Source organism: Peromyscus maniculatus, chromosome 12 (genome assembly GCF_049852395.1).
Source record: "Peromyscus maniculatus bairdii isolate BWxNUB_F1_BW_parent chromosome 12, HU_Pman_BW_mat_3.1, whole genome shotgun sequence".
Classification (NCBI taxonomy): domain Eukaryota; kingdom Metazoa; phylum Chordata; class Mammalia; order Rodentia; family Cricetidae; genus Peromyscus; species Peromyscus maniculatus.
The window spans coordinates 66,529,320-66,673,498 of record NC_134863.1 but is presented as its reverse complement, the minus strand read 5'-3'; the positions used below and the strand labels follow the sequence as shown (position 1 = coordinate 66,673,498).

The following is a 144,179-nucleotide window of genomic DNA, read 5'->3' as shown; positions in this document are numbered from 1 at the left end:
CTTTCAGCAACCAGGAAGCAAAGACTTAGAGGAAGAGGCCAGGCATCACCTTCCAGGGCATGCTGCCAATGACATACATGTTAACAGTTTGCCACACTTCCAAAAGCTTTCATCCCTTCACCAAAACATCCTCAGCGAGAAACCAATCCTTAAACAGATGAGTTTTGAGGGGACCTTTAAGATCCATGCCAGGAGTGGAAGAAACACAGGAATATCCTATTACATGACTTCGGTGTTGAGCAAGATAAAACTTGGACAAGACTTCAAAATCCCAGCATGGATGAAGAGGAGGGGTCACAAAATTTCCTCCTAAGGTGAAGAGCTATTGGCAAGATGGATGCTGAGAGAGGGGGAGGCTGTTTTCTTCGGAGATATGTCTCCTACGAGGCCAAATAAGCCCTATTAGGTCTCCTACAGCCATGAAAGACAGTGAATTCAGTGGGCTTAAGAAAAGAATATTTGGAACTGGGAGGGATTGGTGAGAGGAGGATGAATTGGACAGGAGGGACTAAGGGATGTATGAATTAATCAAAATAGCTATATGCATGTATGGAATTCTCAAACAATAACTTTTTATAAAAATTAAAATAAAAACTGAAAATAGAAAAAGAGCAACCACTGACAGCTTGTTTAGTATTTAATCTTCCTCATCTGCACATTTATTAATTTTTGTAATTGTATATTAATAAATTCAAAGCTATGACTTCAGTTGCAAGGGATTGCACATGGGACTGCTTATGGAAATTTTGCAATATGTATATAAAACAATTTTATGAAGCAATATAATTGTCTGACTATTCAAGTTTCATTGGGGGTTTTACTAAGTATATTGTGTTTTAGTGGTATTTTTCTAGAAAAGAATTCTCTTGAGAAAACTATACCACTATTTAAATTGCTACCCACCTACAGGAGAATTTTCAGTCTGCAACTCAGCAGACAAGGTTATGGGAAGTGATTCGTAATCACTTGAGGAAACTTTTCCTTTGGTGATTTCCAATTTCTATTTTGTCTGAGCTTTAGTTTCAGGACAATGTGAATTGCCTTTCAGGATTTGCAGAGCCATGTGTAGATGAGTGAACTCTGTTTACTAGGTCCACCAGTATTTTATTAAAGTGGGAATATTCTTCTGAAAGCTGGAGAAAGAAATGTAAGTGAAATGTTCCTACTGTGTCATGAAGAAACCACTTGAATCAACAATTTAGACATCAGAAAGTAGGTGACTAACCCTCAATAACACATTCCCCCTCCTCATGGGCACCGACACTTAATCCCTAAGATTGTTTTCGTTGTCTGTCCCACATAGGAATTGCATAAAACATCCACCAACACATCCTATTCTTCTCCTGCTCATCAAAACCTGTTGCTGGGAAGCAACGCTGATCCTCTAAGTTCACTGAACACCAGCCTTGCCTACCTTTAAATGCCTGGGTTGGGAAGGGCTGTGTGGAGAGTCACAGGGCTAGGAGAGGGCAGCAGCAGGTGAGGAAGGCATCAGGTCTCTGCTATCTCAGCCGTCTGACCCCTTCTCTTCAGTCTCCTGAGTGGAGAAAGCACAGATGAGCGTGGCTCTTGTTTACTCGCCTTCACGAAAAGGAAACCAGGCAGCAGGTTAGTTTGGCAGTAAAGTTCTGTGGAAGGAGATTAGCTGAGAAAAATAAGGACCTGGATGGAACCTGTTTTCCACACTAGAGGCTATGTGATCCCAAACAAGTCTGAACTGCACTATCATTTCCCTATCAAAAGTTTAATAATGACTACAAGGAAGCAAGTATACCAATTTGGTTTTAAACATGCTCCCAAAATTATAGTAAAGTAAATACAAGGGCTGAATAACTTAATGCATTATTATAATTACCCAATAATAGATAAGGACCAAAATAGGTTTTAGTTTCAGCCAAGTTTCCTTTAATCCAAGAAGTTTGGCCTGAGAAAGAAAATACCAGTCAGCCAATAAAAGAGCTACTTTAAGGATCTTAGTTCCTGGATATCAAATGACCTTTAAGAGCAAAATCGTGATACCACAGGAGTAATAAGAAGCCAGATGTGTGGATTCCCTTAGTGGTTTACACAGATATGAGAATTGTCAGGAAACACTCAGAGAACTGCATCATACTCTGTTTCTGAAAATTGTATTTAACTCTTGTAGTGAGGTGTTAAAACTCAGAGAAGACTTTTTTAAAGACTCCATTAAAGAAAATGTCTCAGTTAAGTTTAAGTCTGAAGTACCTATTAGCTAGTATTAGATAATTCCCCTACTCATTTTCAAACCCAAGGCTATATATGTAATGGTTGTTCAACACATTTTCAAATGAAAATACATAATCTTGACTGTATCCTATCATAAGGTGAGCAGAGATGCTTATCCATTTAAACCCACATTACCTTTTGATTAAATCAATATTCCTTCCACCATAATTCGTATGTGCAGACATGTATCTGAGTTTTAGCTACTGATATGAATAGAAATAATTCACACCCAAATTGCAGGGCCCCCAAACCTCCACATCCACTCTTCACCCTTCTGGTGTTATGCCAAGAGACAAACAAAACCTAGAGGTCCTGGAGACAGCTACAGAAGCTGGGAAGGACCTTCCTCCCTGAATATAAGAGTAGGAATGCTCCAACAGAACATTCACAAAGGCTGGAATGAATCAAGAAATAAACTTCTGTCTAGCAAGTACTAGCATGGTTCTGTTCATTAGCAGGGATTGGTATATCCTAACTAAGACACAGAATTACATAATTTGATATATTAAATGATGGTTTCTACTCTGAAAAGCTAATGGCTGCATGGGATATACTTCTGCAACCCTTGTTCTCTAATGCGCTATAGCTCTCACTATGGAGAAGGCTGCCTTCTGTTCCCCCAAGGACTCCTGTTACATATTTATATCATATTATCATCAGATCCTTTCCCTGTCCTTGGATTCAGAAATGTCTGTTATTATTAAACAAACAACAAGTTCTAGGTTCCTCATGAAATACTCCTTTTCAAAAGTCAATGGTGAAGAGACTAAAACACTATTGATGGAATATTTTGGAAATAAATTAATAGTGGCCAGATGATGAGCTGTGGGAGGAAGTGGCAAAGAATCTAAAGAAAAGCAAAGATGGAGGAATTTCATTTAGAAATTCTGTGACCCATGATGTTTGCAGATCACTGGCCAAATGGAACACAGGTCCAAGAACTACTTTACCCATCAGGGGTCTGTGACCAGCTTCATTCCCACCCACAGTACAGACTTCACTCACTGAAAGTAATTATTTCTTTGGGATACCAAAAAATTTAGTAAATCCACAAATGTTAATTGAACGCCTACTACACACTAGGTGTAATGAAAGTCAAAAAATATCTTTGTTTTTCCCCAAAGTTAAATACTTTATGGAGACTTGCCTCCTTCAAGCAGAATCCACAGTAAGATGGTCAAGGCAGACAGTCACATTACAAGTTTCCATCACTCTCCACAGATGTTCTCATGAAGTGATTGCTGATGTGTGCAAAGATGCATGAGTCTCCTTACAACGCTGCTGGAAAGCCATTGGTCCTCTGAGCCTTTCAAGTCAGATCTTGACTTAAAATACCCTCTGGGGACCATATTCACAAGCTTTCATAATGCAGAACTCTGAGGAAAATGCTGACTGCCTGGAGCTTTTCCAGGGCATGTCTCCTTCCTTAAACTGGAGCAAATTAACACATAGACAAACCGTAGACTCAGCACATGATTGAAGAAAGTTTCCTGATTAGACATGCAGAGTCCATTTCAACACTGATCCCAGGTTGTATATGGGAACTGAAAGTTTTCTAAGATAACTCTTTACTGGTCATAATTTTATCTTGACTTTAAATATTCATACTTCTCCATGTCTCACTGAGCTAGGAAAGCTGAAAGAATGAGAAATGAAAGCCAGGGAATCCTTATATAATAAGGATTGCAATTGGAGAACTGAAACCCTGAGAATTTTATGTTTCCAGAGAATTTCTTTTTTTGTAAAATAACTTGATTTGTATGGATGAGAATATCTTGAGGTTACAACAGTGGTGTTAAATAAAATCTCAGTGCTCACAATTCTGGCAAAATCACAAAGTTCTGTCTTCAATGGAATTTCTGGTAACACAAAACTTTGCATTTCTCACACTTGATACTGTAATAAAAAAAAAAGTCAACTTGGCAACATGGATAAAGAGAAACTAAATCAGCCAGTGGCGCTTGCTTAGCCCATACCCAAGGTGCACACAGGAATACATGTTGGAGTTGGTTCTACCTAAAAATTCTGGAGAAAAGCTCAGAGCCACTTCTAACACTCCAATCAGTTACTCCCCGACAAGTAGGGCCTTCATGTCCTTTCATCTATGAGAGGCAGAGGTGTGAGGGGACCCTGTGACCAAGGCGAGGAAATGCTTTAGGGACACATGATGGGAATAAGTGCCAATGTGCAGTTTCACCCACCACAGCCGCTCACATCCACCTCTGTCTATATCACCTCCGTGGTTTGCATTTTGTATCTTCCTCCTGCTTTCCTTCCTTCCTTTTCTTCAATTGCCTTATGTTACTTCCTTTTCTCTACTACCACTTAGTTCAAGTTTTATTTCCCTCCACACCACTATTATTATTATTATTATTATTATTATTATTATTATTATTATTATTATTTAATGTTCAGGGTTACCATGTGTGTAATTTATGGCTTTTCCTCATGTATGTGCCATGGCACTTTGTTCTTATTCACCCTTTCCCCCATTTCATGTCCCCACACCCCTCTTTCTGTTCTCTTCCTCGTACTTCAGAGCCCCCATCTGATTTCATGTCACATGTCATGTATATTCCGTTTCCCCACCCCCACTCATATTAAGATGTCTTTGTGCTCTTGAGGTCCCATTTTTAGTTTCTTAAACTATACACACATGGATATACACATATAAATTTAGATTCTGAATACTAGAGAAAAAACACGAAGCGTGTCTGAGCTTGTCTTTCTATTGGCACAATCATCTCCACTTCTGTGGATTTTCCTATAAATGCCATTGTTGCTTCCTAATCTACCAAAGCATCATTCTTAGGTTAGAGAAATGGAGACGAGGCACTTTCCCTTTCTTCCACTATATTCAGTAGCTACTCGAGACACATACATGTGCAAAATACAGTAAGAAATATCATAGGGGTAGGGAGAGATTGGAAAGGACAGTGAACCCAAGAAGCCAAGCAATGACATTGTAGTAAGATTATTGTTCATGTTTTTCCTTAGACACTCTAGACTCAAATTGGGAAATGCTTACTAAAGTAACTACAGTAATGCTTCAGCTAATCCTGCTTTCCTTGTCCAAGGGATCTGGAGAAGAGTATCCAAATCCACAGTAGCTCAATTCCCTACTCCCTTCCAGGACGAGAGTCAACAGGAATTCTCACCTGGCCCAAAGGTAGAGACAGTCTTCCATAACTGACTGCTGCTGCACTAAGTCAAGGACTGTCAATGGTAATTGGAAGGTCCATCTCCACCAAGCACTACTGAATACCAGACCAATCTGCTGTATCCATGTAGACTGTAGCCTGACTTTTTACCCCAATTCTGCTGTAATGAAATCATTAAATAAGACATGGAAGTGGAAATGGAGAGGGAACCAAGAATGAGAGAAAATGATAAAAATGAATATGAATAAGCTTCATAATATACATGCATGGCAATGTCACAGGGGAGTTCATCATTTTTTACAGTGACTACCTGGTGATAATAAGAACTAATAGAAGGAGGTAGGAGAGGCAAGGTGAAAAGGAGGAGAAAAGGGAAGAAGGGATGGGGAAGGAAAAAGGAAGGAAGACAGGAAAGAAATCCCATTGCCTCTCCATGCTTCACCTAGAGAAGACCTACTAGAGGGTTGGAGATTTCACCACTGCCTGTCTGTTTTCTGGTGTCAGTGTTCATGCTGGCTATGAAGAAGTAACAGGAAGGCCTTCAAGCCATAGAGGTATTAGAAAGGATGGAGCAGGATAATCTAAATTCTTACCTCCACCCTTCAGTAATGAGATGTCCTCTTCCCAAAATCTCCCTTCTTCTACCTGGTGGAGAACCCAGATCTCACCTCACAAAAATGAAGAGGTGCTTCCAGGCTCCTCTCCAGCTTCAGAGGTAACCAGATATATCTAAGTATCCAATATGCACTCTTGTAATAAAGTGTATAGAAATGCCCAAGATATAATCACAAACCACTCACATTACCAAGAACTAGGAAAATCTCAACCTGAAAGAGAAAAGATAACCAATAGATGTCAATATCAACATAGTACAAATGTTGGATTACAGATATGGAGCTTAATAAATCTTATTTGAAGATTTATTATTTATACATTATTATTTAATGTAAATGTTGGTTCCTCCGTGTAACAAGATTGCTCAATTAAAGGAGATCTAAGAAATTAAAGTTAATATTCGATAAAACATGTTTATAAAATAGTCATGACACCAGTAACCACAAAAAAAATGTTAATGGAAGCAATTAAGGACAGCTTTTTAGAAAAGAAAAGGAAACAAAAATAAGAGGCAATAAAATATCCCTTTCACTTCATCCGCATACATTATTTTCAACTAAATTATGGAATATTCATTACTCACAAATATATATTTTTCTTTACCACCCCTTTAGCTTGTGTACATGCATCCCATAAACATTATCAGTGAAATTATTATAAGTACATAGCCAAATGTTCACAAATTAGTGTTATTCAAATGCTGTCAAGCACAGTTGTGGCTGTTACTTATGGAGCCTCCTGGGGAGGAAGGGTAGTCAATCAAAGTGGAGACTCGGGCAGCTTCTTGTCTCCCTGAACTACTTTCTTTATCCAAAGACTCTTAGGCACCTTTATGATCTAGTTCCTTTAAAAACAAACCCAAATTACTTGACTGAGTTTGAAAGTCCTAACATATCTCTTCACTGTAAACACTGTTTCTTCTCTCTCTTTTTAAGTCATTTTTTATTAAGTCTTTTTATATGAGACAAGGCTGTGACTCAGGGAGTTTCCTTCCCCAATAGGAGACTATAAAGGTCCTATAAACCTTTCCAGTCTTAAGAGCTAGAAATAACTGAACCCAATGGGCTTTGAGCCCTTGGACATCCTCTGATGCATGATCATTGTCCTCTCCTGATGTGGTTCATCTGTTGCTGTTTTCTAAAGAGGAAAAAAAAGAGAAAAAAAATCTGGATGATTAATTTTTAAATTTAAACGGATGCAAATAATATAAAGTTATCAACATCTCCTTCTGTAGATTTTGTTTGGAGGTGTGTGGATCTCAGGGGTAGGTCTAATTAGGAAGGGAGGTTTCAATTTTATTACTAATATAAACAAACAAAGGAAGTTGCTTTCTTTTAATATCAGTCTGGCATGCTACCACATTCATGAAGAGAGAAAATGAGAAAACAAATAAAACCCTCTACCATGCAAATAAGAAAGATTACCCAAAGCACAGAAAATCAAACTTTATTTTACTAGAGTACATAGAATTGAGATAAAGCATGCAAATTATAATTATTTCAAAATCAGTAAATCACAAAAATATAGGGAGCAAAAAATTACTCATAAGCAACATGAAGCTAAAATGTATTTTAGTTAACAGATATGGTATTTCAGAATAAATATCTATGACATTCAGATAATAACTGTAACAGATACTTTAAAAAATAATCACTGCTGTGTCTACTGGTTAACTGTAGTGTTATATTCATGTATACATTTAGCTGTGAAGTTTAGAGGGAAAATAGGGGTTGCTGATGCCTTAGCTTTCTCAATACTACCTTTCCCCTTCTGCTTAATAAAAATGTGTTCTGCACAATTGTAATAACATATAGGAAACTGCTAAACCATTTCAAGTAAAATATAAGATAGGGCTGAAACTTATGTTGATAGCTAAGCTCCAGAAATTGTAACATAGCAATACATTACTTATATAATATATTCACTTTATTTTTATGGTTTGTTAGATTTTTTTTGAGTAATACAATGGAGGAAAAACCAAGCATTGCTTCCAGTTAATTCTTCCCTAATTGTTTGTGCAGCCACCACAAAACACACCAGTGACAGCAAGAATTCAGAATATTATGGGGGCACTATCCAGAGCCCAGGATTTCTGCAACAATGCCTAAGAGGTACCAGCTGTGTGAAGTTCTCCTAATATCAAGATTGACTTGAGAAGCAGTGCTTTTCTCTCTAGCTAACATCTAGACTCTGTTATTTTATGAAAACCTCTATAATCCCAGAGAGTTACCAAATACATTTGTCTGGTCTATACTTATTGGCCTTGCTCAGTCACTTCAAGAGCTTTTATGAATTTTCTTTCCAAAGAGAAGGAGAAATTTTATGGGAATTAAACAACATTAGAAAAGTAGAGCAAAACAGAATTCCTTCTAGAATAACTTTCATATGCGACTTTATAGTGTATTATACACGCAACCATAACTGGTGGCCTCTTTTTTCTTATGCAATCATACCGTGTGAGGACAATTCCACGTCTTAGATGATTCAGCAACACACGAAAGTCATCTTGGCCCTTACTAGGCAAGTGCAATCTGAACTCAATTTTTAAGAAACCACAGTTTTTTCCTTCAGGGAAGGAACTGTTTGTGGCTAGGTGGTTTACTTTGTAAGAAAATTATTCTCCAACAGAGCATTTTCACAGGCCAAACATAAAAATCATGACCCCTTCCCTGCTTTCTAAATGTACCTAAATATTTCAAATACACCTTACAAAAACGAACCATTAACTAGTCCTCTTTACGTAGTTTAAAGAACTATGAAGCCAGATGCAAAACTGGTTACCCAGCAACTGGTATCATTTGATTGATGAATTAGTAGAGTCTAAGTCTTGCTAAATCCCTTTCTTTCACAAGGGAAAATAATCCCACTTGGCTTTTGCCAATTGTAAATTGACTACATAGCAGATCCAACTCCACCCTCCACTGCCCTGCTTTTGACACTGGAGATGAACCTTGCAAATATTTCTCCTTTGACAGTGGTAAATTATTAAGTGCTGTGAGCAGGTCACTCTAGGGGATAATGCAGGGGGAAGAGGATTGCTTCCCGTGTATTCTGCTCGACTTGCTGTGCCATACACAGCATCTTACGCTGCTGGAGGATGCTCAGTGAGGACCCAGCGGCTGAATTCTGCTACCCTACAGGGCTTCTCATAGGCAACATCACTGACCCTTTAGAAGCCAGCTTCTCAGTACTTCATCCCCTCAGGCACCTTCCTAGAGAACTGTACAAAGTAACATCTCCTCCTAACAGTTCCCAAGCACCATAGAAAGTGGCTTCCTAGCAATTTCTGCAAGCAATGTGTCTTGAAGAATTTCTCTACCTCCCAATAGACCATGGCCATAATAAGCCATGACTATGGTGCTCCAACCCAGAGTAAGGGGTGGAGAGGGTATCAGATTATTCTACTCTGAGCTGCTCTGCCTCGGGCCTAGAGATAATAGCTATTCACTACATGGAAGATTCAGTATCACTCAGAGTTCTTTTCTCCATTGTTGTACAATGTGTGTAGATTATACTTAACAGTTTATACCTAACTTTCTCTGTCAAAATTACAACAGTTCCTTTCTACTGATTGGTCCTTGAATAACACACTTCAATCTTCTACAAATTCAGTAAATACAAATCTTATCATCTTATAAACTATAACTGCAGAAACTATAAAACACTACTTTCACACACTGTGGCCTCTTCTCATGGAAGTTGAGTTTAGAGTCATGGTAACCAAGCTGGGGAAAATGGGGAGGAAGGAGGGATGGAGAAAGGCTGATAAGTAGACAGTACTTTAGAGTCATAGAGGAACAAGAAGTTCCAGTGTGATACACAGCAGCTAAGAACAGCTGTGCTGAGCAGTGCACTCTGGAAAATGGGAAAGAGGAAAAAGTTCTTGCCACAGAGATTGGAGATGGTACACATTTATGCCTACTTAAAAACTAAACCATACCATGGCTGTATGTGTCACAGTTTTAGATGTAGATATATATATATATGTGTGTGTGTGTGTGTGTGTGTGTGTGTGTGTGTGTGTAAATGTATATAAAACACATTTTTAAAAATTTAGTATGTGATAAAAATACATTCAAACAAAAGTATCATCATTAAAATACAACTTTTTTTTGTTGTTGTTGTTGTTTTGAGACAGGGTTTCTCTGTGTAGCTTTGTGCCTTTCCTGGAACTCACTCGGTAGTCCAGGCTGGCCTCAAACTCACAATGATATGCCTGCCTCTGCCTCCCGAGTGCTGGGATTAAAGGCATGCGCCACCACCTCCCGGCTAAAATACAACTTTTAAGTAGACATTATTTTAAGTATCTGCTTAATCAATAATACAACATGCCATCTAAAGTTTATCTCATTTCAAAAACAATTTCTCCTAGTGCAAAAGTGTTGCTGAAATACTCACACAAATATAGATCAATAAAAATGCCAAGTTAAATGAAATCGGCTTTTTTTAGTTCTGGAGATCAGACCCAGGGTCTTGCACATGGCTGTTGGTGCTCTATCACTACATCTCTAACCTGTCCACTAACTGTGTATCTTTAAGAAGTAAGTTTCTCTTCATATTACAGTATGTAATTCAAAGCACCTTTGAAGTTACTGGAGTGGAAAAACATTCAATATCATTCCAACCTTAGAAATAAAAAAAATCATGGTAATATTTAAAGTTATTAAGGACCGGTCTCCCATATTTAAAATTAACATTTTCTTTCCTATCATCTCCATATAAATGTATATTCTTTTCCAGGTACAGAATTCATCTAAGATTTCAGAGTTTACTTTCATACCTTATCTTAGACTTATGATTACTTAATTGCAAGCAAGAGACACATGGGTTGCCCAAGCTAGGCACCAATGGAAATGTATCAGAGCTTATGAGGTTGGCAGGAGCCCTGGAGAGCCAGGCTCAGAACAGCCCCAAGGAGAGCTTCTCTGTACTTCCAGGAAGCAAGCTCTGCTGCATAGCTCTGCTAAGGAACTGCAGAAGTGATGGGCTGCTGGGAGCATTTCCCCATCTTACTCCCTCCACTCAAAACCCATACTCCGGGCGGTGGTGGCGCACGCCTTTAATCCCAGCACTCGGGAGGCAGAGCCAGGCGGATCTCTGTGAGTTCGGGGCCAGCCTGGGCTACCAAGTGAGTTCCAGGAAAGGCGCAAAGCTACACAGAGAAACCCTGTCTCGAAAAAATGAAAAAAAAAAAAAAAAGTGTTTAGCCGGGCGGTGGCGCACGCCTTTAATCCCAGCACTCGGGAGGCAGAGCCAGGCGGATCTTTGTGAGTTCGGGGCCAGCCTGGACTACCAAGTGAGTTCCAGGAAAGGCGCAAAGCTACACAGAGAAACCCTGTCTCAAAAAAACAAAACAAAACAAAAAAAAAAAAAAAAAACATACTCCTTGGAGGATTATCCCAGTTCATTTTTCTCAGTTCATATGGTTAATCCTTCCTTAGAAGAGAGCACAGAACTGTGGATTCCCTGTCTCGCTGAAAAACACACAAGGAAGACATAATTTGTATATTTGGTGTATGTTTAAAAGAAACCTGCAACCTTTCCCAAAAGACTCAAAAGGCAGACTTTGAGTAATACTCGTCTGAGTTTCTCATGGTAGACTACTATTGATGCTATCAAAAATATTAACATACCAAAAGTATCAGGTATGGTGGACGTGCAAGGCAATGTGCCATTCTACTGAAATGCAGCACCACCACCCCTTACCAGGGTAAGAGGAGACTAGGTCCCACCAGCTGCTTTTTCTTTCCCTTTACTCACTTTATACACTCAAAAACATGTTCAGATCACCTTAAACGTTCACTATCTGAGTTATTGGGTTCCAGGGTTTGTGCCAATAAGCATAAACTTGGAGGCTTCAAACAAAACAAGTTCAATTTCTCTCATGGTTCCAAAGGGCAAAAGTTTATCTTCAGCTTCATTGAACTGACATCAAATGATAGACAGGAGGTATGACACTTCCATAGCTTCAGGGGAAGGACTGTTCTTCATCACATGAGCTTTGAGTGGTTGCTAGCACTCTTTTGCTGTGGCCACCTCACTCCAATCTTCGTGTTCATGCTCACATGGCATTTCTCTTTTCTGCTTTCTTTCCATCTATTTCAAATGTTCTCCCAAATTGTCCTGTAAGAACACTATTGATTTCAGCCCTAATTCACACTTAGGAAATGTAGGATAATACCTAATGGTATTATTATAATGATCATTTTCCTTATGAAGTACTGTTTATGTATGTTAGAAACTAGAGTCGGGTATGTTTGAGTGATGATCTATAGCCTAGTACAATGACCATCACCCAGAAAGCTTGGGTCATTTTGGAACTATAAAAACTACATAAATATTTGTCTCATCTCTGCTGATTTGAGAAAAAATATGTTCTAGTCCTACTAACTATAGATTTATCCATGTGATTAGTGTTTGTCTGGTGAAAAGTTGGAGTGATGAATGATGAAAATCCATGGTTTTATTTTTGCAGATCTAGTTGTTGATGGAATATCAGATTTTCTGTGGTGTTTGCACTACTGTGCAGAATTTCTCCCATGTGTTACTATTGGGTTTTGTCTTCAGTATCTCTTGAGTACACAAGTATCATCAAGCGTTCCTTGCCCAAAATGGAACAGATAATCCAGCAATGATTGTCTGCATTCTGGAGATAGAGAGAGCCTGGTCACTGCTGAGTCCAATACAATAGTTCGGGATGTTCCCTAGCAAGTCACTGGAATTAGAAGGCCAAAGAACTGGTGTCTAAAATCAGGGAGGGATTGCAGCAATTCCAATAGACATAGTCACTCAGAAAACACACAATCGATATTGAGGGCTTGTTTTCCTATCTCAATTAACCCTGTCTAGAAGCTCCCTTAAAGAAATGTCCATAGGCTGTGTCTTCTCAGTATTCTAGATTGCTAAGAAAGACCAATAATTACAGGAAGGATTTTCTTCTTACAGTTTTAGAGGGTACAATCCATGACCACTTGGCTCCGTTCTTGGGCAGGAGATTATGGCATGTAGATGTGTGGTTCATTTCACATGGGATTGGAAGTAGAAAAGTTGGTAATAAATGCTCAGCTAGCCTTTACACTTTCCCTCTTTAATTCTCATTCAGGTTGGATTTTCCCCTCTTAGTTAAATTCCTTGGGAAATACCTGTATAGACAAACTCAGGGATTTTCCTTGGCAGTCTCCACTGTGAGTTTAAATTCAGTGAAGGTAACAGGAAAGTTCAGTCATCACACCAAACTTATTTAGTTTGTTAACTGGTTCTCCATTGTACCTTTTCCTAGCGACTTTTCCTTGTGGCTTAATTTAGTCACAAATTCTCTTCTCCTGATTTTCTGACCTTTAGTTTGCATAAAGAGATACATAGGAGTCAGGAGCATGTGTCCTTGTCCACAGAGAGTTTTCAGTTTGGTAGGCTTCTCAGCTAGGGGCACTTAAATCATTAGGCATTGACAGGATTAGGCTTTGACTTAGTGGCTAGTATATTTCTGTTAACTCTTACTCATAAAGCTGTAATTGTCCGAGTTCCAGGGAAGTGGGTTTTGCAGTGGTTCTCTTCATGAATGGCTACTGAGCTTCATTTTGTTTTCCCCCAGTTCTCAGCTCTCTGATTCACCCTAAAGCTGTGTGTGAACTTGCTCCTTGGGCATTTGTAGATTGAGGGAAGCAAAAGCAGCCCTGGTGCTGAGATAATACTTCTGAGCCTCCATTTCATCCTGCCTTCCAGCAGAACAAGTGGCTTAGAAAACAGACATTGATTGCTCAGTTGTGAAGGCTAACAGGACTAGAACATGGTATCACTGGAGCTGGTGATTTCTGAGGTCTCTCTTCTTGGCCTGTAGATAACGGCTTCTCCTGGTGTCACCACATGGTCTTCCTTCTCTACACCCCTGAATACAAACTTCCTCCCCCTGCAAAGTTGCTATTCAATGTTAATGAGAGCCTATCCTATTAACATAATTTTCTCTTTAAAGACTCTAATTGCATATACTGAGGTACTTGAGGTTAAGTCTTCAGAATAAAAGTCAGAGGTGGCACAATTCAACCAACTAACCAGGAACAATGGACTTCAGCTCTGTAGTGGAATAAATACAGAAACAATAGACAAGCTAACATGGGTAGGGAAAGCCCAGGAGCTTCCAACCCTACAAAACACTATCAGCAACTCATAAATGCTGAGAGCAAGAGAAATAGTCTTCCCCATTGAAGGGCACATCGATTGGTTATCACATACCAAATGGTCCTCCCTGTAAATGTATATGAAGTAACATTATACAGACTGAAAAATTTGTTTTTATGTATTTACAAACATATGTGTGTGCTGTGTATGCATGTATGCATGTATGTGTGTATATGTGTACATATGTGTATGTATCTATGTATGTATGCATGTAGCAACAATTAAGGAAAGAAAAGAGGACATGAATTTGAAAAAGAGGGAGTAGTGATATGTGGGATTTTAGGGAGAAGGATGGAGAAATGATACAATTTTATTATAATCCCCCAAAATAAAAGAAATATTTTTTTAAAAAGATACTCTTATTTTCATACACCTGTAGCCCATTAGAATTTGGAATGAAATGCAGAGCATCTTGAGGAAAAGGCTCTTCAAGTTACTATACACAGTGATGCAGGAAAGAGACAACATTCCTAGGAAATGTCGCACTTAACTGCCACACTCTCAGGCTGCCACATTTTCTTTGTCTTTCTCAAAAACTGTGGTGTTGAACATCTCCTCATATTTGGTAAGATGTCTCGGCATTTTTAACTAATAACTTTTATTTAGTGCTACCTCCACTCAAATTTTTAGTTATCAGAGAAAAAAATACAAAATGAAAAAGGCTTTACCTCCTCTGGTGAGCTTTAATCGAGGAAGGAAATATACTTCGCCACAAGAACTTAGAGCATCCCACTAAATATCAAGGCATAGGGAGAGAGCATGAACTTTCTGATTCTGGACTCTGACTTCTCACAAGCACTAAAATACCCAAACAATAGACCTTCTGATGTGGTCACTTCGTATCTGTAGTACCAAAAGAATTTAATTGTTTAATCTAAACAGTGTCACATTTACTCAACATTTACTATATACTTTTACCAAATTGAAAACAAGCATATTGCTGGCCACAAAAATCCACATTAACGCACAGATCTTACCATTGAAGGAACTATACATAAGACAGTCCTGGAAATGCTAAAACACTGAAATGTTTGGCAGAGTGTTGGGAGCCATCCTTGTACAAAGACTGTGAGAATACTATGTGAGTGCAAGTACTGAATTGCCAAAGGAAATCAAACAGACTTCCGTAATAATAGTAGGTTTTGAATTTTACATCTACATTCAACTGAACTAGAAATAGTGGAACTGCGGCATGGTCAGTTATTTTTAGCACAGACAGTTGAAAAGCAAAGCCCCAAATGGAAAACATTCCGAGAGCGAAATAGAGGTTACAATAGTAAGAATGGCAGCTTCAGCCTTGATGCTTTATTTCCAGGACAGGAACAATGACTTTTTAACAATGTCTAAGATACATGGGCACAAACAGATCATGAAAAGTGGTCTGTTCACTCTTTTGCCCATCTTCTTCTATGACCGCTGTAGTTTCGTCTAACTCTTGAGAATGAAGGAACAAAACGCTGCCACTTAATACATGCCTTTTGGCAAGAAACATAAATTAAATACACATACATGGAATTAATATGTTCATATGCTTCATAACGTAAAAGCAAAACTATTTTTGAGACTAAAAGCACATTCATTTGAGCAAATATGTAAATTCTCTCGTCCAATTTGATTTTAAGTTTTCAGTTCTCAAAAGCAGTGTTCTAACACCACCTACTGGGAATTTAGAAGACAACAGTCAATGTATTTCAGAATAACTATCCTTTCCTCAAGCTAGAAGCATGTTAACAGTTGTTGTAGAGAAATTTGAGGAATGATCAACATACATACAGACAATGGTATAGAGAAATTTGGCAAAACTATTAATTTTCATTTTAGTCAAGCCTCTAGTTTAACCATTTATTTTCCTATTTTGGTTACTCTCTAGTAGGATTGATCATAGCTATATGAATTTGAGAAGTTTAAATGAATGAAACTGATAATTGGTTTGTTTATTAACTTAGGTGTTCATTTGCTGATTTATACAATGCGAGAAAATTGCTTCTATGGTGATTTTGGTTCTGTGTCAATACACAAGAGGAAATAAATTATAGGACCCTGCTAAGGTGAACATCTTATGTAGCCCAGGCTATTCTTGAAAAAGAAGCAAGCTCGATAAGCGCCTATAGGAGAAGAGGGGAAGGCTAGAATTGAGTATGGAGAAATGGACAACTATGATGGTCAAAGCAGTGTGAGCCCAGTAGAGAATTCTGCAACATTTTGGTCCTGTATTGAGCCAAATTGTCCTGATCTTTCTTCCACATACCCCTTGGGACTCAGGATATGGGTGACCATAAGAGGTTTGTATGCTATGCTGGAGTGACCCTCTGGCCAATCCAAACCTTGAAGCAGTTCAGTGATGAGTGCTCTGGTCACTGGGTCTGGAAGATGCTTCTCCAAATCAAATTCAAATGGGATTAGGAGAGGACCTGGAGTTTAGGCTGTATTTCTATAAGAACCGTTAGTCCAGTAAACAGATTCTACTATGTTATTCTTTCTATGGATTTCCCTCCACCGTGGTATCTGAATCACAGTTGACGGCTACATCTTATGCATTAACATCTGCATGGATTCTTTATGCCAGTATTCAGACATGTTTATATTTGTCTATTGGTTATGGCTTTTTTTTTTAAATCAACTAAAATACCACATCTCTCAGTGATAAACCTTCCCCATTTTTTTAATTACCAATCTTCCTTGATGCAGGTTTTTTGTCCCACAAAGTATCTAAACTCTTCCATGTCCAGGTTTCTACCATCTCTACCAACCTGTAGCCACATAATCTTTTAAAAGAAGGTCTCAGCCGGGCGTTGGTGGCACACGCCTTTAATCCCAGCACTCGGGAGGCAGAGCCAGGCGGATCTCTGTGAGTTCGAGGCCAGCCTGGGCTACCAAGTGAGCTCCAGGAAAGGCGCAAAGCTACACAGAGAAACCCTGTCTTGAAAAACCAAAAAAATAAATAAATAAATAAATAAATAAATAAAAATAAAAAATAAATAAATAAATAAATAAATAAATAAAAAATAAAAGAAGGTCTCACCTGAGATTGTTAAACCATGTCTGGAACACCAATTCTAGCCTTAAGTCTACACAACCAGTTATTCAGTTGATGGTTGTAAATCATTCCTTCCAACCTGGGACAAACCAGGAACAAGGAAAGTGTCACATTTACTACTTTTCCTTGCAAAGAGTTTCTCCCTTTTGTCTTTGTGCGGGCTTTTGGCTTTACATTTTTGTTTTATGTGTCCTAATACCTAGTTTATAGAAGGGAACGCTGTTACATGAAAATAGCAAAAATATGGGTTGATATTTACTTGAGAAAAGTTTTAAAATTACAAAAAGATGGATTTCAATAGATATCATCACCAAACATAACCCTCACACTTTTTGTTTTGTTTTGTTTTTAGTTTTTGTTTTGTTTTTTGAAACAGGGTTTCTCTATGTAGCTTTGCACCTTTCCTGGATCTGGCTCTGTAGACCAGGCTGGCCTCAAACTCACAAAGATCCACCTGCCTCTGCCTCCCAAGTGCTGCGATTAAAGGCATGCGCCACCACCGCCCGGCTAACCCTCACACTTCTTGCTGTCCCCTTCTTATTTTGATTTTCTAATCTGCTTTTTATGGGGAGAACATGTTTAGTCTTCCTTTTAGCACTGCCCATTACAACACATTCTGACATCAAATGAAGATTGCCTTCTTCCAGTGTGGGAATGCATGAGTCCTGTCTTAACATTTTATCTACTGTGTGAAGCATCATGCTCTCTCACTGTGTGGTCAGCAAGCCTGCTCTAACTAACTCTCTCTCAACCCCCGCACTGTTGAAGTCACTGCATCAGGCCTCCATGGGCACCATCCAGTTCCTCTCATCTCACTCGGTGCTCTCCCTCAAGCGTGACCATCTCCTACTTTGGGGAAAACATGTCTCTTAAAGTGAGGCATCAGATTTTTACCTACTTCATTTGCCATTCTGTATTCTGGGAGTTTCCTTCCAACACAGGCGTTTTATTTTTCCTTCTATTTTTAAGATTAGTACAATCACATAATTTTTCCATTCTCTTTCCCACAATTAAACTGTCTTATCCTTGGTCTCTTTCAAATTTATGACCTCTTTTTTTATTAGTTGATATTACATGAATATATATACACATTCCTAAATATAACCTGCTCTGTCTGGTAATGTTACTAGTATACATATACATATACATATACATATATATATATATATACATATATATATGTTTTGGGGGGCTGACAATTTGGTATTGAATAACTGATTGATGTGTTCTTTCCTGGGGAAGACCATTTCTCCCACTCTGAGCATTCCTTGGTGGCCTGCAGTTCTTTGTGTAGGTTTGAGACCTCTTATGCCCCTCAAAACTTAGTTCTGGCTCTCCTCATGTTACATTACAGCAAATATCTTTGGTGCTTCTTAGAGCTAATGCTTCTCATCTGTTCTCCAAATCTGCAGTGTCAATTGGAAGCACGTACACCAAACTTTTGAAATGAAATCACATTCCGGAAGCAACTCCAAAGTACTCTAGATATCCTTTTCAAATCATACATCACCCTTAAACGGAACCATTTTCCGAAATATCTGGTCATCTTTTCCCACCTTCTATTTTAAATTTAGTTGAAACTTCTGTGAGTGACTTCTTATAATTTGGCTTTAACTCGTGTTTTGGAACATTTAACAAATAAAACTATAATGGATACAATTTTGTCTGGCTTCATTCATTCATGATTTACTCCCATTGATATATGTGGCTCCAGTTAGCATGCTTTTCCTGATGTGTAATAGTCCACTGCATTCATATGGTGTAATATTGTCAGTGTACTGCTGATAGATTTAAGTTATGTCTGGATCTGAATACTGCCTCTAAGAATGTTTTGTATGTATAAACTGAAGCATGTGTGTGTGCCCCCAAACGCATTCAATATGTTCAGAAGAATATGAAAGAACTACAAAATCATGTACTATCAACTTTAGATATTTCACTAACAATGCTAGAAATGCCTGTGAAGTGGTTGCACTAATTTAGGCATTTACCTACACAAGGGAAGCTTTCCTAGCACTACATCCTTCACTAGCATTTGGCCGGGATAAGCCTGACATTGGCAGTCTTAGTGTGTTTATTGTGTCTCTCTATGGTTTAACTGAATTTTCTTGGTTGCTAATCAAGTTGGCTATCTTCTTAGGAATATCACCACTGGGGTATTTTTGTTTTTTGTGAAACAATGCCTGTTTGAGTCTACATTATTATCATCATTATTATTAATTATTATTATTATTATTATTAACTTTTACATCCTGACCACAGTTTCCCTACCCTCCACTCTTCCCAGTCCCTTCCCCCACCTCCCTTCTGTCCTTCCCCCAATACACTCCTCCATTTCTCTCCAGAAGAGGGCAGGCCTCCCCTGGATATCAACCAAACATGGCATATCAAGTTGCAGTAAGACTAGGCACCTCCCCTTGTATTAAGGCTGGAGGAAGCAACCCAGTATGAGAAACGCGGTATATATTCATGAATAAGTGGATTTTAGCTGTAAAGGATTACCATGCTACAATCTGCAAACCCAGAGAAGCTAAGAGCAAGGAGGGCTGGGGGGCGGGGCAGGAGGAGACATGCATGAATCTCCCTGGGAGGGGTAAATAATAGAATAGACATCAAGGGTAGACAGGTGAGGTGGGGATGGAGGATGGGAACAAGAGGGATCAGGTGGGGAAGGATGGAGGTTGAAAGTCCTGGGAGAGTCAACTGGATTTGGCGGGGACAAGCAAGAAACCTAGTGCAATGGAAACTCCCAGGAATCTGCAAGGATGACCCCAGCTAAGGCTCGTAGCAATAGAGAATATGGAGCCACCTCCTGTAACCAGGACTTCCAGTGGAGGGATTGGGACAGCAACCCAGGCACAAAACCTTCAACCTACCATTGTCTTACCTACTAGATGTGCTGGGTTAAAGCTGGCACAGAAATCATGGGAGAGACCCCAATCAAACATTAGGAAGAGCTGGGGAAACCCTGTGGAAAAGGGGAGGACGGATGGTAGAACCCAGAGGTGTCGAGGACAGTCTAAGAACACAACTCACAGAATCAACTAACATGGGCTCTTAGGGGTCCATAGAGACTAAGCAGTCTACAAGGGAGCATTCATGGGACTTCCCTAGGCCCTCTGCATATGTGGCTGTTGTGTAGTTTGGTAGTTATGTGGGTCTCCCAATAGTGGGAGCAGGCCCTGTCTCTGGCTCTTTTAACTGCTTTTGAGACCCCTTGCCTCATACTTTTTAAAAAAATTATTAGGCATTTTTTTTTTTTCAGATTTAAAGGTGTTGCAAATCATACGTGTATTTTTTTTTTTTTCTGCTTTGCAGTTTATTTTCTTTGCTACATCTTTGGTCTTTCAAGACTTACAAAGTCTCTCAAAAATAACATAGCTGCTTGCAGTTTGGCACCATACACTTGTATTTTATGGTTTATGAGAAAGCATTCCCAATTTACTGAGAGCTGTGATCTATAACTCGTTTATCGGCTCTACTCTCTAGGCAACAATCTGGGAACATTTCAAAGAATATGGCTTAATGATCTTACCAACTTGACATTTCATGGCTTTGTTAAGTGGACACGATCCTCTTGTATCTAGCAGATATCTTTGGTCAGTACATACTTTTCTACATTCATGATCTGTAGGGAGTCTTTTTGTTGTGGTTTTACAGTGCTGGGAGTCACGTTCAGTGCTTCATTCACAGAAGCAAACATTTCTACTGAGCCACATCCCCAGCTCAGGGGACTTTCTCTATTTCTTGCTGCTGGAGACATTCCTTAGCAGTTTAACAGTGCATACTGCTCTTGCAGAAGTCCCATAGACCATATTCAGTTCCCCCTTGCCTGTAACTCCAGCTCCAGGGGATCTGACACCCTCTTCTGGAATATGCATGTACCTACAAACAAACAAATCAAAAACTATCTTTTAAAAATTCCTTTCTTGCTCAATTTTGTATGTGGAGAAATTAATTGTACTGGGAGATCTTACCTCTATGCTAGCATCTAAAAGATTTCTAATATTTAGCCATCCCATAACAGATTTCTAAGAAGCCTTCCTGCCACAAATATAAATGTAAATTTAGATGCAAATACACAACTCTCTTCTCATTTACACTGAGTAAAATTTACCTGATCAATCAAAAGAATTTAAAGGTTCCAACGTGTTACCCTGAGGACATTTCATAAGAAATTATCTAAAATTTCAGGAAATTATATGAAACCATGAAAAACAATTTCCATAAATTTTTAAAATAAGCACTATCTTAGTCCTTGCTTGTTCAGTTTTTCAGTTAATTTTATGTGTTGTGCTGGAAAGGTAGACACAATAACTTTCAGAATTACTATAAAGACAGAGACAGTTATAAATTAGTACTGTGTTTTTGTAAATTCTCAGCCTTAGATATAAGTGCACCAGCTTTTAAAAGAATAGGCAGGCAAATAGCTACTGCTCACTTAAAATAGATATCTGTGCTAACATAAAAGCTGACATGTTTTTACATTAATATTTTTTACCAAGTAATATTTTCATTTTCATTTCTATGATGATAAATATCAACAGACCTAAACTGTACCTCTCCCAAACAAAATTTTATTTGAAGTTAATAACTCTTAAGTATGAAAAAGATTCGGAGGCCAAAAAGGTAGATACTTTTCTCTGCCAGGAACACTTTCTTTCTTTCTATTTTTTTCTCTTGAGAAGCCACAAAGGCATTACAAGGCTTGCAGGGAGACTTAGCTAAAGAATAGTGAAGGGAGGCACCTTGAGAATTATGCCATGGATCACAAGACACTAACATAAAACAAAACGAAGTCAAAGTTTTTGGCTTAGGAGCAGTCCTTAGAGGAACACCTGAGCATCTCTGTGTGTCCCATGTTCTGTTGCCACAGATTACAGCTTCCATCACAGGGCTGACAGGGCTTTTAGTTACAGGAAAATTAAACCATGTCAAAGTTACCTACAAAATAAGACAGAAAACTTCAAAGGAAAATGGCTATTAAGGGAGAATTCTTGGGAGTGATGTCTGAACAATTAGACATGAAAATGTGTAATAATATTTTCAACTAATGACAAAATATAGAAGAATAGTAATGAAATGATACCTGCACAAATAAAAAGACAATTAGAACTGATGCATTTATAAATATTAAATATAAAAATTACTTTATGAATTGTACTATGACAATTAACTTTGGAAGGAGATGCTTAATGGAATTTAATTGTCAAATGTGTTAAAGACACACACAAAATGAAATCATAAAATATCAGGAGATACACTTGTACTTTTATAGTTCTGGCCCAGGGAAAAGTCATTCTCAGTATTATACCAAAGACAAGAAACATAAAATAGCTCAATAGCTTTGATTACATAAAAAAAAAATGAAAGCAGATATAAAGGGACAATAACAAAGCTCGCAGTGACTGGAAGACTACTTGCAATGTATAATATGGAATTAATCATTCCTCAAGTATACTTCTGCAAATAAACATGAAAACTAAAGGAAAAATACGTGACTACTGAGCTATTCACATATTCAAATACTGTCATTAAGCAGGAAAATTTTTGTGCAACATTGGAACATATTAAATACCAACACTATTCTGTGTTACTTAATGTTGGAAAGAAACAGTCCCCGTGGAGCTGTGGGTATCGGTGTAAGATGGACCAAGAGCACTGGTGCAGTGTATACTTTGTGATCTAGACACAGGTCACACATTTAGAAAAAAGACAAATGCATAAAAATCAGACACACATAGCAACCTGCATTATACTTACATAATTATATGACAACACATTCATATTCTGTATAACTAGACACAGTACAGCAGTAAGAAACATATATTATATATGAAATATATCTGCATCCATTACACTATTTTCATGGTATCATGTGGTGATATTTTATTTGTGCTTCAACAAATAAAGCTTGCCTGGGGATCAGAGGACAAAGCCAGCCACTATAGTAAACATAGAGGTCAGGCAGTGGTAGCACAAGCCTTTTATCCTAGCATTCAGGAGGCAGACATTCTCCATATCTCTGTGAGTTCAAGGCCACACTGGGAAAAGAGCAAGGCATGGTGGCACACGCCTTTAATCCTAGCACTAGTTGATTATAGAGGTCTGGAGGTCTATACAGACAGACAGGAAATGATAGAGCTGGGCAGAAAGAGGAAGTGATGTAGTTGGGTGGAGAGAGGAAGTAAGATGGCAGAGCACAGAGAGGTATATAAGGTGTGAGTTTGCAGGAAGTAGCTCTCTTAGGCGCAGGATTTCCTAGCAGTCAGAACTTGTGGCTGGCTTGTTCTACTCCTCTGATCTTTCAGCTTTCACCCCAATATCTGGCTCCAGATTTTTTATGAATAAGACTGATTAGCAATTCCTATTACAGTATCATGCTGGAGTAGGAAAGCAGTTTGGAAATTGGTGGAGACAGATTCTCAGAGACAGCTGGGGCTTTGGACTTTTTTAAATCTTGCTCAAGCTGCTAAAAGCCAGCAGTGTATAGCTGACACAAAGCTGAAGGGTAAACAATAACAATAACAAATGTCCCTGAATAGTTTTCCCTGTGTAAAGCAACCTTCCTGAGTTTGGGGTTATAGAACAGCCTTGACTGATGACAATGTTAAAACTAATAAAAATAAAGTGAGGTTAAAGTCTCCCCCACTCCTCCTTGGTTTCAGAAGACAGGCAGCCGCCTCAGGCAGAGGCCGTTCTGGGCAGAAGGCAGTTCTCCAACTCTAGTCTACCAGAGCCACAGCCAGCTGAACTCTAGGCAGCTGCTTCCACGCTCTTGTCCTGCCCCACCCATCCCTCTGTTCTTGCAAGGTCTATTTTATTTCCTTCCTTTTATTGATAGCTTTCCCATTAAGCTCTACTCTGCTTCCCACTTCATTCCTAGTCTGGAAAGGTGCTCTATACGTCCCTAACCCTAAGCCAGCTCACCCAAGCATGAAGCTTGGTAAGAATTCTTTGAAAACATTTCCTAAGAACTGTTTAAACAGAATTCTAAGAATTCTTTAGGAAGAATTCTTTGAAACAGCTGTGTACAACACACATGTTTACACGTACATAGGAAGATGTCAAATTTGGATAGACAGGTAAAACTGGTTGATTACCTTTGCCTCAGATATTGGTTTTATTTTATACTCACCAAAAGACTTCATGGAACATGTTGGCATTGGACGTATGGATGAGCAGATGGATGTGCAAATAGGCTTACATTCCTGAGCATGTGTATAGTGCTCCACTGTGGATCCAGACAAAAACCATATACCTAAAAATGCAGTGCAATGTACACACACACACACACACACACATCACATCACATCACATAGACCTATAAGTTTCATTTTACAGAAAGTTTTCAATCACAACCAGTACACTTTAAGACCCACGGGTAATACACAAGTCCCTGAATACATAAAGTTTAGGAGTCACTATATAAAAAGGGAACTAGTGTATAGCTCTTTACCATGCCTTAGCTGCAACTGCACCTTGCTGCTCTCTGCTCTGGATGCTGGGGCTGGGCCTCTAAGCCACATGTCCTCAATAATCTTCAATGCTATCTTCATGTTAGGCTTTGCCAATGTGCTAGAGGAAAATTGGAAGGTAGGGAAAACATAGCTATTTCCTTCTCTCGGTTTCTGATTCTATCAGTGTTCAACCAACACCACAGTTGATTGTAGTTTTGAATAACTTTCAGGACCTCAAGAACTATCCTACAGTGTTATCATAATCGGTCCAGTTGTGAGTTTCCTAGCAGGGCTGAACATCAATGTCAAGATGCCTTGTTGAAGCTCTGTCGTACTGAAAACATTGATGCTTCTCCTTTCACTTTCCTTCTCTTAGGACTATGAGCTACATCATGCATTTGTATCTCTGGTGATCTTCTCAAGTCACTATAATTACAGTTACTCCATATCTACTCCAACATTCCTTAATCACACTTGCGACTAAATGTGTTATCTGAACAGACAGTAAACTTGTTTATGGCAGAATCAGGATGGAAATGATACTGAAATCTAAAGTGTTCCCACGGCACTAAATATGCTTGACAAAGGGATAGCATTCCCCCACACACACAAAAAGAGATACCCATATCAGTAAGAGCTGGGGCAGCATCATTCAGATGAGGATACTATAAAAATGATATAGTAGCCAAGAATCATGTAGGACTACTGAAATATGTTGAGCATGACTCAAACACAGCACAGATTTGATGGCTAGAGGGCTGAAGATGTAAAAGTGAACCGGCCTCTGTTAGGTTGTGGGTGCTTGCGTCATAAAACAGTATCATCTTTCCCTAGAGGAGTTCGGTCCTGTGCTAGAAAGCAGACACACCAAACAAGCCCCACAGGAAGACCACTGTGCCCGCAGTGTGGCAGCTGGATGACAGGGGGAAAGACAATGGCAGGAAGTTACTCTTCAGCAAATCCAATGGTCCAGATGCAGAGCTAAGAGGCCCAGTGGGCTATCGTGATGGGGAGATAGGCAAAAGCTGCCTTGTCAACATTGGGCATTGGTGGAAGTTGAATTTTTTTTAAAACTTCTGCATTTCTAAATTTATATCATTCACCAAGACATATAAGGGAATCAAATCCATTGAATAATGTAGAGTTTAGTTTGGATGTGCAATGGTTAAAGAACCTTTGAAATATTCCGAAATGTCTACAGCTTTACCACCATGAACATGCCTGATCTTGACTGAAATATCCAGATTTGATGAGATGGCCAAACAATAGAAATGCATACCACTAAGAAAACTAACCGGTTTTCAGTCAGAAAACATCGACTTGTGAACTATAAAGAATATAGGCAGGACAAGAATAAACGGAAGAGATCTGTTTTAGGAAGTTACAGACCTTAAAAATCAGGACAACAGTAATCAACACCACCAAACTGAAAAAAATCTGATGGGGCAATAAATTAATGATTGAGAAACCTCTAGATGCAGCTTCCACTTCAGGTGGAACACATGGAAAAATGGGCATGCTTCCCATCTAGGGAAAATAAACCATTCTCAAGACCCGTTGTCCCACTGAACAGCAGTCATAGCAAAACCTAACTCATTCACACTCCTTAATTAACTAGTCTCTCAGGGGTAGGACTACAATCACTTAAATAACAAAAAAATTAGAGAAGCAACTATCCCCCGTATTGTCAGGTCTCACCTAAAAAACATTTTAAGAATACAAAGATAGGGAGCTGAGGCAGGAGGACCCATGAGTTCAAGGACATCCTGGACTATATAGAGTAATAGGCCTGTTAAATAGGAAAGTTTGTCAGAAAATACTGTAACAGGACTAAACAGTGACAATGTGTCCCATGTGTGCTTGATGCACAAGTTAACACTATTAGAGAAACTGTAGATAATTAAAGAAAAAAATACAATACTTTGTTAAAGAAAAATCTAAAGGCTGGAGACTTCTATGGGGTTAAAAAAAAAGGTAGGCCTTTTGGATTGCTTCTGCAGAAGAGCAAGTGTATCCTTGAAATGGGCGTATCTTAAAAGAAGTTTAGTTCAGCTATGTATTTGGTTCTGGTTTGATTTATTTCACCTTCAGAATACTGAATTATCCAAGATGTCCTCTGTGGTGGTATTCTATTTGTACTGAAATGTGATTTTGATTGTATGTTAATAAATAAAGTTGCCCGGGGGTCAGAGCTATTAGAGCCATAGCAAGAGCGTGGCGGTGGTGGCGCACGCCTTTAATCCCAGCACTTAGTAGACAGAGCTAGGTGGATCTCTGTGTGTTCAAGGATACAGTCAGCATTGGAGACACACGCCTTTAAGACCTGGAGGGCTGTACTTACAGGCAGTCATGTGTTTGGGTTTGCAACCAATGAGAAGGCAGAACAGAAAGACTATATTAAAGACATACACACAGGAAGTTGGTCTCTTTCAAAGAAGTAGGAGCACCACAGGAGGAAGGGTAAGGTTTTAGCTCTGAGCTCTGACCTCTTGGCTTTCTCTTTTACATTGGTTCTGTGTTTCTTATTTAATAAGACAGTTGGTTATATCTACAGTCCTCCCCATATCCTGGTAATCCAACCTTACATTTACTCATAGAGAGGTATGAAGTTGAAGGGAGACCAACATTTCTCCAATTCTGTTGGCAAGGGAAAAGAATCGTCAGAGGAACTGATTAAGACACCTGATAGTGAAGATCTGAAGTCTTCACTGGGAGGAGCCCAACTAGGATATTGACAATATTGGTGCCTGTGTGTGTGTGTGTGTGTGTGTGTGTGTGTGTGTGTGTGTGTGTTCCACTGCACATCCTGCCTCAATAGTGATTCATTAATTTGCTTATTTTTGAGACTTTTCCCCTATATATAGCACAAGGTGACATCAGACATCTCTATCTCTGCCTCCTGAGTATGTGTAGGGGGGTGGGGGACACCCCTCCCAGCCAAGACTCATTTCTATTACTTTATCATCACTGTTTTTAACTTAGTGTTTTTATTCTCTGTCCCAGTGTGGCCTTTTCCTTGTTCATCCATGTCTCCAGGTTCTCCACTTTAAGGACAACTCTCATGTTGGGTGCTAACACAACCTTCATGCAACTTTATTCACTTTATTCAAGGCTTGATTTCCAAATACACACACACTGAAGGCTGGAGCTTTGATGTGGAGTTTAGTAGGCCACATTTCATGTCATACAGTATGAAGTAGCTGGGGTTTCTTCCTTTCTTGAAGTAAGGGTAAGGTACTAAGGAGACAGTATCCCACAAAACCAACTTGTTACCTCTTTAATCTTAAATTTCTAGAGCAAATATACTTCCACAGTGCTTTATTTCACAGCCCCAGAAAACCAATATACACACTCTGGAGGAAGCTGGATCATGGCCATTGCAAAAGACATTTAATTTACCTAACAATATAATGGAAAATGAAAAAAATTCAAGAAGAATGACTCATCCCTGAGACAACTTTTTTTGCTTTTTAATTTGGGGGGCTAAGAGTAGAACCTGGAAGCAAATCAACAAATTTGAATAAAAAAAACAAAGACACTAAACTCCTGGAGAATCAAATAGAGAGAAAATTCATATTATTCCTAGTAATATCTAAAATAAAACAACAACAATAAACCCATCACTTCTCTGAAACTACTAGTAACAAATATAGGAGGATTGCAATTAAGAATCCAAAGAGGGTGGAAATCAACTAGTATTAAGATACACAAAATGCTACTTTGTGACATGGGATGGCTCTCCAACTTCAATACATGTAAAAATTCTATGGAGGCAACAAGCAGAGAGTTTTGAATTTAGTTATGAGGTGGGGCTCAAGGATTTTCAGTTTTCCCATGATCCCAGACATGCTGAATGCTGTTTTTGGAGCCAACATCTTGAGAACTAGTACCATTAAATACAGTGTCTTATAACTTGGAATTTAATATTCCCAGAATATTAGGTTCACTCATGACTACTGGTCTCCATAGACCATGTGTGTATAAGTTGTCTTTGGTTAACTGACTTCTACCACAAATATTTGAAAATGTAAGAGAATACTACAGTAACCAAAATGACAAGGATTGAATGATGACCTTTCCATGGACAACTGTTCTACCAGGCTCCAACTCTTATATCACAAACTACAAGTTATACTTAATTCAAGTTATACTTAATTTTTTAATAAAGAAATTTCAATGACCTAAACCATGAGAATAGATTAAATGCCCCTAGGAAAACAAGTTGATTGTCCAGGTATGAATAAAGTTCATTTATATTGCTAAGTAATTTCAGACTCAATCCTAGGAATGAAAAAAGTCATTTTTAAAATTATATTTTATTTAATTTTTTTTTTTTTTAGTGCAAGCATGTCTGTATGTTTTCAGAGTACAACTTGTGGGAGTAAATGCTCCCTCTTCCCCTGTGGGTGCTAGGGACTGAACTCAGATCGTCAGGCTTGGCACATTCCTCACCCACTGAGCTCATTAGCCCATGAGCTCTTTTCCAAGTACAAACTAAATCTACTACTACACACCACAGGCATAGGAACTACACGATCCCCTGGATATGCTCCTGACAGAAACATTTCTACATGGTATGTGACTACTGTGTGCCTTGGCAGGCCATTATGTACATCAATATAAAGAAGTTCACCCGTTTGTTGGGATATCAGAAAATGTGAGATAACTAGCAAAACTGCAACAACACATGTGAAGTTTCTAGACTTTTAAGAAGACATAAGACCAGTGCAGAAGTCTATTCAGTAAAGAACTCTAAAGCCAAACACACTTTGATACCCACAATATGCAACATCTAATTTTACACAGGTAGGGTCCCGATGCCTCCTCATTGCTACCTCGCCATACAACATTCCCTTTGCAAAATCATCACATAAGTGATTGTTTCATCTTCTTCTGCTTCAGTGGTTCTCAACCTGCAGGTCTCAGCCCCTTTAGGATTATATATCAGATACCCTACATATCAGATATTTACATTATGATTCATAACAGTAGCAAAATTATAGTTGTGAAGTAGCAACAAAATAATTTTATGGTGGGGGGGGTCACCACAATACGAGGAACCATATTAAAGGGTTGCAGCATTAGGAAGGTTGAGAACCACTGCTCTATTGAATCTTTTGTGAGAGGCACTTGTAGAAAGTATTGGTTTTGTGACGACGCTACAACAAACATATATACACATAGCATATTTATATATTTTACTATGCTAACAAAGTATCAATTATAAAGAATTTTTATAAATTCAAAAATAGATGGGTGGTAACATGATTACCTTTAAAGCATTAATCTAGATTTTCATTCACAATATCACTTCATTGATCTTAAAACAGTAGTTCCATCTATAAAATATTCTACATCTTTCACCTTTTTTGAAAAAAACGGAGGCAAATTAAAAGTTAAGATTCTCATATTTCCTAGTTAAACAGTATCAATTTCATTCACAGCATTGATTAGTAGAGGACATTTTTCAATTAAAGTAGTATATAATTTACAAAAATAGAATAATTATATAATGAAAAACATTGCCCTCCATTATGAAGAATACATGTATGTGCATGTATGTGTGTATATGTGCACATTTTTCTTTTTAAATTTCACAATAGCCCTTATTCAAGTACTGTTATCAGGTTTCTCTTGAAATAATCATCTTATATTATTTACACATACATAAAGGAACAAACATTCAATCTAAGAAAAGGTTAAAAGTTTCAGTGCAGCTTGACTTAAAACCCAGTCACTCATTTCAGTGAAAATTTGACTGAATACAACATATGTAGGTCCAAGAACTCAGTTGATATAGACACACTGAGGTGCTAAATACTTAGTACAATTCCAATATGGTACCATTATAGTAAACAAAAGGGCTATTATTCTATGCATCACCCAATGTCAACTCCATGACTAAATTCATTTATATGTCTAAAATACACACCATTATGCAATATACCTGCTTACAAACACATAGGTAGCCATAAATAAAACTTTATTCTTTGATTTCATTTACAAGCTACCAAATAGTAGATATCATACACAGTGCTGAACACTTAATGGCTTAGTCTTGGAAATTCCAGACTAATGGAAAGCTGTTGATAAGGAAAACTGAGAGGCAATACTGCAACAGAAAGTGGCAAAAGCATTGTTCTGCCACAGGAAATCAATCGATTTGTAATTAGACATTGGTTCCAGATAAAACAAAGTCTGAGTGCCATGCGATTCGCGGCTTTATTGTTTGCAGTCTCGTTAAGGTCGGCATAGTCGTTTTGTCTTTTGCAGTTATTAAAATAAAAAGTTAAAAACTCTAGCAGCAGCAAGCAGATCCCGTGACAGGAAGATGTGGTAAGAAAAGAGCTTCTGTAGCGTGTGGGACCTGTGGGCAGTTCATCTTCCATCAGCAGGAGTACGACTGAGGGACAACATGATTCGGGCGAATCGCTCACAGAGTTCGTGGGCAGAATAGGGAGGTAACTTTGGTGGCTCGTGGAAACCTTTCATCTCGGTAGAACAGTCAAGCAGCCTGGGCAGAAAATCCGTCAGCTTTTCTTGGAGGGTGGCTGCAAATACAAATAATTAGATCCATCTCAACACACAGGAAAATTAAAGAGCTGCCTACAGTAGGTCTGTTACAGGAGAGGATTCATTTTGACATACACGGAATGACTGCCATTTGGGGGACATGAGATGTTTTTTAAAAGGGCATGGCAACAGAATTGGGCACATCTTAGCCTGTAAAGGAGGCAAATGGCTCCAGTGTGAACAGGAAAGTGCTACAGAAGATCAAACAGGATCTTCTGTTGCATTATCCCACCCCGGGTGCCTAACAGCACTGGTTCAACTTACATTCCATTTCCTGCCCTAAGTAGGAACACCATCGATTCCTCATGTCTTCCACAGCAAGGATATCCTTCTCTTCCATTTCATCCATCAGCAACAAGGGCAAGAAAGGAACGATAAACTCATTCATAATAATCAAGCCATTGTTCACTTCTCGGCCCTCTCCAGACTCAAACATCTCTGCCGCTTGCTCATTTAATTTCTTAATGGAATGAGAGAAGAAAACACATTTTACTTCATCTTACAATTAAGAAAGGAGTACCTGCACTACAGATGACATGATAAATATGTTCAAACAGTATTAGGACAAATAGCAGTCAGGCATAATGATACCATACACAAAAACAAATCTTTTAGGAAAACCTCTGTACATAACAAAGGCAACAGAAAAAAGAAAAGAAAATCACAACCTTCCATAATCTCATTAAAAAATGCAAAGACAGCACTTCACATTAAAATTAATGTAAAATGAATAGTTCTAAAAGAAAATATTTCATCAAAAATCCACTTAAAAATTCTTTGCTTACACTTAATGCATATAACAAATCTAGAAAGGTTTTCCTCATTATTTTTAAACAGGAGAAACAATTAGTATTTAGTGGTTTACAATGTGGAAGGGAGTGATGCCAAAATTAGTAGTGAGTTCAATGCCATCAAATAAATTTGGGGGGAATTTGTGATGTCACACGGGAAGGCTAGCTAATAAATACCATGTGCATCAGTCAAGAGCTCTACCTATGTAAAGTTCTGTAAAGTAGAGAAAAACATTTTCAAAGTAACATTTAAAAATCGGCAATAATAATGATATTTTAAAGAGACTTTGAAATATTTGAGGAAAAAACTACCAGTCTCCAGCTGCAAATAAAGGGTATCATGTTCAATGAAATTTTGATATTATGCAAACTAAATCCAGCATGATTTATAAGTCTCAGGAAACTAGTTATTTGCTATATAGAATATCATTCTTCATGATCCAGCAAAAAAAGGAAGTGGCAATACTGATAAGATCTGGAAATATGATGAAAGCAATTATCTTTCATTTAAAAAACATTTTATGCAGATATACCACAGTTTTTATCCTGACAGTGTTTATAGTCAATTACTTATGTGAGAATGTGGAAAGCGTGCCCAGCCTGTGGCCAATGCAAATACATTCTATGTACACTCACCAGTAAACACTCCCTTCTGTAATGCGATATCAACTCTGCATCATGCCCTCTGTAAGGACCCTTGGACAAGAGCTCTTTATTATTCTGATAAGCACAGATAAGGAACAGCAAGGAGTCTATATAACTTAAAATAAACACATGATATTAGTATTTCATTATTATAAAACAATCTACAATCATAAAATGCTAGGAGGCCCTGCTGGTTGGAGGTTGGAGTCGACCATGGCTTAGCAGCTCTCTCTGAACTCTACAACATGGACAACAACCCCCCACCCCCCATCCCTACCCCCCATCCCCACCCCAGTTCTCTACCTGATTTTATTTGGAGATTGTCTCTAGGCCTGGATGCCTGATTTATATCTCTAGTAGACCCTAGACAACAGTTTCCTACAGAAGCCTTCCTCCTGCTGCCCATATGGTAACTAGACATTGTGCTAGGAATGTTACAATAGAACCCTGCTTCCAAAGATAGTCTAAGACTTGTAGTGGGAGCTTTATGATAGGAGTACTGTTTAATGCAAATTAGGTGATCCCCCAGCTACCATTCTGTACTCTGGAATAAAGTTGAACAGATTCACTGAAGTTGTCTTCCAGAGAGATATCTGTCATGCTCACAGGCTCACAGGCTCACAGGCCCACAAAGCTCTCTGTTGTTGCTTCTGCCCCTTGTCCTTATAGACTGGTGGCCAATAGGGCCACAAGGAAAAAGGGGACACCCATAATAAAATAATCTAAGAATATACTTAAATGTCTATTCTATATGACACTTAAAAAAATCCAGTGCATGAAATGCACAAACACACTTTTAACAAGAGCAAAACCTGGCGGCAGGAGACACATCTTAAAAGAAAAACAAAAGAACTGAAGAAAATGAGAGAAAGCCTCTGCTGAAGGCTTCAGTAGTTAATTCTACTGTCTCCACTATATTGGGTTTTGATGTTGTCCACTCTTGGCCCAAATTTAAGACTGATGTGAAAGCCAATAATCAATGTGTTTAGCACAGTCCTTTTCCTATGAAAAGACTGGGGTTTTGTTTACTTTACACTTATAAGTATCATTTAGCTCATGCAATGTTTTTTTATGTATACACAAATTTCTGGCCACTGGGGAAAACCATAAAAGAGAAAATGCCCACAGGAAATGGTGGGTGGGTTGAAAGTAGGAAACATACTTCCAATTTGGAAACTTGCTGGGACAAATTAGGAAGGGTTAAACTGGGATGGGAGAATGGGGGTAACACAGAGGGGCAAGTATGGAAAGAGATGAATAACACCAAAGACCTTTAGAAAAAGACATAAAGAGGCATACTACACAGCTTCCATATACACATGGATATATACATACATACAAATAAACATGTGTACACACACACACACACACACAATTCTTAAAACAGAGTTACCTTACAGCAGGGCAACAATGCCTCTACTAAACACCAGAAGAGAATAAATAAACTGAATTCCTGGTATTGGTTGTTTCTTTTAGAATTGTTGACCATTGAGGTTTCTGGAGAGCCCCAAACACTACAGGCTGTACCCTTTGGCCACACTCCCAAACTTGATGGCAAGACCTTATGGCACAATTACAACAACTGGCCTGGCAAGACAGGCCTCCCAATGCAACAGTGGCGCAACCACTACGGGAGTAACCAACCACGTTCTGATAGGACTTCAGTGGCTTCTGCGAGAAGAAACTCCTAACTGGCACCACTATTAGGCTAGAAATCTATGGCTAGATAAGCTGTAGGTACTTGGCAAGCACTCTACTATCTAGAGTGGGCACTGGTCACAAGTGGGTTGAAGATGGTGGCCAGTGTTCCTAAGAAATCGAATATATAATTATGGAAATTTAAACTGCCAGTCATGGTTGGTAACACTGTATTAAACAGTTCCATTCTAGAAATAAATGCCCGCTTGTCATTAAAAGCACACCATAAACTTCCTACAGTTATTCACATAGACAGACAGGTCAGTCATCATTTTGCTTGGCTGCAATAAGACACCGCATTGAAAATAAAGCAGTCTCTTAAAAAAATCACTAGTTAAGTAAGTTGATACTAAGAAATTAAATAATATATGGAGAAATGAATAAGCTATCACAGAAGAAAAATGACAAGTACATAAAAGTTTTTTCTTAATAATAGTTAAAATACTGATACATTTTTATTTTATTACTATTATTATTATTTTTAGACACCTATTTCTATTCTAATAAAAGAAGGAAAGTAAGAGTGTGGATTCGGGTGAGTGAGAAAGTGTGGAAGATGTGGGGGAGAGTAATTCATAAACACAATATATTGTATTTAAAAACTATCTTCAATAAAAAAGAAAAAGTTAAAATAACAATTTCATAGTTATATAAATTGAAATTATTACAAATTATCTTCAATTTTAAATATGTGTATTATTTAGAAATTTCTACAGACAAACTTGATCCTTTGTGAGTGTGTAATGGGCTTAAACTTTAGGCCTGTGCACACTAGAGGAGCACATCATCACTGAACACCGCTCTATCATAGGTGCTCTTTATATGGTACCTGGGGCTTCAGATAAAGGCACAAGAATTACCTCTGATTTATGTTCATTAGATGAAGAAGTGTAACAGTCACTAACATTCCAGATAGATTTCAGGGAAACTAACTACATGTTAAGCTAGCAGCTCATTGACTCTCCAAATTTTAGGAATGGATTTCACACAAAATTATGGTCCACTAGGTTCCAGTGGACAAATCCAAACCAATGGTCACAACAAATCATGGTCAAACTCAACCCTGGTCAGTTCAATGGGCCACAAAACAAAATGAATAGACATGAATGCTTGAGACAAATTGGTGGGAAGTAGCTGGAGAGGACAGGGAGAAAAATGGGAGGGTGTGGTAGTGGGAGTGTTCAATATGCAATGTGTTCATGTGTGAAACTATCGAGGAAAAATTTTTAATTAAGTGATTAAAAAAGACATAAATGTCTTTGATAAGTTTTATAAAAAAGTATAGTATAAAAAAGAAAATGTATTTTATATGAAGGATCTGTGATCTAACTGTATTAAATTTGCAATATTCTGTAATCCAAAATTGTTACAAACTAAAATGTTTATTAAAATGTATACTGTATAATTTGCATTGCATGACAATCACTAAATAGGATTAATGACAAGAACAAACTTTTTTTTCCATATTTGTTCAATCTGTCTTACCTTTCTCTCTGGAAATTTTCTAGTCCAATTATGAGATACATAGTTGTTTCTCTAAATTTCTTATAATCTTTATGCCACTCCTGTATATAACACATTAAAAGTGAAAAGAGTAAAACTATGGTAAGAATATTTATAAAACAATGCACTGTTCTGAGTTATGCAAATGAGGAGAAATGAATTCAAAATTAAAATAACTTCAGCAATATATATTACCTCAGTATAATAATAAATAAAAACATTTCAGTAATTTAGTCGTGGATGATAAATAAAAGATAAAGAATATAAAATATAAAATAATAAAATGGCAGGATAATCAAATTGCTTTTTTTTTCTCCATAAAACATTCTTCAGTATAAATTTTACTAATAAATTGTTGTAATAGTACAGACTGGAATGGGGGGAATTTTGTCTTTAAAATGTTTAATAAAAATAGTTCAAAAAACAAAAAATTCAATATAGGGTTCATCTAAAAGGAAGTTTTGACCAAAAAAAAAAATGGAGAGAGAAATGCTCTCTACATTGCCCTTCACTGTAAACAAAATTTCAATTTGATACTCTTAGCTGATCTTCACAAACATACATAATTGGCCAAGTATCATGTGACCTACTCAGGAGCTGCCTTAGAACTCAAGCAGCGAACTCCCTGCAAAGGGAGGAGGCTTTGCTGCTGAGGTAGCCCCGACAGCAGAAACACCCTGGACTGCAGGGTGTGAGCAGTCACAGGCTCTTCCAGGAAAAGAGCACTTGCCAGCATGGATGCTGAGCTAGACTGGCATGTGGGTCGAGGTTTGCTGATTTATTCTGAATTGAGAGCAAACAAAAGGATGAGATTTGTGTAGAAGCTAAAAGATGTGCCGTTTAAATACCTATACAATTAAGACTCTTCAGTAGGAAAGAACGTGAAATTTCAGAATACAAATAGAGTGATCTTATCTTTGGAAGTAACCTGAGAAAGGACTGCAGATTCAAAACAATTAAAAAGCAAGCCTCATGAGTATGAATCAGAAGAGATCAACCAATTAAAAAGGCACAAATCAACAGTTAACATGACAAACTTGGGTCATGAGAAAGCATACTCTGAAATATCACTGCTCCAGATTGTATGTTCTGGTCATAACTCTCTACTCAATACATTTTGCTTATAGGTAAATAATTTTCTTTGGCTTTCTGTTCATTTTGACTTGTAGACAGCCTTATACAGAAAGCTTTCTCAACTGGATTTTTTTTTTTAAGACTTCTTTATTTATTATGTATACAGCATGTATGACTGCAGGCCAGAAGAGGGCACCAGATCTCATTACAGATGGTTGTGAGCCACCATGTGGTAGCTGGGAATTGAACTCAGTACCTCTGGAAGAGCAGTCAATGCTCTTAACCTCTGAGCCATCTCTCCAGCCCCCCTGAAGTGGATTTTATACATGAAGTAAAGATGATATCCAGTTTCATTCCTCAGAATTACTTAATAAAGGCACTTCAATTAATCAAAAACTTGCTTGCTATTTCTGGGATACATGTTCATACAGGATATTATTACAAAGGTTTTATGAAGACAGCGTCTTGATAATATTTTAGTCACTTTTAGGGTGTCTAGGGTACATTGCATTTCCCAACCAGATTATTAAGCTCCATTAAAGAAAGTGCTAGATTTTTTTATAGAAATTATATTTGATCTATGCACTATGTTAGAGAAAAACCAGTACATTTTCAATAGCAAGTATCTGAAATATCTCATGGGTATGTTTCAGTCTCTATTGTCTCCAAGTAAGTTTTATAATTTTCTTCCAAGATTTTATGTACTTATCTTTCTAAATTTAATTTTACGTACTTCATAGATTTATGCTACTAAAAATAATGCTATTAAAAATAAGTTCATTTTTAATTATTTGTTTTGAAATAAAAGTCAGTATGTAACAAGATTTCTATGTTTCAAAGCTAAAGCTTTTGGTATCTGTATTGTTATTTCAGTATCTACATAAAACTGTGCAAATAAAGATAACTTTCTTTTTCAGTCTTGCTTAATTTGCCATATTACTGACTTTTTTTTCTGCTCACAGAAGTAAATGTTTCATTATTCACTACCTTACATATTTGCAATATTTTCTGTGCTTTTTATTTTTGACACCCTTTAGTAGATGGGAGGATGTTCTTGAAAGATGAGTACTTTTATCTTCTCTGTTACTGTAATGAGTTATTACCTATTAAATCTAAGGTAAGTAAGTTCATAGAGCAGTAAGTAACGAGAAAGGTGCAAGAATAAAGGAACCCCCACATCCTGCTGCTGGACATGTAAAATAGAGAGCTGATAAGGAAATCAGTTTTGAGCTTCCTCAGAAAATGTATAAAGCTACCGTGATATTCAGCTTTGCCACTCTGAGTGAGGCACATGCCCAAGGGAATATCAATTAGCACACCACAGCGACATTTAACCCTCCACGTTTACTGCAGTATTACTCACAATACTAAAATATGGACTATGCCTAGGCACCCATTAACGGATGGCTAAAGAATGGGTAGCGTATACACACTGGCTTTTGTTCAGTCCTAAAGAATGAAATTATGACATTTGTGGGAACTAGATGGAACTGGAAATCAGCATTTTAAACAAATGAAACAGAAAAGACAAAATAGCATCTTTCTCTCATATTCAAAATTTACATTTAAATAGGAAAGTATATATATTAAATATATGGAAATATAGTCAGGTACCTATACACAAGACAGAGCATAAGCGTATATGGGTATTTAGGAAGGGAAATGCAAGGTGGTGTTAGAGAGATGGCTCTGTGGTTAAGAGCACTGGCTGCTCTTCCAGAGGTCCTGAGTTCAATTCCCAGCAAATGCAAGGCAGCTCACAACTGTCTACAACTATAGTCCCTTGCAATATGATGTCCTTTTCTGGGGTGCAGACATACATACAGAAAAATACCCATATAGAGAGATAAATCTTTTAAATAAAAAAGTCAGAGTTGGGGAGAAGATCAATATGTGAGCTTGGTGGACATAGTGAGTTCCAGGCCAGCCAGGGCTACAGAAGTAAAACCTTGATGAAAAAACCAAACATGTAATACCAGCAGATGGATAGACGAGAAAGAGTATGTAGAGACCAAATGTGATCCTAGCAAAGACCTATTCACACAGTGAAACTGTATAATGAAACCACTGTCTTGTCTTCTAATTAAAAAATGTAATCAAAATAAAGTTTGTAAATAAGAGCAAAGATTAACAAAAAAATACATAAAAGTAATTTTAATATACATTCAAAAATAGTGTTAATTTAAAAAGCATAAATAAATATTAGAAGCTTGAATTTGGTCAATTAAAATATATACTCAAACCAATGTTAATAAAAGATTTTGTGCACACACAAAAATCTGATAAGCCATGGTGTGTGTGTGTGTGTGTGTGTGTGTGTGTGTGTGTGTGTGTGTGTGTGTGCATACTCTCAGACATCACCTGTCTCTGTACCTCAAGTGCTCATGCACTGACCAGTAATAGGACTACCTGGGATAAGAGCATGCACCCCCATTTCTGGCTCTTCTGAATTCTCTAAACAAATGTGTTTGTGTTTGTGTCTGTGTGTGTGCTGGTGGGGAGAACAGAGAGACATGGCTGCCGTGGTATATGTGTAGAGGTCAGAGGAACACTCTGGGCAGTTGTCCCATGGTCTCATAAGCTGTTATCTGGATTAAGTCAGTCAATACACTTGCAGTGCTTAGAAGAATGCTTAGTAGGCGTTTCATAAATCTTTGCCCTTTCAGCACTAATGCAATTTATTATACTTTTTAAAGCAGAAAAATTCTCTATAAAAGTAATTGAAAACTAGCTGATGTAGGAACATAAAAGCCAAAGATGTTTTTTAAAACATTTTGGTCTATAAGCAACTGTATCAAAGTCACCTTAAAATTATTTATCAAAGAATTAACTTGGTATTAACTTAAAAATGTAACTTTTATTTATCATCTATACAAATCCAGCCTGTGCTATGTTGAAATCAATGAAGAATATGGAATATATCAACTAGAGGTCAGTATTTCCCCCAAGCACACTACCTCATATTCCTCCAAGTTTACTTCTTCAGGTTTGATCATTTCCAGTTTGGCTTGGGCAACTTTCATTATGTTTTGACACCTTCAAATATAAGAAATACATTTCTAAATCAAAAACAAAATCCATAAAAACTGTCAAAGTATGTTGCATAAAACTAAACTATGGAACACACATAAAAACAAAGTCTCCACAAGTGCCAGTGCAGTGGCCCAACAGTTCAAGGACCTGAGTAGGGTCAATCGGCTGATCTCACAACTTCCCAGAGTGGTCCTCTGCCCATCACACATGCACGGTAGCAGGCATGTCTCTCTTCTCTCCCCACCAACATAAATACAAACACAAATAATTTTTTTAGAGAATTAAAAAAGGGCCAGATGTGGTGGTGCATTGCCTTTAATTCCAGCCCTTGGGAGTCAGTCAGGAAGATCTCTGTAAGTCTGAGGCCAGCCTGGTCTACACAGTGAATTCCAAAAGGCAACCAGCATTATATAGTATCTCAAAAATAAGATAAGTAAAGAAAAATAACTTTTATTAACTTGAACCTTTATATCTGGGGTCTACTTTTTTGATGAAATTCAGATTAACTAGAAAACAAATTAACATTAGGGTTTCATTAGATATTCTGACAACAATTAATTGTAGGTAAACAAAATTCACTATTTTATATCTTCCTTTATAGCAAAGAATTTTCGATGGCTAGACATTTTTCTCCACTGATGTCACCTTCCGACTTCTGGAAGCTACTGGGAGTATATGGAAGAGGGCTATGTTTGTCTAAGCTGAGGGCCCTCTTGGCTTCCTACAGTGTAGGTCAGAGCCTGGCTACATCAGATAAATCATGAAAGCCTGACAACAAAATTATCTGACCTAAAATCCGCCCAGAACAGATGTTGAAAAATAATATTTTTCTTCCATAGAAGAGTTATTTCTTTATTGATAATTTGACATTACCCAAATTACTTTCAGTCCAAACTTTAAAAAGTCATAGCTAGAAATTTGAGAGAAATGGCAAAGCAAATAATGAAATTAATGGAAGATAAGTGTTGTGCTATATTTATTGTGTTTTTGTACACAGACACACCTACACTTGTGACCAGCAAACCAAAACTAAAACGAGCACAATAGAAAAAGTATGAGCATGTGAATTAGATGCTTTATATTTTTATATTACCTTTCATCAAAACTCAAATTTCTATCTCCAAATTGTTCGAGTAACGTTTTCTCAATGATCTTCTTGGGAGCCTGGTTCTGGATAAAGTAGACCAGGACATGATGTAAACGGTAATCTGTTTCTGGGGGGGTATCTTCTTGAGCCAACTTCACTAGCCTTGAATATTCCAATTTAATTGCCTAGAAAATAAAACAAGAGCAAAGGTTTTGATCAATTATAATTTAAAGTTCTTTACTATTATAACTGTAATTATTTAAATGTTTATTTTTACCTTTTAGTGGGTAAGTAGGCTGGTGCATTGAAGAGTCCCTATAAACCACACTTTAAAAGAATTTTCTAGATAATTAACTACATAGGGCCTTCCTTATCCCATCATCTATGTTCCCACACACAGAAGTGATAAACCAGGGCATCTCGCTCACAGTGGGATCCATTTCGTGGGGTCAGAGACTAGTCAAAGTCTGTCTTGAGGCGTCACTAGAGATGCTGTGATGTTCTCCACTGTGCTGCGATTGTTGCACTAGATACATACCCAAGGGCAATTAGAGTCCAGAGGTCCCCGGGCTCTTGGAGGCGGTTCCACTACCACAAGTACCCTGTCAGCACTCACAGTGCGGCCATGGGCCTCCACTACCTCAAAATGGTTGTTTTGTTACAACAGTATTTGAATGTTGTTACTATAGTAATAATGATCATATATACTATAGCATCACATGTTCCTTTATAACTATAAAATACTTCAAAACTGAGAACAAATAACACAAAATATTAATACATCTTTCAGCATACAGGCACAGTCTAGATGGTCTAGAACTATAAATATGTGTAGACTAACATATCAAATACAGCTGTATTCATCACATGAAGCCCACATAACTAAACATAACACTTTCAAAATATTCATTCATTTTTATATCTAAATTCTAAGTCTGATAATCATAAAGTATTTTAGGCTGCATGCAAGACACATTACAAAAAATATATTCAATTAATAAAAGGTTTATTAGTTTCTTCTCTTCACTTTCTTTTTATGCATAACTTCCTCAAGTAATCCTATAATCTATGATGCTATATTTTAGAGGAAAAATAACTAAAAAGTTTATTGAAATATTTTATTTATGCCACATAACACTTAAAAGGTTAATCAGTCCTTTCTACATAACAAGCATTAAAAATAAAAGAAGATATTCAGATATTCATTTTTTATAGTGAAACAAATTATTTCAAAATACTTTTCCTAAGGGGAAAAACGACCTTTCTCCTCAGATATACATGTCAAGTCTTATTGCTGTGCTTAAATATCACCCTAAAAATCAAATATATTTTGACATATAAGCTTATCAGTGTCACTGTGTGTTTAAATAGCACATATGCTCTTTGCACAGAGATGTCCTTTAAAAGCCCTATTTTCCCAATTTTGGGTGAGAAGAGGCACGTGAAATTTTAACAACCAATATATACTAAACTTAAGAAAACTGTATACATTATCCACCCTGGTATTTTATATGCTTCTCTCTTAGGTTTGCTCAGTGTGAGTCTTCTAATTTTCCAAGGTGAACCCAGTCAAGATGCTCTCCATCCATACTTTCTTGACTAGTGACAGAAATGGACAGGTTTCATCCAGCAGAGTCCATCCATACTTTCTCGACTACTGAATGAAATGGACAGACTTCACCCAGCAGAGTCCATCCATACTTTCTCAACTACTGATGGAAATGTACAGATTTCATCCAGCAGAGTCCATCCATACTTCCTCAACTACTGATAGATATGGACAGATTTCACCCAGCAGAGTCCATCCATACTTTCTCAACTACTGATGGAAATGTACAGATTTCATCCAGCAGAGTCTACACAAGTGCCATTGGAGTCAAGGGAACATGATAGATTGCTTCAAACCACTTCTGTGTTATGTTCCTAATCAAATCTTTCATTATTTTTACTGTAGCTACTGCAAAAACATTACATTCTTGCAATATGAAGTACGGTAGGGGCCATTAAATAAAAAGACCTGGTATTTGTTTTAGTTTTTTCATTAGACTTTAATAAGATCCAATATAGTACCACCCCATCTCTACATTCTACTACCAATCATCATTACTTGAAACCTTTGACTGTGAACTTGGTAAGATGCTACTCAACAAGTGAATCTCTTACCATTATTCTAACACTGAGAATATACTATGGTCTATAGTCAACATGATAAAACCAGATATGAAATAAACAGCTATAATGAAAGTGATGAGGTATTTATTGGGGGAACAGTTTAATGACATAATGAAGAGATTATATTGAACATTTATTTAAAAGCTAGGATTTTGATAAGATAAATATATAAATATATTATCCATGTTCATCATAAGTTGCAAATATCATTTTGTAACAAAATGTTTATGCATCTAAGAACAATGTAAAAAGTAAGATAAATATCAAGCAAATGAAACCTTATTAAAAGTCATGGCAAAGGATGACAGATTGAAAAGTAATATCTGGTTCCTTTTTTTTTTTTTTTTTTTTTTTTCGAGACAGGGTTTCTCTGTGTAGCTTTGCGCCTTTCCTGGGACTCACTTGGTAGCCCAGGCTGGCCTCGAACTCACAGAGATCCGCCTGCCTCTGCCTCCCGAGTGCTGGGATTAAAGGCGTGCGCCACCACCGCCCGACTTGGTTCCTTTTTAAAATAATCCAAGTATCAAAACGAAGGAGAATTAATGATTTGTATAATTTCAGAAGCAGTCATGCAAATTTCTTAGATCTATGAAAAAAGTCACTTATTAAAAGTCATATCCAAAATAAGTATAAAATACAAATTATAAATAGCAAAATACAGCTGGCAAACTATTGATGAATAAATTATTTTATCTCACTTAACATGAACAAATAAAAATTCCCACAATATTAAAAAATGAACAAAGTCACCAGGCGTGCTATCACAGGCAGAGGCAGGTGGATCTCTATGAGTTCAAGGCCAGCCTGGGCTACAGAGGGAGTTATAGGACAGCTACTAGGGCTGTTATACAGAGAAACCCTGTCTCAAAAAACAAAAACAAAAACAACAAAGACATTTATCATAAATACCAGCAGGCAAACACTTCTGAAAAGATACTGATGCTCAGCAAAAAATCAAACACATTTTAATCAAGGATTAAACTTTGTAATGCTCTATCATCAGACAATTGTCAATAAAGCTAAAAATCAATATACCTGAAGGAATATGACAGTTGTTTAACAGCACTTAAAATCTGCAAACATTTTGACTTCCCAATTTTACTCTCCTACATTTGTATCACAGCTAGAAGTAACCCAAATATCCAGAAACAAAACTCTCAGAGTCTTATAACCAACATTTTCAACTAAGCTTTTTGTGACAGATATTATCTAATAAGTTATTTCTCAATAAGTTCTCTATGCCCTTTAATTTTGAAGAGGCCTCAATGAAACAATGGCTCAGATAATTTAATATATTGTCCAGGATTGCAGAACTAAATGAGAAAACTTGTATTTAAACTAGGCACCTGCTGACAGAGCCCTCCTGAGTACCAACTTCTTAACCTGTAACAGGAGTGAATTCTAGGAAAATGCTGAGATCCTAGTCCCATGGGCTCCTCAGTGTGTCACAGATGGACATGTATTCTCTAAGAAAACGTTTAAATCCATTTTGTTAAGTCCAATAGAAAACAAAGAGAAAAATAATATAAGTGTATGACGTGTGGCCCACCATACTATGGGAAAATAAAGGAAGAAACCAAATGAAGAGACAAAGCACACCCCTACTTTAAGTTAGAAATGTGTTGAGTATGTTTATGAACAGAAGAACTTGTACAAATATGAGTAGGTTTAAGTGAATATGCCTATCTAACCAGAAAGAGACAGAGCAAACAGCTGGCCAAGAGTTGATGTGCTTTGTCAAACAGCAAGTGAGAAAATCCATTCATAGCCCGTGTTTTGATGTGTGCATTAGTTGTTTAAATGTCACTTTCTTTAAGAAGCTTTCTGGATACCAGCTCTGGTTTTTTGGTTTATGTAATCCTTATTCACTTTTATATTCATCAGGCTAATTTCAACTTAACCAAAGTTTGCTTACGCACTAGAAAATAAGATTTATTCAGGAAGAAATTCAATCCATAGCTACATTAACTATATCCACTGGACTTAGGTCCATGCCTTATGAATTGTTATAACAATCAATAGTCGAGTGGAAACAAAGATAATGGTACAGTCATGACGGAATGCCATTGTGTCTACATGTATGACACCCTGCAAACTACAATGACCTAGAATTCTAACCATGTTGTGAATGCAGACACACTGAAAAGAACCAGGATTAGAGGGTTTCTAGAACATAAGGTTCAACACAAACACTAACAACAGAGGGTGATGGATGTATTTGGTAGGGGACTACAGGAAGGAGCAGAGATGACCCGGAGCCCCTCAGGAGTTCCACTTCAGGGCCTGATGGCTGGTTATATGGGCAGCTCTTCCTTCTGTGGCTATCTGTTGCGCTGTAACGTACTACCACTGTACTTTAAAGCATTGTAATAAGCTAAAAGAATACATTTTACATATACAGAGTAACAAAGGTGCAGCACTGGCAATGGGCATGTAGATGTCAAAGGGAGTGACTACATCATATCAGTTTCGGATGATTAATGTGAAGCAGTAATACCCCTATCAAGGACAATGCTCCATAATACAGAGGTTCACTTACCTCATAAAATCCTAAGGATACTACTGTAATAGATGCAGACAACAATTTCAAAAAAATCTATCTTCCAAAGAAAATAAAAGCTATCCCCAGATTAATAATTGCAATATGACCCCTTTGCTCCATCATGTACATATATTTTCAGCAACTAGACTTTTACAACTGTCAATTACTTTTTATCCTTCTGATTTTAGTTTTTCTCATTGGAGCAATTTTAAACTTTCTTGAGAATCTTTTCTTTAAACAATTTCATTTAACGATTTTTTCCATTTAAAATGGGAACCAATCCTACCAAAAAAAAAAAAGTCAACTTGAGAAGGAACCTGGCAGAATACCTTATCCCCATCTGCCTGTCTATTAACTCGAAATTTCACACTACATACACAAAGTCGATTCCCTTATTGAAGGGTCCCTGTGCAAGTCTTTCTAAATCAGAGTTGAATCTTGCTAGTTTACTTACTCAAACCTAACTTGCATTCTTCATTTCTATTTATTGTAAGATGCAATTTCCATAGGATATTTCCCATGATAATTCATAAGGTAATCACTGTCAAGCAAGTATATCATTTACCAACAGGTTTGACTGTATGGTAAGCTGTCTTACAGGTAAAGGCACTCGTGCTAAAGCCTGGCAATCTGAGTTCCACCCACAAAACTCATATGAAGATAGAAGAAGAGAACAGATCCATAAAGTTGTATTCTGAACTCTACATGTGTGCAATAATGTGTGTGTGCCCATACATACACACACTAACAGTAAATAACATAAAATTGGTCTGATCATTTTGAATAACTAAGCCATAGTTTGGAGTACTTACTCGGGCCTAGAGTTAAAGTTTTCTCTCACAATCAAAAAGTTCTATAAATTCAACTTAAGAAAGGTTTTCCTGGTAATGTTCAAGACACAGAGAAAAACATCTTTCCCATACAGTTATAAATTAGGTACTGAAAAGAATACAACATCCTCTATATAATTCAAGGAATAGAGGAAGGTGGGAGCAGCCATCGCATGCCAATACTCAGCTTCCATATATAATTCAAGGAATAGAGGAAGGCAGGAGCAGCCATCGCATGCCAATACTCAGTACTCAGGGCCATGCTGGTAGGCTCCAGCTATCCTTCTGTAGGAGGTCTGGACACAGAGCTGTGAGCAGTATCAGAGTAGGGTGGAGAGCAGGACGTAGGGAAGGAGACACCAGCAGAAGGATGTCTAAATGCTAATAAAGCCCCCAAGTCTCACATGTTAACAGCCACAAATGAGCCTTCAAACTGCTGATTTTCTGAGGAGTATCTTGAAAATTTGTATAAGTATAGCATTTATATGGGTATTTCTGTTTATTATACACTAGGAGGTACAACATATCTACTGTCTAACCAATCCCTGTCTCACAAACTCACTTCTCATTTGCTTTATAGCCTGTTTTTTTTTTTTTTTTTCATTGTCCATCAAACTCCAATACTTCAGAGGTGGGGGAAATAAATACATAAAATACAAAAATGAATAATATGAATACCCAAGGTAATAATAATAGATTTCAAAGCAATGAGCTATGCATGAGTAAAGAAAATTCAATCTAGGTTGAAGATTTAAGCTGTAAGAATATTTTTTTCCTAAGAAAACAAAATCAGTAACATCATGGTTGTAGATGGCTCAGTGGTTAAGAGCACTGGCTGTTCTTCTAGAGGACCTGAGTTCAATTCCCAGCACCTACATGATGGGTCACAACCATCTGAAACTCCAGTTCCAGGAGAATCTCACACCTCTTATGGCCTCTGTGGGCACTGAATAAAAGTGATGCAAAGAAGAAATGTAAGCGAAAAAACCCAGACACACAATGTAATAATAAAAAGACATACTTAAAATTAATAAACAGTAAGAAAAGACTCAAGCAACTGTTAGAGAGAGAACCAATGACAAACACAGAAAACTACATCCCCAAAAGTTAAATGTATGTGTGGGGGCAATTAAAGGGATATGAAGGACAAAGGGGAGGTGTGGTGGTTTGAAAGAAAATGGCCCCCAAAGGGAGTGAACCTATTAGGGGGTGTGGCCTTGTTGGAGGAAGTGTGTCACTGTTGGGGCGGGCTTTGAGGTCTCTTTTGCTGAAGCCTCCCTCAGTGTGACAGTCAGTCGACTTCCTGCAAAATGTAACACTCTTAGCTGCTTCTCCAGCACCATGTCTGCCTGCATGCTGCCATGTCCTGCCATGATGCTAATGGACTGAACCTCTGAAACTGTAAGTGAGCCCCCTTAATTAGATGTTTTCTGTATACGAGTTGCTCGTGGTGTCTCTTCCCAGCACTGGAAACCCTCACTAAGGCAGGAGGGAATGGAAAGGGTACCATCTGTGGCCTGAGCCCAGTAAGGAGCCCAGACAGTATCACTGATGCAAAGGTCTTTGAATGCCCTCCTCCTTTCCTCGTGGACTTTATGTCTTGTTAAGGGAGGGATTTTTTAACCTCTTGCATTAGATCTTAAGAGACTAATCAATTTGTCCTGGGAGCAGTCTGCCAGAATGTTTACAATTTAACACTTCAAGTTGGATATTTAAAAATTTGTAAGAAATATCAGTAAAATAGAATAATCCCAACAAATTCAGAAGTACTTATTGAGAAGACAAGTATGTACACGGCTTTTGTTCTCTATACTGGGCCGAAGAAACACTAGCAGGGGGTGTGGCTTCTGAAAAACAGAGCGGGTGAGGATGAAGTATAGAAGATAAAGGGACAGTTTTAGACACTGACGGTTTTCTTTTCCTTTTTTGGTTTTTCTTGAGACAGGGTTTCTCTGTGTAGCAGCCCTGGCTGTCCTAAAACACACTTTGCAGATGAAGATGGTCTTAAACTTACAGAGATCCACCTGCCTTTGCCTTCCAAGTGCAGGGATTAAAGGACTATGTCACCACCACCTGGCTAAAAGTGACATTCTTAATACTGACCCTTTTTAAATAAACAGCCCTAAGGGGAAACATACACACACACAAAACAAACAACAACAAAAAACCCAAACCAAATCAAAACAAACCATGAAGACATTTGGTAAATCTAAAAAAATAACACACCACAGTGTTCTTTCTCATCTTTCAAATAAAAAAAAAAAATAACAAAACCTTGGAGAGCTCACATACTTAGGAGGGAAGGTGTGAGACGGTGAAAGAGAATCAACTCAATGGCTTCCTGTTCCTTGAGCTGACCAGAACAGTAAAAATTCAGAACAAAGAAAAAACAGGGAAGAACAAAAAGCAAAAGGTAATACATGAATAAATAATTTTCAGAAAACACCAAAGAATTGGTTTAGTATTAAATAGAAAAATTAAAGCAAACAGAAAAATTAAAGGAAACACTTTTTAATAGTGGTCAACCCATTGTCTGAACTCTAAGGAAGAAATAAACCATTACCAGAAGCAACTGCACAGTCCCTGTTTCTGCTTTTCAAAATCCTTAATTTCTTGATTAAATTACTAACAGCAGATAAGACATACTATTGTAGTAAGTCAGATCAATTGTTCTGATTTTCTTTAATTATCTGCACTAAAAAGGGAAAAGGATTTTAAAATCTTACACACAAGCAGCCCCCAGAACACCAGGTTGTCATGATTCAGATAAGAAAACAAATCTGTTTAAAGAAACAAGATGCTGTAAAACATTACATTTTTTAAAGAGATGAAAATGTTAATAGTACCTTAAAGAACCCTGCTTCGGGACCACACCTGTCATACACACTCCTCGATTTACCTATCGCCATGATAATACCTTGCATACTGGGTGTCATCATGATCTGCCACAGAAATTGAAAGTAAGAGTAGTTTCTGAAAGGTTAACAGCAAAAAACAAAAACCCACAACAGAGTGAAAGGAATTATTTACATGCAACTTTAAAACCCCTATTCTCTACTGTTTACAAATCAAAGGATGCGTTTATAAAAGAGCGACTGTGTTCTGACGTACAAGCAGAAGCATCACTCAGTCATCTGTGCAGTGGTACAGCTGGCGGACAGGATGCCTTTGTACAAACTGCAAAAAGGCATCCTCTCTGAAGTTGAGAATTGTAGAACGGCTCCCCCTTCTGGACGAATTAGAAAAGTGAATGCTTTTCCAGGAGTGTTTAGGGAAAAGCACCAACTCTTAGTAAATGAATGAATGAACAGTACATCAAAACTGGAGAGCCTGTGAAGAACTCCATTTGAATGCCTAACCACTCCTGGGATAGGAACCTCTGTACAACTTTACAACCTGCCTATCTGTAAGCAACAGTGTTCCATCCGTACAGCTTATCTTAAAAAGTCTAAGGCACATGCACTGTTAAGCAAGGATGCCAACTACATCACAACACACAATTCTGTCAGTAACAGAAGCTTTCCCACGAAAGATAGTGTTGAGTAATCACAATTCTTTCACAAATGCCGAAATTAGCTCACACTGAAAACAAGCAATTAGGTGCTCCGTAATAAACTAGTACTGTTATTAAAATGATTGAGTTTGGATAATTTTCAAGAGCAAACACGGAACAATGTAACACGGTACTATTAATACTATTTATAATGTTAAAGAACTATTGTTCTCAAACTGGCTTATTCTTGGCTGTTTGTATTTAAAATATTCTGAAGTTAAGTATTATGAAGCTGTCTCACTGTAATTTCGACCCTATGGTCATTACCTCCAATTCATCAAAACTTACTCTCACTTTGACTCTGGATTATACATGGAGGGTTGCAGTGTGCCCACCACTCACTGGCTGCTTATACCAACCCTCAAATCCCCCTGCCAGTTCCCAGCTTTTAAATCTAGTCCTTCAGGAGACATACTTTCTCATATTGGCACAGTGATACCAATGCTTTATCACACTTGAAGTTTGATGATTATTCCTTACAAAATTGCAATTAAAACTTTGGAGGAATAAATGATATTTGGAAAAAAATATTTAACACACATTCAGTTCTTATCCACTGATACAAACACTAAAACATTGTGGTATCCAACAGATCTCTCTGCTCCTAAATCACTCCCACCTCCCTATCTCTGTCACTATTCAAAAACTGCTTATCTGGCCCTCTCTCCAACACAGAAAAGAACCATTTAAAGAGTTTCAAGAGAAAATACAGAAAAGGGATGGCAACACTCTAATGAACTAAAATATCTCAGTTTCAGTTGGATGAAAGAGAGCTTCACATGAGAAACAAAAGCGCCTGAAGGTCGTTGGCACAGCTAAGAAGATGAGACAATCAGAAGAGAAGTGGGAAGACCCGGCGTGGGGTGGGGTGGAAAAGAAAGCCCTGCTAGGCACTCAGGGATGCCCACCAGCCATGAGTCTAGAGAAGCAAAAACATCAATTGTCCATCTTGTAACCACGCTGTGGGGCTTTCTGTTCTGGTGGCAGGCAATGGTGGGCAAAGAAATTATACAAGGGAAACAGGTTAGGGAAAAAAATCAATTACTTTTAAATGCAAAATGTTTATTATGCAGTCGAGTGAATCTTACTGCAGTCTGTCAGCCTGAGAGTAAACTGAAGTTATTCCTGGATAATGAAGTTCCAGAAACAAAATGATTCTTTCATCTAGTCTCTAAGCGCACCTCTTCATGTTACATTTAATTTCCGAGCTCTGTTAGTAACTGGTAAGTTTCACAGCACAGGAGGCGAAGCTGAATGTTACGCAGCTTGCAGGCATGCCTACGGTGATGCTATGGTGATGCCTACAGCGATGCCTACGGGGTGAGTGCAGACGGTGCGCAGCACTGCAATCAAGGTACCTCGTCATCATACCCTCCCGCCTTTGACTCGGTCATGAACCGCCCTACATGAGGGAGCTCCACCTCTACAGCTTCCTGATTAGAAGGTGGTGGTGGGCTGGTGGCATTTTCTGGTTTCTGCGGAAGAAAATCATTGGTATGCACATTAGGAAAGACAACAACGGACGCATTCTCTTTACATGCACAGACTCATAATCTCTTTTAAAATACCCATATTTACTAGATATAAAATGAAACCACTTACAGGTAAACATCAAAGGCAAATGTATTAATCAAATTATAATATAAACTGTAGCCTTTCTCTTTGCACTCCAAATGAAATGTTTAAAGTAGCTTTTTCAAAAAATAAAAAAGACCAGCACCGCCTTTAACAGTAGTATTTACAGCAGAGAAAAAACAACCCTCGTTACTCCCCAAAAAACGTTCCTGCTATTTCTGTGAAAAGGAGATTAGGAGCTACTCTAAACCCAGCAGTTTGCAAGGGGAAAGCTTTCACAGAGTCCTATTTAACCGACAGGTTTATAACTTGCACGTCCTCTATACCTCAGTCAGCTGATGTCAAAAGCGCTAAAAGAACTGAGGCAGCTGGCTTCAGTCACTGCCATCTGTACCAGAACATTCTTTAGCAAAGATAAACATTAGTTCTAATTGAAATATGAATAACAATAACAAATTGTTATTTCTATTTGAAGTATAAGTAAATAATTATGTTTTAAATATTTTCCATCATTATTCAAATAGACCTTAACAATGAAAACACAAGAATGGCTAAGAACAGTATTTCTTTTTTTAAAGAAATGTTTCTTTTAAAGGTGTTATTTTTATAATATATTTAGGGTGCTCTACTTATCTGAATTCTCATCCTCTCAAAAGGAAATACCCACCCTGCATGGTTGCCTAGTATTTAACAGCTGTTATAAATGCCAGATATTGCCAAATTCATTGTGTTATTCTATCAAATTACTTTGAATAATTTATATTGCAATGGTTTTAAACCAGTCTTACTATCACACATATTTTATAGAGATGTGTTTGTTGTAATTAAGAATTATTAATACTTGTAGTATGAGAGATTATGCGAGGCTTCCATTCAGTGAAAGTAAGCCAGTAAGTTAGAATCCATGTTGGGACTTTCGTGATGAATTTCTTGCAAGCTAATCAATCTAAATGGCATCGTTTTAAAGAATGGGGGCTGAAGAGATGGCTTAGCAGAAAAGAACACATACGGCCCCTGCAGAGAAACTGAGTTCAAGTCCCAGCACCCATGTGTGGCATCTCCCATTCACCTCTAACTCAAACTCAAAGGGTCCAATGTGCTTTTCTGGATTCTGTGGACATTTGCACTCTCATGTGCACAAACCCATATGTAGAGACTCATATACATGTAATTAAAAATGAAATGAACCTTAAAAAATCATCAGAAAATACAAAGTTCAAGAAAATACCTACGGGTCCCTGTAAAACAACTAGCCGAGGGCAGGAACTTGAGGTAACAAAGACAAGCCCTCCTTGCTCCTGTGAGGTGTCAAAGCACAATGTTGATACTGCTAAGTGCTGGAAAAAGAGGTTTAACTGCTCGAATCAACCCAGACGGACTCAGAATAGTTTTCATAAAAAAGGAGTGAGGATGCACGAAAGTAAAATAAATGCTTATTTTTCATTTTCTATTATTTCAAGCCTCCTAGTGAGGCTTAACAATTAACAAAACCAAAACAATGGCTATAAAATTAGGAGGGTCCTCAGTTACCACCATAGAATTAATTAAAATAGTCCGAAACTCTGCCTGAATGATCTTGTAAAAATGTTCTCATAGAAGGGAGTGATAAAGTCTCAGAGCTTTAGATTTTACTTCTGACTAGAAATATAATCCAGAGTAAACTGTGTCTTTAGGTTTCAGTTTTCTTTCTTTCAGTAAAACTGAAGAGACTGTGGAGTAAATGAGTAGGCTTTGTTTTTGTTTTGAGAACAGGTATCACTTTTGAACATTTACATTACACCCTCTTTAATATAACAATTAAATACAGGGAATCTAGTCTAAGAAAACATGTAAAATGTGTAGAAACTTTTTTTATTATAATGGCCTGTTTATAATAATGTAAAAGTAGAAACAAATATACAATGGAATTGGGTAAGTATACAAAATTTCAGTTATTGAGTGGGAAAATATTCAGCAATTTTTTACTGAGTTTGTAACATGAGGAACTATTCTTTTTTTATCTTAAGAAATTTTTTTATTCATTTTACATACCAATCACAGATCCCCGCCTCTTCCCTCCTCTGCCCTTCCCGAGACTTCCCTCCCAACCCACCCCCCAGTCCCTTCTAAAAGGTAATGGGGAGTCAGCAGAGCCTGGTACATTCAGTTGAGGCAGGTCCAAGCCCCTCCTCCTGCATCAAGGCTGTGCCAGGTGTCCCACCATAGGTAGTGGGCTCCAAAAAGCCAGCTCATGCACCAGGGATGGATCCTGATCCTATTGCCAGGGGGTCCATTAAGCAGATCAAGCTACACAACTGTCTGGCTTATGTAGAGGGCCTAGTCCAGTCCCATGGCCTTGTAAGTTTAGGTGAATAAAAGAAGAGAGGTAAGACATACAATATCATGCTTCAACCATGCTAGCAATCTCGAAAATCTATTTAAAACAAAAGAAAAGGAGAAAAGCCCAAGTTGACAGTGACTGACCACTGGCGAATGACTAAAACCAGGCATAGTGATTCTTTCTTGCCATCGGCTTTCCACAGTCTTACATATCCTAAAGTGTTCACTTAGAAATCAAAGCAATTCTGCAAAGCAAGCTGCCTGGACATTTGGAGAATATTGATAGCTTAGCTTCTGCAATTCTTCGTTTTACAGGGAGTCATGCCTACTTAAGGTACTGAGTATTTGTGAAACACCTAGAGCTGAGGTGAAGGGACCAGCACCCCGATACCTGTTATCAAAACCAGACAAAACAAACAAATCCCACGATAACTACAGTCACTTCAAATTTACAGAAAGAAGGAAAACTGAAACTCAAATAAAAAGTTTACTCAAGATTGTATGTCTACTAAGAAGTGAAATTCATACACAAAAGTCAAAGAAATGCCTATCTAAAGCCTGAACTTTCTCATTGTAGTTTCTAATATATGTTAAGTAGAAATGAGAAAATATAACAAGAAATGGTTGCTAGGTTCCTAAGCAATGATGCTGAGTCCAAGGACCACAAGCTGTTGAGATAGCCAATGCTTACAAGTTCTTCAACAAGTTCAGATTTCTGAGACAATGGAGGCAATGGAGGCGCTACTTAACAAGACAATCAATGTGGAATACAATTAGCTTTCTCATCACATTCTCTTGTCTCTCTTCCTTTTTCAAGTAGATAAGAGGCAGTACATTGCTAATTTATAAGATGATGCCCACACCAAGACATCTAAGTCATGCAAACTTGTATGATGACATGTGTGAGCTAAAACATTTATGATTAGCTGAACTAAAATGAAACATAATTCCACATTACACTAAAGTATGTTTTTGGTTTTCTAAGCCAAGCTAAAAGCAAGACATACCTTAGCCTTTAATAACTCAAGGGGCCAATTTACAAAGACCTAATTTAAAATTTTATAACTATGAAGGTGTTTCCCCATATCCACTGTCTGTCCTTGTTCCCAGGTTATCGTGATCCCCTTTTCAGACTCATGAAGCAAAATACTTTCCAAGAAAAGCTTTAGAGTTACCAGTCTTAAATTCATTTACAGATTCTAAGACATTTGTAGAACTTATAGTCATAAAACAAAATAGATTTAAATTAATTTTCATATTAGAAAGGTTGTAATATATTTTCAAGCTGGAAGTGAAAGTAAAAGAATTTCTGGTTATTATTTAGTTCATTACAACACAGCTAGTAGAATGTCTTAATTATTGGGAATTTTGGTTAATCGGGGTCTTAATTTAGCAGGCTATTGTTGAGACTGACATGACCTCTGAAGTACCTGACTTGCTTTAGTTCTCTACAAAGACGATCTTCACATCCTAAAGGAACTCCCATAAAGCCTGCATTGGGGCTGGTTATATTCACTTCTAAAATTGGGGTGGGGTGACCACAGGACATTGTGGTTTTGCAGTACAAAATTGCCACGTGTTTTCCAAACTCATACTCACTGATGGCGTAACCCCATATTTCTGGGCTCAATTTGCTCCCATAAAACAAACTGTAAACTACACGACTCTGAGATGACAGTGACAATTTGTGCCCAGGACACTCACAAACTGCACATCATATTCATTTTATAATAATACTCTCACTTCTTGTTAAACCCTTTCCACAGAACAATGACAACTCTCTTAAATCCTAATTATTCCAGGGTTTGCAGATCACAGACCGGGAAAGAGGGGAACATGAAAACTGCCATTTAGCTTTATACTTCTCTTTAAATTCCAACTCAAATGGCCAATTGGGTCTGTGACCACTGAGTCTTCTTATTTTTCTGACAGGAAAATAGAAGCTCAGGAGAGAATTGTATTGAAAATGTAAGCTGAGGAAGTGGCAGCCCATGCTCCCAGATCATGTCACAGCAGAGCCAGAGCACCCCCTGACTCCCAGTCAGGGTGCTTTTCCACTACACTGTGGGAATGCTGTGTTCCAGGAGCCACCCTAAATGTTCTTACCGACTGCAAAACTGTCTCAGGACCTTTATCTTCATGCTCATGTGATGCTTTGGCAATCACTCGGATGGTGTCTTCTTTCCAGTGCTTTGAGAAGTCACTTCTTGATGGCTGATCTAAATAGTCTGATCCTCCTGCTTGTGCTTCAAGAGAAAGGAATAATTATACATCTACCATAGACCACAAGACTCTATATGAAGACCAAGAGCTTATTTCTAATTCAGAAGTTAGACAATAACCAAGTTAAGTCTGTGCTGTCAAATGTGAGCTTCAATGTATTGCGAGAACTTACCAACAAAAAGTAACCAAAAAGAAAAAAGAAAAGAAAAAAAACAAAGCCACCCAATTAAATGTTTTCCCTTATAGAAGTTGCTGTGGTCATGGTGTCTCTTCACATCAATAGAATCCCTAAGACACTAATGATTTTTTATTTAAATATCTTTATTGAAATGTCAGTAAGTGGATCCTTCATTGATTACTGAGAAAAGCTTGCAAGGAGGAAAGAGAAAATCCCATTGCTAGAGTATTTGAACAGAGTTTCCTTCATTATCAATACTATTCATTCATAATCCTAGGGCACACCCAAGAGACTGACATGCCAGGTCTCTTTAAGATTCTAAAATACTATAGCAGATTAAACAAATTACTTACGTTGAAAACTATGAAGACAAACAAGAAGGTGGCACAAGCACTAAATTTTCTCTATTAATAATGAGATAAACAACTGTCCTGAAATATTAGCCTTACTCAATTATGACACGTAAACTCCTCTGAAACAGAGCATACGTTTTGTGGTGTTAATCTACATTCTGCCACATGGCATTACTTCTCTTTCTTCTTGCACCTCCTGTTTCCTTTCCATGTCTTCACACAGTGTAAAGGAATATTCTGCATGTATTTAAATTAAAATATCGTTACCGTGGACTTGGGCTCACACCTGTAACTCTAGCACTGAGAAGAAGAGGAAAGAGAACTCCTTATAGTCCTGGGCAAAAGTTCTTCACAACTGAAAATAATTTAGGAAGGCTCTAGAGTATGCTCTTTACAAATCTCCTGATAATTCTGAGGCATACATCTTACTCCTTATAGCTATAGACTTTTATCTAACCCAGGATCCGAAAGCAGGGAAGAGTATTTCCTGAATTACTATTGCATTGATTTTATTATTAGTCCACAAAAGTATCTGATTCCTCACAATGTGGGTAGCATAGTCAGATTCAAAGTGAAGCACAGCAAGAAACTAATTTATAGGTAGAAAATGTTGTCAAAGTGCTTAGCAAATATATCACAAGGTTTGATAAATTTATGTAAATGTAACAGGAAAAAAACCCTCTCTGGCTGGACTTTTCTATAAAATCAGACTTACAGGTTCAAAATAAGGGAAGAAGAATAAGATCTGGTAGAAAGTAAATGTCCCTGGTAATGTCCTGTTCTCATACAGCAGGGACTAGGTGCTATCCTTTTTTATATCTACATCATTAGTTTAATGAACACTATGTAGTATATGTCCTTTGAATGCTTTCCAAATTTAATTTTTCTTTGTGGAAATTTCAATACTGGCTTTGCTAGTTTTCATTCTTAGTAAAAGACAATGGCAATTTTTTAAAAATTACTCTGATAATTTAAGACATGAATATAATGTGTTTAAATCTTTTCCAACCGTATTTAAATCTTTTCCAACCCATCCCTTTTCTTAACCCACTATGTCCAATTAATGCTGTCCAAAGCACATGGGCCTTGAGCTCCATCCACTAGAGAATGGACAGCATCCCACAGACTGACAAATCTTAAAATACAACAAAGTAATGCCCCTTGCGGTTATGGAGTAACTTGAAGTGTAACTCAACGTCCTACAGCTGAGTTTAGAGACCTGGAAATACAAAGACTCAAGAGTTCCCCAATTGTTTGCTCACAGCCAGCGTAACATTGCTCTCTCAAGGCTGTGTCTAGGGAGTGCTTGACTACATTCTTAGAATGGAGAAGATGATCTCTCTCTCTAGGAATTCTCTTTATCTCTGTCAGCGTGCATGTGGTGAGTATGGCTCCTAGGAAGTCAAGGTAATAAATCTCTTTTTTTCCCTTGTGTATCACTGGTTCTTTGATTACTTTTCTAGGACTGGTTCGCTAGTCCCTTTTTGCCCCTTCACCCTGTTCTTCATAGCTCTCACATGTAGGGAACTTTCCTACAATAGTGACATTGCTGTCAGTATTTATGACTTTGGCCATTTTTTAAGATCTTTTGACTATCCCAAAGACTTTATGAATCCTTTCAAGATCACTCCAATCTATTTTCACTGCCAAGTTTTTATAACCCATCTTAGGTTGTACTAAATTTTTAATTTGCTTATTAATGTGATTTATATCAAGATTTTTTTATGAGTCTTTTATTGATCCTTAAAAATGTTTTCCATAAACCATTTCTTCTGCCTGGACACATTTCATTCCCAAAATAATCCTGGGTACAAGTTTCAAGACACAAATCAGCTGGCTTATCTTGAAAAACGTCTTTATTGATAGGCAGAACTCTCCCAAGTGTGTATATTGAGTCCACAGTCCATTTATAGAAGGTTATAGGCATTACATTTAATATGTTGTAATATAATAGACTATAGGTTTATCTTGATTTCCTGAGAAATTAAAATACCTGAAATATATAAATATTTATGTCAGTTGTTTTAGTCTAACCAGAGAAAGTGGTTCTGGATGACACTCAGTCAAAATTATTTAATGTTATCCATAAAGTTTTTTAAATCAGATTTCTACATACAAGGAAACCTTGGCCCCATGAACTATAACAGATTTGACTGTGTTCATCAAAAAGTTATTCTTACTCTGAGGTGCTTAATATTCAGAAGCTCTTGGCCTGATAGTTAGACCAGGGTCTGGCCAGATTCTTTGCTTTGCCATTAGTGTGCTAAGCTCACTATTGTGCACTATTAGTGTGCTAAGCTCACTATTCTGTCGGCCATTCTTCTTGCTGTATGGTGAAAAGAAACTGGAAAACCCAGGAGAACACTTTCTTGGCAAATTTCTGTTAAGTCCTAAGTATAAAGCCTAAGATACCTGTAAGAAATCTTACAGAAAGAGATGCACTGTCTAGTTGTAAGTGGCCTAGGACTGTCTCTACCCTGTCCTTTATAGGAGCATGGGACATATAGTCCCAATCAGGAAATAGTTAGGTACAGAGGGAATTAACGTCTTTTAATTCTCTCCTTCCTTGCTACTAATGCTTTAAGCAGTCTCAATTCTAGTTTTTCTTATAGTGAGAATCACCTCTGTCATCACAGGAAGTTCTTACTGGAATTATTTTATCTTTTGTAGAAACTGGGTATTGATCTTATTGCCCTGCTACTGAGCTATGTTCCCAACCCTATTTTGTAATCTCAATTTAAAAAAAGAAAAGAACCCGAATTAACGTTGCTATCCCAGTATTATAAAGTAAATGTGGGTATCTGGAGCGCTCTTTCTCAATAGCCCCAGTAAGTCCATTTACATCTTTCCTCATCACAGCTATCCTGCTTCCCGCCAAGAGGACAGCCACTGGCTCAAAGCAGGCAGAGGAATCTGAGCGATCATCTTGAAAAGGGTAATGATGTGCAGTGCTGTCGGCCAAGGAGCAAGGAAGCTCTGACCGGTGGGTACAGCGAGTGCCAGACCTTCACTAAATTCTATTGCTCCTTTATATGCGATCATAGTTACAGTTCATGCTTTGATTTCTTATACATGTGCCAGTTTTCATGGACTATATACCATTTTTAGCTTGGAAAATCGTTTTAAATACTTAGTTTTGACTAACATTTTTGTCTTTTTTGTTTGTTTGTTTTTCGAGATAGGGTTTCTTTGTGTAGCTTTGCGCCTTTCCTGGATCTCGCTCTGTAGACCAGGCTGGCCTCGAACTCACAAAGATCCGCCTGCCTCTGCCTCCCGAGTGCTGGGATTAAAGGCGTGCACCACCACCGCCTGGCAACATTTTTGTCTTTAAAAAAAAAAAATTGGGTAATGAGCACATGGCCCAACAACTGAGCATATCCGTGAGCATATCTTATAATAAAACACAATAGTAATCAATGTTATAATTTGATAATAAAATACAATACAAATGGACAAACCTGTAGCAGCAGAACACTCCGCCTCCCTCAGCTTTTGAGCAGCTAGAAGCTTCTCTTGCAATGCTCTCTGGGCGAGCTGGGTATCCCATTCTTGTAGTTCTTTCTCAAATCGCTGGTTGTCTTCCTCAACGAAATCTCTCAAATCTGGTGGTAACGTTTCTATTCCAACAAGGGCCTGCCCAGTCTCTTTATTAAACTCCTCTGCAAATCATATTTCAAAAACTACTATAAAATTAAGGATTAAAGGGGAAATGCAAAGCTCAAAATAGAATGCATTTCAAATGGACTATAAACTGCAGACTATTAGTTATTACATGTAGTTATAGCAAACAATATTGACTATTAGTTATTACATGTAGTTATAGCAAACAATATTACCCGCATTTTCTTTAAAAGTCAAAAAGTGCTCAAACAATGGCATGATTATTTGAAAATGACCTAAGGGATCTGACAATAACACAAACTTCTAGAGTCTCAAGAGTGACGATGAGACACAATATAGGATTAAGATCTTTTGTGACTCTAACACTGACGTAATATCATTTTTGCTGATATAAGAAATCATCTCCAATCTCCAATTAGGCAGAAAGCAGCCTTTTCATAGAAGTAAGAAGCAATCCATGACTTTGTTAGGCTCTATCTACAGAGAACAGAAACTGTTTTTCATGTTAAAGAGTTAACTCTAACACAAAAGCACGTAAACTTACGAAGCTTACCAATGCAGGAAGATGTTCTGAAACAACGTGTAACTACTACTTAAATAGTCAACTCACACTATACATAAAATATAAACTCTATCTAGTTAGAAACGGACAGCCTGGGCAGGGGACAGCAGGAAGTTGACCACATCTCTTCAGAGCCTTTACTGGGTGCTCTCTTTATGCAAAGCCCACATTAGAGTAACAGATATGAGAAGACTCCCAGGGACTTGGGCTCTGAGCCAAGCCGATTACAGTGTGCAAGGCTAGCCACACACACAAAACTGTCCAATGGAAGAAATCTGCTTGAGACCACGTGAACAAACGGTTTGGGAAAGTTACAAAAAACTTTGCAAGAGGAGATGATGTGAAGTTCAAATGTCAGTAAAGTAGCTAAATAGTTCAAAATGGGCAGTGATGAGTGAAACTGGAGGAAATGTCCAAGCCAGAAAACACAAGCCTTCTGTGCTAGGCTGGGCGGTCAAATGTCAGCTAATGTGTTGATGCAGTAACCAAAGAGCTCTCACCTATGGAGGAAAACAGATTTCCATTTACTATTTAGCTCTGAGTACAATATGACTGCATGGGTCCCATTGCCGAAGTCTAACTAACTTAAGGTTGTATTACTTCCTCAATCCAGCTTCTCACATCTGTCACCAAGGAATACTTCTTATCATATTCTCCACCCTCTGCATGAATTCATCACACAGCCAAACAGTCACAGCAAGTTCTTTATTCAAATATCCGTCACTCTGGGGCTGAGCAGTTAAAAGCACTTGCTGTTCCTGAGGACCTGGGTACAGTCCCCAGCACCCACATGGTGGCTCACAGCAACCGTCTATAACTCCAGTTCTAGGGGATCCACTCTGTCTTCTGGTGGGCACACAGACACCAGGCTCTGACACAGTGCCCTTTCATACATGCAGGTAAAACACTCCTACGTAGAAATAAACACGTAATCTCTAAGTAATAGTAACAGTGATGATACAGCATCTTACCTTGTATTAAGAATTGTGCCTTGTCATTTATGTACATTAAACAGTATGCACTGGCATTTCTATAACCACCAAAGGAGTCCCTTACTAGTTCTTCCCATGATGACTTGGTCACGGCAATATCATTGTATTTCATCCATCTGCTTTCACGATGGTCAAAAATGTATGCCCAGTAGTGCCCGGCATTAGCCTGGCCTTCGTGAACTAGGACAGCATGGAGCCGATAAGGGACCTAACATGGAAAGAAAAACAAAGTTGAACTTCAAGTGTACAGTCTTTTATATTCTATTCCAAGGAAATCTGAAAACTGCCTATTTGAGGAAAACTGGGTGGGTGGGGCACATTTTCTAAATAGTATTCAAGTTTTTGAGGAAAACAACAGAACAAACAATCATGCAAATTATCTGGGAGCAGGATCTACAGAAGTTAAATGAAGTAAAATATATCTAAAACGTGTAAGTAACCGAAAATATGCCTGTGTGTGCTAGTGGGGGGCCTACTTTCCATGTAGCCCTCCTTGACCTGAAACCCACAGAGAGCCATGTGCCTCAACATCCTGGGTGCTGGCTTTAAAGGTGTGTGCTACAACTCCTAGCTAGAAGTTCAAGTTTAACTGAGCTTCAGAGTTCTCCTAAAATTATGTATCTTTAAATGGTCATGCTTTCTCCCAATGGAGGTAATTTTTTTAATTAAGATGTTTGGAAAATGGTTTGTAAATTTTTTTTTTTTTTTTTTTGTAAAGTAAGCTAGGTACAGCATGAAGGAAATGTGTTAAAAATGTTATCAGAAATTCTCTCCTGTTAGTTTATGCTATAATACCAAATATACCGCATATTATAATAAGATATCTCCCAGTTGTATGACAAAACATGTAATGGGAACTAGTATAAGATAAACAAGATGAAGGTGAGAGGATGGAAGGATAGCCCAACAGTCAAAAGCACTGGTTGCTCCTCCAGAGGACCTGACTTTTTTTCTCAGCACACATGTGCAGCAGTTCACAACTGTCTGTGACTCCAGCTCTAAAGTTATTCAACACCTTTGGCCTCCAAAGGCACCAAAATATACACAAACAAACACATAATTAAAAACAAATCTTTAAAAACAATATAAAGATGGGTTAATGTATGTCAGCAGTTCTAACAATGACGGTAGTTCAGCATTCACTTACTTGGATCATGGATTTGTCAGAGTACATAAGTTCAATGGTTCGATGGATTCTGGATATGCTTTCCTGTAGATCTATAAACAGAAGATGTGGCTTAATGGATGACAAATGTCACGTGGGTTTCTACTGAGAGTAAGAAGAGAAGGACCTAGGTTCTCTCGTAATTACACTAGAGAAGAAGAAAGGTTTCCTAAACTATTCTTTAAAATGTTACCATTGGAGTCTGTGTGAAGTCAGATGCTATTCAGCACAGAGATACAGTTAAAAATACAAAAATAGGACTCATCTAGGAAGTATGAAGAGACCAGGCAATCAAACCACACTCAAACCTCCAGAAAGCTTTCAAGGAACGTTACCACTCACCACCCCATACATAGCACTGGAGACTTTTTAGAAAAAAATCCACCATGTGTTTGTGAACACATAAGTGACTGCAACAGTAAAATAACCAAAGGAAATAGAGCGTAGTTAAGAACTGCAGAAAAGAATCCCATAAAACTCTTTAAAGACTGGGTGTCCTCAGCTACATTTCTCCTAATTTCAAAATCGGGATAACAGAAGTAACTATATCAATACATTAAAATATCATATAATCACAATATAGTACTAATTGGTTGATGAGCACCAAAAAGGAGTCAGAAAAGACTACTAGAAGATATTAGTAACTTCACACTCTGGGAAGACCTACTCTAGCCTGATAGAAAATCAAGAAACCATAAAGGAAAAACATAAAATCAACCCCCTCCAAACACCTAAAACTTTAATCAATGTTACAAAAAAAAAAAAAAAAGAGGGCTGCAGAGATGACTCGTTGGTTAAGAGCACTGATTGCTCTTTCAGAAGACCTGGGTTCAATTCCCAGCACCCCCATGACAAATCCTAGGGGGATCTGATGCCCACTTTTGGTCTCCAGAGGCACTGCCCACAAGTGATGCATCAAAATACATGGAAGCAAAACACCCACACACAAGAAATGAAAAATGAGAGAAAAATAACCAGTAATGCCAAACAAAAACCAGCATAAAGATCAAATGACAAACTGGGAAAATACTACCTATAGCATGCACTGTGGGCAAAAAGATTAATGTCTCAAATAGAGTACACCATCTTTTTTTTTGGGGGGGGGGGTTTCGAGACAGGGTTTCTCTGTGTAGCTTTGCGCCTTTCCTGGAGCTCACTTGGTAGCCCAGGCTGGCCTCGAACTCACAGAGATCCGCCTGGCTCTGCCTCCCGAGTGCTGGGATTAAAGGCGTGCGCCACCAACGCCCGGCCAAGTATACCATCTTTTAAGAAATAAGAATTGGAAAAAATGCGTAATACAAAATATAGGTAAATGAACTACTTCACAAGTTGTTACAGGGAATAAACAATGTATATAATACTTTTCAGCATTTCAGTTTTGGTATATAATAAACTGTCCAAAATGTTTCCAAAATGAAAAAAAATGAGATAAGACATTTTAAAAAAAATATAAACACTCAATGCAATCATAATTAAGGTAAAGTAATCAAGAAACTGAAATGACATTTATGACCTACCAGACTACTCCAGAGTAAAATACCCCCAGGGTTTGGGAATATCCTGAGTACGCTCTCAAACAGAACTATTTTAAAACAGAGTCATAATTTTAAAACCTACACTGTACCTTAGCTGAAAAATGTTATCTTAAAAAATACTCTATTTATTGAAGACTATTATGTGTATATGTATGTTTATATATATACACATATACTTATACATATGCATATGTATATATAGTAGGCCAACACTGTATGTAGTTAACACATGGATATTAAATACATTGTTCCTGTACGTTGGGATACTACACAGCAATTTAAAAATCAAAGTTAGTATGTTGTAGCAATAGAAATTAAAGACAGAAAACATGTGGAGTAAATGAGTCCTTCCTGACCCACAGCATGGTATCCACAAGATCTTATGACATGAATGTCCTCAAGCTCATCTATCTAAAATGACAAAGAATGAATCCTTTCTCATCATCCTTTCTTCCTCTTCCAGGTAGGGAACACCAATTTGTCTTTTCAAATGTTTATTTAGTTATTTATGCTACTGTGAACTAAAGGGACCAATGATTTCTCTCTCGTGCCTGTGGTCATTAATCTCCATGTGTACTGTCACTGAATAATATTTCAGAAACTTTCATTTCTTTTGTCCCTTGATGCAGTACCTTTCTGTCAAAAGTTTATTAGTGTCCACCATTTGCCATGTCCAGAAGGAAATTATACAACACTTACTACAGTATTCAATAAACACGATGCTTAATTAATTTTAGCAAATTCTAATATTAAAATTATTTTATATGATATTACAATATTAAGACAAACCCTCTAGTTACTAATGCTAACAGTACAATTATTTGCTCTATAAACTGTGACAATTTACTTATCCATAAGAGTCAGTTTGACTATAAGACAATTATGGCTGTTTAATGTAATTTTATCCTTTTAATATAAAATAATACTTTAGAGTTAGTAGGGTATATTTCGACAAGGAAAAAAAACTATACTATAGTCCACCATGAAATATTATTTTGTTAAAATAAAGAGTATAATTTAACCAAAAAATAAAGAGATGAGTTCAAAGTTTCTTTTAAGAAAGACAGGTAACTCAGCAGTACAGTAAGTATGTGTTCATGCACAAACACTCCCACACATAAAACCCTTATTTTTCTTATTTGGCTGCATATGGCCTGAAAATCATACTTATTGGCACTGAGATCATGGATCATTTCTGCAAATCTGTTAGACCAGATTTAAAAATTAAAATTCTAAGGCTCAGCATCTCTAGCATGAATAAACCTCCAGGTTCAATCTCAAGTACGATTTAGAAAAAAGCAAACAAAAATGAAAATTCGCTTTTTAAATTCTTACACCTAAAGACAGTTATCCCCTTTCCATTATGCGAAAATCATAAAGTAGAAAACTTCAGTACAAATTCTGAGGCTCTGTGACATTTCACCAATGGAGTAGCTGTGAATGCCAGTTTGATATAAATTTAGAACACTAGACTGCAAATCAGGCCATCTGTTATATCATTAATCAGCTAAGTAATCTGAGGAAACCCTTTGGTCCCTGTGAATCTGACACTCACAGCATAAACTGGAGAGCCAGATCAGTTTCTCTCACATAAAATCTTCTCAGGAAAGATTGAAACAAAAAATACTAGTGTTTAAGTATGAAATCCAGAAGTGCTTTTCCTATCAGTGTCCGACGTCATCTGAAGTGAGAGGAGCCCACTATGGGAAGCTCTTACCTCGTGTGTCATTTTCTATTTCTGTCCTCCAGCGATGTAAACAGCTCTCCAGCACAGACAGTTCCTCTTCTGTTATGTGTCTTGGTGCCGGATGCATGGGCAAATCTGGAGGTATCCGAGACTGAGTGAAGGGTTTGTGTATCACTGTCCTCAAGGACAGGGCAGCACCTGATGCAGGTGAGGAGCTGGGCAGTTCTGAAGCAGGGGCTCCCTGCTGCTCTGTTGTGCTGTATTTTCAAAGAATACACTACTGATTAAACTTCCAAACTGAAACTCTGGAGCAGACTAGGCCAAATACATAGATAGCATCAGAGCCTCTCATAATTTCTAGAGGAAACGATCTTAAGACACAGATCTAATATCCTGATGAAACACTTAGTACCTGAGGACTAAAGCCTCATAAAGATGAAATTGTGACTGTAAAGTAAGATTTATCTTTCTGTCTTTAAATGGGAAATCTAATGCATGCTCTAATTAAAGATCTCTTGCTAATACCAACTTACATTAACAGAAACAAATTCTACTCTAATAGAACTGTTTCACATATCATAAAAGGTTCAAAAACTACAGACCAAAACATTGCAAAGTATAATTTTCAACAGAAAAAAGTTTATGAAAATTCCAATCGATAACCATTGAACTACTGAAATAATAAAGAATAATCTTCTACGTGAATCTACCCTTTTAGAAGGTTAGTTGAAGTTAATCACAATAAGTACATTTTATAAAGCCCTGCTTGAATGCATTGCAGGATGCAGGTCACAGTAGCATGTTGTATTAGAAAACATTACCTTGGTAAAGACTGTGATGGTATGGAGCCACTAGTTGAGGAACTAGCATCAATATCATCAACAGGAGAGGTGCAAACAGGTTTACTAGAGGCAAATTCCAATGCATACTGTAGAACATCTACCAAGGGGAATCTTTTGGGACCGGAACCATAGCTTAAATATCTGTTAATAAAATATATCAGTGTTTTATCTATGTTGTCAGCACATTTGGTTTTTGAAGTAGGACTTATAAAATGAAACAAGACAATAAATCAGAAATGAAACTTGCATGCTTTCTAAGGAAGAAGATGAAACTGAATATACATTAAAGAAATGCACTGAACATTCTTAAAGGAAGGACAGCAAAGCTGATCAAGACGGAAAGCCATGAGTATGGATGTACCTAAGACGCTGTTCTAAACTGTGGATCAGTGGGAAGATGCTGTTCTAAACCGTGGATCAGTTGGAAGACACTGTTCTAAACTGTGGATCTGTGGGAAGACAAACTGATGGACCATCTGCGAATGTTCTCTTCCCTGAATCCTACACTGGCCTCAGCATCAAGGTAGTTACTTTTACCATTGTTTACCTTGTGAGGACTTTTCACATTTACTAGAACCTTTAAGAATAAAACCCACTGGAAATAGGATATATTCACACTCAACATTTTATGTTATTAATGTGAAGATTAAAAGCAAATGAGAGGAACTCAGAAAAAGCAGTAGGTCACCAAGTGGACTTACTCCAAGCGCATTTGAGCCAGTAGACTCATCTGGGTTCACAACACCCACATTCTACATTTTATGGGGTTTCCTAAGAAGCAATGCAGTCCTGTGGATGTGAGAACATCTGCACACACAGCCCCTCCCTTAGGGTACTTGGTAGCACTGGCTCCGGTTCCACTCCTATGAGCTGCCTGACCTCCCCTCATGGCGATCTTATTCCTGAGTGAGTTTGCTCTATGAAGCTTGGGAGGCCAATGAGGCTAGAGCTTGAATCTTCTCATTCAGCTGCCATTCCATACAACACAAATCTCGTGCTCTGTGCTAGACTCCCTCGGTTCCCCTTACAGCACCAAAGGAAAAGCTGAGTATCACATATTTAATTTCAAGTTCCAAAAGAATCATCTAAAGCCTATTAGAGATGCAATCTAGTTTCTAAAACATTTAATCCAAATTTAAATCCAGAATGTTTATCTATGACCACCACTATAAGTTTTCCAAAGCATATTTAAAATAAAATCTAGATAGTCACCAAACACATGCTTTCCTACCATAATTTCATGAAAGTAACAATACCTCTCTAATCTTTGTTGTAATACTGTGAGGTAATCTTTAAGCCTTTTGATCTCTTCACGTTTAATTCTTGTTATTTCTCTGTTTCTGTGCATATACCTATCAAGGAAAGAAATTAGTGATCATTAGTATTTCCAAATATTTCAGAAACAGAGTATTAAATCTAATTATCACTACAAAAGATCAACTGAAAATTTATAAGAAATCATATGTAAAACACAAACCTATTTTAAAATCCTAATATGCATGTGTAACCATATATTCATAAGAGAAAATGAACATAGTCCCTTGACAAATAGTAAGTTACCATGAATCAGTAGAGCTTTGATTGAAAGGGATAACATTTTCTCTACACAGCTCCCCTCCCTCACGCACTGAACAGTTGCAAAACTGTAACATGTTCTATAAACCATACCTGTCCAGATATAAAACCTGGGGAAATTCTAATTTGTTGTGAATTTTTTCCGGTCTCCCCAATGCCTGGTTAAATTCAAATCTTGACAGTTCAAACGTTAAGACAGGCGGCAGCTCTGTAAACCAATGCTGAAAGAAAACAACACCGAGAGTCACTGTCTGTCTTCTGCACTGCACTTGAAGGATGCTGATACAACACATGCTGACATCACCATCCGACACCAGGGACAGGGGAGGACAAGGCTTGCCTTACAGCAAACCCTCCTTTTCAAAGTTTCCCCAGCCGCTGGACATCCCCACAGTGGGTCTCACACATAAGAGGACAGAGGGAACCCTTCTCTACACACTGCTCTTCTTCCACAACTGTTGACACTAGAAATCCCAGCCATAAGAAAAGGGCACTTGTTTCCATGAAGACTCAAGAGCTCTGCCTTCTTCAGTCGTATGCTGAGTGATACTTACCGACAGCAATGAACTTGTCAAATCCCATAACTTGACTCAAAGGGAAAAAATACTCATCTGGAATAAATGCCCACTGTTCTCATCATGAAACTGGGAAAATATTACCTGCCTATTTTTTTCAGATTTTTCTTTTTTCTTCCTATTTTTACCTTGAATTTTACAACTATACATTATACTAATTTATGAAAAAGATTTGTTATTAGCAAATTATACTAGTCAAATACAAACTAGTGTTTAGTTTAATGTGTTAAGTTTCTTGTTGCTCTGAACTCACCCACACATACATGCATGAGATTCAACAAAACTTCAAAAAATCTGTTTTCATGTAAACTTCAAGATTTATAAAAGCCTACTATTTGTTTAAGTTGATGAATATTTATACTCACAAACCAATACAGAGATGTAAAATGATAGAACAAATATTTTTAAGTAGCAACACCAAGACTCAGTTCATTTTGCTAAGCCTGAAATGTTTATTCCTGTGGTAGGGTTCAGATTTAAGTTCATGCACACTTACTGAGGGGTGTGTGGTGCCATTTTTTATGGCACTGGAGGCTCTGACACACTGTAAAGTAGGTGCTGGCATTTCCTTTAATAGTAGCTTGTTGCAGGGCTTATAAACCCAGTTCTTATTAATATAAATGGACATTATCATACAATGCTTCTTTTGGGGTTTGAGTATGGGAAGGAGAAGTAGGCAAAGGGTCTCACAAGCTAGGCTGTCTTAAAATCCTATAAAGAGCCCAGGCTACCCTTGAACTCATGATCTTCCTGCCTCAGCCTTTCTAGTGCTGGGATTAAAAGCATGCACCAACAGTCCAGCATCATTTTGCACTTCTTACACAGGTGTTTGTTAACTACAAATTGTTTTGTTAAAAGTCTGAGGCATTTTATATGAATTATGTTATTAGATTCACGGTCGCTATTCTATCCACTAAGAATGCAACAGGAAATAATACAGATGAAGCTCACTATATCTTCATACATGGAATTTATGTCCAGACATCAATCAACAATTGCTTCACAGTGACTGATTAGGAAGACAATGATTTGTACTGTTTTCTACAATAGATTGTACACCTTCTCCAACAGATGGACATAGATGGGTGGATACATGGATAGTACTAGAGAGAGAAATTGGTGGATTTAGAAATTAAAACAGCAATGTAGATAAACATGTCTTTGGGTGTTTTTCAATTAGCTCTTTCATGAAAAAGGCAGAATCTTCCATTTTACCTTATGCAATCAAATAGCAATCTCATAAGAACAGGAATGTCTGCTCTGTAGGAATGTGGTTTGCTCTACAGAACCTGACGAATTATAGCAATATGTGTTCATGAATTAATATGTGCCTATGTAAAAACTGACCATAGCTTCATGTTGCTGATGACCACTACCTTCATGGAAAAGCATGAAAACTCTAAATGGTGACAACAAAGAAAAAGACAGAGGGAGAGAGAGAGAAAAATTTTAGATGAGAATCTGACATAGATTACATATCATACATTCTGTAAAAGTTTCACAAATACATCTAAATTATTACAATTAAATGCAGACATACTTTTGAGTATTTTCTCCATCATTAGCAGCTGTGTAACTAGAACCTTAAATTTGCACTGGACCATTTAAAAGAGAATGGGGAGGCAGAGGACAATGCAAAGGTTGAACTCACCTCTTGGCCTGATTTTCCTGAATTGTCTGAATGTAAGGACTCAATTTCTCCTTCAATCATCGCAGCTTCCAGGCACTCATGCAGGTCTTTGAACCCGTTGACCTGAAGTGGATACTGACCAAACATTTCAGTGTTTTCAAATTTTTTTCCTATAGGATGGTTGGAGAAGTTAATTAATGTTCTTTAATTTGGCCTTTCAGCTATTAAAAGTAAGTGTACATATGGATTCTTTCCTGAACTTAAAAGAGCATCAATGACTGTGCTCCAGGGACTATGGTTGAGTAGAGCTTTCCTATACACACACACACACACACACACACACACACACACACACACACACACACACACTCATATATATTTTATATATAACTATATACATGCATGCATGCACGTGTGACAATGGGTTAGTAGAGCTTTTCCACTGGTTCAGACACGTACACAAGTCACAGGTTGTAATTTTAACTCACATGTATATGAGCTCTTAAGATAGGACATTGTGCTAACACTGGATGTGTGTGTATACACATGTATGCATGTGTGACAGTAATTTAGATTTATTGGAAGACATTACAGACAGCCATTTCTTGTCATAAGCCAACCAATGATTTAGTTGCTATAACAACCAATGATTGCTATAAACAAACATTGACTAAAACTATAATAAGAGAGCATAAAAGAGCTAAGCTAGTGTTAGGGATAGATAGCAGGGCAATGAATATTCCCACAGCAAAGCAATGTACTTGAACTTAAACACTGAGTACAAGTTGACTGGGCCAGATCCTTGGGCGGTAGAATATTCTTGACCAAGGAACAGCATAATTGTGAAACTAAAACTCCAAAACATGGCATGTTTAAGCAACCAAAGGAAGATAAGAACATCTTTGAGAAACAGATATAATGTAGTTAGTTGGGGGTAAAGATTTATAATGTCTTCCAGTCCTGCTTAGGATTTTCTTTCACTGTGTTAGTAAAACAGAAACACAGATCAGTCAAATCCGTGAACTAGAAATCAGAAGACCCATGACTTGCTTCAGTGGAAACACACATACACTTACACTAATATGCAAGATGGAGTGTGAATAGGGCTCAGCTGGCTGGCATTTAGACAGAACACAGACAGCACAACAGGAAGACTAGGCTTAGAGATTCCCATAGCCCTCACATGGATGGTTTCTAGGAACTGAACACAAAGTGCAGGACAGCTTTCTCTCTCTGTTCTGGAGCAGTAGAAATCACTAGTTCAGAGTGGCCAGGAGATTTCTATTTCACGAGCTAGATATGCAAATTTCTGAACCCTTTGCTGACTAGATAGTGGAATATCACAGTGGTGAAAACTATAGCCTTGATGGCTTCGGGAACTGTAGAAAAGGAAGGGAGCCTATACAAAGTCCTGAGGAACCTACCTTCATATACAAAAGAAACACACACACACACACACACACACACACCATTTTCTAAGTACCCACAGAGGCAGAAAAAATAACAAGTGAAAGTAGTGTCCCAGAGGCTAGAGAAGTTTGTTTTTAAGGAAAAGTCAAGATTAAGAGAAGAGGAGGAAGAGTTAATGCCTGATGCCTTAATAGATTACAAGTGTTCAGAATAAGAACTGAACTGGATTCGGTGGATTTGCTCACAGACAGAAATCAATAGCCTCACAAGATCTACCTTTTTCAGAGTTGTGGCACCAGCAACTAACGCAGGGTATGTTGGAATAAGGAAGAGCAGGCAAGTGAACGCGCCCCCTCACTAGAAGGAACTTAACTATGAGGAGGAACGGATGCCTAGGGATTCCAAAAAGAACACCAGACATGTTTTCTTTCTAATCTTTGTGATGTGAAGGAGTAGAACACAGGGAAATACTCTGGTGAACTACAAGGCAGAGAGAGAAATTAAAGACTCAGAAAGGGGAGTGAATGGAGTAAGTAGAAATAAGAGCAAGAGACCCAGAATCTATGAGCATAGAAGAATGGCCCTTCCATGTTCTTATAATGAAAAGAATACGGTAGATGTGTAAGTGGATAGAGCTAATGAAGTCCGAAGTTCATACACAGAGGGAAAGATTTTCTTCTAAAAAAATTAAGATGTTGGAATTAAATTCAGAGTGTTGGGTAGATTTCACAGGCTTCAAAATAATTCTATGAAAATTGGAAAGCTGTTTCTCAGATAATGAGGAGACCAAAAAAAATTTTCTAGGCTTGAAATGAGTAGGGAAATGAAAACACCCCCTAAGGAAAATGGAGGCAGGCCAGTGTAGTTTTCCAGGAGAGGTTACAGTGCGGGTGCATGAAGTTCACTTCTGGGGTCCTCCCTTTACCCCAGCTATCACTGAAAATTCACGATCCATTACAACTCTCCTGCTGTGGAAGTTTTACCCAGCGACACTCAGGTACTCTGTGCATGGAGAGGAGGTGAAGAGATGAACAAAGAGTCAGGAGAGTCAGGGCGCTGGTGCCAGAGAGAATGGGGGAAAGGCAGACTTGGGTATTTGTAAGAGTGATTGTGAACACCAGGAGGAAAAGGAAGTGTAAACAGGAAAGGCCTGAGAGGAGCAAAGCTAGGTCATGGGAACAGAAGCTCCGAATGCTGAGGATGCTTTGCAGGAAAACACATTAAGAAAGCAACGCCAAGGAACCATGGGCATCAAATAGAGGACGAGGGTGAGAAGTGAAAACATGGTAGGAAAGTGATCTGAAATGAATGATTTTCACTGTAACAAACACAGTCCAAGTAGGAATGTATTTAAACCACATCAATTAGCACAGTATCTATGAAGTGACTTCCTAATACTAAGTGCTAAGATGAAGTAACAGCCACAATGAAGGCTCGCACCTCACATGTAAGTGCTCTGAGGGGTACTGCAGTGCCCACTCCCAGCCTGAGTAGACCTACTTCCTGAATTACACCATCCCACTTCAGATAAACCAGAATGGAAAAAAAAAACAAAACAAAAACCTGATGTCAGGGACTGCATAATTCACTCCTAATGTTTATTTAGCATTTGAAGAAAAAATGCACTTACCCCATTGTAACCTTTTAAATGCCTAATATGCAGTTTGTATCTGCCTTATTTAGGCCATTACAGAAAGACAATTTCATAAACATTATACTTTGAACAATATAAAAAGTATATAGCTTGAAAATCAAATATTAGAAAAACTTACATTTAATGAGCCTAACTCCATTCTTTTTTTTTTTAGAAAAATCTCAAACAAATTTAAGAAGCCTAGTTTTTAAAGAAATATGCAGGCTACAATGAGCAGAATTACTCTCCACCAATATTTAAAAGCAGAATACTTTCATTTCTTGAAAATGTGTAAAGATATTACAATCACTCTGAAACACGCTGCGCCAACTCACTAAATTCAAATTTCAAAAAGGGACCACTGCACTGAGATGGTTATTCAACTCCAGCACAGGTTGGAAGTTCTATATCTGACCTGCCTGAGGCCATAAGTGTTTCCAGATTTGTGGGGCTTTCCAATTACAGAATATCTGCAGATGATTGATTTAGTTATAGCCCCTCCTTTCCCATGTCCCTCTTCCTCCCTCTCTCTTCTTCCAGGGGCTCAGGCTGGAAACCAGGACACCTGCACTCTACCACTGAGTTAATTCCCTATCCTGGGTTGAACATCTCTAATCTTAAAATCCAGAAAGTGACATGCTAGAAAACCATAATTTTGGGGGGATCACATCAGCTCTCTTTAACTCACATTCTGAAGTCCTCAGGATCACAAAGACCCATTCACTGAAAGGAATAAACAAAGAAGTGCAATGTGAACATACACTTCAGTCAGGTCTGGGCCCTCTGTGCAAAGGATTAGCAGGAAGGAGGCAGCAAGAGCTACTGGAGGAGTAGATGAGGTACAAATAGAGATTACCAACAAACGCAGTCAAGCCCAAAGAGCCAATGGACAGATAGCATCTTGACTTGTAATAAAGTGAACAGGTAACTCTACCTTCAAGCACTCCCACAGCTAGGAATCTTCCGTAGAACAACTCCACCATAGGGTTCTTTGGCTTCTCTTCATCCCTAAAGCATGTTTAAAAGATAGAAATACGCTTATAACTTTCAGATCTATAAATAATTGAGAAAACACGGAAAGAACCATTCAAAGGTAACATTCGCATGGCTATCACGCACACAGCCCCTTATTTATTGTGTCACCTTGGGCAAGGTACTTGAATTTATTCTTCAATCTCTTCACCTGTCAGCTAAGGATAATTAGAGTAATTGAGCTGGCAGGATGGATACGAGGGCTGAATGAGTTACTGCTTGGGGCCAGCTCCGAAGAGAAGCTAGTCATGCTCAGGAGGTGCTGGCTCTTCCTATCGGCTCTATACATTTCCATCCCATACTTTAAGCCTGTATAGTACTGGCCTTCTTGGGAAGGGAAAGGAATGTTTAATCCAAATAGATTCCTTGAAAAAAAGATCAAGTCATTTCCCACGTTCACATAGGAAAGGGTCCCCGTGAAGGGACCGGACACCGGGTTCTAAAGCACAGACTCCACCCTCCAGGCACAGGCTCCACCCTCCAGGCATCCTTCCCTCAGGTTATATATAGCTCAGACAGTCAAGCTGCTCAGAGGAGATTCGGCCTTTTTGTCTGAAGGAAGCAAGGAAAATAGGCAGTTTTTACATTGTCTTCTTTAGGACTTACACTCTGCACCTCTAAAAGACACTCTCTAACTGGTCTGTACAAAACTTTGCTGTATCCACAACTGTACAAAGGAATTGTTTATGACTTTTGTGTTTAAATTAATAAAAACCAACTTGTGAAGTTCTATTTTTAAAGTGAGAGACAAACACCAGTCTCTTGCTCAGTGTGTTACACAGGTCATCACAGGATCCTTAGACCCATTAAGGCTCACCAGGGCCTTACAGTAATGCCACCCCGCAAGTACTTCTCTTTCTTTGAGTTTGACAAGTTAATGTCTCGTAGATAAAGGGCCTAGTGTTTGTCTTTTCCATGATTAATTTAATTTCAATTAATGTGTCTTCAAGGTCCAATCCATCCATGTTTTAAGAAATATCAGAACTCCTTTTTATTGGAAGCTGAATAATACACTATTGTTTTGTTCACTCATTATCAATGGGCATTTGGCCACTGGGTATACAGCTTTTATGAACATGGGTATACAATGACTGCTTCAGACCATGTTTTCAATGCACTAGTACACATGCCCACAAGTTAAGATGCAGACAATATGGTAACTCTATTTTTAATCTTTTGAAGAACTACCACACTATGTATGTTCTGTGGCTGCTACACTATTTCATATATCACCATTGCACAAAGGAGTTCCTGACTTCACATTACTTGGTATCACTCTGACAGCAGCCATCCTAAGGGTATAAAGTGTTCCCCACCCATTCTACAATAAGGCCAGTTATTGAACTTGTTCAGTTTCACTGCCAGGTTCATACTGTGTGGTTACTGAAGTTTATGCCTAGCAGAGGTTCCTGCTGGCCTGCAGCCCTGGGTATGCGGAGACAGAGACCCTTACTTATACACACTGGGGACATGTGAGCATACATTGTTAAGTCACTTGTTTGGGGGTTGGTGTCACCAATACTATTATATAGCCCCAGCAGTTAAGTTATATTTGACTATCAAATCACAGTGTTTACATAGCACAAAGACTTAATCTCCGGGCATCTTCATAATAAGTACTTTTCCAAACTGTGATAACCAAAATTCTAGAGACTGATTTGACATATGGAAAACACCCCAAAAGTGAAAATTCTAATTCTTTAGATGTAGTTACTAATAGATATCAACATTTCTATGTAGAAAATCAACACTCTAGGCTTCTCTCGTTTCTGATTACACAAATTAACTCCTGGAAAGAGTAACAACCTATCTGATGCCTTTTGAGTTGATAACTTGGCAGAAGCAACTAGGTGTGTCTGGTTCTGAACTCTCACTGCTTATTTTCAGAGCGCCTGTGTGAATTCTGGCATGCTCTGCATTGAAGGATAGCACGGCTTTCCCTACGGCGTCAACAGGAACATTTCAGGACTGTCTGCTGTGCTCTTCTTTGCACCCTCCCAGATGCTCTCCACTCCCAATCAGAGTTGATGAACCCCAGAAATGCACATCAATATTTTACATCAATAACGTGGTTACATCAACAGAAACAGGGGACACACAACTGAAGAGGAGTCAAGAAGCAATGGAAAGTTCTACTAGAAGAGACACACCTGTCACTTGTGGGCAAGTAGAAGAAAACGAGCCTATTACCACTGTCAAAGACAAAAGATTCATCACTGACCAAAACACTAAGAATCACTGTGGAAGTGAGGGGGGGGTCATAATGCAAAGAACACAAGGTTCTAGGGCAGGTAAGGCATGAGGAGAAAGCTTCAGTCAGTGCTTCCCTAGTTGCGTAGGGCCTCTGGCACAAAGATAATGGATGGAGAACTTGGAGGGAATGGGTTGCTTCCCATCACTGGAGAAACAGGATCCCTCCCTCCATTTACTCATACTCTGGCTTTACAGGCACAGCAGGGAATGTTCCTCAAGATGGGCATAGCAAAGTGGCTCAAATCAGCTTAACATCACAACCAGAAAGAACTAAGAACTTCTGAGAAGTAAAGAAGGATAGATTTCCAGTGAAATTTAAGATTTAGATAAAATAGAAATGAAAAAAAACTCTGACCATTTTAGGGAAAAGGCAAGCACAGTTATAACCTGGAGAGTGGAAGATAGAAGATTATAGATACAAGAAGGTAGAGCAGTGTGCTTTAGAATATGCTCTATGATGTTTACTTGAGAGGAAAAACTAGGAATTTCAGGGTACCACACCAAAGCACCGAGGAACCTCCCAGAACAACTGTTAATGAATGGCAATAAAATGACTGCTCAACTCTGTTAACTTTATGTTCAACTGCTTTTGGGCATGAGAAGGCTAACTAATAAAGGGCAAGAAACATGCACTTTCTTAGAAAAGAAACAGCCTCTCAGGGAACAGAGTCATGGAGGGATCCCACACTTGGGAATGCTACCACAGTCTTCCTGGAGCAGAGTGCTGGTGGAGTCCACCTGTCAATCACGTGAGTAGACAAAGGAAGAAAGTGGAGGTGAAGGATGATTTGGATATCCTAACTCGAGTTCTACTAATTGTCATTGTGAGGAAACAATATGTGACCCCAACAGCCAACGGAAAGGGCAAAAAGCAAATGAACAGGAAGCACGCCCTCGGCCCTATTAAGCAGCCCTGGCTCTGTATGCAGCAGAGGCTAGCAAAACGCTACAATCTACCTCAAGTCTTCTGTTTCATTTCCATTTCTGCTGCTGCTATAGAATACCCCAGCCACAGAGCCACTTAGAACAGGGAAGGTTTATTTGGCTTATAATTCCAAGTAACATCAGGGCAGTCCCCACGGCAGGAGCTTGAGATAGCTGGCCACACACAACACATCCACAGTCAGGACCACAGAAAAACTAATGCACTCATGCTGCCTACTTCCATCAGCTGCCTTCTTCACGCTTAAACACAGTTTAGAGCTCAGTCTATGGTATGGTGTTGCCCACATGCATGGTAGGTTATCACACCTTAATTAACAAGACAACTCCCCCACCCCACCCCACACCCAATCCCCCACCCCACCACCCCCACCGTGCAGACCTGCTCAGACACCAAGCCTGATCTAGATAACTCCTAAGTCAAATGCTCTCCTGAGATAAGTCTAAGTAAGTTGTTTCTGGTTGACTTTTAAAACTAGCCATCGTAACTTCTTAAAAGAAGGGATGTGACAGATCCACAAACACGCACAATGTAGGTATGCATGCAACTCAACTCCAAAGATATATGACACCCTAAAAGATGTAGCATCATGAGGCTGGAGAGAAGGTTAAGAATGCTGTTCTGTTCCTGCAGAAGACTCAGATTTGTTTCCCAGCATCCCTACGGCACCTAACAATGACCTGTAACTCCAGTCACAGGGTTTCAGCCATCTCTTTTGGCCTCCACAGGCACTAGGCACATACAGGGTACACATATATTCAGTCAAAACATGCATACACCTAAGTCATTTAGAAAAAAAAAAAAAAAGATAAAGCATCAAGAAATATAGTCAAGACTAGGGACACATGCCAAAAGCAATCCCAGAATTGTACTGCAAAGGTATTATCTTCACTGGATGCTAATTCATGGGTCTCAGAATCATCAAGAGCAGATTCAGTGCTGAAGTTTGAATAGGAAGTTTTGGATAAGTAACTAAATGAAGCTAAGATGAAGACAGAAATCAGCCTTGGAGGTAGGGGTTACAGGTCTAAGTAATTATATAGCAAAGCACATTGCTAGAGACATTCTCATTCAGAAAGAGGTTATCTAAAAATTCCTAGTCAATTGAGTGCTGCTGGGCGATAAAGATCTCAGAAGGAAAAAGCACCCTTAGAGTTTGAATGGACGGAAAGGGACACCTGATGGCAGGTGGCCAATGCCATAAACTTCTAAACAAGCTGAAAAGAAAGCAACTCTCAAATGCTTTTCTCTGACTAAGACAATTTGTAAATGTTTCATTTTGTTCCCTCAAATAGTACAGACTTGGTGCTAAATTTATTTGTTTGTTTTTTGTTTTAACCAGGAGTATGTTTGATTTTATTAGATATAAGAATATTGAATATTTTCTTTTTAACTTCAATTTTTGACAATTTAAAGTTTATATAATGAATTTTGGTTTTCACTCCTCATTCCTTGCATCCTTTTTCCTCTCCCACTGAAGCGCTTCTTTCTACTAAGTCCCACCCGACTTTCACGGCATCTTGTTGTATGTGACCCACTGGGGATAATTACATTGTGTTGCCAGAGAATAAGAGGTTATTTATTGGAGAAAGAGCAACTTATCAGAGGCTATACCACCGAAGAAAATGATGCCCTCTCCCCAACAACTGTTAGGTGCCAAACACTCCTCAAGATGGGGTAGGGGATCAAATCCATGATGAAATGCTGATGGGTGCAACCATGTGCAGATAACCAGAACACTGAGTTCTTGAGTACAAAAGCTCTATCATGTACAGAAAATGCCTTTTACTGGATATCTGCCAACCCTCTGGAGTTTCCATTCTGTCTGTTCTCCCCTTCTTTCCTGATGTCCCCTGAACCTTGAAGGAGGTGGTATAGCTGTCCCAGTTAGGGCTCTGTACTCCATTGTCTCCTCTTCATAGCACACTACTCAGTAAATCACAACCTATGGCAACAGGACACTTCTCTGATTAAACTTAGGTACTGTACTACAAAGGAAGCTCTTAGTAAGATTCTCTCAGCTTGGTGTACTTTCAGACAGTGGCCTACAAGCAACTCACTACTAATGGCTGGCATTCTGCAGAACTAAAGCCAACAGGGTTTTCTCAGCTTCTGTTTCACCTCAAATTTCTGCCATTTTTCTGGCAAGAACATAAGTCAGAATTACATTAAATTGTGAGATTAGCACTACAGGATCAAAGGGCCAGGTAATATGCTAGTGCTAGCTGTCTCTGTGTGTCCTAATAATCCTCTGGATCTACAATTTAAGCATCCTCAGCACAATATCTGTGGTGCTGAGATAACTAGAGATATTTCAGTGAAAGAACATGACCTGCAGATGAGCACCCCAGCTCTGTGCAGGCACAGCTTACTATGGAGCCCATAAAAACTAAAAGACTGACATTTTTTTTATTAATTGATTTGTATACACAAGGCAAAATAATCTCATTTCTGGGTATAACTCCTCCAAATTTTGCCTTAAAGATCAATTAAATGTCATTTGGAAAAAATGATCAGCAAAGTGGAGGGTTTAACGTTTAAGTACATCTCTAATGGATAGGGACATCTCACACTATAATTCACTGCAAACCATGGTATCACGGCCTTTATAAGACAATGAGGCTGAACAGAATTTAAAATAGAAAAAAATAGAAGAAGGAAGATACTTAGAAAAACTGGAAGAAGGAAGCAATGGTTTTGAGCCTAGGATTTTTTGCCTATGTTCTACATAATGTTCAGGGCATGTTGCAGATTCCATGACTGGGACTTTTAGAAGCCATCTAAATGGCTCAGTGCTTCAACCAAACACATAGAGGTGTAGCTGCAGAAATGGCCTGGCAGTCAACAGTACTTGCTGCTCTTGCAGAGAACCTGGATCTGGTTCCTAACACACACATGGTGACTAAAAGCCACCCATAACTCTAATTCCGGAAGATCTGATACCTTCTTCTGTCCTCCACAGGCACTAGACACATAATGTAGTGCATATATAAACAAACATGCAGGCACAGCACTTATCAAAGAAGCACAATAAATCTTAAAACAAAACAAGAAAAAAGAACCTCATAAGGGAAAGAAGAGTTGACATAAGGAGAGTGGCCTGAGGAGACTGAGCAAACTCCAAGCCAATGAGAGAGCATCTTTTTAAACAGTAGGTGAATGGCACCTGAGAACCCACACCCAACGCTGACCCTCCACAGTCCCCACATGCATGCATGAAACTCTCAAGGCTTTGAGCTCACACCTAATGAGCAGCATGAATACGGAGGGGAATTGCTCATCCTTTCCTCAGGAAAGGACTTAAGATGAAGTCAAGTCTTTGGAAATTCATGCCCAGGTAACCCCTTCTTCCTCATGAAAAACTGAATCCAGGAAAACCACATGGCTGTAAGATTAGTACTGTTAGGAATCTCATATCAGATCTGATAGGAGCAGCTGGCAGTCACCCAAACTGTGTCCCCACAACTTCCAAAAGCTTGTTCATAGCACAGATAACACTGGGATGCCCAAAGTCTCTCTTGCTTGGATGTCTGTACTGCACCCAAGAGAACAAAACGACTCATTTATTGACTTTAAAAGCCCACCATTAAACATCACAGTGACTTACGTTTCCTCTTCAGCTTTCATTTGAAAGGCATCTTCTAACCAATCTAATAACTTGTGTGTAAACTCACTCACATCTTGCTGTGGAAAGAAAAAGTGTTGGTTGGTTAGTTGATATTTGATCCTACTAACAAAGATCCTACATGCTGCGAAATAAAACTTACAGCCAGTCAGGACTCACAAAGTAGAATGTGACTGTGTCCCATAAAGTGCAATAAATTTCCATAATTTAACCAGGATAAAAAAATCAATATTTTAAAAAGTATTAGAGTCACAAGGTTTCATTTTAGGAAACACACACACACAATGTAACAAATGAATTTATAACAAAATATTAGTTACCTCTTCCCTATATGCTCTGCAATGAATCCATGAAATGAAAGACTTCCTTTCACTCAGACTCTCTGTTTTATACAAAATTATCATCATCTTTTCGCTTAGAAAAAAGACTAGTGCTTTTGACAACTGTTTATTTTAATTCATATATACTCTTTGATCCATATTTACTTTTATCAAGATATTTCTTAACTTTAGCAATTAGTAAGTCCAATAATTTAGTCTACAATTCTCTAAACCCCAAGTGAATTCTACATTCAGAAATAAATAAATATCACCTTTTGCTGTCCCTTTCTTTGGTGGCTGATCCCCTAACATGGAAAAGCAGGAGCAAGTGTTGGCCCACATAATCACTACCACCACTTACACAATGTTGCTTGGAAGATAGAATAGGTCTAAAAAGAGAAAAACTACCCAAGGTATTCAGTTCATGGTATCAAGACAAGATAGAAGAGTCCACATAGGTAACTTTCCCTAACCAAAGGAGCCTTGAGAATAAAGTAACTGCCTATGTTTTTCCACCTAGTGCTTAGGTCAACCAATCCACCTATAAAATGCTGAAGCTAAAATCTAGGAAGAATAGCGACTCCAGTGCTGCAGAGGAAACAGGACTGAGCTCAGCACCCAAGTCTAGTTCTATCACCCTGGGTAAAGCAGCAGCAAAAAATTTACTCAGAACCTCAAAGAGTAACTTTTAGAGAATATGGATCTTTGTAGAAATTATTAAGAATCTCCTGGTGAATTTAGCTTAGGTAAAAGTGAGCCTAACTCCAATAGTGGCCGTCCCTGTGGGGCATAGAAAAAGAGAAAGCAGTAGGCGAAAACGAAGACAGGTAAAAACCAAAAGTAGTCTCCCAGGGTCAAATGATACCACAAAAAATGATAGAGGGAGGAAGGATGCTCCTCCTGTCAGGGAACGTGGCTCTGCAGAATCGTACTTCTAAACCCTTGGCCTCGTGGTATATTAATAATTTTCTATTGTTCCTGAGCCAGAAGATTTAATGTATAAATGTTCTTAAACAACTTTACTCATCTTAAAGACTGTAGCTAAAAAGAACCAACAATGTTTTCTAGCTATCACAAGTCTTGGAAAGAATTATCCTGTCTTTTTTTTTTTGTAATCAATCTAAAATTTACAATTATACAATGAAAATTTAGCAAAGTTCACTAGGATGAACAAGTGAGATCTTAAGAAACTTAAATCTTAAACTCTAAGAAAAGTATGATTAAAATTGACAGTATTGCCATACACCAAAGAATCTCCCATAAAATTGCTTCATTTTTCCAAACACGACATATTCGGGGAGAATATGAAACACAAGTACAAAAGACTTTAAAAGTAATCACAATACTTGTGTGCCTTGGGACGCATTTCACTAACTCACTAATGTGTATGTCAGAAAATCACACCTGTGCCTCTAGAGAAAAAGAAGCCACAACGATAAAGCTAGTTGGTCCACACAAAGCAAAGGTATTCACTCCACAGCGTTCAGAGCACAGAACAGCAAAGTACCAAAGATACTGAAAGATCATTGGGTTTCTGTAGAAAGGGGGGGGGGGTAAACGTGGAAAGCAGGGAAGAAAACATGTCAAAGCACGAAAGCTTGTGTAAAACTCACTTGACACCAAGAGTGACTAGAGGACAGCCACCAATCCCAGCCAGGAGGCTAGAGCAGCAAGCTAATACTGAGCAAATGAACAAAGACACTGGACCGGAAGCAGTGCTCTAAAGCGGGGGCTCTGGGGTCATTTCAGAAACATCATTTTATTACTTTTAGCTTGTGTTAGTATTGCTGCAGCAAGAAAGAATGAGTGAGGAAGCCAAGTAGACGGAACACATGAAAAGCATTGGGCTGTTTCAGGAAAAAAATTTAAAGGGAAAACACCACAATAGAAAATGTTGCTGTGAGCACTTTGTGTCTGCGCATATTTTCTATACAGCTTCAAATTTTTTAAAAAGAAAAATCTAGAAGACAGAAACACGTATTTTTTTTTCTCCTGAATCCTGCTCTAAATTTCCATTTTCTGAATCCCACAGGCCGGGGCTCTGTGGCCCTCTTTCTCTAGTATCATCTATGTCCCTTCAGCGCCGCGGACTCTTCAGTATTTATTACTTTCTACAGCCGTCTGTATGTGCTCCTTTGCGTGCTCTTAACCTGTCTGACTTTTCAAGTTGCAACGTCGGTGTACAGACATGGCTCTTTTTCCATAAGAAATCATCCACAATGTTGTTTTTAACAAATGCTAATAAAAGGGTACCATGATATAACCATTAAAAGCAAGAAAAATGACTGAAGCAGTATTTTTCAAAAACCCTTACAGGCAATCCAGGGAAACTAATCCCGATCAGCAAAGGCAGGGGCATGAAACCCACATATACTATCCTGCACCTGGGTCATAGCACGTTTGTTGAAATCGCTACTTACAGGGGCTGGAGTGATGGCTCAGTAGTTAAGAGAACTAACTGCTCTTCCAGAGGATCCAGATTCAACTTCCAGCACCACACGGTGACTCACAACCATGTGCATCTCCAGTTGCAGGGGATCCAATGTCCTTCTCTAGCTTCCAGGCACACACCAGGTACTCATATAGTACATTATATATTATATATGTATATAGTAGTCGTTATTTTGTTCACTACTTTTCTTTCACTTTTTTGGTTTTTTGAGACAGGGTTTCTCTGTGTAATTTTGGTGCCTGTCCTAGATCTCACTCTGTAGACCAGGCTGGCCTCGAACTCACAGAGATCTGCCTGCCTCTGCCTCCCGAGTGCTGGAATTAAAGGTGTGTGCCACCACCACCCGGCTTTGCTTTTCTTTATCAACTTCCATCCTTCTATAAATTACAACTTCATTTACCTTAATACCTCCAATTTGGCCATGTTTTGCTTAGTTTAAAAGCTTTCCAAATAAGAAAATAATGATTTCAATGGCTTCAACACATTATTAATAAAATTTAGTGATGTCATCCTAAATCAACATATACACTTGAAAAGGTGTCATAAAGATCTATAAAATTACATGGAAACAGTCAAGTAAAAGAGATGGGAGGCTACCTGCTGTGAGTCATTTGATTTGAAGGCATCCTTCAGAATCTCAACTGCTCTAGATGGATCAACATATTTCCTCTTGGTACCAACAAGAAGTGCAAAGAGATACCTCAGTTCCCGCATAAAAGGCAAATTCCGATGTTCCTGCAGAGAGAAGGGAAAAATAAAAATAAAAACAGTATCCCCAACGAAGTCAGCAAACTATTGACTGGTCAACAGATACTTCAACAGGAACCAGAAGGTAACTGACATCTATTAGGGCAGATCTGGCACTCTATCAAATTGAAAAGGAGTGTCAGCTACAAAACTCAAAGGAGTTAAGAACTAAAACAGAGGACCTTAGGCCAGCCTCACAATTTCTGCATAAATACCACATATTCATAGCAAATTATGTCACTACCCAGCCAAGAATATCCAGCTCATTTAAGTCCGTTCATTATAATCTTCCCATTCATCAGGGTGCAGCTGCTGCCGACAAGGACGACCAGAAGAGCCAACAACGATCAGTGAGAGCTCAGCACTCGCCAGGCACCATCAGAGTGCTGTTCTCCAATTAGCCCATTTAAACCAGACCCTCCTCATCTAGGAGTGCTTTAGACCCCTCCAAGTCAACAGCGCCTCCAAACACTCCATCTCCTGGAATGAGTCTTTGAATAAGGACTACACTGTCAATTCTCATACGATGACTCTAATCATTTAACTAATATTAGGCCTGTGTCTAATCCTTACTTAATGACCTAATAAAAACTAATGTCTATTTATATATATATAGAGAGAGAGAGAGAGACAGATAGATAGATGTCTATATATATTACTTTATACTTTATTAATAAAAGCATTAATACATTTTGTAAATTATAAGATTCAGAATAAATTCATTTGTAATTTTTCAATTTAAATATTTAATAAGTATAATGTTAACATAATCATTAATCAGATCAAGCCCTAACATTAAATCTTGATTTTATTATCACTGGGATTACAGATTTCTGAACAATTTCAATGTCTCTTCTCTTTTATGCTACACAAAACAGGTATTCAGTTCTTACTGGTTGATTATATCCAACCTTCTGGGAAAAAAATGAGTTTTAGTCACTACTTATTTTAAATCAAAAACATTTAAAAATCATGATATGTATGGAACTTGGTGAAATGCTTTAGGGCAGCAAACTGGAAAATCAGTTCTCATAATAGTCTTTGCAACAATAATTTTAGCATAAATTTTCAAGATACTATCTAAATTTGGGAAGGGTTTTAATTTCCATGATTGGCATTACTATAGCACTATCAATATAGTTCTATATAACTGGTGTTCAGAGCAATATAATCGACAGAAAAATTATTGTTCTCTCAATGCACTACACAGGGAGCCTTGAGAAACGGGAAGCAATTCAAAGCCTTGCCATTTAATCCCCAAACTACACATCCCCTGAACCATTCTCTCATAAACTAATCCTAAAGTGAAATCTCTAAGCCATAAAGAACTCCAAATGACATTTATTTAAATATATGTTCCATCAACAGGAATAAGAATAAAGACAAAACGTATACATGAAAAAAAAATTAACCTTCTGTCCAGTCTTTAACTCTTTCTTCAACTGCCCTAATAAGTAAGTTTTCAAAGTATAAGTATTAATTTTAATCTACACAACAATTTCCCCCAATATCCTGTTTCCTAACATCCACTTCTTCATTATCACTCAGCCCATGACAAATGAGGACACTCCTTATCAAATATAAGAATGAAACAATTTTTTTTGTTTGTTTTGATTTTTCAAAACAGGGTTTCTCTGTGCAGCTCTGGCTGTCCTGGAACTCTGCTTCTCTGCAGTTCTGTAGACCAGGCTGGCCTCGAACTCATAAAGATCTACCTTCCTCTGCCTCCTGAGTGCCGGGGTTAAAGGCGTGCGCCACCACCACCTAGCGCAATATTTTTTTAATTAAGAGAAATTCTGCCAAGATTATTTGGAAAGTAAAATATTCTGAAACATCTCTGTCTTGGCCAATACCTGCAGCTAGAAAATCTGTCTATCAAAAAGTATAGCATTATAGAATAAAACAGAGCAACTACTTCATTTGACTAAATCATAAAAACATTGGCACACGTAAAAACTATTTGAGCACTACTATAAACAGGCTTGTGGTATAATTAATGTACAATACATACACCATTAAAAACACACACAATTTCCCAAGCTTTGCATATGCATTATCAACATCCAGATAACAAACCTATTTATTCACCACCCCAAAATGTGGTCACTCCCTAGCCATCTCAACTAACAACAGTCATGTTGCATTTTCTGGACATTTACCCAAATGGAATCATCCTCTAGGCATTTGCTTTAGACTGCTTTTGTGCAATCAGTATTCTTTTTAGTGCTTCATCTACATGTATGTGCACACTAGTAATTTGTGACAATTTACTGCTTTGTAGCATTTTATTGTAGATTAAATACAACTTATTTTAATCCAACAGTCTCCTCTTCCATTGTTGCACACACTGGTGTGAAAATTCTTGTGGAGATACACACTTTTATTTGTTTTATAAAAACTTTGGGGGGCTTGGAAATTCTCAGCTCAAAGAATATCTGTATGTGGGAGACAGGGATCTGCCATTATTTTTCAGATAACAATTATCCTATACACTAAACTTAACAATAGTTAAAATAAGGTAGCATATAATTCTAGATGAACAAACTCTATCTAAAATAAAAACTAGACTTTTTAAGGAAGTCCTGCCTCTTATTTGAAATGCACACAATATTTGTGGGAAGCTTTATTTGCTTAAAAGATATTCTTAGCAGTGCATGCAAATGGCGTCCCTGTAACATGATTAAAGCAATCCCAGGTGTAGTCTGTATCTTAACACATTGGATTTCAAGTTCACTGTAACAGTAAACATGTCATGAGTTCAATGTAAATTCACTATTAAAAGACAATGGCAAATATTACATTTACACATTTAAAACAGAAAGTATCTTTCATTATCTCGAGTGAATTTAGCATAAACCAGTGACTGACAATTACAATTCCAACACCGGTTTAAAAGGCATCAAGCACAGTTTCCCACTGTTACCATGCCATAGTAAAGACCTTCATTTATCACAGCTTATGCAAATTTTCACAATATCCTTCTACATAAGAGCCTTTCAAAGAATGGAAATGGTAACTCTCCTTCCACTGCAAGAAATAAACTTCTCTAGCATGTGCTCATTACACACTCCACTTGGCACACTAAGTACATACTCCTCTACCATGAGCTCATTACACAGTCCTCTACCATATGTTTATTACACACTCCTCAAGCATGCACTCATTACACACTCCTCTAGCATGTTCTCATTGCACACTCCTCTAGTGTGCCCTCATTACACACTCCTCTAGTATGCCCTCATTACATATTCCTCTAGAATGCACTCATTACACACTCCTCTAGTGTGCCCTCATTACATACTCCTCAAGCATGCACTCATTACACACTCCTCCAGCATGCACTCATTACACGCTCCTCTAGCATGCACTCATTACACACTCCTCCAGCATGAGCTCATTACACACTCCTCTAGCATGCACTCATTACAGACTCTCCAGCATACACTCACTACATACTCCTCCAGCATGCACTCATTACACACTCCTCTAGTGTGCCCTCATTACACACTCCTCCAGCATACACTCACTACACACTCCTCCAGCATGCACTCATTACACACTCCTCTAGTATGCCCTCATTACACACTCCTCTAGCATGTGTTCATTACACACTCCTCTAGTATGCCCTCATTACACACTCCTCTAGCATGTGTTCATTACACACTCCTCCAGCATGAGCTCATTACACACTTGGCCAGCATAGCTGAGTACCCTAAGAACTTTCACAAGTAATTCTGGTATATACACACAGACAATGAATTCTTTTTAAATAAAGTTACAAACTGATTTGGTCTTATCAAACTATGAAAAATAAGGGATTGAAGTTCTATAAAATGGTAAAATAAAAGAAACAAAAGTTAAGCACAGCACCCGTAAGTACCCAGTTGGAAGTAATTCTAACTAATGCATATAAATTATACATGCTTCTACTGAGAGATGAGAAGGGCGAACTGGTACACTAACGTGATACAGAGAGACAGCAGTCCAAACTCCCTTGGAAAGACTTATACTTGAAGACATTTACTTACTTTCTCTAGCAGTATGGCATTGTTAAATTGCCTTGATTCCTTCTTTTTTTTAAAGTAGTTGTTCACTGGCCTGATCCAGCCCAGAGATTGTGGCCTAAAAGTTGGCTGAAGTACAGGTTTTAGTTCCTCTAGTGTGCATTATAAATGTTTCATGTATTTGCAGAAAAAGTGGTTTTAAAAAATTAAACACTAAAAGGATAATGTAACTTAATAATTTATCACTGTACCAATGGGTCACACAAAGTTCAGTACATCACTGAAACCCAAAACGTCACCTCCTTCGTTTCTAGAGCCCATTTCTTTAAGGCCACTGGCTCTTTACAGAAAATGACCCAGGACCTGCACCAGAGTACATCATCCTCCCATACAAATGGTTTTCTTCCACTAAGTATAAATGCATGCATGCAAATCAGTCCAATTTTATTAAGATTAAAATAATAAAATTTATAAAAAATAAAATAGGCAATAATACTGTATAGCAGACACTTTTATAGGGGCTTTACATGCTTACCTCATTTAGACTCCTCAGCATCTCCAGGAAATAATTACTGTTGCTATTTACTCTACAGATAAGGAAATCCCAACAGAAACGCAACTTGCTTTAGACCCGTAACTAAAACCCAAGCATCAGGGCCTGGAGTCTGCTCTTTTCAACCTCCCTCTGCCTACCACTGACTTCCAACACGGAGGGATGGGTTTGCCCTGGACCACCACACCTCGTGCCTGAGCTTTAAAGGATTCTTCTGGATGATCAAGTGAAAAGAAAAGCCAACACTGACAATAGTGGTGAGGAGTCCACTGAAGAAAGCCCTTCAATTATACAGGGCAGCCTACGGGTGTACTATAATTCGACAGCCCTATGGGTGAGGGGTCCTAAACTGGCCACATGGAACTGGTATGCTATTGGGACACACAGAGGAAGAAAGTTCCCATTTATGATATGTAGATAAAAGGATAGGAAACTACTGTAATAGAGATTAATGACTTAATAGGAAAATTTGAACAGTTTCAGGTTTGGTGGAGTAAGTACGTGCTCCCAAAATTCTTAAAGAGAAAAGAACATAAAGACTGTAAGTATTCGGCTTTTAAAATCTTTTATAAATTTACCTTTTGGTTTCGGGGTAAATCTTGAGCATTTGATGGAGGCTTGTAATTCAGAACTAATCTTCTAAATTCCAAAAGATTGAATAATGACTGAAAAAGAACAATTTAAAATATCTAAGAGAAAATTCTAATAGTGGAATTGTGAATATCACTGTTATCAAGACTCATTCCTGACAACTACACTCTTTACATAAAGAACGGCTGGAACCAGCAAAAGAATGCCTATTTTTCTCCCCGAGAGAAGTCTATTTTTTTATATTTTAAAACAGTATTCTCATTTTAAAAATATTTTTGGATGGGGGTTGCAGGGAATTGAACCCAAGGCCTTGTGTATGCAAGGCAAGTGCCCTGGCTAGTATGTTATATCAGTACCAATATCTTATTCTTTCTAACTAACACTTATCCTACATGCAAAGCACAAAATTGTACAAGGACATTTTTAAAGCACACAGAGTATTACATTTATTTAAAAACTATTTAGATTACTATGTCATTAACATGAAGTTTTTCCTAAACTGGATAAAATACACTGAAGAAGTTTTTAGATGTGTTCTATTTCAGATTAATTACCTACAAAAATTAAGTACAAATCAACGTACTCATCAGATACTAGGTGAAAAAAAAAACACACACAAAATATTACATATTCTCTTGATAGCCAAGAAAACAAAACCTGGGAGACAAATATATAGTTATAAAAATAGAATAATGAAAAAGTACATAGTAGACTAGACACTCATGAAAGGCTTTCTAGCATGGGGTTTGTTGATGGTTATTTTAGCTGCTGGAAACCCAATCAAGGCCTTGGACTTTCTCTACCACTGACCTCAGTTAGCAGCTACACATGATGATCTTGAGTGCTTGCTAAAAGGTACTTTGTAATCCACTAATGACATCATAACATTTGTTCAAAACGAATATACAATATTACAGACTAGAACACATACTTAACAGAAATAAATTCATCTGAGCATCTCTGTAAGATTTTCCTTATAAATATTTTACATACATGTAACTAATCCTATGCATTTTACAGCGTTGGGATAAAGGTATGTGCCACCACACCCAGTGAGGATTTTTTAAATTAAACATTATGAGCAGATAAAATAATTCATTTTCCTGTTGTTATTATTTTGTTCCTTTGAGGAGGGATCTTGCCATTAGCCCAGCTCATTGATTCACACATTTAATAAGTACTTATGGAATACCCCTGGCATGCACAACACTGGGGGACAAAGAAGGAAGGACATGTAAAATATGCAGTCTCTTCTTCCATGAGAATTATCATCATATGCTGGAAGATTAAAAGGATGAAAGGAGGGGTATAAATCAGAAAAGATACAGATAAGGCTGCAGATGAGAAGCTAAGCAGAAAGGCAGCATTTTAAAACCAGAGCTTAATCCAACAAAAGGTTTTGATCACAGTAGCAAGAGTAAGGAAATCAGACAAGGAAAAGGAATACAGAAAAGCAGAGCTTTCAGATTTGTGAACCATCAAGAAGAGAAATCATCAGACATCATACACCTCTTGATAAACACAAGTAATGGCTGGGATGTGCAGCAAGGACTCACTGGAGCATTTCAAGACAAAAAAAGACTAGCAATGCTGCTCCACTCTAGGAGGGTGGTGACAAGGTGATGACCTTGAGAAATGGCACCTGGAAAAAGTCACCTCCTCAGTACAGTGGTAGAGGAGGAATGCTTGTGATTGAAGAAATAGGCTAGAGCTTAAGGGGGAGTCTCTACCACTCTTGGGAGGGATCTTAAGAGAAAACTGCCAAGGAAGCATGAGAATCCCACAACCATGCTTTGTCCTCACACTCCAATGTCTTCCTTGATTCTGAGCAGTAAGAATTTCCTTTGGTGTGGGTATGCATGTAAAGAAGCTGCTTTTTCTCCATCTTATAAAGATTTATGAAGTAAGGGATTCTAGAAGTCCATTTCATTTCACTTCCAAGTGCTGTTTACAGCTCTGAGCAGGTGACACAGTTACCTCCATCTTGTCTCTAGACCCTGGGAGAGTCTAGAACTAAAACTGCACAGAGCACTCAAGTCAGTGTGAAGGAATTCCAATCAACCCTGCAAATTCCAACCAAAGCTTTGGGCGCTAATGGAGGCAGCAGTAAACGAAAAGTGTCATTTCTGAGTGAGTAGTCACATCTCAGCTCACACCTGAGAATCAAGTGATGTCAGAAAAGGGAAAAGAAAGGAGTCTCATAACTAAACATAAAATAATAGCTCCTGGAAATAATGGTGGACATTGGCAATACAGTAAAAAAAACACAAGTGAACACATGTTTTCTACCCACAGATTTCCATGGTATGAAGTTTCATGTCTTCCCTAAAAATCACTTTTGTTAGGTTGTGATAACCCAAACTTCTAAATTGAGAAGATTATTTATTTGTGCTGGGTGGGTGTTTAGATTTCTGCTAGAGAAGTCAAATCTTCTTTAATACCTAAATTTGTTATCATAGAATAACAAATTTTAAACTAATAAATTTACCACTTTGTATTAAGGAAGAATATGGTCTCTTTTTTTGGTATGTTCCTTACACACACACACACACACACACACACACACACACACACACACACACACACACACACACAAAAGCTTGGTCACCAAGTGAACTTAGGGTAGATGGATGGTTATTCCATCACATTTGAGCTGAGACAGTAAAAGAACTTATTAACATAAACAGGGTTCCCATGGCTCTGTTAATAATAATTTATTATTTCAAATGGGAATTTCCGGTGCATATCGTCAGGAGAAGTGAAGAGCATTTATCTAACTATCAAATACTGGCTGTGTGTAGGGACTTCCTCTTCTTGAACTTCTCAATGAAAAGTGCCTGACGAGCGAGAAGCCTTACTGTCCACACAGTGCTGGGAAGAAGGCACCCCAACACATTCAGGAACATTCGGATCACAGCTTCACATCTGTTCCTCTAAACTACGCCATGGACAGAACCTCACTAATACACAGAGAAAAGTAACAACCTACGAGGACAATACGAAGACACAACAGTAAGGCCCACAGGACTTCCAAGTATCACGTAAATGTTATCTATTGCTTTGGGCACATAAGTGAAAAAAAAATTACAATGAAGCCTACTGTCTAAGAAGCCCTAGTCATCCAGGTACCCTTAGACTGCTAATGTATTAGAAAACCAAGGAATGAGCCAACTTTCTTAGCGGTGTCTATCATAACATAACAGGAAGGAGGCAAGTCCAGAAACCAAAGGAAATTTCCTTATATGGCCCATGTGCCACAGAGCAAGCGGGGGTGCTGGTGGCCTAAACCCTATACTAACTTCACAGAAAAAAGGTGAAATCACAGATTAGTCCCCTAGCCATGACAACGAGCTGACAGAAAATGAAAGGCACGAGATACTTATGTCACTGTGCACAAGCTGAAGCCAGCATGAAAACATAGACTCGGGAAGCTACAAAATAGTCTTTCTGAGCACAAAAGCAAATGGCACATATGCTCCATGATTTCTAAGTCCTTATTAGGAACAGGAAACAGTTAAGCTGCATTTTAATGGCCTTATGAAACTAAACACAAAATATTCAAAGAAGGTTTAATTTAAATGTTGAAATTTGATTATTCATACTAACAGAATGAAAAAGAATTATGACAACTGTCATTATTCTACAAAAGCTGAAAATCAAAGCTCACACTCCATATATTTTCAAAAATGATTATTCCTAGTTGAGAAGACAGTATGTGTATTTACAAACATCTATTTTGGAGAAGGCTAACAAAACATTCTACAAGGATGTTTTAAGGTAAAAATAGAAAGTGTTAATCTTGATTTATCAATATTTATTCTTTTCAGCATTCTAACATATGTACTGTGATGTATTTGCACATCAACACCAGCCTCAAACAAAATGCCTCTTCAAAGAGTCAATTTGTAATTGTGAATATAATAGTATATTTTATAAATATTTTCCTTATGTATAAGTAAGCTGATCTGATTCACAAAAATAGTTAATTCTAATTTCCCACCTTGGTTACAATTATTCTCTCAACCTTCAGAGAAATACCGACAAAATTACCTTCGTTCTACCTCTTCAGAAATCAATAAAGGCAGCAATTACAAAGGCAAGAAAGCAGGAGAAATTAATCTTACAGAAATGGATGGTGTTAACCTGTGTTCTGTTGAAAGGCTCATAGTGGAACCAGGCATTGTGCTACAGGCCTGTAACCCGAGCACCCAGGAGACTGAGGCCAGCCTGGGCTACCTACTAAGAGCTGATTTGAAAATTAAATTTGTTTTTAAAAAGAGACTCTATTTTAAGACAAAGAAACTTTTAATTAGCCAGGTGTGATGTCTCAAACCCATAATCTCGGCCCTCAGAAGCTGAGGCAGCAGATCCTAAGTTCTAAGCTAGCCTGGGCTATATGGCAAGAACTCATCTACCAACAGAGAACAAAAGTCCCACTGGGAATCAAAGACAAGAGGGGCTAGGCAAGTCTGCGATCAACCCACTAAAGCACATACATGGAAATCCTGAACTTCTACTTAAACCATACACGAAACAGCACGGCCCACACCACTGCTCCCCAGGCTTCCTGATTAAGAGCTGAACCTCAACCCTTACCTGGATCACAGCACTAAACCAGCACGTGTTGCCGACGTTCTTCAGCCCAACCGGAGCTTTGTCTTGCCGTTTTCGGTCATAAGGGTTTCGGGAGTCCCTCCAAACTTCTGTAGGTGTTCTCTTCAAACATGCTTTATTCTCTGCTATGCTGGCTTCCAGAACCCTTAAGAAATGAAAACAGAATGTTGAAAAAGACTGACGCTCTTACAAGACACACTAAGCAACTTCATGTGGTGGGTGAACTTGAAGACGTCGTTACACAGCTCTAACATGTCCTGCGAAGTAATACGCGATGCTGACATTACTCATGAAGCATATGATGTCATTAAGAACATGGCAGTGGCCTTCCCACACACACACCCCTCCATCAACACCTGAGGCAGGGGAGGTGGAAGAGCTGACTCTGAGGTCATTAGAGCAGGAGAGCTGTCCCTACCCCTCATCAACTGCAGCACTCGGGAGAGTGGCCCGTATGCCATGCCTGGGCAACACGATAGGTGTACACATGGGAGAACTAACCCTGAGGACATGACAGCAGAAGTGGCCCCGCCCCTTGCTCATCACTGCAAAGGATGAACTAGCCAGGGCAATGCAGGAGAGTTCACCCTGGTGGTGAGGACCAGGGAGAGCTGGCAGGTTGACCGACTGTGAAACTACCCAGGTCCAGAACCAGGGTTATGGGCTAGCCCACCCCAACATCCACTCCATCTGTGATCTGCTGGAGCACGTAAAGGGACCAGTCCTGCAGACCCAAAGCTGCAGGATCTCCACAACACAACGCAATACAGGATATCCAAGAGGAGTCCCAGTGAGGGCCCAACATCAATAGTGTAGGAGAAACCAGAGGCCTCGAACCAGGCCAATGCCTCTGTTACGAACACTTGCAAATACAGATATATGATAACGGGTTTACTGCATGACTCACTGTGTCACACTGCAGCTTCCATGATGAGCTTAAGTTTTCTTTTTTCTTCTCTGAAATTTATCTTATTTATTTTGGGGAAGGTTGCAAGGGTAGAGGATGGATACAAAGGGACAGGGAAATGAATGGGATGGAGATGCATGATGTGAGAGACACAAAGAATAAATAAAAAAGAAAATTTTGAAAAATTAAAAAAGAATATGGTAGTGTCAGTAACCACCAGATAAAGTGAAGTACAATAAGAAAAAAAAATTGAGATTATATCCTAAGAAAATTTCAAACACAAAACCTCAATCAGATTAACAGTAATCACAACCCTTAGGTATACACACACACACACACACACACACACACACACACAGTGACAATCTGGTCAAGATTACACTACATAGGCAACAGTGATAATCACAATCCTTAGCGACACACAAAACACACACACACACACACACACACACACACACACACACACACACACACACACACACTGACAATCTGGTCAGGATTACATTATGTATGCAACAGTGGTCCTAAGAAAGTACAATGGAGATGAACCTCCCTCCGCCTAGTAGCCTAGTGTGACAACAGCATGCCTGTGATGAAGCCAGTATGAAGTGTACTTCCAGTCCTTGAACTACAGCATCTACAGTTGTGCACAGTACAGAGCACTCAGCGACTGTGACACTGCATTTAGACAGTCAGCACGCTACACAGTTTGCGCTCTTTGATAGTCTTCACGCCCTACCCCAGAGCACGCTGTAAAAGGAATGCCACAGTGTGCTGGCAGAAGCCTCCCACGCCCCACGTTTGTCTCTTGACTGTAGCAAGGGACCACATGGAGGTGTTAATCTGCGGGATGACATCTGGGTGTTTGTGACCACATCCTGATGAACCTGTCTATGCGCAGCTTTTCGGGACTCTCTCCAGAATTAACCAGTACGTATTACTATGCAGTGCCTGAACTAGAAAACACTGACAGAAGCTGCAGAGAAGGCTCGGCTCTTCAAAGCTAGGCCTAGTAGTCTAAACTGCGGTCATCCTTGGGGATTCCTGGGAACTTTGCTAGCACCAGGTTTTTCCCTGTCCCCATGTGGTCTCCCTCTATCATGGTATCTCTCTCATTGCTCTCCCACTCCATCCCTGTTCCAGCTCTACTATCCTATTCCCTTATGGTGCATGAGCAGCCTTTTTGGAGCCCACTACCTATGATGGGACACCTCGCACAGCCTTGAGGCAGGGGGAGGGACTTGGACCTGCCTTTGCTAAATGTACCTCCTCATGGGAGGCCTTACCTTCTTGTAGGAGGGAAATGGGGGGTGGGTTTCGAGGGGAAGGCTGGAGGGGTGGGAGGAGGGAAGAAGGGGATCTTTGATTGGTATATAAAATGAATAAAAAATATTTCTTAATATAAATAAATAAATAAATAAATAAATAAATAAATAAATAAATAGGCCTAACATGGTCAATGACATAATTTTGAGCCACAGCACTTCAAAAATAAATAACCAGGTAAAATATAATGATCCTGTCACTCATCAATGTACACACTTATGACCATGAACTCTGATCATGAGTTCAAGGTCACCATCAGATACACAATAAAACCCTGTCTCAAAAATTCCAAAGAAATGAACCAGTAAACGAGTAGCAGGGATTACAACTGGAGAAAAGAATCATAATCTAGCAATATACATTTGTAAGGTGGCAATTTAAATATAAACCCAATAAATATTTAGTAATTTTCAAAAAAGCTAAGTTCACAACCAAAATATCAAGGAAACATATGACAGAATTATAGATACTAATCTGGGTTATAAGCTTCTAGATATTTTCATATTAATATGCTTATATAAACTGATGTAAATAGAAGTATATAAGCATTTGAAAAATAACATTTGCAGCAAGTATACCTTTTATTTTACAATCTTTATCCTCCACAAACAGGCACACATGAACATGCCTATATACACACAAAGGCAGTAAAAAATGTCACCACACAAAATAATTATGTACCAAATCATATGTCCAATGAAGTCAAAAACACTTACCATCAGCTTATTAAAAAAACAAAAAAACAAAAAAACTTAACTCCTGTGAAAAATTCCCAAAGGTGAACTGGACAATAGATGCAAAAGAACAAAAAAGAAATAAAAAGTTAAAGAAATAAATAAATTTGTGACAAAATTATGAACTCCATACATAATTAAAAGATAATTAAAAGGTTCAGAACTAAGGAAGTTTGATTACATGAATACAGGCACATATCAGTGATTTTTCTAGAATGAAGTATCTTATGGCTCTTAAGCTTCAAGTCTGTCTTTTCCTTTCTGGAATGTAGACGGATTCACACTGGCATGCTGTGAACATGCTCTCACCTGCTGATGGCTTGCTCCTCGTCCGTTATTCCAGTCTCCCTGAATGTCCTGTTTGATTCTGCCAAACTCAAAGCAATCGCTCTCTGAAGATCATCTTTGTCATCTCCGGTGAGATCGATCACATCTGAAAAACAAAACTAGCTCTCTCAAAACCAAGGCACACAAATGACAGTGAACTCCCCCCACAGAGACTAGATGCACAATAAACCTTGACAAACCAAAGCAGTACTGAACTAACACTCTGCTTTATACATGAATATATCTTTCACAATCCAAACATGGTTACTATGAACTAGCATTGCAAATTAATAGTTTCTTCTATAAAATCTACCAAAAGCAGTGAAAAGAAATCTTGGTATTTATTTATTTACTATGAAATCTTTTATTAAGAGCTAATAAGCAGAAAGCCTGCTGGGAAAATGGTTTATCAATAAAAAGCAAAATAAACACTACCAAACACTTACATTGGTGCTCTCTGATTGTGTATATATCATATGGACTGGCCACAGGGTAAGGGTGTATGTGTGCATGTGCGCGTGTGCACGTGTGAGTGTGTGTGTGTTTGTGTGTGTGTGTGTGTGTGTGTGTGTGTGTGTTTGTGTGTGTGTGTATGTGAGTGTCTGACATCGTTAGCTCTAATGAAAAGTAGGAAAGGAGATGAAAAGAGCTGTCACTTTTTGTTTTTTACTCTTCTGTACTATGTGATTAATTTAGGCCATATGCCCTTCTTTTCATTGAAAACAAGATTTTTCACTTACACAGAGGTATGCAAACAAATATACTTGTTCCATTTCTTTAAAAAGAGCTTGAACACTGGATTCTACTTCTGTATCCAATGAATAAAAGCCACAACTACTATCACCATCAGTAAAACATGTTCAGTGCAGCTCTGCATTAAGCAGGAATGGTATACTTTGACCTAGCCCACAAGAGCTGAGAAATGTTAACAATAGTATAAGGACAGAGAACGGTACACAGGCTCCAGGTCGAAATCTTTCATTTCTTAAACCTCATGTTTCTTTGACCCACAATCAGTTTTTTAAGTTATCTTCTCATCCCTAAAGACACTTAAAAGAAGGGATGACAAATGCTGTAGGTAAATAATATTATCGCAATAATATGGCTACGTGATCAGTCTGCTGCTGTTAATATTTACACTGCTGATACAGACCAAGGCACCAGTACCAAGGTGGAATTCCTGTTATTACTTAGAAATAAACACAATACTTTTAAAAAACTAGCTTCTCTTAAGAATTATAACTTTGAGCCGGGCGGTGGTGGCGCATGCCTTTAATCCCAGCACTCGGGAGGCAGAGCCAGGTGGATCTCTGTGAGTTTGAGGCCAGCCTGGGCTACCAAGCGAGTTCCAGGAAAGGCGCAAAGCTACACAGAGAAACCCTGTCTCGAAAAACCAAAAAAAAAAAAAAAAAAAAAGAATTATAACTTTGATCAAAAAAAGTAATTTTGCTGAACACTGGATCTTGATTTAGAAGGTTTTTAAATTGCTAATGACTAAAAATGCACAAACTTTATATGTGTCAAAGCATACTAAAAATGCTTGTCCAATGCTGGAGTTGCAAAGTTGGTATTTTTCATAGAACACCATTTTTTGTTTGAAAGAGCAAATGACATACTACAAAGTATGATTACTCAAACTTCAATTTTATCAGTCATTGCAGAGTAATAGTTGTTAGTGACTGATAGGGAATTTTCATTCAAAAAAAAATGTTTCAACTACTACGATCCTGATAGTTTCTCAGAATGTAAAGGCTTTTCTGGTAAAACTTTTAACATAAACTATTAACAAATTTGACATTTTAACATAGTATTTTGTCATAATATAGATAGAACTACAATTATCAATTTAGTTTTACAGAATTATGTAAGGCTAACAGATCCATCCATTCAAATAGCATGACATTGGTAGATCTTAATATATAACAGCACCATTTGAAAGGCAATTGATAATCACCAACCAGCACTGACACCAACATGACTGTGGATTCACAAGGCAACTCACCCTCAGGAAATTAAAAACAGTCGAGTTGTGGTATATTAAACAGAATATCCATTATTATTTGAATAACCAGTTTAACATTACTCCCTTCCCTAAATGAACATCTGTATAAAGCTAGATTTTCTTCACACAACAGAACCAAAGCAATTTATTCCAACAGAATGCAAACCTTCCAAAAGAGATCTGAGATCCCAGCTCTTCTATAACACCATAGACACAAGACACTGGCAGCAGAGGAATGCATGGACCCTTTGGCTAATTTGTTTCAGAAATATATTCTATACAAAAACATTTATATCAACAGAACAGGTTGCTACTTTAGTAAGAAATGATTTTCTAAGCTTCTCCAATTTTTAAGTTGTAACTCAGACACTATTTTCTATCAACCAACCAAAGCTCTTTGAAGTCCATTGTAAATATGTGAGTTTACAGCAGTCCTAAGATCAGAAGTGTGCCATGGTATTAAACACAGACACTCCATTGTATGTACCACATTTTCTTAATCCATTCTTCCCTTGAGGGGCATCCAGGTTGTTTCCAGGTTTTGGCTATTAAGAATAGTGCTGCTATGAACATAGTTGAGCATGTGTCCTTGTGGTATGATTGAGCATCCCTTGGGTATATGCCCAAGAGTGGTATAGCTTGGTCTTGAGGAAGACTGATTCTTAATTTGCTGAGAAACTGCCATAATGATTTCCAAAGTGGCTGTACAAGTTTGCACTCCCACCAACAGTGGAGGAGTGTTCCCCCTGCTCCACATCCTCTCCAACATAAACTGTCCTCAGTGTTTTTTTATCTTAGCCATTCTGACAGGTATAAGATGGTATCTCAGAGTCATTTTTGATTTGCGTTTCCCTGATGACTAAGGATGTTGAGCAATTCCTCAAATGTCTCAGCCATCTGAGATTCTTCCATTGAGAATTCTCTGTTTAGCTCTGTAGCCCATTTTCTAAAGGGATTGTTAGGTATTTCAATGTCTAGTTTCTTGAGTTCTTTATATATTTTGGAGATCAGTCCTCTGTCAGATGTGGGGTACTACTCAGCAGAGAAAAACAATGACATCATGAAATTTGCAGGCAAATGGATAGAACTAGAAAATATCATCCTGAGTGAGGTAACCCAGACTCAGAAGGACAAACATGGTATGTACTCTCTCATAAGTAGATACTAGTTGTAAAGCAAAGGATAACCAGACTGCAACCCACAGCTCCAGAGAGGCTAGCTAGCAGGGAGGACCCTAGGAAGGATGCATGGGTCATACTGGGAAGGAGAAATAGGTGAGATCTACATGAGCAAACTGGGGGTGAGGGGGGTAATGGAGGGCAAGGGATGGGGGATGAGAACATAGAGGAACAGAAGGTTCAAGTAGGAACAAGGACAGAGTGGACGGAAAAATGTACAGAAATGACCAATCAAATTAGTGGAAACGCATGAACTGTGCACCAATAGCTGAGGAGCCCCATGGTACTGGCCTAGGCCCTCTGGATAGAGGAGACAGTTGTTTAGATTGAACTGTTTAGGGGGGCCCCCAGGCAGGCAGTGGGATCAGGACCTGTCCCTGGTGCATGAGCCGGCTTTTTGGAGCCTAGTGTCTATAGTGAGAAACTTTGTGCCTTGGTGCAGGGAGGAGGGGCTTGGACCTGCCTCAACTGAATATAACAGGCTCTGCTGACTCCCCATGGGAGGCCTTGCCTTGGAGGAAGTGGGAATAGGGGGTGGTTTGGAGGGGAAGGCTGGGGGATGGGAGGAGGGAGGAGAGGGGCATCTGTGGTTGGTATGTAAAATGAATAGAAAATCTCTTAATAATAATAAAACAGAAAAAAATCCAAAAAAAGAAAAAAAAACCAAAAAACAAAAACAAACAAACTAAAAAACACCACAGACACATTCTACAAGACTTTCGGCTGCATAGGATTGGGGCTCCTGTAATCTAGTTTTTACAATGGAGTTGACAAAAGATAACTCCCAGTCACGTGACCAACAGGAGCCAAATGTCAATAAGCCCTGTGTGCCAATCATCTCTGTGATGAGGCCAGTGCAGGACAGGAGAGCAGCAGCTCTGGTTGGGCGGACATGTCCACCCCACTGTGGTCCACCCCACTGTGGTCCACCCCACTGTGGTCCACCCCACTGTGGCCTGCTTTCTGATCCTTATCTAGACACACAATTCACATCATTTGTCTTGCCCTAACGGCATCACGAACAAAAGACACTTGTTCCTTCCACTGGCATAAAAGGCTAGAACTGCTGTGGCTAGAAATGACCACACTCAGTTGTCCCTGTTTCCCTTGTCTCCCTCCACATCTCTAGTCCTCCAGGAGGAAGACAGAGAGGTACAAATGTGATGCAGAAGGGAATTGGAGCCTGCCTCTCCTGGCATTGGGCAACAGTACATTTTAATGATGGAAAAGGTTAGCTGAGATCAGATACCATCAGTCCTTGACTGACACTTTCTTCCAGCAAAGGAAAACATCTCCTTATTTATAAAGCTACTGCAATTACGATTTACTTCATGCCATCCCATTACTTTTAACATTTTAATGTTAAACATGGATTTATTTATTTTTGTATTCATAAACAGTTAATTATCTCCTTATGATGGCTATTGTTGGTTGTCAACTTAACTGCATCTGGAATTAACTAAAACCAACACGGCTGGGTGTACCTGTGAGGATTTTTTTTTCTTGAGTCATTGGAAGTGGGAACCCATTTTTAATTCAGATCTTTTGAGGTGGGGAGATCACCTTTAATCTGGGCCACACCTTTTGCTGGCAGCCTACATGAAGGACATGGAAAAAGGAAGCTTGCCTATTTGCCTGCTTGCTCTCCTCTGGCTAGCAAACCCATTCCTTCAATGGCATAAGAGCCTGTCTCTGTGGGGTTCTGGCATATAATGAAGACCAGCTTAAAACTCCAGCTTTAGGCCTTGCTGAATTTCTTTTTCAGGAATTGGTAAAACAACACATGCATTAGATGCACAGAGTTACCAGTTGTATAATGAAAAGTAGCATTTTCTGTGTGTTTATTGAAAAGAGCTGAGAATTAATTTGGCTATAAACAATTGGTAATTGCAGAAGTAAATTTAAAATCAAAATAGCCTTGGTAGAAATTTCATTCATATAGCAGCATGTTATATATTTGTATCTGCACCATAGCAAGACTTTGGGAAAACACTGAAAATGTCTTTGTTACCTACCTTCCCTGTCGTATCACTGTGAGAACAGTTCAAAGGTGCTAAATAGACAAGCTGCTTGGACACCACTTAAGTAAATCACATGATCATCTAAGCAGTTATCCACATTTTTAAGACTGTCCGAAACAAAATAAACTCCTATAAAGTCAGAAATACAGCACATGATACTCATCTTTATAAATGTTTGCTCTCCAAGAACTAACACTAAGTGTTTCTCGAACTCCCAAATACATGCATCATGCATCCTATTGGTTTTTACACACACCTTCAGTGCTTGCATAGTTTATAATTCACTTATCCATGAAGACACATTTTTTAAATATGTGTGTGTGTGTGTGTGTGTTTTTACAAATGCATCATTTAACCCAAAATCTAGTTGAATGACAATGTAAAGATTTATTTTGAAAAGGTAAAATGAAGTTCTTTCATTATTTCTTTATCTACATGAAGCTAAGTCCAGGGAAATGCTGTGTTTTGTTTAATAAACTAATTTTATATTTGTCACCAATAAAGACTCCTAGACATGAGTCAAAAGCAGGAAGAACTCCATGTGGAGAGTTGAGAGATAAAATATTGAACAAAAGGAAGAGAACTGGGGGGTACACTCAAGGTTAGAGGGTTTGCCTCATCTGTGCTAAAGTCCTGGGTTTAATCCCCAATACCAAGAGGGAAGAGGAAAGGAATTGGAGGAAGAACACGTCCCAGGACACGATGCAGTTGAGGTAACACGTTGGAATGCAAAACCAGCACTGTACACTGAAAACGTGGCTTGTTTTCAGAGAAAAGCAACCTACAAAGCAAAGGATGGGTGCTCACCAGGAACTGCAGACCAGAGGGACCCGAACACTGAGCCTCCCAAGTCAGCCTCACAGGCTTCCAATCTCACTGCTGCTCTCGTGAGCCAAACACGATCCAGCCTCAGCGAGGCCTGGGGTTCATTTCTCTCACACAACCCTGTGACTCCTTCCTCACTTCCCTCAGGTATTCGTTCAAATGTGACCTCACCCGAAAAGCATTCTCTGAGGACAGGACCTAAAATAGTAATTGCTATTCCCAAGCCGAGCCACACCCATGGCACCACGTTGGCCCAACCCTTCTGTTTTTTGTGAACTTCTGAGAACTCAGCATTAGTCTTCTGCACTATCCTCCTTGAGCAAAAGCAGACTGTCTTCCAACGGCTTATACAGGTTCTAAAAGCATTGATAAATCAATATTTATGTTCCAAAACAACTCAAAGTTAATACCAAGTAGAAAACGTCATTTTTAGAAGTGGGCTATGAATAGTGACAGCAGTAGGATGTAAGTATATGTTCCCAACTTCTACAAAGAGGACAGATAAGACACCACATTTTAAAGACTTTAATTTAAATAGACATACATGTGTAAAGTGCCTTCTCCACTCCCCAGTTCTTCCCTACTCTGACTTACTAGTTTCCACATTGTAATACTACTATTCTGTTTTTCTGACTGCTGAACGTACAGTCTCTAAACTGTACTGTATGAACAGCACTTTCTACAATATGAGATATTATAAATTTCAACATTATTTAACTTTAATTTTGATTACTGGCAACTATACTGAACAGCTTAGCTATTCCATATATACTTCTGATTCCAATAACAGCTACTAAATTCATAATGGTAGCATCCAAAAGGAAGAAAATGAAAGTATTTGAGGAGTCATTCAAAAATTCTCACTTGTTTTCTGTCTTTTAACTGGGATGGTGAAAATACTGAAGTATATATTCCATGTTAGTCAACAATTACAAGATAGAGATAGCCCATGGCTATCATTCTCTCCTAAAACTCAGGAAATTTTCAGCACAAAAACAGAAATAGACCTTGAGTACAACATCAGCCTAGGAAATATAAGCTTCATCTGAAAAGGAATGAAATAAATTAAAAAAATTATACAGGCCATCCCATGGTCCACATCTACTAGAATATGCCTAACTGGCTTGAAGCAACTTAATGCATGGAACCAGTGCACATCACCACATTGTTCTAACCTAATACATGGAACCAGCTGCACATCTCAACACTGTTCTAACCTAATGCATGGAACCAGCTGCATATCACCACACTGTTCTACCTAATGCATGGAACCAGCTGCACATCACCACACTGTTCTAACCTAATGCATGGAACCAGCTGAATATCTCCACACTGTTCCAACCTAATGCATGGAACCAGCTGCACATCTCAACACTGTTCTACCTAATGCATGGAACCAGCTGCACATCTCCACACTGTTCTAACCTAATGCATGGAACCAGCTGCACATCTCCACACTGTTCCAACCTAATGCATGGAACCAGCTGCACATCTCAACACTGTTCTAACCTAATGCATGGAACCAGCTGCACATCTCCACACTGTTCTAACCTAATGCATGGAACCAGCTGCATATCACCACACTGTTCTACCTAATGCATGGAACCAGCTGCATATCACCACACTGTTCTAACCTAATGCATGGAACCAGCTGCACATCTCCACACTGTTCTACCTAATGCATGGAACCAGCTGCACATCACCACACTGTTCTAACCTAATGCATGGGACCAGCTGCACATCACCACACTGTTCCAACCTAATGCATGGAACCAGCTGCACATCTCCACACTGTTCTACCTAATGCATGGAACCAGCTGCACATCTCAACACTGTTCTAACCTAATGCATGGGACCAGCTGCACATCTCCACACTGTTCCAACCTAATGCATGGAACCAGCTGCACATCTCAACACTGTTCTAACCTAATGCATGAAACCAGCTGCACATCTCCACACTGTTCTAACCTAATGCATGGAACCAGCTGCACATCTCAACACTGTTCTAACCTAATGCATGGAACCAGCTGCACATCGCCACACTGTTCTGCTGTGGATATCATTCTATATAAATAAAACACTGATGGCCAGTGACCAGGCAGGAAGTAGGTGGCCAGGCAGGAAGTAGGTGGGACAAGGAGAGAGGAGAATTCTGGGAAGCGGAAGGCTGAGGAGAGATACTGCAGCCACCGCCAGGACAAGCAGCATGTGAAGACGCTGGTAAGCCACCAGCCACGTGGCAAGGTATAGATTTATAAAAATGGGTTAATTTAAGATAAAAGAACAGTTAGCAAGAAGCCTGTCACGGCCATACAGTTTATAAGTGATACAAGCGTCTGAGTGATTATTTTATAAGTGGATTGTGGGACTGCGGGGCTTGGGGAACCTGGAGAGAAGCCCTCCAGCAACAAATGGCGCCCATCGGCTCGAGTTTCCACCTTAAACCTGAGAATATTTAATAACCAATTCTAAACAGAGCCAAAACCAGGTTCCTGCTTCTTGTCTCGTATGGGCAGCTAGACGCCGCAAAACGCGGGTTTGAACACTGGCGGGTTCCTGGCGTGTGCGTTTGACCGGCAGTATGGCGGGAATGAGGCGTCTGCCAGCGGCACATTACGCTGTGTGGTAGATTTAGTCTTCACTAGTATTAAAAAAAAAAAAAAAAAAAAAGGTTTCTGGGCTACACGCTGCTTTGATAAAAGCTTAGACCCACTATTTCTGAGACTTGATGACTCCCAGAGCTGGCGGAAAACGTACAACCGCCATGTTGGGAAGCTGAAGTAGGCGGAGCCAGCAGCCACAGCGCCGTTTCAGTCTTACAATGGTGCAGTTTAAAGCAATAGGCTCGAGGTAATATAAAACATAAGCCACGTAAAGATGGCTACCACACAGAGAATCTGGATTATGTTCTCTTTGATATTCGTAACTAAAGAAAAACATTTGATTACAAAAGCTGTTGAGTTATGACAAAATGTATATTTTAAAGGTACCTTGACTTCAAAATTTGGATATAAGGATATGTTACTTTGGAAAAGAGGTTCTGCTTTTGTTTCCACAGAAAGCCAGAGGCTATGGGTTTGTTCCAGATTAAGATACATCAGGTTTGACCAGCCAAGACCCCCTGAAAGCTCTCCGATGACACCATGGCCCAGATGATCCAACATCCAGAACAGTTTCAAGGCAACTGGTTCACACAATTCAGCCTCAAGGACTACCCCATAGGCCTAAAATTTTCTTTGCGTCCCCATAAGACACAGCGCCCCCCTCCAGCAGGAAGTAGTAAGAGATGCTACGCCCAAATTCCCAAATATACCAAGCTGGCTTTAGAGGTGGAATTGGCTCACTCCCCCTCTAAACCCAGACATATTGTTTTAAAAAAAATGGTTAAGAGATTCTTGTGTCCCAAATGAGAAGAGCCCTCTGGTGTGGGACAGGGAAAAACCAATATTTTTATTTAAAGCAGGTTGATTATAAATGTGATCTCTTTCTAAAAAAGAAAAAGGGGATATGATTAGATATATAGGAGGATATGGAGATGATAAGATAAAAGGGTAGATTAATGAACCTACTTTTAAAGAAAAACTTGTTTAAAATGTTTTACATTGGTATAGATTTTAGTTTATGTTTAAAATGTTTTACATTGGTATAAATTTTAGTTTATTGATACAAACTTGAAGTTAATTTTGTTATACTGTATATATATATTTCTATTCTTGTTTGAGGTATTATGTTTATGTAACTCATTTAAAATTGTAATGGATAATTAAAAATAGATTAATAATTAGTCATCTATGATAATCATATTTGTAGCCATGTTAGTTAAGTCTTCTAGGTATACATAGATATATTTCAGATAGATAGGTAATCTTCAAACACTTCATAGATCTAGAGAATATGGCATTTAAATAACTTAGAATTCTGTTGACATGAGACACAATTGCTCCTGGCTGCACTAATTTGATCCCGAGAGAATGTTGGGCTTCTAAGACATTTCCATTGGGAAGTTTGTCTTCTTGGCACAAAATGGCCTACTGGGCAAGGAACTGCCCTTGCCTTGATGGCTGACAGTACAAATATAATGCTGTCCTTTCTGGACAAGCGGGACACAAGGAAAGCGACCACTGTACTCTGCCAAGACAGGGTAAGATGGTCTCTCAGAATTCCTGCTTCTAAAAATGGTCTGTCAGATACTCTAGGCCTGTAGCCAATTTGAATGCACCAACAATGCTGAGAAACATTAGGTGACTGTCCAGGCTGCCAGCTGTCTTGGTCTACTTTTGCAAGATTCCCGAAAGTTGCTTGCACCCATCTACCATTTCTCAGGTACCATTATGTTCCTTCTCAGGTCTTTGATGTGGTTGAAAACTAGATAGTTGTAATTTCCTCAGTTATGACAAAAGATAAGTTAGATATAAAACCTTAAACTCACAAATATAAGATAGATAGGACATCTTCTTTAATATTGTAACTGTAATTCTTGCTCAATAATTGTTTTGTTATATGTAATTTTACCATGTTAAAGTTAAAACCTTACTTTTTAAAAAAAGGGGAAATGCTGTGGATATCATTCTATATAAATAAAACACTGATGGCCAGTGACCAGACAGGAAGTAGGTGGCCAGGCAGGAAGTAGGTGGGACAAGGAGAGAGGAGAATGCTGGGAAGTAGAAGGATGAGGAGGAGACACTGCAGCCACCGCCAGGACAAGCAGCATGTGAAGACGCTGGTAAGCCACCAGCCACGTGGTAAGGTATAGATTTATAAAAATGGGTTAATTTAAGATAAAAGAACAGTTAGCAAGAAGCCTGCCACGGCCATACAGTTTATAAGTGATATAAGTGTCTGAGTGATTATTTTATAAGTGGATTGTGGGACTGCGGGGCTTGGGGAACCTGGAGAGAAGCCCTCCAGCAACACTGTTCTAACCTAATACATGGAACCAGCTGCACATCTCCACACTGTTCTAACCTATTTCTAAGCTTAACTTTGACTACTGATGAATGACCAAAATAGTTTTATGTAATAAAAATTTCTAGACAGAGTGTTAACTTTCATTGAATTGTTTTTTTTTCTACCTACAGTTAGTTTTTAATAAAGATGAAGAATGGAAAAAGGTAAGAGTCCATTGACAAAATCCTTAGACGTGAGAACAGAAGCACTGTACTGATCACCATCTGGGCCTGAAATCACCCTGGCAAAACAACCTAGCCATTATCCAAATTCTAGGATGGAACCTCAAAGGTTTCTCATTTTGAATGCGATTCAGGTTTGTGGAAGCTAGGCACCTGCTGCAATTCAAATGTTTGAAGAGCTTCTACTCGAACTCATGTCAATGTATTAACGAGGTTTTCTAAAGCTTAATAATGCTGTATTACTTTCTATGTTATGATTACCTACCCAAATCCCTCTTATCTTTTGATCCATATTTTGATTGATCACCTGTAGTGCATCTTGCTCTGGTGGACATATACTGTTTTTGTCCTGTAAAACAATTTAATAGTCGTGGTATAAAAATATTCCTTTTAAATTTCAAATTGGGCAGAACTATGTATAGTCATGGCTAGGACAGTGTGTGCCAAGACCCAAAAATATCATAGTTTCTCTTTTGACTCAATTACAATTACAATAGTCAATATCATGCACTGTAATCTAGTCCAATTTAGTTGTATATGCGATAGGGGCTGATATGTGTGCAGAAAGTGAGAGATTCATGTCAGTATCCTGCCCAATTATACCCCACAATATTCCCATGAGACAGGGTCTGTCATTAAATCTAGATCTAGCCTGGAAACCAGCAAGGATCAGTGATCCTCTTGTCTCTGCCCCCAACAGCACCGAGTTACACAGAGGCTTTCTATGTGGATTTGGGGGTTTAAATGCAGGCCCCCATATTTGTGCAGCAAGTGCTTTTACTCACTAAGCTGTCTCCCTACCCCTAACATTCATTAATTTTTTTAACTGAAAAGATCTCACACAGTGCTGAGACACTTTGCTCAGCCTTGGTGTGGGGAGGAGGGGACTGGCCCTGCCTCAACTGAATCTACCAGGCTGGGCTGACTCCCCAGGGGAGACCTTGCTTTGGAGGAGGTGGGAATAGGGGGTAGATTGGGGGGGAAGGCTGGAGGGTGGGAGGAGGGAGAACAACGGAATCCGTGGCTGATATGTGAAATTAAATTAATTATAAAATAAAAATATTTATAAAAAGAAAAAAAAATCTCATACAGCTTCATTCCAAACTTAAGTTAGGAGCAAAATTTTCTTTTGAAAGTTTGCTATCTAACACGGTCTGGATTACACAAGTTATGAAAAGGTTTAGCATTTTTTGCTAAATATATTGCAAATAATTTGAGCCTCTTCCCAGAATGCAATATGGCATTAAATTACAGTAGAGAATATTACAAAAGGACACCCAGTACAGTAACACTGAAGTTCTGAGTAAAGTTTCCTTGAAATTATAACTTTTCTCTCAAAAATAAAAGGCAAAACTAGAAATATGAGATGGCTTTCTTATTAAAGGTATTGAAAAGATAATTACTTCTTCAATATCACAGGAGGGGGCACAAGTATAAATGTTTTTCATATCAAGTGGTGTAACTTCCAATTGCCTTTGGTAGTCAGAAGATGCAGGACTAAAAATTCAATTGCAGCCCCATGTAGGACTTTTAGAAAAGATTATGGTTTCTTTTTCTCTAAAAGAGACACTGAGGTACAAAGAGTTATTTGCCAGCTTACATAACTGCACTGGTACAGTTAGTATATAAGTTTTTCAGGTCAGAGGAGAGATTGTTGCCAGCACTGAAACCAGCAGCTGACAGGCTGGGAACGTGATTTTATTTACCCTCGACCATTGCCAGTAGTCTATTGTGGAGATATCTTTGTGTTATTTACCCTCAACCTTTGGCTGAGGAAAAGAAAGAAGAAAGTAATAATTTATTGAAAATAAAACCTTGCCATATTTGAAACAAACTGTGGGAGTTTCAGATACCAGTGTACTTCAAATAAAATTGAGAAAGTGCTCAAAAGTGAAACATTTCAGTCACATCAGTCCCTGGAGAAATTCCACACCCCGAGAATTCTGCCACTGTTATTCCTTCTACACTCAGTTTCGTGAGCAAGTCTGCACGCACTTACACACTCATTTGTAACAACTGCAGCTTTCCTTCCATGCACAAGTTCACAACCCATACAAATTGAAAATACACAAGAATTCCTTCATTCCTCAACAACTGCAGAGTCAAAGGTATTTTTCAATAATCGACTGAATGTCGATCTCTTCTTACTCACTGCCCAGGCTTACTAGGCTTATTGAATCAAGACTATTTCCTAACAACTGCTATGCTTTCTATAACTTCACAACAGGATACAACTACTGCAACCCAAAGCAATGGCATAAAAGAGTGACCAAAAGGGTCATTATGCAAGCACTCCATTAAATTTCAACACATCTGTGTCTCAATGACCACTAGTCTAGGCAATGGACACACTCCCCAGCGAGCCTCCCACTCAGGACAGCACATTTTATAGTGAAACCACAGCAGCCAACTAGGCACCCAAAATTACAATTGCCAAGATACAACCAGAAACTTCAATTATCAACCCTTTATTCGAAGTGAAAAGTAAAGTTATAGGATATTTTTTCTAGAGCTATACACACACACACACACACACACACACACACACACACACACACGTAAGTGAGGGTGGGGGTATCGTGAGACATCTGCCTTCTGATCGTGGACTGAGCTCTCCCCAAGGGAACCTATTCAAGTCACCATTGGGGTCCGCTAGCATTTTCACTGGTCCTTGCCGAAAGTCTTGTACAGTGTATCAGAAGACATCTGCCTTCTGAACATGGGCTGTGCTCTCCCCAAGGGAACCTATTCAAGTCACTATCGGGGTCCGCTAACATTTTCTCTAGTCTTGGCAGGTGCTATCACTTGGCTTAAGCACTATTTTCTCTTTCTACACAGCAAATGTGCCTTCCATTATGACAGCCTCCCAGTTCCGTTTTTCTCCCTCTGTCCACTGATCTTTGCATCAGAAACATATCACTAACAGCAAGAGCTCACAAGTGTCCTTCTAAAATCTGACCTCTCCAACTAGAGCACAAAACTGGACTATTTGCCAATTTGCATCTCTAACTATTTGGCTTCAGTAAAAACTACACTTGGCTTTCTTCCTTCTGTTTTCTTTTTTTAAAAAAAAAAAAACCAAGATGTAATTAGTTCCTTTTTCCACCATAGAGCTGGATGTCATTCTCAAACACACATCCTTTGTGTACTGAGAACCCTTCCCTTCCTCCCAGCTTCTTCCAACATCAAAACATTTTTCAACTTTTTTCTTATTCCCTTTCATTAGTCTTGAAGAAGACTTTTCTGTGCAAAATTGAGTAGCATCCGTGTTCAACTAAATGATTTCCAAGTGGCAGTCGTTAACGGCACACTCTGGATGCTGGGAGCCAGAGGGCAGGGAGAACGGTTTCCAGCATGCAGCTGCTAAGCTAACCCAAGACCAAAATAACCTAAGACTAGAAAGGGGAAGGTGGGAGACGCTTCTTGACCAAAAGGCGAACTCTGAGGAAGAAAGAGGCACTGGGTGTTGGGAACTTGGACTCATTCTGTATTACTGTCAGAGCATAAAGTAAGGGAGAAAATAGGAGAAACTGGTGCTAGAGGTGAAACAGGGCAGACCTCAGTTTACCCTGAACTTGACTGAAGCAAGGAGGTCCATCTCATGCAAGCAGCACTTCTCCTACCTGCCTGACAAGGGAAAGGGAAACGGCCCTCCCTGCTTTTTCCTAATTTTCACAGCCACAGAAGGAAGCCATAAATGCTCCTCAAACATGTTCGTGATCTCATGCCTCAGATACACCATATAAAAATAAGTGCTTACCTTTTATATATACTAGTTTGGTATTTCAAGGTGCTTAAGACTAAAACCATGGCCAAACATGCACTTTAGTAATATCTCCTGTATCCCCCTTATTAAACCATGCTAAAAGATTGGGGATATCAGTATCCAGTGAAAAATTCTGAGTGCGACATGAGAATATTCACATGCGAATGATAAGCTAGGGCCTTGGGCAAAGTCTCTCATATATTTTGACTTAAGTGTGCAAGGGAGAGTGTAAATCTTTCATATATCTTCACTTAAGGTACAAATGAGAGTGCATGGTGTCTCTATCTCTCCCAGGTGTGTTTTTTGGGGGGGAGGAGTGATTGTGTGTGCATATGTGTGTTTGTGTGTGTGTGTATGTGTATGTGTATGTGTTATAGTATAGTAAACTTACAAACTTACACCCTCAAAGCAATACTCGGCTTCTACTGAAAGTTAAAATTGACAAATGACTGCACACTTAAAAGTCTAGACTTTTTGAGACTATAATTCACACAGATGTTTTATATTTTAAGCCCATGTATTCTATATGAGATACTCATAAAAGGATATATAACTTAAATAAAATTGCTTGCCTTTAATCTACAAAAATGTCACTAATAAAAGTTTATATTCATTATTTTTTTGTTTATGCTTCACCTCTGCTTAATGGGTAAAATTAACACAATATCAAGAAAACATTTCATCCATGTCTATAAAACATTAAGGAAAACTTACTTGCGTCGGCTTGGCTTCCCACACTGATGTACCTATCGTTGCCTGGAAGTGCCGTCTGGTAATAGGACGTCTCCTCCTGTGGGGGAGTCTTGGCATTCTTGGCAGTGAGGAAAGCCACTGCTAACTCCAAGTTTCCATTACTATCCTTCAAATATCAAGAAGAGAAGAGCCAATGATTTTGAAGTAATGGCATCCAATCACACAAAATGTATGTAATTTTATCCATAATATTTTGTAGCAAAAATCATTTTGATTTAAACTTATTTTAATGCAACTCTAACTAAATAGTAAAAACTCACTACCCATAAACTCTATCTCAATAATCATTTCTTAAAACTATATTATTTGATATTCATTACTAAAACTTCTATTACAATTATAAATAAATTCTCTTAAAATTAAATTCATTATTTGATATTCATTACTAAAACTTCTATTAGAAGGATAAATCAATTCTCTATTTTCTTAATTTCCTATTACTTTCTTATCCATTTAGAAAAATCCAATAATGAACTTCTAATTTTAAATAAATGAGTAATCAAGAATTTTTTCTCTGGGTTTTGCCTTAAGAGTGAAAAGTGAGCCGGGCGTGGTGGCGCACGCCTTTAATCCCAGCACTCGGGAGGCAGAGGCAGGCGGATCTTTGTGAGTTCGAGGCCAGCCTGGGCTACCAAGTGAGCTCCAGGAAAGGCGCAAAGCTACACAGAGAAACCCTGTCTCGAAAACACCAAAAAAAAAAAAAAAAAAAAAAAAGAGTGAAAAGTGAGTACTTAAAATATAGCTCCTTTAACATGAATACTGGATACACACCTAGAAGAATCTTAAACGAAATGTCAAGAATTCTTAGGACAGCAGAGGTATTGGAGCTTGACCATGTGGAGAGGCACAGAGAACTGCCAGGCAAAAATACTGACAACTCTGCGCGTGCGCGCGCGCGTGCCAGTGCTCATCGAAAGCACAGCTAACCAAAATATGCTAAAGTTCATTTAGAAGTAATGGAAGGCTGAACATCAGTAAGAGGAGGCCTGCTCAGTTTTATCTTTCGATTCCCTAAGAGGCTACTGATAAGTAAAAGGTAATCCGAGCTCAGGACAGTTAAGTGAGACAGCACAATAAACTCAGCTGGTAGCCAAGTCATCTCCATAGCAGCAGCCAGGGTGCAGAAGGCCTGGCAGTTTAAGCAGAAAGCCAGTAGAGCATTGTGGACGCTGTATTGACATTCACTTTGAAAAGCTTGCATTGGCTGTGTATTAAAAAGAAAATGGGAGCAGCCGAGTCTCATAGCACTGCTAATACTGGAGGGGTTAGCCATGATACAGCAATCAAGATCACTGCAAAATTATCAACAAACCAAGAGAAAGAAGAGCCAAAACCTACCCCAAATCTCATTCTGGCAGGGAGTAAAGGAGAGGGGCTAGGAAGGCCACACAGCTTTCAAGTGTGCTTCCTTTGTGCCCGCTGTGAGACTCTTAAGTGACTCATCCAAGATACACGTCTACAATCGGCCACTGTCAGATAAGCTCCCTGCTCATAAAATGGACTGCAGTGATGACAGCTAACGTTGACAAAGCATTTACTAGGTGTCTAGAATGTGCTAAGTGTTTTGAATGCCCTGCTTCATATAATGAAACCCCAAACACAGCAGGGAATTTTACAACTTGGAGGCTATTTAGTTTGTATGGCTAAGTATAGATTCTTGTTATGGTTTCAATATAAAATGTTCTTCACAGGCTCCTGTGTTTGAATACTAGTACCCAACTGGTGGCAACCATTTGAGAAGTTGTTTAACTTTCTAGGGAGCTCGGCTGAGAGAAAAGAGACCTCTGCACAGAGAGGGACTTACGAATAACTCAGCCCCCCTTTTCCCGACTCTGCAGCTGGCTCTGCCAATATCAGAGTGTGCAGCCTCAAGCTCCTGTTGCCTTGACCTCCCCACCATGAATCAAACCCAATCTTTCCTCCTCTAAGTGGCTTTTTAAAAATGATGTGTATGTGTGTGTGGCATGTGTATGTCTGTGTATGTGTGTGAATGCATACATGAGTGCAGTGCCTGCAGAGGCCACAAGAGGGGGTCAGACCCGCTAGAGCTGGAGTTACAAATGGTTTGTAGGCCAACTGATGTGGGTGCTGTGAAGCAAAAGCCAGTCCTCCACAAGAGCAGCAAGACTTCTCACCACTGAGTCCTCTCTCCAGCCCTCCCAAGTTGTTTTTGTTGGGTATTTGGCCACAGGGTTAAGAAAAGTAACTAACAGCATTTTCAAATTAAAGATGGTAATATCATTGACTGTGGCTCCCAAGGCACGGGACTTGTTGGTATGTTGCTAAGAGAATCAACTCATTACTAAACACCTTAAAAAATCATACAGGCCATCAGTTAGGGTTTGAGTGTCCTATTTACTCTAGCATTAAAATTAAAAAGAAAGTTTGTGAAGAACAAAAGCCACTTACACCAAAGCAATGTGGACAAGACTTAATTTGACCTGTATTCCCCAAATTTAAAAAATGGAGAGGGTTCCCTCCAAATCTCCAATGGCAAAGTGATGGGCTACAGCCTCATCCTCTGTGATCTCCTGGGCAAGGCACTTTCTGAAAACAGACTTGGAATGGGTTAGTCATGTATTTATCAGAATGAAAGACAGACTGGCAAGCGTCTAAATGTCAGGCTCCTAAGAACTGAGGCTGCACCCTCGCTTCCTCTAACAACAGCATGCACAGCTCTGGATCAACACCCTCAGTAACAGTGTCTCATCAGTTTCCTTCTGGCAAGTGAGACAAAGCAAAGCTCCCAGCAAAGCTGTGGACACAGCCTTATTCGGGCACCTGAGAATGGATGCTCCAGCCTCCCTCCCAACTCTCCCACAGACTGGTGTGTGTGATGTGGGGTGGCTTACTTAACATCTCCATTTCCTCATCTTCCAAGTGGGGAATGGAAGTATTGATCTTTTGGAAATATAAGAATACATTAGCAAATCCACATAAGGAACTGAAACTGCGTGATCCAAACTGTCTGGGGCTTAGTAAACATTTGTTAGCACTATCATTGATGCTTTTTGTTACAATCATTTAAAAAAAAGTGAATTGTCTCTAGAAATAAAGACCCTCTGGCTCAGAATCAGGGGCCATTTCAACTTCTTCCCCCATAGTTAAGTTACAAAGGCTCAGGAGCTATGTGTGACTACAGAGATAAAAATGTTACATACAGATGAGCTCGAATACAGTTCTATTTCAAGCAAATACTCCATTCACTTGCTCACTCTCACTGTGAACTATCCATGGGACTTGACTCATCTCAGCACCCGTGGGGAAACAAGGGTGTATCTAGGCTGCAACCAAAATGACACATTGGATTTGTTGCACATATTACTGAAATCTGAGGTTGAAAATCCTTAAGGCACAATTAATTGAAGGCTAGGAATGATGTCAGCTTTAGACTCTACTGATTCTCTACTTTGAGATCCTCCTGAATTCACCTCTTAGTCTAACAAACCCACTGAACCCCACTCACCTGAAAACACAGTTGAATAACATAATAATGTTAGTGTTATTATCACTGTTATTAAAATTATTATTCAACACTGGGATTATGTCCTACTAATCTGCAAGAGAAGTCGCCACTATAGAGAGGTTATGCATCACTCCAAGGTACCATGAAACATCAAGTTACTGAAAATTTCCATGCTTAGAATTGCAGCACATGCAATGAGGCTCTTGCTTTATCAGAAAGTACTTCCCTCTTTCTCTACTCTTATCGTATGCCTTAACTAAGAGACTCAGCTTTTAAAACAGCACACAACAGAGACAAAAATATACCACAGATTTAAGCTATAACCAAAGGCCATACCTTCAGGGCTTGTTGCAGTATCTGGGTATCATTAATCCCAGTTATTTCTCTCAGCTGATTCAAAAATGTTTGCTGGTGCTAGAGGGCAAAAAAATCAAAATTATTATATTAGGAACAATGGAAATTTTTAAAAAGAAAAGATTTTATTTTTAAAAGGAGAGAAAAAAGAAAGAGGAGAGACAAAATAGAATTTGAGAGACAGAATAAAAACCCCACTCTTTCCCAACGAGATGCCACACTCCAGGGAGCCCTTACTCTACTCTTCTATTTCTAGACCTCAACTTCTACATGATTTCCCAAGCAGCCTCACTGAGTTAACGGTTTTCACCCTATCTTCATCTTCTCAGACGGTACCTCAGCAAAAAACAGAACAATTGGTTTGTGGCCTCAGTCTGAGGAGAAGTGGGATGTTTAGGAGAACTGCACTTCACAGCCTGTGCAGTAAACCAGTAAATACATCGAAGAGTCCTAGGATGCAGTCAATGCAAAGAAAATCATCCGATTCTCCGCAGGATCTGTCATAACGATCCTAAGCTGAACTGGCTTGACCCATTTCCCTCCCTTCTCCTTACAGTCGACTCCTCCAGCAAATCTCTTAACCAAACAGCACAACAGGACTCCCTTACCAAAGCTTCCAATGATCTTCCATTAACAATCCCACTACGTGCCTTTGTATTTCATTTCTTAAAATAAAGTATAGAATACGTAAGATGGAAAACAAGCTTAGTCCCCAGGATAATGTAGGTCTCCCGAATTTTTACTTCAAAATGGCTTACCCTTAACTCAGTACCAGTTCACTTGGGAACTCTGAGGGACACTTAAACTACTGGATGAAGGTTAGCTGAGAAAAGGACTATCTTCAAAGTTTCAAACTACAGAGTATAAAGAGAAAAGGCTACTCTGTAATGGGCAATCTGACAGTCCACACTAACCAGGAAGTCAAAGCTAACATTCCTGGTAACAGGCCAAAAGGCACCTCCTGACACACTGTAACCTGTGACAGTATGTCACAACTACAACACCTCAATCCAGGTGAAGAATGACCAGACAGCCTCAAACAAGTAACACAGAGCAAATGAATTGTTCTATCATCTGTTGAGGCGCCTATAGCACCAAAGACGAAGAGTGAGTCTCTGCTATAAGGGAAATCCAGAGGTATTGCCACACAATGCAGCAAGAGAGGCTGGCCAACACTACGGCATGCCCTGCAGAGTGTCAGTGGAGATGAATGCAGACGCATGGGTGACAGTTCTCAGTGGATGACATTGATGAGTATCACATTCCTGACTTGTATTATGGTAGGAGAACATCTTTTTCTTTAGGAATACACCAGAAAAGTTTAAGTGACAGTATAAGATGTCCACAACTGATTTTCAAATGGCTCGAAGGTTGGGGGGGAGGGAATGCCATGGAAGTTCTTTCCACTAGCCTAGAGCAAAGGGACCTGTCTTCTTCAAAAACTTTAAGACTTCCACATTAAGGCCTCATTGTGCAGAATAAAATTTCAAGCCACTCACACCTTGAGAGGAGTTGGGGGGAAAGGTAAAAGCCACTTTAAAAGTGAAACTGAAGATTTATTAACTCTTTTAAAGAAAAGAGAGAAAGCAACAAAGGGAAGAAGCATTAGACCAGACACTGAGTGGATCCCCCACGCCATCGGGGAACATTTTTTTCCATAAAAACTGTATTAAGTAGCTAAGATGACAAGGTTATCTAATAATACAGTAAATATTAAAATACAACAGGAAAGTATAGAAAGTGCCAGGAAGTACCCACAGCTCAATGAAAGAATCAAACTACCAGTTTATAGGCTGAAATAAGAAAACCATATTCTCTTTAAACCTATCAACTCTTTGGTTGATTTGCATTGAGAAAAAACAGCAATAAAACTGAATGGAATCAACAGCCAGAACTAGAAGTTAAAGATATATAAACATATCATACAGAAATTTCTTTTCTCTAATGTAACACTTAGTAGAGTGACTATAACATGCTAAGAAAATACCACAGGCCTTTTTGCAATTCATGTTTGCAATGTACCGCTCCTGCAAACTCAACCTTTTCTTTACATAAGTAGTATTTTCCTCACTGGCAAGTTATTCAATCATGCATCTCATGATTGAATACTAAATATCCCAGGGAAATCAGTTTTTTGTAGAAATGTTCATGGTTAATCTTCACAATCCTGGAATAAGTGAAATAATCCAAATGTCCTTGAATCAAGACAGCAGCTGTCAAACATGAACGTTAACAAGACAACCTAATGTATATGTAACAACTTAAAGGCCAAGATCCCACCAGAGACTTGGTCCAGAAAGAACTGTTAATCTCTAAGACTGGGAGAAAGACCATCGACCCAAATCATCATGGCCCGTTGGGGGATATTCGATCACACTGTGAACCCTGAGTTTGCATTTGCGTTAAATAAAATGAACCTTGGGTCAAGAGGCTGAGTTAGCAACTAGTTGACAGAAAGTAAACATAGGGCACGAGAGGGCATCAGGAAGAGATGGAGATGCACCAGAAGGAGTAGGGAGGTTTGGAGCGGTGCGGCTTTTGTTTGTTAGGCTGAGTGGAAGGGTGCTCGCTGTCTTTGGGAGACACCAGCAAGGAAAGAAGGTTAGCTAGGTGCTTTTCAAGCCCTCTGAGGTAGCAGGTTTTCATGCCAGCCATGAAAAGTTTTATTTACAAAGAGAATGATAGAGATTTAGTTAAAGCTACCCTTAGCGGCAGGAGCAGAGCCGTGCCTGCAGGAACAGAATTCCCATGGGCTGTGGACTGAGTGCAGGGCCGCTCACTAGAGAAGCAGGCCGGTAACTGCCGAGTCCCAATTGATGGTTGAAATGGCAGTAGATTAAGGCACAGTCACTGTGTCAAAGCTAAAATAGCAATGACCAAATTAATTAAAGCAAGTTTTTTTAATTCATGTAAACGGACTGCCTCCCCCTAAGGCAGGGTTTGAAAGATCAGCATTTGATGAGGAAGACAAGGCTTTATAGAGCTTGGGGATAGAGGATTTCCAAATGGGGGGAAATAGGTGGGATTACGGAAAGAGAACAGAACAGGCACACAAAACAAGGTAATCATAGGGGTCATATAACCTTTAGGGTTGCAAGGTAGTTATACATCACATTTTGAAACAAAGACACTCTTGCCATTCCTGGAATAGGCAGTACAGAACCAGTTGTAGTTAAGGTTACAGGTGGGGCATAACCCAATCCATAAAAAACAGAGGTTTAATCATAAACAGGAATGAACCTAGTCTGTCTTTATTATAAGGTAGATGCTTTTAAGCCTAAAATGGAGGCAGGCTGGTTCTTTACAATGGGCCTCAAGTGATTTTATGCAAATAAACCTAGAAGCAGTATGAATAAAGAAACAACCTCTTATTTTAATGCTGAATGCACGGCTATAAAATATAACTATGCTAGAATGGTAATATACCAAATAATACATAAACACATGAATGCTACTCTCTGTTCCTTTCCTTAAAGACATATTTACCCGTGGTACAGAAGATGGACACTTATCAATGGCACAATAGAGACCTGCATGCAAGCAGAAATGGGGTGAGGTCTACGGCTAGAATTTCCTCTAACACTTTTACAGAATCCTCAATGGAGGACGTGGGCACTTAGTCCCAACCCCCCCCCCCCCACACACACACACAATTTGAGGCAGATGTGGAAAAGAGCCACTCGGCGGCTCACCAGTAAATCAGCAAACATGCATATCCTATTATGCAACCGAATCCTAAGGTGATCTTTATGGCAATAGCTGCCTGATACAGGTTCAATAAAAAAATGTGAAGAAACATATGGCGAGAAGGAGAGTCTTTGGAATTTTGCCACATATGGTCAGGGTCTTGCTTTTTATGAGAAGTCAGTCTGGTACATTACCAAAATTCCACAATGATTTATGTTTTCACAATCTTGACTGAAAATGAACAAAAGAGGAAACAAGTTGATGGGAAATTGGGAAAGGGGAAGTGAGTGGGAGAAAAGCTAGAGACGATTTTCTTAGCTAAACTGACAAGAAGTGGGGAGGGAAGCCATGGAGAAACGGCAAGAGAAGCCACCTGGCAGGCCAAGGTGTCCCTCTGTCATTAGCTGCCTGCTCCTCGCTCATCTCCTGCCACTGTGTCTATATTGCTGCCGTTTCTGGTGCGATTAGGATTCCGGTTTGTCTGGTTGGGTTTGCACCTTCCTCTTCCTGTGATGGTTAATCTCGTCTGCCAGCCTGACTGGATTTAGAATCACCATGGAAACAAAATCTGGGGTGCCTGTGAGAGATTTTCCAGATTAAGTTAGCTGAATTGGAAAGACTCACCCTAAATGGACAGCACCCTTCCATGGGCTAGTGTCCTGGACTGAATTAAAGAGAGCGAGGAAGCTGGGTCACGTTATTTTCTCTACTTCCTGACTGTGGACACAAAGGGACAAGTCAACTCTTGTTCCTCTTAGCATACCTCCTCTGCCACAATGAACTGTGTCTCCGAAAGCTGTGAGCCAAAACCAACCCGTCCTTCCTTGTATTCTGTCGCATGTCTTGTTGAAGCAACAAGACAAGTAACTGAGACACTTCCCGTCTACCAGCCCTGTGGTTTGATACACTCTCATCATCACGACAAGCATTCTGCATAAGGATCTCTCCTCTAGCAAGCTCCGATGCAAGGTGGACTCACTCCAATCCCTATGTCTGAAGCCCCTTGTTGAGTTCCACGGGCCTCCTGCCGATGGATTTCTTAGGTGCTGTACAGCGGAAGACAGCACGTTCTACTTGTTCCCACTGGTGGGCCAAAGGGCACGAGAGAATTGAAAACATTCGGTGGTTTGTGAGTGCCACAAAGATCAATAAGCACGGATGCCAAATGCACACGGGCCTCCATCCTCTTCCTTGTTATTTTCACTGCACAATGGCATCCTTCTCTCCTACTGCAGAATACAGCACTTCAAGGATAAGGAAGCAAGAGCACTTCAATGCCTATCCTTTATCTCTCCAGTTGACTACGTGATGCTGGCCTTTTCAACGTGTCAGTTAGAAATGAAGAGATCACTGGACTCCACCTACGGAATACTGGGGCCTGAGTGAAACAGCAACAGACACTCTTAAATCTTACTAAACGTTGGTGTGTGCTTTTAGAATTGCTAGTTCTGCATTGCGCTTTACTTAGTTGCAGTTACTATTTGTGATTGAATACCCGTGTAATGCTCTTTGAATGAGTCAAGCTATCAAAAGGAGAGCAGAATGGTGGAGGCCTCCCTTAACAGTGTTCAGCCTCAAGAACCATCAGCCAGGAAACCTGGTTCCCGGCAACCAAGCAGAGGAGCTCAGAGCAGCCCAGCTTTTCTGGACATTATACAGTTACTCCACGATCACTGCAACAGCTGCAGAGGACCAGGACAGACAGGCAGAGTGGAAGACCTGCTCCAGTTATGAGCAGCCCAGTCTGTACCAGACGTGCAACAGCACTCTCAGCAAAACCAGCCCGGTGGACCCCGGTGGACCCTGCAGCCGCTTGCATCCAAACCAGAAAGGGACCACAAGCAGGCCTGATTGACACAAACAACAACTTTCACTTCCATGAAGGCCAGCATCGTGGGTGGTGCAAACACCACTGTGCTACACACCACGTGCTACACACCTATAGTGCTGCAGATAGGCACTAGGGTACTGGATTCATTTTCTGAGTGAGTCCTTCTCTGATGCTACCAGCTGCTGTGACTAGAGACTGCCTACCAATGCTTCTCCCCAGGCAGGAGTCTTCTTCGCAGTTTTTATCTCTTTCACAGTAAAGTACACTGAACGGCTAACACAAGGTGGCAGCAGCCACAGAAGGTGGCCTGCAGAGTTCCAGAAAGCAGGCAGGGACAGAACCTAAGTGAGCAAAGGAGCCAAAGACAAACCAACCGCAGTGCAGGCGCTCCTCACTGGAGGGAGGCCAAGGAGAGAGAAGCCTCAGGAGCCAAGAATCCAGCACCCTAAGCCTAAGAACTGTAACACTACCTGCAACGGAGATCCAAATGTCCCAGCACGAGAGGTCCCAGTTCTGGAACACTAGCCTCTTCGGAAACTGAGGTCCCACCATAGGCAGCCCACCCAGGAGTTAACACACTAGCAGGCATTGCTTGCCTTCTGGTGTCTGCTCTTTCCACTCACGGCTGCTGAAAACGAAGGATTACAGCAGCTGCTAAATTCTGGAACCACTGGTGGTTAAACCACAGCTACAAGCCTTCAACCCGCATGTCTAAAGTCAGACCTCTGCTTCTAATGCCTACTCCAATAAGCCCTAATTCTCGGGGCATATAGTACCAGTCCAGCCCCCAGGCCTTGGGGACTCAAGGGCCAGGGACTGCTAGCACTAGAAGTCTCTTGTCACAGCTCAGTTCTCCACAGGCAGAGCAGGAGGGCCCCAGACAGCACACTGGTGACTTAGAGACGCCATGTTTAACATCAGTATAACTGTTGAGAATAGAAGAGTGGGGATCACTAGTCGTGGGGGGTGGGGGTAAATTGTTTAGCATGCCCTTTCCATACAAAATACTGTTTTCTCAATGCTGCCAGTTCATAATCCTAGTGTGTGCTTCACTCCCCCAGAAGTTATTCTCACTGAAGCACCCTGAAGTCTCTTCAAGAGATGAACACATGCAGACAGGAAACAAACGGGTCTTTAAGATTCACAGCTCCTGTCTCTTCCAAATTTTCTCAACTCATTCATTAACAATGAAGTGAAAAAAATGAAAACTCTGTACAAAACTACAGTTATGCTGGCATGAAATACTCAGATGATGTTAGATTAAATAAATAAACAAATAAACAAATAAAACCAAAACATTACTAACTACAAGAAGGAAAAAAAATGGACTAACAGTTGAATGACTCTTAAGTCTGTCACTGGTCCTTTTCCTCAATTTCCAAAATTAAATTCTGTTGAGTACAAAAGAAAGGAACTCAGAGGTCTCTGTCCCCTCAAAGGTGGTTGGGGGCAACAAATTTTAAAATGACCACTAGAAACCAAAGTCTTCAGACTACTACTTTCCTAGTAGAGAGAAGAGTCAAACCTCAGAGGCTTATGGGCGAGGCACGAGTGGCAGACCTCCCTAAGCTGCCTGTCACCATCAGGATTACTCATTCCACTACTGCTAGTTAGAGTGAGGAGCCACGTGTGGATTTCCCCCATAAAACATCTGCCTGATAACGGCAAACTGCTATTTCAGTTTCTGATAGTAACTAAGAAGTCACTGAAAGAACTTCAGATCTCTGTAAGGGCAAAGGAGATTTGCCCAGAACCCTCCCATGAGCACTTAAAGGTATCAAAGGTGGCTTAAATAAAAGAATGGTCTGTAAATGATTGTCTATGAGACCGAAAAGGGTACCACATGACAACAGTCTTCCCAGGTGTGTTCACCGATTTCAGACTTTGCGCATGACTTCAGTCTTCTCTGGTTGATGAAGACTCTGTAAGGGACTGAAGATGGTTAGTCATGGTAGCACAGGTCTCTGATCCTAGCACGTGGGAGGATAAGAGATTTTCAAGTTGAAGGCCTGCATGGGCTACATAGGATTAAAGAGAACCTGGAGGAACGTTTCCTTTTCCAAGCAGCAGGCAAAATGTCGGAAGTGGAACCGATGAAGAAGCCGACCTTTCCCAAGTTCACCTACCACAGCACGGACCTAGACCACCTGCTGGACATGTCCTGATTCAGGTTGCACCAAAACATCCAGAGCTGGTACCTGAACTGTGGCCTGTGAAGGAAGCAGCACTCACTATACCCAAGGGCCTGAGAAAGGCCCAGAAGGAGGAGCCACCCATGGAGGAACCTGAGGTGGTGAAAACCCACCTGAGAGACAGGACCATCCTGCCAGAGATGGGAGGCAGCATGGTGGGCCTGTACTGGCAAGACCTACAGCCAAGTGGAAATCAAGCCAGAGATGATCGGTCACCACCTGGGTGAGTCCTCCATTATCTCCAAGGCCATGAAGCAATGGCAGGCTGGAACTGGTTCCACCCACTTCATCCTCCTCTATTAGCCAGGGCCAATAAAGACTCATGTTTAATACAGGAAAAAAAAGGAAGGAAGGAAGTAGTGGAGGAGGCGGGGAGGCTAAAAGCATCGTGGATTCTGGGGAAGTGTGAGAAAGCCAGAGGAAGGCTAAGCCAGAGGAACCTGGTTTCTACCAAAGCACGGTCTTCGGCATACCACTTTCTGAACCGCAAACCTTCCTGTCGTTGGCCACAGAAAGAACAAAAAAGAAAAGAAAAATCTTCATTACTTGAGGCATTTTTATAATTTGTCATTTTACCCTCCATTTCCCTTCAGATAGAACAAGCTATGACTTCTTTTTGAGTATAAGTCTTTCCCCAGCTTTCAGTGCCCCTTTGAAATGCTAATACTTGGTAAAGAGTGTATGCGGGGATCTCTACCTCTGTGTCTAGCCTTAACTTGTACATTGGTTCCTGACGGAGCCATAAACCTAAGTGACCCTTGACACACACGCTGCCATATTTGGGCTTCTCTCCTCTTTTCTTAGATCTAGGCCTTGCTTAAGTCTCCATAGCACCAGAACCTCTTCCCACAGATACCAGAACCTCTTCTCAGATATCAGGTGAGTGAGCTGCAGTTAGGCAATTAGGCAGTTAGACAAGGATAGATAGATAACCTTCAGAGCAACATTTCCTGCTGGCTGAAGAGCCCATAATTAAGTCCCTTCCTGCTTGCAATCCCCATAATTAAGTCCCTTCCTGCTTGCAACCCCCATAATTAAGTCCCTTCCTGCTCGCAACCCCCTGTGCCTACCTATATATGCCTTGAGAGAAAAATAAAATTTTGGAGCTTGACCAGACGTCCTGTCTTGCTCTCATTCTTTGTGTCTCTTGTCCCTCTCATTCACCAGCCCTCCCTTTAGGTCCCCGTTGAAGACCCCGCTGGCCGGACCAGGTTCCCTTCTCTCAATCACTGGGAATCTACAGAACATCATTCTCTTTTCTAATGCAAAGATTTGTGTGCTCTCATCATCTCCCAAAGTTATGATTTTTCTTCAGATTTACATAAATTTTAATATAATATAGAAAGGCTAATCACCAGATAATAAGTCCAACTAAGAGAAGGATTATTTCGATCATTACTGTACTCCTGGTACCTAGTTCACTCAGTGTTTGACACACAAGGGCTCGATCAATGTTACTATTAATATAGCATGGTTAATATTAACACATATTCAAATTAATTGAATTTATTTTATTTAATTAGAATATATTTATTTAAATTATATAAGAATATTAATTAAAATTAATATAGCAGGGTTTGCAAAGAGAACTCAAGTTCACAGGCTTGCGCTCCCCCAGGAAAGAGGGACTAATGAAATACTAAGCAAGGTTTCAAACTCTTAGATTCCAGAACACAGAAACCAAAGCTCACTTGGTAAGACAACTTTCTCCATCATCCTCTACTTTCTCCAGAATTTCAGACATTTCACTTTCTGATTTAGGTACTATCAATCATACTTAAAAGTGCTAAAAGCTTAAACCGGGGCACATGAAACTTTTCAAAGCCTTTATTTAATCAAAAACACCTCATAAATTAGCTCATTCCAAAGCAGAAGTGGTAGAGACCACAGAGGTAAAACAAGGAAATGTTGGTTCACAGTTCCATCCTCAACTCTCTTGGTCTACCCAGTTGAAAAGCCCCTTGTTATGTAAATGTATTGGCTGCTTTGGGGAGAGCTTCGAGTCAGTCCTTTAATATGGCCATTTGCAAGGTTGGTTTTTTTCCCAAGTATTTGCAAATCAAGTAAGGTATGGGTGATTTCTGAGCTGAACTGGGTTTGTCTGCAATTTTTCTGGGCTAGCTACTATTTTAGTCACTTAAACAAATAACGCACACAGGGATCCTCAGAATGGCTCAAGCATGCTGTAGGAGGACCTGCAGGTGAGGCTGGCTGTTCTCCGGGCTTCCCAGCACTGTAGAAGTTAAACAGGCCATGCCTCTCCACAGAAATCAGACAGTGCATGCACCATATCCATTTAACCTTCGAAATGCCAGCAGTTCTACATTTAACCCTCTTACTTAAAAAAAAAAAAAAAAAAAAAAAAAAAAAAAAAAAAGCCATAAACATGTTAAGCAAGCAGTTGTGTAACTCAGGAAATAAAAAAAAAAAAAAAAAAAAAAAAAAACTAAGAAGAAACATGTGTTGATCTATAGGAAAATGCTAGCAAAGTGTAATGAATACAGCTAGTCCTAGATAAATGTAAGTTTCCATCCTTCTCACCCAAGAATTCTTATCTGCACCTGCCACCCAGTCCTTTAGTCCTATCTGCAATACGCCCACACCATTTCTTGAGTTCTCCACCCCTATTAAATGGCAGATAAAATAATCACAAGTAAAAACTGTCAATGCAATTCTCCCAATGAATGTTATTACGCAGCACTATAACCTAAGTGCCTACAAAATTAAGCACATTTGGGGACCAAATAAGAACCCTACAGGAACAAACACGGTTTCTATGGGAACATCATACATATTCAGTTCCAAAAACCAAACTGGCAAAATCTTGTAGAAAACGGTCTGTTTTAAATTTGAGCACCTACATTCTAGAAAACGTATAGGTAAAATTTTGAGAATCAAGTCATGTATTTTAACTTCCATATCTGTGGTTTAAGTAAAATAAGTGCTTTTAGCTTGTTCTTGGTGCTGATATAGCTCTTTTATCCAATTAAAATGTTATGTATCTCTAATTTATGAATTGCATTTTCATAATTCATTTACAGTGCAAAATTAAAGTCCCTTATATTAATGAAATAAACATGCTTTAGACACTACAGAGATGTCTCAGTATGAAGACCTAAGCATGGATGTTCAGTACCCACCCAAAGGAGTGATGCAGTGGCCTGGGGCTAACCCAGTGCTGGGGAGGTGGAGCCAAGGGAATCCATCAGATGGCCAGTTAGACAGCCTGGGGCAATCAATCGGTGAACTCCAGGTTCACTGGAGGTATGGCCTGTTTAATTTCTACTACAGTGCTGCGAAGCCCAAACCAGAGAATAGCCTCACCTGGTGGCATCAGGTCCTACAGCATGCTTGAGCCATTCTGAGGATCCCTGTGCGCATTATTTGTTTAAGTGACTAAAATGGTGGCTAGCCCAGAAGAATTAAAGACAAAAAGGAAGGAAATCAGAAAGGCTTGAGGTTCCTAGAAAAGGCCTCTTCCACTCTTCCAGACTCCTCCTTTTTCTGTTGTTTTGGGTGGAAGGGGTGCTGGGAATTGAACTCAGGACCTTACACATGACAGGCAAGTTTTTTTATTTTTATTTTTTTTACCATTAGATTACATCTTCAGTTCTTTTTTACTATTTTAAATTTTACTTATTTTATGTGCATGGGTATTCTGTCTGCATGCATGTCTGTGCAGCGCATGTGCATTTGGTGCCTTCAGAGGCCAGAAAATGAAGCTGGATCCCATGGGACTAAGTTAGGAGATGCCAGGCGGATGCTGAGAATTGAAGCCAGGTTCTCTGAAGAGCAGCCAGTACTCTGGACCAACTGAGTCATCACTGGGGCACCTTTTTCTTCAATGTTTGAGACAGGGTCTCCCTCAGTGGTCCAGGCTGCTCTTCAAGTCACTCTGTAGCCCAGGCAGGCCCCTGCTGCCTAGCCTCACTTCCTGACTAGCTGGTACTAAAGGATCATGCCATGAGGCCCTCCCCCCGCCTTTACTAACTCTTTCTAATTCTTATTCTCTTAGCAGTCAACAAGCTGTTCTTCTTCAATACTGCATTATATTAAACCTTCCTTACTCAAATTTTTGTGTTTTCTTTATGTCCTAGTTGGACCTTAACTAGAAAATGGTCCTTATTTTTTTTTCATTCGAATAATATATTGTTATGTTTTCTAAGAAAGTAAATCTCAAGAGAATTAGGAAGGTAAAATTTAACTTTAGAGAATAAATGTCTAGGGAAAAAAAATCTAAGAAGGTGAAATTTAACCATGCATGTTAAGAACTCTCCTACAGTATTTACTGGGCACTAAATTAAGAGCATATCAGAAATGAGTTTTGTTAAGGAACAGGTAATTCAGTCATTGGCCACTATTGACGGAGCTCAACCTGCAGATCCTGTGCCTTCCCTTGAGGTAGCAGTGACACTCAAATGTCCCAACTCTCTAGTCACACTGGTTAGCTTTTCTGGCAAACGGCCCCCATCCTGAAGCTATCCAGACTATCCACCAAGCACCATGAGTCATCTCCCTAAGGTTGAAAGAAAAAAAAAGAAAGGAAAAAGGCAATTCCAAGAGTTTTCAGGACTCTGCCAGAAACCAAGGGAAGGGAAAGGAACAAGGATTTGCTTGTTTGTTTTTCTGCCACAATTCTCAGAGCTGCTCGAAGTGAAAGGAGCATTAGATTATTTCAGGTTTCTTTGTATTTGCTACTTTCAAATTCAAAGCTTCTCTTTAAGAATTGAAGTCTCCCTGTGCATCTGGAACACTCCACCTCATCCCTGTCTTCTTGTCCATTCTCCCTCCATTTACCCTTAGCCCTTGGCTAATAATACACATGCAATTTGGTTTCACACCACCACGGAATACAAGCTTTGTGTGTATTATTTATTTCTCAATATTCATAAAACAAAGAAAGAATAAACAAAAGACAGATGTGATACTGACCAGTGACTGTACATTTATGCAGAAAAGTCGGCAACCAAGCGGACTCCAGAACTGATGTGAATATACATACTTGGTAGCAACGGGCATGAACTGTCAAATACACAATCTCTCCAAGATGGAAACCACAAAGTAGGAAGCAGAAAGATTCAATTGTAGACATATAACAGAACAGGTATGCTTTATTAACGGCTAAATCTTCTATATAGCACATAAGAATATTTTACAAACACACACAGAGAGACTTACTTTAGAGGCTCCTAGAAGTCCTATCCAATAGTTATGCCTTTTTCTGTTTCAGAGATTCATATTGAGCAAACAACTGCCTAGAAACTTTAATTTCTAAATGTTCACTATAAAGAGAATACAAAGGGTCAGGAGGCTAGTAGGAAGGCTCAACGCCAGGGCATCGTGGCACAGGCCTTTAATCCCAGCACTCAGAGGCAAAGGCAGGCAGCTCTTTGAGGGTTCTAGGCCGGCGGCCAGCCTGGTCACCAGACTGAGTTCCAGGAGAGCTACCACTATTCAGAGAGACCCTTCTCAAAATACAGAAAAGAAAGAAGGAGAAGGAAGGAGAAGGGAAGAGGAGGAGGAAGAGGAAGAGAAAGAAGGAGGAGGAGGAAAGAGGCAAAACCAAGCTGTGGGAGGAAATGCCCGGGAAAAGGACCTTACTCCTTCCACTCTTTTTTCTTTACTTCCTGGCCACTATAATCTGCGTAGCTGCCTCTGACAGGCACTGCACCATGATGTACACAAGCCCAGAGCAACAGGGCCGACCAACCATGGACCGCAGGGGCCAGTGCAAAGCTTTCCTGCTTTTAATTGGCTTAGTGTTGTTTTGTTATAAAAACAGAAAACTAGCCCAAGTAGAAGCTGGACTACAAGAACTTCTTCACATCAGAATGAAAATGTAAAAAACAAACAAAAAAACAGGAATTTCACAAAAAAGAATCAGAATGCTCCATATGAACTCAAATAGACAACCAAATCATTCATTAATGGTAGCATGGTTAGGCTGTGGTATGTCCAGAAACACAAATGGTTGACCACAAACAGAGTTTTACCAAAATATTCACAAACTAGGAATTGAAGAAAACATTTTCAACCTTAAAAATATACCTTTCAAAAGAATTCTGGCAAAGATCACACAGTACAGGACACCATTTCCCACATAGAAGGAACAAGGCAAGAATGCCGAGTCAATATTCTTTCCCCAGAGACTCCAGACAGTGTAATTAAACAGCAAGGAAAAAAAACTCAGAACAGAGAGAGAGAGAGACAGAGAGACAGAGACAGAGAGACAGAGATGGAGAGAGAGAGAGACAGACGGAGACAGAGACAGAGAGACAGAGACGGAGACGGAGAGAGAGACAGAGAGAGAGAGAGAGGATGCGCACAAAACAAAATATATACAGGAAACTTTACTTCATAAAGTAAGAAACCTATTAGAATTAGTGAAACTAGTGAGAGTATTTAGCAAGGGCACTGGACAAAGGTTATGCGAAAATCAATTATAATCTATCTGCCAAGGAACACTTAAAATGCAAACCTAAATAAAAATGCCATCTGGAATAGTATCAAAAAATTAACTCTAATAAATGACATACCAAGATCTATCAATGATATTCCATTAAGAAATTAAAATCTAAATTAATGGGAAAGTATAGCATGTTGTTAGACTAGAGGAGTCCTTAAGAGTCTGCGCACTCAGAATGGATCTCTATAATCAACACAATCTACTCACAACTCCTACCTTGCTTTTGGTCTAACTGTAGAAAGAACACTAGAATTTTACATGGAGACGCAGAAACACAGAGAACAGGTCAAACATTCTTTAAACAAAAAGATTACAAAGAACTTCCCCAACCTACTTCAAAGCACATTCTGAAAACATGGTATTTGTGGCATTATATAGGGTAAGAACGGAATACAGGAAGAAGCAAACTACTAAAAATTACTAAAAAATAACAAAATTACTACCTTAACTCAAAGATCAGTGACCATCTTTTCAAAACGAAGATGCTGGAACAATTATATATCCACATGGAGTGAATGTTGACAATCTGTCTGTAGCATATATTAATATACAAAATTTATGATGTTTTCATACATATATGAACCTTATACCGCAGAGCACAGATACAAAACAATGTCAGATGGGTTATAGAGAAACGTCAAAGCTAAAATAAAACATGGAAGGAGGAAACTGGGAAGAGAGTAAAAGTAAACGTAGTTAAAGGGACTAGTCAAAGGAAAAGGAAGTAACAGAACATTTAAATTTTTTAATTCAAAGAAACTGGTAAGAAAATTAAAATATCAGTCACACAAGACAACATGGAAAGTACACAAAGAATTCCTAAAACTCAAAATGAAGAAGGTCAATAACCCAGGTAACAACGCGGCAAATGGAGCCAACAAGACGGTTCGGCAGATACGATGCTTGTCCCTAAGCCTGACAACCTAAGTTCAGTCCCCAGAATGCCGGGAAAAGAGGAAGCCACTCTGCAAGCTGTCTTCTGGACTCCTCATTCATGCATGGCATGTGTGACTCCAAACACAAACACCCCACCACCACACACACACACAGGGGAGCGAGGAGAGGAAGAGAGGGAGGGAGGGAGGGAGAGGGGAGACTGAAATTAAATTTAAATAAAATAAATGTAAAAGAAATAGCCAGATTCGGGAGATCTTTGGTATGCAAAATGAATAAAATTTTTCTTGATATAAAAATTAAGTACTAAGCGCAAAAGTAAAAAAAAAAAAAGAAAGAAAGAAAGAAAGAGGCAAATTGAAAGTGTCTAGGAAGTAGGGAAGAGGAGGAAAGCGGGGAGAAAAACAAGTGGGAGAGTTCCTAATCTGTCAGTCCCCCATGTCATCCGATATTAAGACTATAGATGTCTACCTGCTCCCCCAGAAAATAAAGGAATACAAGGCACACCACTTACATACAGCACATCACCTAGAATGCAACGTCATCTTCTCCCCAAACCTGCAGCTCATGAGGTGTGCCCAAGCTAGCCCCAAGGAATCCCAACATAAGCTAATGCTAAGATCCAACAGCCAATGCTCCTGCTGCCCTAGAACCACATCAGATAGCACAGGACCATGTGACCCGAGAGAGCGTCTCTGTGGGTGTCCCCAGAGAGTCCTGCTGCCATCTCACAACACAGACAGTCCAAAGCTGAGACTGGCCACCAGGTCCGCTGCTTTTACTGGCCCGGCAACAGCTCTCGGTGAGCTCGGGTTCACGGTGTCCTCTCTCTCATGCCAGCCACCAAAGGCAGCCTCAGTTCTTCCAGTTCGCGGGTCTATCGGTAGCCTGAAGCAGATGCTCCGCTAGGTAGGAAACGGGAGTGGTAGCTCAGAAAGTCTCCAGGTTGCAGAAAGTCTGCTGACTCCAGCGGAGCTGTGCTGAGCTGCAGGTCCCTTTCGAAGACACAAGCCTTCCAGCTGCTTCCAGTTTACTTTCTACCCTCTTGACCAATGCTGCACTGTGCCACTTTCCTAAAGGGTCAGGGAAAGGCTTGAGGGACTTCTGGCTGAGATCTCCAGACCCAGCTCGGATGCCCTGGAGGAGGACAGGGAAGCTCAGCACTCCAGCCCAAGCTGGTTTTTTACAGCGCCCATGTACTGTGTCATGAAATTAAACGCTGCTCCCACTGATGTTAATAGAGCATTAAGCCTTTCGTGGTCCTTCTCCAAACATACATACCCTTCTCCTGCTTCAGTGAGAGCTTAGTTCTCAATTCTGCAACCACCTGTTCCCTGATGCCTAACGCCCTTCACATACCCAATCCTTTCCCAATGAACAGCAACAATAAAAAGCCAACAGATGAGGTGGGAGCTTGACCGTTCAGTCTTCTTCCTTGTCCTCAAATGGAGCAAAGAGTATCTTTGCCCCACATATCTCTCCACAGTTCATGCCACACCTATCATTGTTCCTCCAAGTTCTTTCCAAACGTCTACACCAACTAAATTAAGTAAAAACAGTTTTGTTTGTTCGCTTGTTTGTTTTAAACAGTGATAGTTTAAGACAGGGTTGTACTACGTAGCCTAGACTGGTTCTGAGATTGCACACATGTGGCAATTCATCCACTATGAAAATATTTTATACACTGGTAATAAAATATGCATTATGAAGATTCCTAGAGTCTATGTGCAATGAACTATTAAAGAGATAAACTGATGCTGGACTGGAGGCATGGCAAACAACACGCTTCCTAGTTTTTAGCAATCCCCTTTCTTATCAGACAGGCTTTAAAAAAAATAAGATAGATTCTACAACTTCATGCTTGGTGTTTAACAACTCCTTCAACACTTTACCATTTCAATTTGGAAAAATACTCAGCTGTTGTTACCTGTGTCAATGGAAAAGCGGGTACTATATAAGAAACAATATTTAAACATCATCCAAAATAGAATCGCCAAAAAAAGACCTCAAAACCTGTTAGTCATTAGGGAAATACAAACTAATGAGTTTCCACTATAGTCACTAAAATGGCTAAAACATAAAAGAGTAAAAAGACCATGTCTTGAGGAAATTGTAAACCAACTGGACTTCTCACAGACAGCTGAAAGAATGTATGAGAGTCTGGGCAACAATTTGAGAGTATATTTTTAACAATTCTACTCCTGTGTATTTGCCCAAGACAAATACAAATGTCTACCTACTCAAAGGCTTGCTGACAATCATCTATATATAACAGTGTCACAAAACAGAAAAGCCTAGTGGAAAACTAGAAAGAACCAGAAATATATCAACATCTCCATGTAACCACATCTGTGGGAATATTCAACAGCAAAAGGAAATAAAACTGGATAATGGAAGATGTTTGAAGATCAAAAACATATCGATGGCAGAAAGATGATAGATTTGCACAACGAAGAAAAAGTCTATGGTTCCATGGGAAAACCAAAACTAGCCTAAATTTACCAACCCCAAATCATAGTTTAGCATGCTCAAAACACCGAACACTGCCCTTCAATTAGAAAAAAGCATCCAACTTAAAGCATATTTGATACAGTATTGAATAGCTCACATAACTTAATATCTGTATCCAAAAGGCAACAGCAAGCAGCACTCCATAAAGTCCAACTCATTTCTGTTTGAGTGACAGAGTGTGAGCTACGGTTCACTGCCGCCCCACATCGCAAGACAGACATATATCCTTACATCGCAAGACAGACATATACCCTGACATATACCCTTACATCGCAAGACAGACATATACTCCTACATCGAAAGACAGACATATATCCTTACATCGCAAGAAAGACATATACCCTGACATATACCCTTACATCGCAAGACAGACATATATTCCTACATCGAAAGACAGACATATATCCTTACATCGCAAGAAAGACATATACCCTAACATATACCCTTACATCGCAAGACAGACATATACTCCTACATCGAAAGACAGACATATATCCTTACATCGCAAGAGAGACATATACCCTTAAAGCGAAAGACAGACATAGACCCCCCACAGCATTTTCCTAGCCTGGGAAAAGAACGCAAAATCCAGTTCTGCTGAATGCATATCACTTTTGCACAGAAAACTCAGGACTGTGTGAACTATGGTCAAACAAGTAGTGGGCCAGCTGGACTGCTAAACAGGTAAAACACTTGCCTTGCAAGCCAAGGGCCCTGAATTGGATTCCCAGAACCCCTCACAAAGGGGAAAGGAGAGAGCTGACTACAAAGTTGTCCTGTGACCTTCAAATGCTTGCCGGGATACACACATGCCTGCGATCAAACACACATTTCATGCACATACAGGGCTCATATAATACTAAGCTGGTACCAATGCTGGTTGTTTGTCTTAATCACTTTCTACCTTAGACTTGGAAACGCTCACTGAACCTGAAGTTCCCTGATTCTGGTAGGATGGTAGCCAGTGAGCTACAGGGATCCATCTTGTACTCTCTTCCTAGTGCTTGGTTACAAATGTGTGCTGCTGTGTCTGGCTTATATGTGGGTGCTGGAGATGGAACATAGGTTCTTATGTTTAGGCAGCAAGCATTTTACTGACTGATCTAGTTTTCCAGCCCCCAAGATGGTATTTTTAGTGAACTTCTTTACTGGTTTTGAATTGTGGTATGTGTGTTTAGAAAATGATTGGTAACCATTATCGAAGTGTATAAACATGTTGGTTTTTTCCTTTTCTTTCTTCCCCCTCCCCAGTCTGTCTGTTTCTCCCTGTGTCTCTCTGTGTGTGTCCTCTCTCTGTCTCTCTGTCTCTCTCTGTCTCTCTCTCTCAACAGCAATGGTTTAACTTACTATGTAGCCAGCTGGTCTTGAACTGAGACTCTTTCTGCCACAGCTTTCTCACTGATGGGCATGCCTACGTAATTAACATTTTTCTTGTGGCAAATTAGTGAGATTTTGTCTGACAACTGCTTTTGTTTTTATGCACGGGGTGAACACTGATAGCAATTTTTGAATTATCTGTTTATTTTCTTGATCTTTTAAATTGAAGAGGATATTTATGCTTGTACATATCCTCATGCTACATAAAAAAAAAAGAAAGAAAGAAATGCTTGCTTAGCTCCACTAAACACTCAGATCTGAAGAAGTTTCTCATGTCTAGACAAAGCTTAAAGCTTTACAAGACTTAAGAGACATTTAATGAGTTGCCCAAGGTCACAGAAGGGTGGTTTAAGACCTAATCCACATCCTGTCCTTTTCTTCTGCTGCTTCTTTTCCTAGCCGGGATGCTTTTTCAAGCTTTCATTGTTTCTCAACAACTGAACTTCGGTTTTTACTTAGGAAGCTAAGAATTCCCCGCACTTGCTGCTTGCTGGCCTTCTAAGAACCATTCACTTACAAATTTATTTGTCAAATATTTACCGAGTCCTACTGCGTGCAGGAACAAGTCCAGGCCCCATGGAGCAATAGCAGAGACAACTCACTCACCAGGATACTTACAAGTAAGGGGAACCCTGCTCACTTAGAAGTAAACCTTGTTTACTGGGAGGAAGTTCCAATCCTCCCCTTAGGAACCTGCCTGTGGAACTTGAATTTAGGTATCAAATTTCTTCTGAGATCTAAAGATCCTCCACGGAGGTGAACATCCAGCCCAAGGGCGGAAGAGACAGGTCCAAGAACAAAATAACCTCAGGTTCAACTGTACTCTGTGTTCTGCCAAATGCTCACCTGTAACATCTCAACCTCAGAAAATCCGGCCTCACCGCAGTTTTCAAACATTTCCAAACTCCCTCCCTGACTTGGGCAAACTTCAGCAATTAAGCAGAGAAGGGAAGACACAGCCCCTTGTCACGAGTTACTTAGTAGGTGAACAAAACACTTAAGTTTTGTCGATTGTAGCTTTAAAAAAAAAAAAATCTTACAGCTCTTTACAGTTAAAAAGGAAAAAAAAAAAAACAAAACAAAACAAAACCCTTAAAAGCATAGACAACCATTCCAGCAACTGTAATAGCCACGTCCTTAAAATTTGTCAACAGGCTTACCTACTCTTTAGAAAAGAGAAAAGCAGTTAAAATTGTGTCTACCCACAGTGTGCTCCCAACACCCCCTCTTTTCCTGACAGTCCATGAAGCTTCTGAGAGTCTTCAGTTTCACTTTTGTTTCTTCTAAAGTAGAAAGTTCCTGTCCTGCTTCCTAGAATGAAGTACACTTCCTAGTTCCGAACATAGTTTTAAGACTTCAACTTTGACTAGATTAGTTCAAGCATTTATAACTAGACTGTTAGAACGGGTTCTCATACTGGTAACAAAGTAACAGTGCATTCACAAGGGAAAGAAACACATTTAAGAAACTACAGAAGTCATTCAGTTGGTAGAGTTCTTCCCTAGCATGCAAGAGACCTTGGGTTCGATCTCCAACACCATTAAGAGCAAATACGATGGATGTATAAAATTATATGATGTCGCCCGAAAAACTGTCCCTAATGTCAATGAAATAATCTAACCTACTTAATACGTTCAAAAAAATTAATAATAAAATAGAGAATGTTCTCTTCGGGAAGAAGAAGCTCATTAAACTAGAATATTGGACTTGATAACCAAGATCCCTTCTAGTAACTCGATTCTTGATTCTACAGCTTTATGTACAGAGTTCTGAGTCATCGAGATAGTTATCTGACTCTATGCAAAGAAGCATTTTAGTCAAAATGAGCAATGACAAAAAACCCAAACAATAAATCGATTCCTTGCCATTTTCAAGTTTAAGAGAAGCGAAGAACAGCAACATCTCCCACTTTGAAATAAAGACATTTTAAAATGCAAAACCAATTTTAAAAAAATGACAGGGTCTACTGCTTAGTATTCCTAAGATCACATGACCTTCCAGTCATCACTCCAGCACATACTCCACATCAAAATCTAAAGATTATAGTGTTCAAGATACAATACAGCACACAGGGTGAGGAGGCAAATTGTTTTATCCGTTAATTCAGTCTTGAATTGTTTTACCACAAATTCATTACAGTCCGCCATGATCTTCTCGATTTACAAGCAACATCAACTAAAACGAGCTTCAAAACCAACTTTTTCAACCAGCAGAAGTGCCTGAAACAACAAAGCACTATGGTTGCTTTCTCAAATTCTCTTTAACATCTTTAGTTATCTTGAGTAGTACAAAATCTAAAACTATTCTCAGGGGGGAAAAAAAAGCAGGCTGTTTGCACATACTGGTCTATTTTAGTACAACAGGCCTTACTTTTAAAGACAAGCACAGGTAGACTGCAAGTATGGTGTGTCAAAACTACGGCAGGGTGTGGCATCCATTACTCACGGATGAGCCAAACTCGGCTTTGGCTGTTCTCTGTAAACCTAATGGCTCCTACAATTCCAACACGACTAAGCCAACGTTTCCCTTGCGTTCAAAATGCTCTTCGCAGCAATAAGGAGTGTGGTGGGGAGCAGAACAAGTCATGACCAACTACTCTTCAGGGCATGGAGCAAGTTATGATGGAGCCTTTAAAATCCTTAAAACAAAATCTAAAACAGCAAGGTGCTACTCTAAAAGCAAGATGCGACGATCCCCTTACGTGAGTGTCTTCCTGATTCAAGAGTAAAGGGTGAATGAACGAGAGAGCAAGGTCAAACTTAGGGGACAAAAGATTTCACTAACAACCATAAAGGTCTCCTTTCGTGAGAGATAGTTTCAACATTCAGGAGAAAACGAAAAGAAAAAGAAGAAAGAATAATAACCAATCGAACCCTCTACTTGTATAGAGTCCACTCTGGGTCGATGTACCTGACCTGGAAGACAGGTAACTCGGCTTGGGAGATATTCTTTCTTTTTTTTTTTTTCTTTTTTCTTATGAGACCAGCAGGCCCGGAATAACACCACTCCCCAAAGAGAAACTGTCCAAGAGGGGTGACAAGTGACATTCTTGCGGAGGAAAGGGGCACGGGAAAGGAAGCGAAGGGGAAAAAGTTTAATTACAAAGCCTGGCAGAACCCTGGAGGAATGTGAGGGGGGGTCACTCTGGGGACGCGGGCGCCGTCGATTCTGGCGGGGGAGAGTCATCTGCAGAAGGGAACGGACGGAAAGCCTCTCGCTACACACACACACACACACACACACACACACACTCACACCGCCCGCTCCGCACGCAGCCCCGCGGGACCGAGAGCGACAACCCCCCCACCCCACGCCACCCCCCGGGGTTGGGTGGCCGAGCCGGGCGGGGAGGGAGGCCACGCGGGCCCGTCGAGGCGCCTCACCTTCTGCGCCGTGCTCTGCTGCAGCACATTCTGCTCCACGGTCATGGCCCCCGCCGCGGTCCCTCCGGCCGTGCTCTACGGGGCCCGGGACAGCAGCGCGGACAGCCCGGGAGGACGCCCCCCCCCCCCCCGGCCAGCCGGGCGCGCAGGCGGTGGCGGCGGCGGGCGAACGCGGGCCCCGCGGGCAGGCGGCGGCGAGACGCTGCCGGAGAGCGCCACCGCGGCCGCCTCCAGGTCCTCCGCGCCCCGCTTCCTCAGCGCCGCTGCTCCGCGGCCGCCCGGCCCATGGGCGCAGGCGAGGGCAGGCGCGAGCGAGCAAGCGGGGCCGCGTCACCCGTTCGCACTCGGCTCCGCCTGACGGCTCCCGCGGGCACCACTGCGGGCCGGTGGCGAGCGAGCGGACGGACGGACGGACGGACGGAGGGAGGGAGGGAGCGGCCGGCCAGAATGGCGCTGTCCTCCAGCCGCCGCCGCCGCCGCCGCCGCCGCGACTCCGCCTCCCGCCCCGCCCCCGCCGCCGTCACCGCCCCCGCCCCGCCCCGCCCTCCAGCCGGCCCCGCCCCCGCGCGGCCCCGCCCCACCCGTCCTAACCCTACATTGTGACCTGCGGAGGGCGGGGAGGGGAAAAAGGAGAGTGTGGGAGGGGCTCTGCCTCTGCCCCGCCCCCTGGAGGGCCCCGCCTGCCGTCCAGGCCACGCCCATCACGGCGGACCGGCCTCCCAGAACCGCCCATCCAGGAGGGGACTGTCTGTGGGTGGGCCCCTGGCTTTGCGCTAAACTCGGACACTCTGACCCTCAACCCCAGGCTAGAGCCTTAGGCTGGGTAGAGCAGATCGCCCTCTTATCTATCACTTGAGTCTCCAAAGTAAACAGTGTCCCACCCTACCTGGAAGGTTCCCCAAACCTGGCTGGGCCCAGAACTCCAGCTACTTCCTATGTCACCCACGCCTTTCTAGGAATTTCACAAGCAATGAACCTGCTGGAAGAAAAAAAAAAAAAGAAAAAGAAAAAAAAAGTCAAATAAGCAGAGAGCTGTTAGAAGTCCTTCTGGGCTGTACTTTTCTCCTTAACTAATCGTTACATACGTCGGTATTGACATTCTGTGTCTGTTTCATGTACAGGAATGGGTGCCAGTCACTGCTAGACTCTGGGGATTTAAGGTTTATTTACCGAAGAGAATATAAATGAATAGACATAAGGCAAACAACATTATGAAAGAACCACTGCCTAGATGATGCATAATTCTAATATCCCTGTTGCCAGATTAAACAAACTATTAACTACCATGTGTGGAAGAGTCTACTGTAAACGGAACTGTAAGAAAAACCGAACAATTGTAAAGCAATCTGGAGACAAATATCTTCAACCTTACCAGCTAACCTAGGGACAGAGGTGAGGGTGCAGCCCAGAGAAGGGCAAACGAATGAGTCCATGGTCCCAAATACAACCACACAACGCACATACAAACCGGGGTAGAATTTAATCCATGGCACGGGAAGCAAGCTTGGTAAAGGATCCATGAAATGCCAGGTTTTGTATAATCATATTAACTCGAAAAGGCCTTGTAATAACTCTGTGTGCTTCATATTCATATTTAATCTGTCTTTCAGATGTTTTCAACCATATCCAGTGATTTTTTTCCCTTGACTCCTTGTATTTGTCATGTTAGTTTGACAAATTACAATTTTTTTTTACCTCATTAATGATCCTACACCCTTGCTAGAATATAAAAGTTGTGAAATGGTTGGAAGCAAAGAATTTTAGAGATGATTCCAGAGCATGGGTTGTTTCTGAGACCACTGAGACCCAGCGAGTGTGGGTCTGTCTGGGAATGCTCTTGAACTTCTTCTCCACGGTTGGAGACCACAGTTTGGTTTCTCCTCGTTCACAGTGCAGCTTCGTGTTTCTCCATAGACAGTTTTAGAAAGTCGGGTTCTTCCTTCTGAAATTAGAAATATAACTGAGACTGAAGCTACATCTCAACAGTAGAGAGCATGGAAGCACAGGTCTCTAGATTTGATCTTCAGAATCACTATACCAAAAAAGTTAAAGTTAACGCTAAAAAACTATTAAAATATTTTTTAAAAATATTGCCAGACACTGGGCGGTGGTGGTGCACGCCTTTAATCCCAGCACTTGGGAGGCAGAGCCAGGCTGATCTCTGTGAGTTCGAGGCCAGCATGGACTACAGAGTGAGTTCCAGGAAAGACGCAAAGCTACACTGAGAAACCCTGTCTCGAAAAACAAAACAAAACAAAAATATTGCCAAAAACTTTAATTTCAGGAACTTCACAGTACAATGACCCTCAAAGTTCCATTCTTTAGTAATCGTTTTTAAAATCCCTAACTCTAAATAGATAAATAAAAGTTTGATGGCCGACTTGGAACATTCATTTCCAGATCATTTCTGAAGGTTTCTTACTCAGTGTTTTGTTGTTGTTGTTGTTGTTTTTTAAGCACACTGTCAATTGTCCAACTACAAGATTTTGCGGTAAAAATTTCAGGTTAATGTATATGTGTTTCCTTTTAGAAAGCCTGCAGTTGTAACAAATGGCAAACAGAAATTTAAGAATTAAGATCAATTGGTTTAAAAACCCACTTGAGGACTGACTCATCTTCAAAATGTATGTACCTATCAGTTCTGCTCTTCACACATTTGCTTGACTAGGCATGGTTCGCTGGACCTGTGGGTTCACGGAACAGTACGTAAGCACTCCTACGCACCTGCATTGCTCTGCATTATTGATATTCTGTTGAAAAGAGAACATGGTAGATAACATATGAAATGAAAATACAGCCTCTAATCATGCTGTAGTTTGAATATTTCTCAGCAAAGGTGTACAGACGTAATGTCCAGGACGACATGATTGGAAAGCAGGGTCTAAGACAAAAAGGTTCTGCTATTGTGAGTTAATATTGTTACTAGGGGAACAGATTATTATTGTGATTATTATGAAAGAACAAGATGCCCCTTTTCTGACGTATCACACATGCCCGTGCACGCGCAAGCACACACACACTCACACACACTTTCTGCCATGGGATGATACAGCAAGAAGGTCCTTGGGAGAAGTAAGATGAGCCTCCGTCCTAGACTTCTTAGACTTTGGGGCTATAAGCCAGTACTTTCTGTTGGATATATAATTAATTTACCATTCTTGGGTGCTCTATCACATAAGCACAAAATAAACGAAGGACAAATGCCAAGTCTACTTTTTCTATTGAGAAAACAACAACAGTTCTAAAAACATTCATTATTGTATTTTGTGTATACATGTGCGAACCAAGAAATTGTTCTTCTAGCTTAACTATACATTTCTTTTTGTTTAGACAAGGTTTGAGATCAATTTCTGGACACTGAGAGGCCTACTATGTTTCCAGGGATATTTATAAGACATAAGAAAGAAGAGCTCAGTTCATGATGTAAATTTGAAGGATGAGAGTCTCAAGTCTACCTTAAAAGCGTTAGAATTCTTTTCCTGCTTTAGATACACTAATGTAGAGCAGTTTCTTCCCCACCTAAAGAAAGCGATAAGCAGACATGATGTCACCATGACGCGGTCGGGAGATCGAATACTCGTAGACCAGGACCTGAAGGAGAACAGTCCACCTAACACAGACCCGAAGGCTTATTAACTCAAGGAGCAGCTAGGGAGCTTATTTACCGACCGGTCTGTGGTCCTGACAGCCTAGTTATGCCCGTCAGTCTGACAAATCATGTCGCTGCTAGTGTCTCTAGCTATCAATAGTGCCGCCATCAGTACTATACCAGTACCTCGGTTGTTACTCTGTCGCTATACTAGTTCCTCCGTTTCTACTGCATCACTATACTAGTTCTTCCG

At 39.4% G+C, this 144,179-nt stretch overlaps 1 protein-coding gene and 1 pseudogene across 5 annotated transcripts; one reads left to right on the top strand and one right to left on the bottom strand.

Annotated features, from left to right (window-relative positions):
• Positions 1-29,878: 29,878 nt before the first annotated feature.
• On the bottom strand, positions 29,879-140,498 carry Usp25 (ubiquitin specific peptidase 25). Of its 5 annotated transcripts, XM_042259495.2 has the most exons (27): positions 140,338-140,498; positions 117,979-118,056; positions 114,138-114,282; positions 109,923-110,006; positions 98,482-98,605; positions 95,188-95,350; positions 90,579-90,665; positions 85,294-85,431; positions 81,907-81,983; positions 75,006-75,079; positions 71,050-71,198; positions 68,917-69,044; positions 68,505-68,600; positions 67,228-67,389; positions 66,437-66,663; positions 63,167-63,237; positions 61,999-62,227; positions 60,303-60,503; positions 56,197-56,336; positions 51,555-51,671; positions 49,490-49,585; positions 41,106-41,284; positions 39,937-40,015; positions 35,888-35,967; positions 32,696-32,819; positions 31,533-31,728; positions 29,879-31,246 (listed from the first exon to the last, which is right to left on the bottom strand). In XM_042259495.2, exons 1-27 carry the CDS (start codon positions 140,380-140,382, stop codon positions 31,074-31,076), a joined length of 3,462 nt encoding a protein of 1,153 aa, XP_042115429.1. In that variant the 5' UTR covers positions 140,383-140,498; the 3' UTR covers positions 29,879-31,073. The 5 variants fall into 5 exon arrangements, with proteins under 5 accessions (XP_042115429.1, XP_006983655.1, XP_042115430.1 ...); XM_006983593.4 differs by lacking the exon at positions 109,923-110,006; XM_042259496.2 differs by lacking the exons at positions 49,490-49,585; positions 51,555-51,671.
• On the top strand, positions 125,527-126,009 carry LOC102919807 (small ribosomal subunit protein uS19 pseudogene; annotated as a pseudogene).
• Positions 140,499-144,179: the final 3,681 nt, after the last annotated feature.

Coding starts and splice junctions, on each gene's coding strand:
- Usp25 (XM_042259495.2), bottom strand. CDS start 140,382: ATGACCGTGGAGCAGAATGTGCTGCAGCAGAGCACGGCGCAGAAG. Junction 110,007..114,137: donor GGGAAGCCAAGCCGACGCAA/GTAAGTTTTCCT, acceptor ATTGTTTTACAG/GACAAAAACAGTATATGTCC. Junction 95,351..98,481: donor GAGGAGCAAGCCATCAGCAG/GTGAGAGCATGT, acceptor TCATTTCTTAAG/GGTTCTGGAAGCCAGCATAG.